General features: G+C 48.4%; 1 protein-coding gene, 1 long non-coding RNA gene and 1 gene segment (V, D, J or C); all 3 read right to left on the bottom strand.

Moving 5' to 3' along the window:
* Positions 1 to 17,496: 17,496 nt before the first annotated feature.
* LOC140418320 (uncharacterized) lies at positions 17,497 to 29,020 on the bottom strand. 3 transcript variants are annotated; one of them, XM_072501786.1, is made up of 2 exons: positions 28,928 to 29,020; positions 17,497 to 21,681 (listed from the first exon to the last, which is right to left on the bottom strand). In XM_072501786.1, exon 2 carries the CDS (start codon positions 21,168 to 21,170, stop codon positions 19,914 to 19,916), a length of 1,257 nt encoding a protein of 418 aa, XP_072357887.1. In that variant the 5' UTR covers positions 21,171 to 21,681; positions 28,928 to 29,020; the 3' UTR covers positions 17,497 to 19,913. The 3 variants fall into 3 exon arrangements, with proteins under 3 accessions (XP_072357887.1, XP_072357885.1, XP_072357886.1); XM_072501784.1 differs by having other exon boundaries at positions 28,821 to 29,010; XM_072501785.1 differs by having other exon boundaries at positions 28,880 to 29,010.
* A 17,451-nt stretch (positions 29,021 to 46,471) lies between these two features.
* Positions 46,472 to 53,959, bottom strand: LOC140418319 (uncharacterized). The gene is made up of 2 exons (XR_011944931.1): positions 53,883 to 53,959; positions 46,472 to 47,683 (listed from the first exon to the last, which is right to left on the bottom strand). It is a non-coding gene; the product is annotated as an uncharacterized lncRNA (long non-coding RNA).
* Positions 53,960 to 66,237: 12,278 nt separating this feature from the next.
* LOC140418318 (Ig heavy chain C region-like) lies at positions 66,238 to 85,588 on the bottom strand. The segment is given in 5 exon segments: positions 66,238 to 66,686; positions 68,728 to 69,036; positions 69,646 to 69,954; positions 70,164 to 70,457; positions 85,515 to 85,588. Coding segments are annotated over 5 exon segments (1,347 nt in total).
* Between the last annotated feature and the right edge of the window lie 53,557 nt (positions 85,589 to 139,145).

Genomic DNA, 139,145 nt, shown 5'->3' with positions numbered 1-139,145 from the left:
TTTCACCTCATGGGGGATTCAAGAGGGAGTGGGCAGATTGTCAGATTAAATGGTCCCCCATTGATGATGAGAAATGTCTTCCCTCAGAGGGTGGTTAGTCTTTGCAATTCTCTTCCCCAGAGAGCAGTGGAGGCTGCATCATTAAATATATACAAGGCCCAGTTAGAGTTTTGATCGAAAAGGGAGTCGAGGGTTTTCATAGAATTTACAGTGCAGAAGGAGGCCATTTGGCCCATCGAGTCTGCACCAGCTCTTGGAAAGAGCACCCTACCCAAGGTCAACACCTCCACCCTATCCCCATAACCCAGTAATCCCACCCAACACTAAGGCCAATTTTGGACACTAAGGGCAATTTATCATAGCCAATCCACCTTAACTGCACATCTTTGGACTGTGTGAGGAAACCGGAGCGCCCGGAGGAAACCCACGCACACACGGGGAGGATGTGCAGACTCCGCACAGACAGTGACCCAAGCCAGGAATCGAACCTGGGACCCCGGAGCTGTGAAGCAATTGTACTATCCACAATGCTACCGTGTGGATGACACGCAGGATAGTGGAGTTAACGAAACAATCAGATCAACTATGACCTTATTGAATGGAAGAGCAGGCTTGATGGGCCGAATGGCCTGCTCTTATTTTCTATGTTATGGTCTCTGTGTCGAGGACATGAAGCGGTGTGTATTGATCTATTGATCAACATGAATTAGCACATTGAGGAGAATTGGGAGGTGTAGATAAGTGAGAATGTGGGAGACAGAGTTTTGGGGAATGAGAGTGGAAAGAATGTTCCAGAGAACCTAGAATTGTCTGTTCTGAATTTCTCTTCTGTATTTACAGTGATGTCATTTGTAAACTCCTTTTATAGAATATGAGAAGGGGAGGATTTGGGGACAGAAATCTCAGAACAAACGTCACATCAAGATCTGACAGTCACTCGATTCATTTGGACGTGAAAACCATCAGGCATTTTAACATCGGTGTGACTGGGAAAGCTCCGAGACCCACACAACACACACCCGAGTGAGAGAGTTCCAGTGAACTGACTGTGGAAAGAGCTTTAACCAGTTACACAGGATGAAAATTATAACACCATTCACAAAGGGGAGAAACCGCACACATGCTCTGTGTGTGGATGAGGCTTCAACTGATTGTCCAGCCTGGAGAGATAAGGACACCGGCACCTTGGAGAAACCGTGGAAATGTGGGGTCTGTGGGAAGAGATTCAGAACTCCATCTGAGCTGGAAACACATTGACGCAGTCACACAGGAGAGAGGCCGTTCATCTGCTCCAAGTGTGGAAATGGATTTGCTCAGTCAGCCACTCTGCTGACACACCAGCGGGTTCACAGCAGAGAGAGGCTGTTCATCTGTTCTCAATGTGGGAAGGGATTCACTAATTCATCCACTCTGCTGAGACACCAGTGAGTTCACACTGGGGAGAGACCGTTCATTTGCTGTGACTGTGGGAAGGGATTTAAAGATTCCTCCACCTTGCTGACACACCGGTGAGTTCACACTGGGGAGAAACCGTTCACCTGTTCAGGGTGTAAGAAGGGATTCCGTGATTTATTCATCCTGCTCACCCACCAGCGAGTTCACAGCGGAGAGAGACCATTCAGCTGCTCTGTGTGTGGGAAGAGATTCACTCAGTCTTCGAATCTGCAGAAACACCAGCGAGTTTGTTCTGGACTGAAGCCTTTCACCTGCTCGGAGTGTGGGAAGCGATTCCGTGATTCATTCCATCTGCTGACACACCAGCGGGTTCACACAGGGGAGAGGCCGTTCGCCTGCTCCATGTGTCAGAAGAGATTGACTCATTCATCCACCCTGCTGACACACCAGCGAGTTCACACTGGGGAGAGGCCGTTCACCTGCTCCATGTGTGAGAAGAGATTCACTCATTCATCCACCCTGCTGACACACCAGCGGGTTCACACTGGGGAGAAACCGTTCACCTGTTCTGTGTGTGGAAAGGGATTCACTTGATTTTCAAATTTTCTGAAGCACCAGCGAGTTCACTCTGGGCAGAAGCCGTTCAGCTGCTCCGAGTGTGAGAGGGGAATCATTGATTCCTCCCACCTGCTGAGACACCAGCGAGTTCACAAGTGATTACAGGGGCTGGATTCTGCTGTTGTTAATAATAATCTTTATTATTGTCACAAGTAAGCTTACATTAACACTGCAATGAAGTTACTGTGAAAAGCCCCAAGTTGCCACACTCCGGCGCCTGTTCGGGTACACAGAGCGATAATTCAGAATGTCCAATTCACCTAAGAAACATGTCTTTCGGGACTTGTGGGAGGAAACTGGAAGAAACCCATGTAGACACGGGGAGAACATGCAAACTCCACAGACAGTGACCCAAGCTGGTAATCGAATCCGGGTCCCTGCCACTGTGAAGCAACGTGCTAACCACTGTGCTGCCGTGCCGCCCATCACATTAATCACATCCAGGACTGAACTAGGTTCACTCTGACAGTTGGTGAAGTGGACAAGGGTCTATTTCTGCTGGACTGGCCGGTCTTACAACTTTGCTTCCAGTAGCTGATGTTCTTTCAGCCTGGGAGTGCACGTTTCCACTAAAATGATGGGTTTGTCATGGATATAAATGACATCGGTGACTATGTGGTGGGGGTTTTAGGATCAGTCCGCTTGGATGACACAAAGATTAGCCGGGTAGTTACTAGTGAGGTTGAGTGTGTTGGGTTATAGGAAGATCTCGATGGGATGGTCAAAATGGTAAAAATTGGCCGATGGAATTTAACCTGGTAAAGTTCGAGATGATACACATTGGAAGGAGTACTATGACAAGGAAGTATTCAGTGAATGGCCTGACACTGGGAAGTTCCGAGAAACAAAGAGACTTTGACGTGTTTGTTTAGAGATACTGAAGGCTGAAGGGCAGGTTAACAGGTTGGTGATAATGGCATATGGGACACTTGCTTTTATCAGTCGAGGCGTAGATTACAAAAGCAGAGAGGTCAGAGAGGGGCTTTTCACAGTAATTTCATTGAAGCCTACTCGTGACCATAAGCGATTATTATTATTATTAGGTCATGTTGGAGTTGTATAGAACTTTGGTGAGGCCACAGCTGGAGTACTGTGAACAATTCTGGTCGCCACATTATAGGAAGGATATGATTGCACTGGAGAGGGTGCAGAGGTGATTCACAAGATGTTGCCTGGGATGGAACATTTAAGTTAGGAAGAGAGGTTGGATAGGCTTGGGGTGTTTTCGCTGGAGCAGAGAAGACTGAGAGGCAACTTGATCGAGTGCACAAAATTATGTGGGGCATGGACAGAGTGGATAGGGAATAGCTGTTCTCCTTAGTTGAAGGGTCAGTTACGAGAGGTCACAAGTTCAAAGCGAGGGGCAGGAGGTTTAGGGTGGATTTGAGGAAAAGCTTTTTTGCCCAGAGGGTGGTGACGGTCTGGAATGCACTGCCTGGGAGGGTGGGACAGGCGGGTTGTGTCACATCCTTTAAAAAGTACCCTGTAAATTAAAATGGGAAAATGTGTCATTTGAACCATGGAAGTCTAGAAAAACTTGAGATTTTAAAAAGTAAAGGATAAGTCCCACAAAGGGATAACAGCAGCAGCTTGTTTGAAATACAGATAGCTTCACAGGCATTAAAGAACACAGCTAGGGACAACTCATCCTGTTTTTCAAGTTAAAAAGACATTCGATCAATTTAAATTCTTAAGTTATATAAAAGGGAACAGTATTTCACACTTCCTTAGAAGTGCATTATTTTACTGAACAGTTAAAAAAGGAACAGCCAGGATCTTAGGTTTAAATTGGGGGATAAATGTTAGGCATGAAACCTTGCTGACGCTAGTTAAAAATGAAACAACTGCTTTCCAGATAAAGAAACACACAAGGTGGAACGTTTATACCATAATTTCCACATTTTTGACGTTAAAACCTTTTTAGCAAATAACCAAGCCGGATAAGGTTAGAGTTACAGGGGGCGACCTGCCGCTGACACCAGCTGACCCTTAAAAGTGCAGAGGCGAACTGCCTCGATCAACACGAGTTCTTACCCAGTATCGAGACTGAAAAAACATCACTAGAGATAGATATCAGACAAGCTGCTGACGAAGCAACAAACAAATTTAGTACCTGCCAAACAAATGCATTACACTTCCAGTGGCAGCCATGGAGGAGGAGGTTGCACATTTGATAGCTCCCGCCTGTAACAGACTTTTGGACCTTTTCCCCCTGTTTTTCTTTTGATTTTATGGGATAAATCAGTGAAAAGTGAGACAGTAAGGAGAAATCCTCCTCCGGTGTGTGGAGAATTGACCAGAAGTGGCCGCGTGAGACAACAAAGTCCTATAAGGGAGACGCAAGAAGAGCTGGTGACACGGGACAGCATGGCGGAGGGCAAGGGCCGCGGGGAGACGGCACAGTTATCGACGGAGCAGCTGGTGAAGTTTTTCGAGGATTGCTTCGCCAAGCTGAAGAAGGACAAGCTGAACCCGATTAAGGCTTCGATTGATCAAGTGGTTCAGAATCAGGAAACCCACGGGAGAGCGATCCAGGAGGTGGAACAAAAGTTGTCCAAGCACGAGGAGTATATAACCGTGCTGGAAAGCAAGGTGGGGATGATGAACGACTGCCAGAAAATAATGCAGGAGAAGCTGGAGGACCTGGAGAATAGGTCCAGGAGGCTTAATCTCAGAATTGTTGGCTTTCCTGAAGGCAGTGAGGGATCAGATGTGACGGACATGTTGGAGAAGTTGATGGGAGCTGGGTCATTCCCTCGGACCCTGGAACAGGACAGAGCGCACATAGCCCTCGCGAGGAAGCCCAGAGCGAACGAGCCGCTGAGGGCCATGGTGATACATTTTCACCGTTTCATGGAGAAGGAACACGTTTTGCGATGGGCCAAGAAAGAACGGAGCAGCAAGTGGGAGAACTGTGAGTTGCGCATCTATCAGAACCTGGGAGCGGATTTGGCTAGAGGCGAGCTGGGTTTAATCGGGCAAAAACAACCCTCTTTAAGAAGGGGGTGAAGTTAGGGATGCTGTACCCTGCCCGTCTGTGGGTCACACATAAGGAACGGGACTTCTACTTTGATACGCCAGACGAAATATGAACCTTTATTAAAGAAATGAAGCTGGAGGTGAATTAAAAGACACTTAAGCCTTGGAGAAGAACTGTGGCAGCGATTTGTGGTGCTGGATTGTATAAATTTAAGTATCTCTATGTGAAATAATGGGCTGTGTGGATGGTTAAAGGTTATCTGTCTTGCAGGGACCTTGTTAGAGGGGGGGATGGGCTTTGAATTTAGTTCTGCTTTTTGGGTGACAATTTTGGAAGTCCCCCGTCCAGGCTGATCACATGGAACGTGAGAGGACTGAATGGGCCGGTCAAGAGGGCTCGCGTGTTTGCGCATTTGAGGGAACTGAAGGCGGACGTGGCAATGCTACAAGGAACACACTTAAAGGTTACGGACCAGACGAGATTGAGGAAGGGGTGGGTTAGCCAAGTGTTCCACTCAGGACTGGACTCAATGATCAGCAAACGAGTGGCATTCAAGGCAGGAAGAATCGTGTCAGACAAGGGGGGTAGGTACATAATGGTGAGTGGGAAACTGGAGGGGGTGCGAGTGGTACTTGTGAACATATATGCTCCGAATGGGACGACGTGGAATTTATGAGGCGGGTGTTAGGTAAGATCCCAGATTTAGAGTCACATAACCTGATCATGGGATCAGTCATTGATCCGGAATTGGACCGGTCAAAATCCAGGACAGGGAGGAGGCTGGCTGCGGCAAAGGAATTGAAGGGTTTTATGGAACAAATGGGGGGAGTAGACCCATGGAGGTTTGGACGGCCGAGGACGAAGGAGTTTTCCTTTTTTTCACATGGCCACAAGGTATACTCTCGCATCGACTTTTTTGTTCTGAGCAGGGCGCTAATACCGAAGGATATTGAGTATTCGGCAATTGCAGTGTCGGATCACGCCCCGCACTGGGTGGATCTACGGATTAGTGTGGAGAGAGGGCAAACTGTGGAGACTGGATGTGGGGCTGCTAGCGGACGAAGCGATCTGTGGGCGGGTTAACAAGTCCATCCAGATCTACCTGGAAACAAATGATAAGGGGGAGGTCTCTGCAGCGACGGTCTGGGAAGCTTTGAAGGCAGTAGTCAGAGGGGAATTAATCTCGATACGGGCCCACAGAAAAAAGGCAGAACGGGCTGAGAGGGATAGATTAGTGGAGGAGATACTCCAGGTATACAGGAGATACTTGGAGGCCCCGGACGCAGGGCTACTGAGGGAGCGGCGGAGGTTACAGGTGGAGTTTCGGTTGTTGACCATCGGGAAAGCAGTGGAACAGTTCAGGAAGGCAAGGGGGGCGATCTATGAGTATGGGCAAAAGGCAAGCAGAATGTTGGCACACCAGCTCAGGAAAAGAGAGGCGGCTAGGGAGATAGGTAAAGTAAAGAGAGACATGGTAATACTGTCCTAGACCCAGCGGGGGTGAACGAGGTGTTTAAGGACTTTTACAGTAAATTATATGAGTCGGAACCTCCGGTTGGGGTGGAGGAAATGAGGCAATTTCTGGATCAGTTGAGGTTCCCGAGGGTGCAGGAGGACCTGGTGGAGGGGCTGGGAGCCCCAATTGAGATTGAGGAAATAATCAAGAGACTGGAGGGCATGCAGTCGGGCAAGGCCCCAGGGCCTGACGGCTACCCGGTGGAATTCTATGAGATGTTTTCAGAGATATTGAGCCTACTGCTGGTGAGGATATTTAACGAAGCAAGAGAGAAGGGAGTCCTCCCCCCAACAATGTTGCATCAATTTCATTGATCCTGAAACGGGAGAAAGATCCGGACCAATGCGGGTCTTAGAATTTCATAGAATTTACAGTGCAGAAGGAGGCCATTCGGCCCATCGAGTCTGTACCGGCTCTTGGAAAGAGCACCCTACCCAAGGTCAACACTTCCACCCTATCCCCATAACCCAGTAACCCCACCCAACACTAAGAGCAATTTTGGACACTGAGGGCAATTTATCATGGCCAATCCACCTAACCTGCACATCTTTGGACTGTGGGAGGAAACCGGAGCACCCGGAGAAAACCCACGCACACATGGGGAGGAAGTGCAGACTCCGCACAGACAGCGACCCAAGCCGGAATCGAACCTGGGACCCTGGAGCTGTGAAGCAATTGTGCTATCCACAATGCTACCGTGCTGCCCATACAGGCCGATTTCTCTACTGAATGTGGATGCCAAACTGCTGGCTAAGATACTGGCCACAAGGATAGGGGACTGTGTCTCGGGGGTGATAGGGGAAAACCAGATTTGTTAAGGGCAGGCAACCCAAAGCCAATATTCGCAGGCTTCTAAATGTTATGATGCCCTCAGAAGGAGAGGAGGCGGAGGTGGAGGTAGCGATGAATGCGGAGAAGGCTTTTGCTCGCGTTGAGTGGAATTACCTGTGGGAGGCGCTGGGAAGGTTTGGGTTCGGTGAGGGCTTTATCGACTGGGTGCGGTTGCTCTATCAGGCACCAGTAGCGAGAGTACGTATGAACCGGCTGAGGTCGGGGTATTTTGAACTACACCGAGGGACGAGGCAAGGGTGCCCCCTCTCCTTGTTACTGTTTGCTCTGGCCATAGAGCCATTGGCCATGGCATTAAGAGCCTCGAGGAACTGGAAAGGGTTGGTTCGGGAGGGGGAGGGGGGGGGGCACCGGGTCTTGCTCTACGCAGATGACCTGCTCTTGTAAATTTCGGACCCGTTGGAGGGGATGGGGAAAGTAATGCAAATCTTAGGGGAATTTAGCAATTTTTGGGGGTATAAATTGAACATGGGGAAAAGCAAGTTGTTTGCCATCCAGGCAAGAGGACAGAAGAGACTGGGAGAGCTGCCGCTTAGAATGGTAGGGAAGAGCTTTCGATATCTGGGAATCCAGGTGGCCCGGAAATGGGAGACACTGCACAAATTAAACCTATCCCGGTTGGTAGAACAAATGGAAGGGGACTTTAAGAGATGGGACATGCTCCCGCTATCCCTGGCGGGGTGGGTACAGACCATGAAACTGATGGTCCTCCCCAGATTTCTGTTTGTCTTTCAGTGCCTCCCCATCTTCATCCCTAAGGCCTTTTTCAAGCGGGTGAATAAGATTATTTTGGGCTTTGTGTGGGCGGGTAAAACCCCGCGAGTGAAGAAAGTGTTGCTGGAGCGCAGTCGGGGGGAGGGTGGGTTGGCGCTGCCGAACTTCTGCAATTACTACTGGGTGGCTAATATTGCCATGATTAGGAAGTGGGTAGTGGGGGAGGGGTCGGCATGAGTGCGGATGGAAGCGGCGTCATGCAAAGCCACCAGTTTGGGAGCATTGGTAACGGTACCTCTGCCATTCCCGCCGGCCCGATACTCCACAAGTCCGGTGGTAGTGGCGGCTCTGAGGATCTGGGAGCAATGGAGGAGATATAAGAGAGTGGAGGGAGCATCGATTTGGACCCCGATTTGTAATAACCACAGGTTTGTACCGGCTAGGCTCGATGGCGGGTTCCGGAGTTGGCAGAGGGCAGCAATTGGAAGGATGGGGGATCTATTTATAGACGGGAGCTTTCCCAGCTTGAAAGCTTTGGAGGATACATTTAAATTTCCAGCAGGGAATGGTTTTAGGTATTTGCAGGTGTGAGACTTCCTGAGAAAACAGGTGCCGGCCTTTCCGCTGTTACCGCCACGGGGGATACAGGACAGAGTAGTTTCCAGTACCTGGGTGGGAGAGGGGAAGGTATCGGATATTTACCAGGAGCTTTTGGAGGCGGAGGAAACTCCGGTGGAGGAGCTTAAGGGAAAGTGGAAGGACGAGCTAGGAGAGATGGAGGCGGGGCTATGGGCGGATGCCCTAAGCAGGGTTAATACCTCCTCATCATGCGCCAGGCTTAGCCTGATACAATATAAGGTAGTCCACCGCGCACCCATGACAGCGGTTATGATGAGTAAGTTTTTCGAGGTAGCGGATAGGTGTGCGAGGTGCGCGGGAAGCCCAGCAAATCATGTCCACATGTTTTGGGCATGCCCGAAGCTTAGAGGGTTTTGGCAGGATTTTGCGAAGGCAATGTCCACGGTGCGAAAAACACAGGTGGTGCCCATTCTGGAGATAGCGATCTGTGGAGTGTCGGAAGATCCGGGAGTTCAGGGGGCAAAAGAGGCCGACATCTTGGCCTTTGCTTCCCTGGTAGCCCGGAGACGGATCTTGTTAATGTGGAGGGACTCGAAGCTCCCGCGTGTAGAGACCTGGGTTAGTGACATGGACGGGTTTCTCAGTCTCGAGAAAATAAAGTTTTCCTTAAGAAGGTCAATGTTAGGGTTCTCCCGGAAGTGGCAGCCGTTCGGCGACTTTCTCGGGGAAAATTAAAATGTCAGCAGATGCAGTATTCCTGGGTGAGTGGGGGGGGGGGGGGGTTGACGGATTGTTGTTGTATGGTTGAGGTGTGTGAAGATTGGGCTGGGGGGCGGGGGTGGAGGAAATGTTTATTTTACCATGTTAATGTCATTGTTTATGTTCCTGTTATAACAATTTTCAAATACCGTAATAAAATATTTTTTTTAAACAAAAAACAAATGCATTACCTGTCAAGCAGAATAAGATGGTTCAAAGACTGGGAGCTCGCATTAGCTACAGTCGGCAAGGGACAGTTACATTTCAATAAAGGTCATATAGAAACTAAGGCTGCGCAAAGGGCTACATAAACCCTAATAATTCAGCAGCCAGCAGAGTCAGCTCTCACAGCTGCCCTCGGTACATGGAACAGATAGAACACAGAAACCGAGCAGCACAGCAAATCCATCAGGAGAAAACCAAAAGTTAAAGAAGAAAGATTGCCAAGGCAGACCTGAAGGTCTAACAACTGACCCGGAGGATCCAAAGAAAAGATCTTTTTTACCTTTCTGTAAAAAGTGATTTTATCTTTTAAAAGAAAAAATAATAATAAAATAACTCAAAAGTTGTAACCTGAAACAGTGGTTATTACTTTAAAAAAAAATATATATTTTTATTAAGAATTTTTCAACAATATTTTCCACCTTACAAACAAACCCACCCCCCACCCCCCGCCCCCCCGTAACAAAGAAAAGAAAGAGATCCGCAAGATGGTCTAGGAATGGTTGCCACCGCCTGTAGAACCCCTGTGCAGACCCTCTCAAGGCAAACTTTATCCTTTCCAACTTGATAAACCCAGCCATATCATTTATCCAGGCCTCTACGCTGGAGGGCTTCGCCTCCTTCCACAATCGCAAGATCCTTCGCCGGGCTACTAGGGATGCAAAGGCCAGAATGCCGGCCTCTTTCACCTCCTGCACTCCTGACTCGTCCACTACTCCAAATAGTGCTAGCCCCCAGCTTGGCTTGACCCGGACTTTCACCACCTGAGATACTGTTCCCGCAACTCCCCTCCAGAACCCCTCCAGTGCCGGGCATGACAAAAACATATGGACATGGTTCACCGGACTTCCTGAGCACCTCCGGCATCTGTCCTCCACCTCTAAGAACCTACTCAGCCTCGCCACCGTCATATGCGCTCTGTGAACTACCTTAAATTGTATCAGGCTAAGCCTGGCACACGAGGAAGAGGAATTAACCCTACTTAGGGCATCAGCCCATAGCCCCTCCCCAACTCCTCCTCCCATTTACCCTTCAGCTCCTCTACCAAAGCCTCCCCCACTTCTTTCATCTCCTGGTATATCGCCGACACCTTGCGCTCTGCGACCCATACTCCCGAAATCACCCTATCTTGAATCCCCTGTGCCGGGAGTAGGGGAAATTCCCTCACCTGCCGCCTCACAAACGCCCTCACTTGCATTTACCTGAAAGCGTTTCCCGGGGGGTAACCCAAACTTCTCCTCCAGCGCCCCTAAGCTCGCAAACGTCCCGTCAATGAACAGGTCCCCCATTCTTCTAATCCCTGCCCGATGCCAGCTCTGAAACCCCCCGTCCATCCTTCCTGGGACAAACCGATGGTTGTCTCTGATCGGGGACCACACCGAGGCTCCCGTCGCACCCCTGTGTCGTCTCCACTGCCCCCAGATCTTTAGCGTTGCCGCCACCACCGGGCTCGTGGTGTACCTTGTCGGCGAGATCAGCAGCGGTGCCATCACCAGCGCCCCCAGGCTCATTCCTTTGCAGGACGCCATCTCCAACCTCTTCCACGCCGCCCCCTCTCCCTCCATCACCCACTTACGGATCATTGCCATGTTGGCTGCCCAATAATAACCACCCAAGTTGAGCAACGCCAACCCTCCTCTATCTCTGCTATGCTCCAAGAACCCCCTCCTTACCCGCGGGGTCTTGCTCGCCCACACAAATCCCGTAATGCTCCTGCTTACCCTCTTAAAAAAGGCCTTAGTAATCACAATTGGGAGGCATTGGAATGCAAAAAGAAACCTCGCGAGGACCACCATTTTAACCGACTGTACCCTACCCGCCAGTGAGAGTGGCTACATGTCCCACCTTTTAAAATCCTCCTCCATCTGTTCCACCAACCGCGTCAAATTAAGTTTGTGCAGTGCCCTCCAGCTCCTAGCTACCTGAATCCCCAAGTATCGAAAGCTCCTTTCCGTCCTCCTCAACGGTAGGTTGTCTATCCCTCTTCCCTGGTTCCCTGGATGGATCACAAAGAGCTCACTCTTTCCCACATTGAGCTTATAGCCCGAAAAGTCTCCAAACTCCCGTAGGATCTGCATTACCTCAACCATCCCCTCCACTGGATCCGTCACATACAGCAACAGGTCGTCTGCATACAGCGACACTCGATGTTCCTCTCCCCCTCGAACCACCCCCTTCCATTTCCCCGACTCCCTTGACGCCATGGCCAAAGGTTCAATTGCTAATGTGAACAGCAGAGGGGTCAGGGGGCACCCCTGCCTCGTCCGTCGATACAGCCGGAAATACTCCGACCTCCGCCGGTTCGTGACCACACTCATCACCGCGGCTTTATACAGGAGCTTAACCCAACTAATAAACCCTCCCCCGAACCCAAACCTCCTCAACACTTCCCAGAGATACTCCCACACTACCCGATCAAAGGCCTTCTCCACGTCCATGGCTGTCACTATCTCCGCTTCTCCCTCCACCGATGGCATCATTATCACATTTAGGAGCCTTCGCACATTAGTGTTTAACTGTCTACCCTTTACGAATCCTGTCTGGTCCTCGTGAATCACCCCTGGGACACAGTCCTCAAGGCCAACCTTTTTGCCAGCAACTTAGCATATACGTTAAGGAGCGAGATCGGTCTATACGACCCACATTGCAGTGGGTCCTTATCCCGCTTCAAGATCAAAGAAATCGTCGCCTCCGACATTGTCGGGGGCAGGGTCCCCCCCTCCCTGGCTTCATTGAAGGTCCTTACCAGCAACAGGGCTAACAGGTCTACATACTTCCCATAAAACTCCACCGGGAACCCATCCGGCCCCAGGGCCTTCCCTGCCTGCATGCTCCCTAGTCCTTTAACCAGCTCCTCCACCCCAATTGGCGCCCCCAAACCAGCCACCTCCTGCTCCTCCACCCTTGGGAACCTCAATTGGTCCAAGAATCGCCACATCCCCTCTTTTCCCCCTGGGGCTGGGACCTATACAGCTCCTCGTAAAAGGCCTTAAACGCCTCATTCACTTTCCCCGCACTCCGCACCGTAGTTCCCCTGCCATCTTTGATTCCACCTATTTCCCTCGCTGCCATCCTCTTACGGAGCTGATGTGCCAGCATCCGACTCGCCTTCTCCCCATATTCATATATCGCCCCCTGTGCCTTCCTCCACTCTGCCTCTGCCTTCCCTGTGGTCAACAGGTCAAACTCTGTTTGGAGACTTCGTCTCTCCCTGAGCAGTCCCTCATCTGGAGCCTCTGCATAGCTCCTGTCCACCCTTAAAATCTCCCCCACTAACCTCTCCCTTTCCCTGCCCTCTCTCTTCACCCTGTGAGCCCTGATGGAGATGAACTCTCCCCTGACCACCGCCTTCAGCGCCTCCCATACTACTCCCACCTACACCTCCCCATTGTCGTTGGCCTCCAGATACCTTTCGATACACCCCCGCACCCTCCCTCGTCTGCCAGCAGTCCCACATCCAACCTCCACAGCGGGCGTTGGTACCTCTCCTCCCCCAGCTCTAGCTCCACCCAATGCGGAGCATGGTCTGAAATGGCTCTGGCCGAATACTCCGTTCCCTACACTTTCGGGATCAATGCCCTGCCCAGAACAAAAAACTCTATCCGGGAGTAGGCCTTATGGACGTGGGAGAAAAAAGAAAACTCTCTGGCCAAAGGCCTGGCAAATCTCCACGGATCTACTCCCCCCTTCTGGTCCATGAACCCCCTAAGCACCCCGTCCTAGATCTAGAGCGATCTAATGCTGGCTCCAGCACCGTATTAAAATCCCCCCCCCCCCCCCCCCCAATTATCAAGCTCCCTACCTCCAGGTCTGGAATACGCCCCAACATCCATTTCATGAATCCAGCATCGTCCCAGTTCGGGGCATATACATTCACCAGTACCACCTCCGTCCCCTGCAACCTACCACTCACCATCACGTATCGGCCTCCCTTGTCCGCTACTATGTTCTTGGCCTCAAACGACACCCGCTTTCCAACCAGTATTGCCACCCCTCTATTTTTCTCATCCAGCCCCGAATGGAACACCTGCCTACCCATCTCTTCCTTAACCTGACCTGATCTGCCACCTTCAGATGTGTCTCCTGAAGCATGACCACGTCTGCCTTCAGTCCCTTTAGGTGCGCGAACACTCGGGCCCACTTAACCGGCCCATTTAGGCCTCTCACATTCCACGTGATCAGCCGGATTGGGGGGTTACCACCCCCACACCCCCCCCCCCCCCCACTGCCGACTAGCCATCACCTATCTTAGGCCAGTCCCGTGTTCGCGCCTCCCGCACCCTCCAGTCTCCCAGGCGGGGAACCCCCGTCCCGACCACCTCTTCCATTTTCAGTTCCCCCTCGGACAGTGCAGCAGCAACCCTAAAGAAAACTCTCCCCCCCCCCCACTAGATCTACATCTAGCTCTTTTGCTCCCCCCATATTACTTCCGTGAGTCAGCTGACTTCTGCTGACCCCGGCTTCCCCCGCCTTCCCGTTGATCTCCCCTGTGTGTGAGTCTCTCCTCCTCCTTACCTTCCTCCATCCCCCCCCCCCTTTTGGCGCGGGAAAAAGCCTGCGCTTTCCTGAATCATTCCTGCCCCCTGTGGCTCCGCTCCTGTTGCGGCCCTTATCCCAGTTCCCTCATCCCCGAGTCTCACCTCCCTCCAGCACTGACGCCCACATTCCCCATCATCATCATCTCGTCTACAGAAAAGAAAAAAGGAATTTTAACCAGAACTCCAGCCACATCCCCATCCATCATCCCACCCATGAAGTATTCTTTGCGCATATTTACAACCCCATATACAACCGACATCTCCCCCCCCAACCACATCCCCTCAGTTCGAGTCCAGTTTTTCCGTCTGAATAAAGGTCCAAGCCTCTTCTGGCATTTCAAAATAATGGTGTCGGTCCTGATAAGTGACCCACAGTCGCGCAGGCCGAACCTGACTCTTTTTTTATGCAGCACCGCCATGGCCTGGTTGAAGCCAGCTCTCCTCCTTGCCACCTCCGCGCTCCAATCCTGGTAAACTCGGATCACCGGGTTCTCCCATCTACTGCTCCGCCCCTTCTTGGCCCATCTCAGTACACTTTCTTTGTCCGCGAAGCGATGGAACCTTGCCACTATCGCCCTTGGCGGCTCATCAGCCTTGGGTCTCCTCGCCAGGGCCCGGTGGGCCCCTTCCAGCTCCAGGAGGCTCGGAGAGGCCTCCGCCCCCATCAGCGAATGGAGCATCATACTCACGTATGCCCCGGCATCAGCTCCCTCCACTCCTTCGGGAAGACCCAGAATCCGGAGGTTCTTCCTCCTCGACCTGTTCTCCAGGACCTCAATTCTCTCGGCCCACCTCCTGTGCACCGCCTCGTGCGCCTCCATTTTTACCGCCAGGCCCAGGATCTCGTCCTCGTTGGTATTCACTTTATCATTCACCTCACGAAGCTCTACCGCCTGGGTCTTCCTCAGCCCCTCGATCGCCAACAGCATTGGCGCCAGCGCCTCCTTTTTCAGCTCCTCCACACATCGCTTGAGGAACTCCTGCTGGTCTGGTCCCCACGCTGCTCGCTCTACACCATCTTGCTTTTTCCCCCTCGTTTTGGTCTCTGCTCCAGGGCCTCTTTTCTCGTCGTTCCACCGCTGATCTCTGCCATATATTGTAAGGGGGGACCTTACTGCACCTTCCCACACGGGATTGATTCAAAAGAAAGCTCCGTTGGGGCTCCTCTGGAGAGCCCGAAAGTCCATTGTCGCGGGAGCTGCCGAAACGTGCGGCTTAGCTCCGCATCGCCGCAACCGGAAGTCCACAGTGGTTATGACAAAGTCTACTTTACTTACTTAGCAACGCGGGACCCAGGATCGAAGCTACTAAGTGGGAAGTAGATCAAATCTTCTATGAAGATATGGGTTATACCAGGGGATAAGTTGAAACACTAGTTTGACCCGAATAACACCCACCTAAGTCTGCATAGGAGTCGGAGTGAGAATCCCTATTCACCATTTATAATGCCTGATTGACCATTTTTGGTCCAGGGGGAATTCTAATAGTGGTGAGTTTTTTTTTAACTTCATAACCCAGAACTCAAGTTCTGCAATCTCTCTCCATTTAAATGTCGATACCTGTCTGGTACGGCCGCATTTGGAGTATTGCGTACAGTTCTGGTCACCGCATTATAGGAAGGACGTGGAGGCTGTGGAGAGGGTGCAGAGGAGATTTACCAGGATGTTGCCTGGTATGGAGGGAAAATCTGATGAGGAAAGGCTGATGGACTTGAGGTTGTTTTCGTTGGAGAGAAGGTTAAGAGGAGACTTAATAGAGGCATACAAAATGATCAGGGGATTGGATAGGGTGGACAGTGAGAGCCTTCTCCCGCGGATGGATATGGCTGGCACGAGGGGACATAGCTTTAAACTGAGGGGTAATAGATATAGGACAGAGGTCAGAGGTAGGTTCTTTACGCAAAGAGTAGTGAGGCCGTGGAATGCCCTACCTGCTACAGTAGTGAACTCGCCAACATTGAGGGCATTTAAAAGTTTATTGGATAAACATATGGATGATAATGGCATAGTGTAGGTTAGATGGCTTTTGTTTCGGTGCAACATCGTGGGCCGAAGGGCCTGTACTGCGCTGTATTGTTAAAAAATAAATAAATAAATATTGTTTTATTTCATACTTCCTGACAAAGCAGACAATTCACATTTTCCCAAGTTATGCTCCATCTGTCAGGTTTTTTGCCCACTCACTTAACCTATTCGTAGTCCTTTGCAGAGTCCTTAATTCCACGTCACAAATTACTGTCCGACCTATCTTTGAGTCATCAGAAAATTTAGCCACCAGACATTCAATCCCATCATCCAACACATTCATATAGATTGTAAATGGTTCCGAGCACTGATCGTGGTGACATTCCACTTGTCACATCTTACCCACCCAGAAATGACCCATTTATACCTACTGGCTGCTTCCTGTTCGCTAACCAATCCTCTATCCATGCTGATATGTTGATCCCACACCATGAGTTCATATTTTGTGTATTAACCTTTGATGTGGCACCTTTGGAATTCCCTTCTGGAAATCCAGATAAAGCACATCTACAGCTTCCCCTTTATTGACATCCCTTGTCACTTCCTCAGAAAACCTTGATAAATTAGTCAGTCACAATTGATTCCCTGAACTCCATTTTCAAACACTGTATCAAAAGAAAATTCAAATCTCCTCTATCTCTCTGGCTCCATTGCCAATTACCTTAGAGGGACTCACTTTCTGTTAAAGAGCCTGTCAACCTCTCTCACCCACTTTTCTGAAAGTGAACATATTTAATCAGGAAAAGTCCAACAAATTCAAATATTTTCCTGTTAAAAGTTTATTGACGAAACAGGACATGGTTAAAAAAAAACTAACAGAAAATTACTTGAGGATCAAAGACAACCAGAGTAACAGGATGTTCACAACTTTCTGGTCCCAAATGATTTCCCTTCGGCTCCTCTGTACCCTGTTCCCGTGACCCCCACCCCCCCCCGCTTTGGACACAGGGGCACTGAACCCTGGAGGTCACATCATCATCAGCCCTGTCACCGCCCCCCCCCCCCCCCGAAACCTGATTAGTTGGATGTCCAATTCCCACTCAGTCCTCCAGCACCTTCCTGTCTCTATTAGCGATGCCCATGGCAGTTCCCCAACTGGGGTGCAGGCCCCGTTATTCTCAGCTAAATTCAGCCCTCAGCTCCATCACCTGGCTGTCATTGACATGAGCAATAGAGACAGAAAGGTGCCCGAGGCTCAAATAGGAAGATAAAACTTGTGGATTAGGACCCCCATAAAGGTCAGCAACTTCTTATAAAAAGTCAAATTCCCAGTCAATAAATTAAAGGATCACACGACGGGACTTCCAAGTTTTATGACTTTTAATACAACAAACAAACAAACTAGAAGCTACTTTAACTCGGAAACCTACACATTAAACTATAAACTAGAACTTTGCCCTTTTACGCAATCTAAAATCACACTCCACGAGTATAGTTGCTCTGTCCTGGAAGTCGAAACTTAATTGTCTCAGAACCTGTCCAAATGATGATTCATTCCTGAGAATCTACTTCCGTTCTTCGACCAAGACACCAAGGAAAAAAAGGGAGAATAGAATAGAATGTGAACTGGCAAAATACATAAAAATGGACTGTAAAAGCTTCTGTGGCTACGTAAAAAGGAAACGTTTAGCTCAGACAAATGTTTGTCCATTACAGATAGAGTCAGGAGAATTTAGAATGAGGAATAGAGATCCCTGCAGCCACCTCGTTCAACACTCTGGGATGTAGATCATCAGCTTTTGGGGATTTATTCACTTTCAATCCCATTAATTTCTCCAGTATGACTTTTCCACCAATACTAATCTCTGCCAGTCCCTTGGTTCTCTGGTGTTTTGGGGACAATTTCTGTACCTTCCTCTGTGAAGACAGACACACATTGTTTAGTTTCTCTGCCATTTCCTTACTCCCCATTACAAACTCTCCTGTCTCTGCCTGGAATGGACCCACATTGGTCTTTGCTAATCTTTTCCTTTTCACATTCCTGTAGAAGCTTTTCCAGTTGGTTTTTATGTTTCTCCCCAGTTTGCTCTCATCAGTTTCTTGGTCCTCCTTTGCTGAATTCCAATCGATCTAATGGAATCTTTTAACTTTTCATGTTAGCTGAGGTTGCATCACTTTTCCTGTTGGAGTTTTGTTCCTTAAAGGAATCTATATTGGTTGTATATATGCAAAGTAAAAGTCACAAAAATCCCAGAGGACCATAGGCTGCTCCCCTTTGACAGAGAGAGAGCTGACTGGTGGTGATTTAACCTGAGGGTCAGCACACCTCAGGCGAGGGGCCTGGTTGAGAAGGCGGGGCCTTCATGAATAAACTCAGCCAGTATGAGAGTTGAATCCTCACTGCTGGCCTTGCTCTGCATCATGAACCAGCCGTCCTGCCAACTGAGCTAACCGACCCTCTGATAAAGATGTAATAATTCCTTAAACATGAGGTATTCCCTGTACCAATCAGTTTCCCAGTCCACCTCAGACAACTTGCCCCTCACACTCTGATACTTTCCTTGTGAGGGACATCCAGATAACTTAAACAAAGGAACCATGTAACCACCAGGGCCTATCTCCATGGCAACGTGGCACGCTTTGGGGGGTTTGAAACAGAAATGGAAACTAAATATCTTCAAACTTCCAAACATCCTTTCACTGTGTGATCCTTGTGCAATTTGATGCCAGGTATTAGCAACAAGGCTCAAAGATCAACAGCCCACTGCAGGCAAAGTGGTGAGACCAGCCAGTGCAGCAGAAAGAAACCCTCTGTAGAGATCTACTATGAGGATTTAGTGAGGAGCTTGCGACACTAAAACTCAGTAGAAATTTGAGTTAAAACCTCTCGGATGCAAATAAGAATCTTTTATTGCCTCTATTTGATTACAATTAGGAGTCACTTAAATCTTATTCTCTGATAAGTCCGGCTAGCAAAAGGACTTAAAGAGAAGCAACTTGTACAGAATTTAACTTTCAAAATAATACATAAATGGTTTCTTGCTTACGGCAAACCAGCTTGCATTTACTTCAAGAGTTAGACTGGAAAGGTGAAAGTATGAAAAATAGAGACAGCGAATAGTTTAGATCAAAGTATAGGTGATTCATGAATAAAGATGGCCGCACGGACCATCACGGTTATAGGAAATCATATCAGCCTTTAGCCATCTATCTGCACCTCTATGTCATTCTAATTGGTTTGGATTAAAATCAAATGTATTTGATTCGACGGTTAGCTGTCAATCCTCAATGTGCATCATTCGTTCTAAATGTTTCATGTCTGAATATTTGTGTATGTTATGGAATGCGATTCTATGGTTATTATCAAGTCCAGTTCAAACTGGACTTCTGCTGACTTCGCTATTATCCACATTGTGGACAATAGCGCCTTAATGTTGCTATGGTGCCTGCCCTGTCCTTGGAGTGATAACTGGTACAGCTTGTGTTTTAATGCCACACTGTCTTGAACATGTATTTGTTAGAACAATGGCTTTCTCCTCTCAGCTCAGTAAAAGTGCTGTTTTAATCTACAATGAAATTATGCATAAGTCAGGCTGTTTTGTGTCTCTGTTGAAGCTAGTTGAAGCTATGTGCTTTGAGATGACCTGAGATTATGAGTGCTGAAATCCTTACTTTAAAATGGGTATTAAAACTGGGGCTTAATATTTATACTAAATAGCCTTCTTTTACCTATCAGGTATGTTAGAAAATAGTTGGTTTCCATCACCCTCCGACCACCCTCACTGACCACCTGTCAGAATGAACAAAATGCAGTCCTGGATGTAGAGCAGAAACAATAACAGCAGAATCCAACCCCTGTAATCGATTGTGAAATTGTCGGTGTCACTGCAGGTGCGATTAAACATGCAATCCCGTCTCACATTGAGAGGTGGACGGCCTCTCCCCAATGTGAACTCGCTGGTGTGTCTGCAGGTGAGATAACCAAGAGAATCCCTTCCCACACTGAGAGCAGGTGAATGGCCTCTCCCCAGAGTGGACTCGCTGGTGTGTCCGCAGGTGAGATAACTGAGTAAATCCCTTCCCACACGGAGAGCAGGTGAACGGCCTCTCTCCAGTGTGAACTCGCTTGTGTGTCCGCAGGGTGGATAACTGAGTGAATCCCTTCCCACACCGAGAGCAGGTGAATGGCCTCTCCCCAGTGTGAACTCGCTGGTGTGTCCGCAGGGCAGATAACTGAGTGAATCCCTTCCCACACCGAGAGCAGGTGAATGGCCTCTCCCCAGTGTGAACTCGCTGGTGATTCTGCAGGGTGGATAAATGTGCAAATCCTTTCCCACACTGAGAGCAGGTGAATGGCCTCTGGCCAGTGTGAACTCGCTGGTGTGTCCGCAGGGTAGATAACCGAGTAAATCCTTTCCCACACTGAGAGCAGGTGAATGGCTTCTGGCCAGTGTGAACTCGCTGGTGTGTCCGCAGGGTAGATAACCGAGTAAATCTTTCCCACACTGTGAGCAGGCGAATGGCCTCTCCCCAGTGTGAACTCGCTGGTGTGTCTCCAGGGTGGATAACTGAGTAAATCCTTTCCCACACTGAGAGCAGGTGAATGGCCGCTCCCCTGTGTGAACTCGCTGGTGTTTCTGCAGGGTGGATAAATGTGCAAATCCTTTCCCACACTGAGAGCAGGTGAATGGTCTCTCCCCAGTGTGAACTCGCTGGTGTGTCCGCAGGGTGGATAACTGAGTAAATCCCTTCCCACACTTTGAGCAAGTGAATGGCCTCTCCCCAGTGTGAACTCGCTGGTGTGTCTGCAGGGTGGATAACTGAGTAAATCCCTTCCCACACTGAGAGCAGGTGAATGGTCTCTCCCCAGTGTGAACTCGCTGGTGTTTCTGCAGGGTGGATAACTGAGTAAATCCCTTCCCGCACTTTGAGCAAGTGAACGGCCTCTCCCCAGTGTGATTGCGTCGATGAACCTCCAGCTCAGATGGGAATCTGTATCCCTTCCCACAGTCCCCACATTTCCACGGTTTCTCCATGTTTTGGGTCTCCTCACATCTCTCCAGGCTGAACAATCAGTGGAAGCCTCGTCCACAACACAGGTACGGTTCCTCCCCGCTCTGAATATTGTGATGTTTTTCAGGCTGTGTAACTGGTTAAAGCTCTTTCCACAATCAGTTCACTGGAACACTCTCACTCGAGTGTGTGTTGTGTGGGTCTCGGTGCTTTTCCAGTCACACTGATGTTTCCACAGTCAGTTCACTGGAACACTCTCACTCGGGTGTGTGTTGTGTGGGTCTCGGTGCTTTTCCAGTCACACTGATCCTTCCACAGTCAGTTCACTGGAACACTCTCACTCGGGTGTGTGTTGTGTGGGTCTCGGTGCTTTTCCAGTCACACTGATGGTTGAAATATTTAGCTGACAGTTCAGGGAAACATTTCTCCTAGATTCAAAGGCCGATGATATCCAGGTTCCAAGGAAGGGAGTGACTGTCAGATCGAGACGTGACGTTTGACATTTCTGTCTGTAATTCTTCCTCGTCTAATATCCTGTAAAAACAATTTACAAAATTTGTCAGTCAGTACAGGATAGAAACTCAGAACAGACAATTCTAGTTTCTATGGCACATTTTTTCCTCTCTCTTATTCCCCGAAAGCTGTAAATCTCCATCCCACACACTCCCTCCATTCTCACTCTGCTGTATCTCATATTGACCCTCCTAATTCTCCTGAAGGTGCTGATTCAGGCTGATTGACAGATCCATGCTCACAGCTTCCTGTCCAGGAGATCACAACAGTTTTAGCTGCAGTCGGCCATTCGGCCCATCGAACCTGAACCATCCAATGGGATCATTGGCTGATCTACCTCAGCACCGTTTTCCGACACTATCCCCCATATCCTTCGACGTCTACAATATCCAGAAACCTCTCAATCTGTGTCTTGAAAATACTTGGATTACTGAGGCTCCAGAATCCTTGGGGGTAGAGAATTCCAAATCTTCACCACATCGTCGAGTAAAGGGGCTGGTTTAGCACACTGGGCTAAATCGCTGGCTTTTAAAGCAGACCAAGGCAGTCCAGCAGCATGGTTCGATTCCTGTACCAGCCTCCCCGAACAGGCGCCGGAATGTGGCGACTAGGGGCTTTTCACAGTAACTTCATTGAAGCCTACTTGTGACAATAAGCGATTTTCATTTTCATTTTTCATCTCAGCTTTCTGTCCATTTACCTGCCAGTTCCGCATAACACTCGCCATCCTCATCAATCAGAAATCTGTCTGGGGGTGGGGAGGTGTCAGGCATGTGATACGGGTGTGGGAGTAGCTGCTTTTCCGCAGGTTCTGGTGCCACTAACTTATAATCTGACACTTATCCTGATTGCCTGGCACTCATCTACCTAATCCTTGAATTCATATTTGTTATCATGTCCCTGGAAGACTTCAGGGTTCGGTCTGGTAGGATTATGCTGGAAAAAGTGAAGAAATCATGAATAAAACAGCGCAGGTGGATTCAGCGGGAATGGAGCCGCCTTTTCAACATGGCGGCCTGACCCTCAGGAGGACTCTCGACCACACTCTCTAAGGGGCTCTCTGGGAGGCGGCAAAAATTATAACTGTCGACATTATCCGTGTTATTGACCAGAGGCGGAGTGTGCTGACTCAATATCTGTGAGCTCATGAGGACCACCTGCAAAACGCCATGAAGAGGTTCGATGATCCGGAGGAGAGAATCCTGAACGTTCAGCAAGATGCCTCCTTGACGGAGGCAAGAATTCAATCCTTTGAAAACCAGCTGAGTGGCTGGCGGATGTCCTGGAGAACTTGGAGAACTGAAGGTCAGAGAAAGAACATCTGAGTCATCGGCCTGTCAGATGGTCATCATAGAATTTAGAGTGCAGAAGGAGGCCAATCGGCCCATCGAGTCTGCGCCTTAAAAACAACACCCCAGTCAGGCCCATACCTCCCCCCCCCCCCCCCCCCCCCCCCCCCATCCCGGTAACCCAGTAACCCCACCTAACCTTTCATTTGTACACTAAGGGCAATTTATCGTGGCCACCTCGGTGGATACCTAACCTGCACATCTTTGGACTGCGGGAGGAAACCGGAGGAAACCCACGCTGACACGGGGAGAATGTGCAGACTCCGCACAGACAGTGATCCAAGCCGGGAATCAAACCTGGGACCCTGGAGCTGTGAAGCAACTGTGCTAACCACTGTGCTAACGTGCTGCCCATAAATGATGTTTTTTTCTGTCCATTTAGTGTGGAGGGTAAGGCTCCCGTTAGGTTCTTCGAGGACCGACTGCCACCTTTTCTCAAGCTGGATGTGAAGCCAGGGCGTTTCAAATTAGAAAGGGTGCATCGGTCTTTGAGGCTGAGGGATAGTTTTCATCCCAGGCCTGTAATCATTCACTTCCACAACTTGTGAGAATGTCCTGGAGAGGGAACGGCGAGGTGGCATCTGGCTCCAGGAAGGAGTGAGGATTTACTTCTTACAGGCCTGTTCGGCAGCAACACAAACGAAGCGACGAGGCTTCGATGAAGTTCAAAGACAGCTCCAGCCTGTGGGGAGTGAATTACTTCAGGCTTTATCCTGCAACCCGAAAAATGATATCCAACAACTCCGTCAAGTCGTTCAATAATCCAACTATTGCCTTGGCCTTCATTAATTCCATGAAGGGCCAGGATCTGGAGGGATGGTTTGCAGCTCGGACAAACTCAGGTTCTAATCCGGATTCTTACCCTTTCATGGTGTTGTCTGAATTTCAGAATCACAGAAATACACATAGGGACAGGAGTAGGCCATTCAGCCCCTCGAGTCTGTCCTGCCATTTAGTGAGATCATGGCTGGTCTGTGACCCAACTCCATATCCCTGAATATCTTTGCTTAACAAAACTCTACCTCAGATTTAAACTTAACAACTGATCCAGCTTCACCTGCTGTTTGTGGGAGAGAGTTCCAAACCTCTCCCACCCTGAGTGTGAAGACGTTCTTCCCAACATCTCTCCTGAACGGTCGAGCCCTGATTTTTAGACAATGATCCCAGTTTTAGAATCTCCAATCAGTATAAATAGTTTATCTTCATCGCCCCTGTCTTTCCCTGTTAATATCTTAAATACTTCAATCAGATCACACCTTAATCTTCTCAATTCTAGCAAAAACAGGCCTAATTTGTGTAATCTCTCCTCAAAATTTAACCCCTGTATTCCATGTGTCTTGGCATATCATCTTAGTAAACCTGTGTTGCACTCTCTCCAAGGCCAAAATATCCTTCCTAAGGTGTGGTGTCCAAGTGGGGTCTTGTATAGCTGCAGGACAACCTCGGTGTCTTTATATTCCAATCCTCCAGATGGGCGGCATGGTTGCACAGTGGTTAGCACTGCTGCCTCACAACTCCAGGCTCCCAGGTTCAATTCCGGCCTCGGGTGACTCTCTTGTGTCTTTCTCCCCGTGTCTGCATGGGTTTCCTCCGGGTGCTCCGGTTTCCTCCCACTGTCCAAAGACGGGCAGGTTAGCTGGATTGGCCATGCTAAATTACCCCTTAGTATCCAAAAGGTTAGGTGGGGATAGGATGGAGGTGTCGGCTTAGCCAGGGTGCTCTTTCCAAGGGCCGGTGCAGACTCGATGGTCCGAATGGCCTCCTTCTGCTCTGTATATTCTCTGATTCTATGTAAATGCCAGCATTCCATTCGCCTTTTTGATTATTTTCTGCACTTGTTCCTGGCAGTTTAGGGATCTATGCACCTGAACCCTCCAGACTCTTTGCCATCCACTGAACTTAACCTCTTTCCATTTAGAAAGCTCTCTGTTCTATTCTTTTTTGGTTCAAAACAGATAACCTCACACTCGATTACATGGAATTCCATTTGCCACAATTTTGCCCATTCACCTAGCAATTTTATGCCATCATCTAGGCTGTCCATCATGCCATCTAACTTTGTATCATCAGCAACAGTAAAGAGGCCCTTCCTCCCATTGAGTCTGCACCGACACTCACAAAACACCTGACCGACCTGATTCCATTTGCCAGCACTTGACCCATAGCCTTGAATGTTATGACCTGCCAAGTGTTAACCCAGGTACTTTATAACCCACCTCTACCACCCTCCCAGGCAGTGCGTTCCAAACCGTCACCATCCTCTGGGTAAAAAGGTTTTTCCTCAAGACCCTTTAAACCACCTGCCCCTCACCATGAGCTTGCATCCCCTTGTGACACCTTCAACGGAGGGGAACAGCTGCTCCCTATCCATCCTGTCCAAGCTCCTAATAATCTTGTACACCTCAATCAGCACCCCCCCTCCCCCCCCCCTCCTCCACCAGTCTTCTCGGCTCCAATGGAAAAAACCCAAGCCTATAGGATAACTCAGAAAATTGAAAGGAAAATACAGGATAATCCAGGAAACTACAAGCTGGTGAACTTTACATCAGTGGTAGGGAAATTATTGGAGAGGATTCTTCAAGACAGGATTTGCGCCCATTTCAAAGCAAGTGGACGTATTAGCGAGAGGCAGCATGGTTTGTGAAGGGGAGGTCGTGTCTCACTAACTTGATCGGGTTTTTCGAGGAAGTGACAGAGATGATTGACGAAGGTAGTAAGCCCCTTGGCAGTACAGAAGGTGAAGTCACACAGGATTTGAGAAGAGCTGATAAGATAGGTATAGCATTGGCTCGGTCATAGAAGACAGAGGGTAGCAGCAGAAGGGTGCTTTTCTGAATGGATGGCTATGACTAGTGGTGTTCAGTAAGGATCAGTGCTGGGACCTGTGCTTTTTGTAGTATATATAAATGATTTGGAGGAAAACGTAATTGGTTTGATTAGTAAGTTTGCAGATGACACAAAGTTGGTGGAATTGCGGATAGCAATGTGGACTGTCAGAGGATTCTGAAGGATATAGATCAGTTGGAGACTTGGGCAGAGAGATGGCACATGGAGCCAAATGTGAGGTAATGCATTTTGGAAGATCTAATACAGGAGGGAAATATACACTAAATGGCAGAACCCTTAAGAGTATTGACAGGCAGAGGGATCTAGGTGTCCAGGTCCACAGGTCACTGAAAGTGGCATCGCAGGTGGAGAAGGTAGTCAAGAAGACATACGGCATGCTTGCCTTCTTTGGCCGAGGAATTGAGTTTCAAAATTGGCTAGTCATGTTGCAGATTTATAGAACTTTTATTAGGCAACACTTGGAATATAGTGTTCAATTCTGGTCGCCACACAACCAGAAAGATGTGGAGGCTTTGGAGAGGATACAGAAAAGATTTCCAAGGATGTTGCCTGGTATGGAGCGCATTAGCTACAAGGATAGGTCGGAGAAACTTGGTTTGTTCTTACTGGAATGACGGAGATTGAGGGGCGACCTGAAAGAAGTCTACAAAATTATGAGGAGCATGGACAGAGAAGGTAGTCAGAAACATTTTTCCAGGGTGGAAGAGTCAATTACTGGGAGACACAGGTTTAAGGTGTGAGGGGCAAAGTTCAGAGGAGATGCATGAGGGAAGTTGTTTTTACACAGAGGGTAGTGGATGCCTGGAACTCACTTGCCAGAGGTGCTGGTGGAAGCAGGTACGATAGTGACATTTAAGGGACGTCTTGACAAATACATGAATAGGTTAGGAATAGAGGGATATGGACCCCGGAAGAGTAGAAGGTTTTAGGTTAGATGGGCAGCATGGTCGGTGCATCCTTGGGAAGGCCGAATAGCCTGTTCCTGTGCTGAATGTTTCTGTGCTCTTTGTTTGTTCATCCAACCTCTCTTCATAATTTAAATGTTCCATCCCATGCAACCTCCTCTGCACTGTCTCCAATCACATCCTTCCTATAATGTGACGAGCAGAAATGCTCACAGTAATGTCCCATATGCCTTTTTCACCACCCTATTAACCTGCCCTTCCACGTTCAGAGATCTCTGGACAAACACGCCAAGGTCCCTTTGTTGCTCAGAACTTCCCAGTGCCATGCTGTTCGTTGAATACTTCCTTGTCACATTACGCCTTCCAAAGTGTGTCACCTCACTGTTTAGGTTTCAAATAGGGGCAGCACGGTAGCATAGTGGTTAGCACAATTGCTTCACAGTGCAAGAGTCCCAGGTTCGATTCCCAGCTTGGGTCACTGTCTGTGCGGAGTCTGCACGTTCTCCCCGTGTGCGCGTGGGTTTCCTTCGGGTGTTCCGGTTTCCTCCCACAATCCAAAGATGTGCAGGTTAGGTGGATAGGCCATGCTAAATTGCCCTCAGTGTCCAAAATTGCCCTTAGTGTTGGGTGGGGTTACTGGGTTATGGGGATAGGGCAGAGATGTGGGCCTGGGTAGGGTGCTCTTTCCAAGAGCCGGTGCAGACTTGATGGGCCGAATGGCCTCCTTCTGTACTGTAAATTCTATGATTCTAAGTCCATTTTGCCACTTTTCTGCCAATTTGACCATACCGTCTATATCTTCCTGTTACCCAAGACACTCAACCTCACTGTTAACCACCCGGCCAATCTTTGAGTCATTCGCAAGTCTCCCATGTGGGATCTTGTCAAATACTTTATTGAAATCCATGTAAACTACATCAATTGCACTGCCCACATCCACACACCTGGTCACATGCTCAAAAAATTCAATCAAATTTGTTAGGCATGACCTCTGATAGTGTCATGCTGACTATTCCTGATCAAACCTCTCCAAGTGGAGATAAGAGTGCATCAGAATTTTCTCCAATAGTTTCCCTGCCACTGACATGAAACTCACTAGTCTGCAGTTCCCTGGCTTATCTCTACAACCTTTCTTTTTTTTTTTAAATTTAGAGTACCCAATTATTTTTTTCCAATTAACGGCCAATTTAGCATGGCCAATCCACCTAACCTGCACATCTTTATGTTGTGGGGGTGAAACCCACACAGACATGGGGAGAATGTGCAAACTCCACAGACAGTGACCCAGAGCCGGGATTCTAACCTGGGTCCTCAGCGCCACAGTCCCAGTGCTATTGACTGCACCACATGCCACCCATTCTACAATCTTTCTTAAATAGTAGGACCACATTAGCTGTTCTCAAGTCCCCTGGCAACACCCCCGTGGCCAGAGAGGGATTAAACCTTTGGGTCAGAGCCCCAGCAATCTCCTCCCACAGCATCCTGGGACTCAATTCATCCAGAGCTAGTAATTTAATAATCTTATGGGCGGCACGGTAGCATAGTGGTTAGCACTATTGCTTCACAGCACCAGGCACATGGGTTTGATTCCGAGCTTGGTTCACTGTCTGTGCAGAGTCTGCACGTTCTCCCCGTGTCTGCGCGGGTTTCCTCCGGGTGCTCAGGTTTCCTCCCACAAGTCCCGAAAGACGAGCTTGTTAGGTGAATTGGACATTCTGAATTCTCACTCTGTGTACTCGAACAGGCGCCGCAGTCTGGCGACGAGGGGATTTTTATAGTAACTTCATTGCAGTGTTCATGTAAGCCTACTTGTGACACTAATAATAAAGATCATGAATGGGTCGAAGGGCCTCTTTCCGTGCTGAAAGACACTATGACTGTAAAGATAGAGGTGGTAGAAGGAGGGAGGGAATGACTTTATAGAGAAACTGCCAAAGCCACAACATTCACCAGCGCTAAGGACACACCTTAGCTCCCTTTCCAATCTGAAAGCAGCCTGAGCTGGATTTACATTCCCCTTAATTCATCATTGCTGGGCGATAATCCTGTACTTCCTCACCTCACACCACTGTGACAGCACCTTCACTACACAGACTGCAGCAACTGACCAAACATCACCTTCCCAGTTATTCCTGAAGGCACCGCCTTCCCAACCTGGCCCCTTGCCTGAGGTGTGGTGATCCTCAGGTCACATCACCGCCGGTCAGCTCTCTCCCGGGACCAGGCCCTGGTTCACAGCCGCCATCTTGGGGAAGCAGGACGCATGCGCTGGCATCTTGGCGATGCAACACCTAGTGGGCGGGGCCTGCAGGTTTCTGTTCCCAGCCGGGTCCTAGTGCCCGCCAGAACAATTAATTGCAACAGGTTTTTAAAAAGTTTCACCCACGCCCAGGCTGAACCTCCTGTTTGTAGCCTGGAGGTGTCTGTGGGTCACGTTTACATTCAGTGTGAGAGGCTGCAGCCTCTATATAGCTACCTGAAGGGGATTAAAAGCGTTTGATTACATTTCGGGGACTTTCCAGCCATTATCAGGATGTTTGTGTGATATTTTCTTACCCTCAGATTAATTTTTCTTTCTTTAAAACACATTTCAGCAGCAGGCTCACTGGTGATTTTTAACGGATAGAAGGTTGTTTATCATCACACTATTTCCCTGCATGTTTGAACATCTCAGTCTCCCGTCTCTTTCACACTCACTGACACATACACAGAAATTAGGTACAGATCAAGTTGAAGCTGTAATGATGAAAATGGAATGCAGACTGCAGTCTTTATATCGCTGCAGGCTTAGACCATAAGACCATAAAACATAGGAGCGGAAGTAAGGCCATTCGGCCCATCGAGTCCACTCCACCATTCAATCATGGCTGATTTCAACTCCATTTACCCGCTCTCTCTCCATAGCCCTTAATCCCTCGAGAAATCAAGAATTTATCAACTTCTGTCTTAAAGACACTCAACGTCCCGGCCTCCACCGCCCTCTGTGGCAATGAATTCCACAGACCCATCACTCTCTGGCTGAAGAAATTTCTCCTCATCTCTGTTCTAAAGTGACTCCCTTTTATTCTAAGGCTGTGCCCCTGGGTCCTAGTCTCCCCTGCGAATGAAAACAACTTCCCGACGTCCACCCTATCTAAGCCATTCATTATCTTGTAAGTTTCTATTAGATCTCCCCTCAACCTCCCAAACTCCAATGAATATAATTCCAGGATCCTCAGACGTTCATCGTATGTTAGGCCTACCATTCCTGGGATCTTCCGTGTGAATCTCCGCTGGACCCGCTCCAGTGCCAGTATGTCCTTCCTGAGGTGTGGGGCCCAAAATTGCACACAGTATTCTAAATGGGGCCTAACTAATGCTTTATAAAGCTTCAGAAGTACATCCCTGCTTTTATATTCCAAGCCTCTTGAGATAAATGACAACATTGTATTTGCTTTCTTAATTACGGACTCAACCTGCAAGTTTACCTTTAGAGAATCCTGGACTAGGACTCCAAAGTCCCTTTGCACTTCAGCATTATGAATTTTGTCACCGTTTAGAAAATAGTCCATGCCTCTATTCTTTTTTCCAAAGTGCAGGACCTCGCACTTGCCCACGTTGAATTTCATCAGCCATTTCTTGGACCACTCTCCTAAACTGTCTAAATCTTTCTGCAGCCTCCCCACCTCCTCCATACTACCTGCCCCTCCACCTATCTTTGTATCATCGGCAAACTTAGCCAGAATGCCCCCAGTCCCGTCATCTAGATCGTTAATATATAAAGAGAACAGCTGTGGCCCCAACACTGAACCCTGCGGGACACCACTTGTCACCAGTTGCCATTCCAAAAAAGAACCTTTTATCCCAACTCTCTGCCTTCTGCCTGACAGCCAATCGTCAATCCATGTTAGTACCTTGCCTCGAATACCATGGGCCCTTATTTTACTCAGCAGTCTCCCGTGAGGCACCTTATCAAAGGCCTTTTGGAAGTCAAGATAGATAACATCCATTGGCTCTCCTTGGTCTAACCTATTTGTTATCTCTTCAAAGAACTCTAACAGGTTTGTCAGGCACGACCTCCCCTTACTAAATCCATGCTGACTTGTCCTAATCCGACCCTGCACTTCCAAGAATTTAGAAATCTCATCCTTAACAATGGATTCTAGAATCTTGCCAACAACCGAGGTTAGGCTAATTGGCCTATAATTTTCCATCTTTTTCCTTGTTCCCTTCTTGAACAGGGGGGTTACAACAGCGATTTTCCAATCGTCTGGGACTTTCCCTGACTCCAGTGACTTTTGAAAGATCATAACTAATGCCTCCACTATTTATTCAGCTATCTCCTTTGGAACTCTAGGATGTAGCCCATCTGGGCCCGGAGGTTTATCAATTTTTAGACCTCTTAGTTTCTCTAGCACTTTCTCCTTTGTGATGGCTACCATAGTCAACTCTGCCCCCTGACTCTCCTGAATTGTTGGGATATTACTCATATCTTCTACTGTGAAGACTGACGCAAAGTACTTATTTAGTTCCTCAGCTATTTCCGTGTCTCCCATCACTAGATTACCAGCGTCATTTTGGAGCAGCCAAATGTCTACTTTTGCCTCCCGTTTGTTTTTAATGTATTAAAAAAAACTTTTACTATCATTCCTAATGTTACTGGCTAGCCTACCTTCAAATTTGATCCTCTCTTTCCTTATCTCTCTCTTTGTTATCCTCTGTTTGTTTTTGTAGCCTTCCCAATCTTCTGACTTCCCACTACTCTTTGCCACATTATAGGCTTTCTATTTTGCTTTGATGCATTCCCTAACTTCCTTTGTCAGCCATGGCTGCCTAATCCCCCCTCTGATAACCTTTCTTTTCTTTGGGATGAACCTCTGTACTGTGTCCTCAATTACTCCCAGAAACTCCTGCCATTGCTGTTCTACTGTCTTTCCCACTAGGCTCTGCTCCCAGTCGATTTTCGTCAGTTCCTCCCTCATGCCCCTGTAGTTACCTTTATTTAACTGTATCACCTTTACATCTGATTCTACCTTCATTCTTTCAAATTGGAGATTGAATTCTACCATATTATGATCACTGCCTCCGAAATTACTTTAAGATCTTTAATCAAGTATGGCTCATTACATAACACTAAGTCCAGAATGGCCTGTACCCTCGTGGGCTCCATCACAAGCTGTTCCAAAAAGCCCTCCTGTAAACATTCAATGAATTCCCTTTTCTTGGGTCCACTGGCAGCATTATTTACCCAGTCCACCTGCATATTGAAGTCCCCCATGATCACTGTGACCTTGCCTTTCTGACATGCACTTTCTGTTTCGTGGTGCATTTTGTGCCCCTGGTCCTGACCACTGTTAGGAGGCCTGTACATAACTCCCATTATGGTTTTTTTGCCTTTGTGGTTCCTCAACTCTACCCACACAGACTCCACATCATCTGACCCTATGCCATTTAGTGCTATTGATTTAATTTCATTCCTAATTAACAAGGCAACCCCGCCCCCTCTGCCCACCTCTCTGTCTTTTCGATAGGTTGTGAATCCCTGGATGTTTAAATGCCAGTCCTGAACCCCCTGCAACCACGTCTCTGTGATGCCTACCACATCATACCTGCCAGTCACAATCTGGGCCACAAGCTCATCTACCTTGTTCCGTACACTGCACGCATTTAAATATAGCACCTTTAATTCTCCATTGACAGTCCCTTTTTGTTTTCTTAGTGTGGTGGACCTTGGTTTACTGAGCCTTTCCATACACTGTGTCACATTTTGTGGGATGGGGACTATCGTAACCTCTCCTGAGTTCTGTCTTTTCGTGCTTTTTTGTATTCCTAAGCAGCTACGCTTCCCACTGATTACTTCACCTCTTGGTTCCCTGACTTCCCCTCCCCCCCCCCCAATCTCTAGTTTAAAGTCCTATTGACCACCCTATTTACTCTTTTCGCCAGAACACTGGTCCCAGCTCGGTTCAGGTGGAGACCATCCCAACGGTATAGGTCCCCACTGTCACAAGACTGATGCCAGTGTCCCATGAAAAGGAACCCCTCTTTCCCACACCACTCTTTCAGCCACGTGTTAACTTCCCTTATTCTTGCCTCCCTATGCCAATTTGCACGTGGCTCGGGCAGTAATCCAGAGATTATGACCCTTGAGGACCTGTTTTTTAATTTGAATCCTAGCTCTTTATAATCTCTAAACAGGTCCTCTTTTCTATACTTGCCTATGTTGTTGGTACCGACATGGACCACAACAACTGGATCCTCCCCCTCCCTCTCCAGTATCCTTTCAAGCCGGTCAGAGATGTCCCGCACTCTAGCACCGGGCAGGCAACATACCATGGGGGACTCTTTATCCTGCTCACAAAGGATACTATCTATCCCCCTGATAATAGAATCCCCTACAACTACAACTTGCCTATTTACTCCCTCCCCTTGAATGGCCTGCTGAACCATGGTGCCTTGGTCAGTTGACTCATCCTTCCTGCAGCCCTGTTCGCCATCCACACAGGGAGCAAGTGCCTCATACCTGTTGGACAGGGTCAAGGGCTGAGGCTCCTGAGTTCCTGACTGCTGGTTCCCTTTACCTGCCTGACTTGCAGTCACACCCTGCTGTCCCTGACCACCGGCAGGATTTAAACTACTTACTGTGACAGGTGTGACTGCCTCCTGAAACACAGTGTCCAGGTAAGTCTCCCCCTCCCGGATGTGCCTCAGTGTTTGAAGCTCAGACTCCAGCTCACCAACTCTGAGCCGGAGCTCTTCGAGCAGCCAACACTTACTGCAGATGTGGTCGCTGCAGCTCGCAATGGGATCTGCCAGCTCCCACATCAAGCAGCTCAAGCACATCGCCTGACCAGCCATCACTGATTAATTAACTAGTTTAATTTAAGTTTACGAGTTTAGCTGTGTTTTAAAAAAAATTTGGGGCATATTTGCTATCAACCAATCAGATCACAGCTTCCCTCTGACGTCACTTTAGGAAAAAAAACTGGAAAACAGGAAGTTACCGTTAGGTTTTTATAATCACAGAGCCTGCTCCTCCTCCTCCGAACGACTCCCAAAATTAGGTCCGAAGAAAGCGAGCGAACAAAACAGTCGGGAAAAAACACCTTCTCCCACTCTGCACCGAATTACCTCACTACACCAAATTACCAAATTCTCACTCTGTCTGTGTCTCACTCACTCAGGCTGTGTCTCTTTGACCAGCGCAATGCTTACTAAGTGCGCTTTCTGTCTGTCTTTTATACAGACTTTAGGATGACTCACACTAAAACTTCAAAGAGAAGAATACAATGTGTACCTTTGTGCCCCTTAACAGGCCTCAGGTGACTGCCAGATAACTGCCTCTCAGCAATTAGGGTGGGGCAGCTTCAGCCAATCAGACACTAATCTACACTGCACTTTTAACTGAAAAACAGCACAATTAGATTAACCACTTACCTTTCCTGGTTACCTCACTGCACCAAATTACCAAATTCTCACTCTGTCTGTGTCTCACTCACTCAGGCTGTGTCTCCTTGACCAGCGCAATGCTTGTTGTCTTGTTGAGCAGATCTTTTAGTTGGAGTGAAGCGTTTTTAGAAACAAATAATTCTCATGAGGCTCTGAAGCTTCTTGTGGATGAATAGCCAGGAGGTTGGTTCTCAGGTGGACTTGGAAGCTGGAATAAGTTCAGTACTGTGGCTGCACTGGGAGACATTCAGCTCTGCTGGTTCAGCTGGTTCCTGGTGCTTCAGATGCGTCTCACACACACATTTGCTTTGTTCAGGGTTTATTATGCTGCATCCCTGACAATTAACTGCAGGGTTAAAACTCTGGGACCCAGAATACCCCGATGCAATAGCAGTTTACGATGCTCACTCACGCTTATCTCTGTCCCAATTCGAGCTCATTCTCCTGTGTTCAATACGGCCCTTGGAGACCAACAATCCCGAGTTTTCATGTTCTTCAAACGCTGGTTAATCCTGATACAACGAGACATTTAAACTTCACAGGTGGATGCAAAGTTTCCTTGTTCAGGTCCGTGTTTAACTAAATATTGGTCAGAGAATCGAATATTGGCCAGTTTAATGTCCATTGTAACCTGTTAAGTTGCAGCCATCTTGACAGAGTTCGTGGATCTTACAGTCTATAATATCTAGTATCCTTTTTTAAATAAAATATTTTAATTCAAATTTTTACATATTTTCAACCAAACAGGAATAAGAAACCCTTACAGAAATAAGAAAAAACAAAGAACACATAAATAAACATCTTATAGCTATGTCACGTATTCCCCCAATATACAAGCCCCCATTAAACGATAATAAACACAGTAGTAAACACAAAGTACCCCCCCTTCCCCCGGGTTGCTGCTGTCCACCTCCTAACGCTCCGCGAGAAAGTCTACGAATGGTTGCCATGGCCTGAAGAACCCTTGCACAGATCCTCTTAAGGCAAATTTTACCCTCACCAATTTAATGAACCCCGCCATTTCGCTGATCCAGGCTTCCACGCTTGGGGGCCTCGCATCTTTCCACTGTAGCAGAATCCTCCGTCGGGCTACCAGGGACGCAAAGGCCAGAATATCAGCCTCTTTCGCCTCTTGCACTCCCGGCTCGTCCAATACCCCAAATAGTGCGAGCCTCCAACTCGGCTTAACCTGGATATGCACCACCTTAGACACCATCCTCACAACGCCCCTCCAGAACCCATCCAGCCCTGGGCACGCCCAGAACATGTGGGCGTGAATTGCTGGGCTCCCCGAACACCTCACACACCTGTCCTCTACTCCAAAAAAACGACTCACCCTTGCCCCAGTCATGTGCGCCCTGTGCAGAACCTTAAATTGTATCAGGCTACGCCTGGCGCAAGAGGAAGACTTTACCCTACCCAGGGCGTCTGCACACATTCCCTCGTCTATCTCCTCCCCCAGCTCCTCCTCCCATTTACCTTTCAGCTCCTCCACCGAGGCCTCCTCCTCCTGCATCTCCTGGTAGATCACCGAGCCTTGCATTCTCCAACCCACACCCCCAAGAGCACCCTATCCTGGTTCCTACGTGCTGGCAGCAGTGGGAATTCCCTCACCGGCCATCTTACAAACGCCCTTATCTGCATGTACGTGAAGGCATTTCCAGGGGGGAGCCCAAATTTTTCCTCCAACACCCCAAGGCTCGCAAACGTCCCATCTATAAACAGGTCCCCCATCCTTCTAATACCTGCCCTGTGCCAGCTCAGGAACCCCCCATCCATTCTCCCCGGGACAAACCGATGGTTCTCTCGGACCGGACACCACACCAAAGCCTCTGCCTCCCCCCTGTGGCGTCTCTCCTGCCCCCAGATTTTGAGGGTCGCCGCCACCAGTAGGCTCGTGGTGTACCTTGTCGGCGGGAGCGGCAGCGGTGCCGTCACCAGCGCTCTCAGGCTCGTGCCCACACAGGACGCCATCTCCAGCCTCTTCCATGCCGCCCCCTCCCCCTCCATTACCCACTTGCGTATCATCGCCACATTGGCAGCCCAGTAGTACCCACACAGATTAGGAAATGCTAGCCCTCCTCTGCCCCTGCTCCGTTCCAGAAACACCCTTCTCACCCTCGGGGTCTTTTTCGCCCATACATACTCCATGATGCTCTTGCTGACCCACTTAAAAAAGACCTTAGGGATCAGGATGGGGAGGCACTGGAATATAAAAAGGAACCTCGGGAGCACCATCATTTTCAGCGACTGTACCCTACCCGCCAGGGAGAGTGGCAGCATATCCCACCTTTTAAACTCCTCCTCCATCTGCTCCACCAGCCTCATCAAGTTGAGCTTATGTAGGGCCCCCCACAGCTCCTGGCCACCTGTATCCCTAGGTACCGAAAACTCCTTTCCGCCCTCTTCACTGGAAGCTCGTCTATCCCCCTTCCCTGGTCCCCTGGGTGTATCACGAATAGCTCACTCTTCCCCATGTTGAGCTTATACCCGGAAAAGTCTCCAAGCTCCCTGAGGATCCGCAACACCTCCGGCATCCCCCCCCCCCACCCCACCGGGTCCGCCACATATAGTATGTACCTGAAGGCATTTCCAGGGGGGAGGCCGGATTTTTCCTCCAACACCCCAAGGCTCGCAAACGTCCCATCTATAAACAGGTCCCCCACCCTTCTAATACCTGCCCTGTGCCAGCTCAGGAACACATACAGTCTGCATACAGAGATACCCGGTGTTCCTCCCCCCCCCCCCCCCCCACACACACACACACACACACCAGCCCCCTCCAGTTCCTGGACTCCCTCATCGCCAAAGGCTCAATTGCCAACGCAAATAGCGGGGGGGGGGGGGGGGGGGGGGGGGGAGGGGCACCCCTGCCTCGTCCCCCGGTACAGCCAAAAGTATTCCGACCTCCTCTGATTTGTGTCAGCCACTCATAGAAGTCTCGAAATACCCCATTTATTCCCACCGCACTCCGCACCGTGTTCCCCCCTTTATCCCTAACTCCCCCAATCTCCCTCGCTGCCTCCCGCTTCCGAAGCTGGTGTGCCAACATCCGGCTAGCCTTCTCCCCATATTCATACACCGCCCTTTGCGCCTTCCTCCACTGCACTCCGCCTTCTTGGTAGTCAACAGGTCGAACTCGGCCTGGAGGCTCCGTCGCTCCTTGAGTAGTCCCTCCTCGGGGACCTCTGCATACCTCCTATCTACCCTTAAAATCTCCCCCACCAACCTCTCCCTCTCCTTCCCCTCCTTGTGGGCCATAGTGGAGATTAGCTCTCCCCTAATCACCGCCTTCAGCCCCTCCCAGACCACCCCTACCTGCATCCCCCCAATATTGTTAACCTCTAGGTATCTTTCAATGCAACCCCGGATCCGCCCACTCACCTCCTCATCCGCCAGCAAACCCACCTCCAGGCACCACAGCGGGCGCTAGTCCCTCTCCTCCCCTAGCTCGAGCTCCACCCAGTGCGGGGCATGGTCTGAGATGGCTATGGCCGAATACTCGTGTCCTCCACCCTCGGGATCAGCGCCCTGCTCAAAACGAAGAAGTCAATCCGGGAGTAGGCTTTATGGACGTGGGAAAAGAAAGAGAATTCCCTGGCCCCCGGCCTAACAAAACTCCATGGGTCCACTCCTCCCATCTGGTCCATAAACCCCCTCAACACCTTGGCCGCCGCCGGCCTCTTACCCGTCCTGGACCTAGGGCGGTCCAATGCTGGATCCAGTACCGTATTAAAATCCCTCCCCCATTATCAAGCTCCCTGCCTCCAGGTCCGGAATCCGGCATCTTCCCAATTCGGGGGATACACATTCACCAAGACCACCCGCACTCCCTGCAGCTTACCACTCACCATCACGTACCTACCTCCATTGTCTGCCACGATGCTCAGCACCTCAAACGACACCCGCTTCCCCACAAACATCGCCACCCTCGATTCTTTGCATCCAACCCCGAATGGAAAAACTGCCCTACCCACCCCTTTCTCAGCCTAACCTGGTCTGCCACGCTCAAATGCGTCTCCTGGAGCATGACCACATCTGCCTTCAGTCCCTTCAGGTGAGCGAACACACGGGCCCTCTTGACCGGCCCATTCAGGCCTCTCACCTTCCAAGTTATCAGCCAGATCAGGGGGCTGCGCCCCCCCCCCCCCACTGCCGATTAGCCATCTCCCTTTCTAGACCAGCCCCGTGCCCGCGCCTCCCACATTCTCCGTTCCCCCCAGCGGCAGACCCTCACCCCGACTCGCGCTTCAGGCTCCAGCTCCCCCTTGGCCAATGCAGCAGCAACCCAGTCCCCCCCCGCCAGCTAGGTTCCCCCCCGAGCTGCGTTGCTCCCCCCATAGCACTCCTGTATGTCAGCTGACTCCTGCTGACCCCGGCCGCCCCCGCCACTCCATCGACCTCCCCAGTGTGAGAATCTCCCCCCCCCTCCTGTCCATCAGCGGGCGCTCTTCTCCAGCACCACCCCTCCCCCTTTCTTCCCCACGCTTTCCACCAAGCCGGCCCCACCCCCTCTGGTGCGGCTCCCTTTCGCGGCCTCATCCCAGCTCCCACCTCAGGCCTCCCGTCTCGCCTCCCCCGCAATGGGGCCCCCTCTTCCAACCACCGACGTCCACACTCTCACCAAACCCCCACTACAAACCATTTCACCCTACCCCACCCAGCACCCAAAAAAAAAACAGGACCAAACAGAACAGAACATCCCCCCCAAAACACAACAATCACATCAATCCCCTCCCATCATCCCCTCGCAACCGACCCTCAATCCGAATCCAACTTTTCGGCCTGGATAAAGGTCCACGCCTCCTCCGGCGTCTCAAAGTAGTGGTGGAGGTCCTTGAAAGTGACCCACAGTCGTGCCGGCTGCAACATTCCAAATTTCACCCCCTTCCGATGCAGAGCCGCCTTAGCCCGATTGTACCCGGCCCTCTTTTTGGCCACCTCCGCGCTCCAGTCCTGGTATATACGGACCTCTGCATTCTCCCACCTGCTGCTCCCCTCCTTCTTTGTCCACCTTAGGACACACTCCCTATCCATGAAGCGGTGGAACCGCACCAGCACCGCCCGCGGCGGCTCGTTGGGCTTGGGCCTGCTCGCCAGGACACGGTGGGCTCCCTCCAGCTCCAGGGGCCCCGGGAAGGCCCCCGCGCCCATCAAAGTGTTCAGCATCGTGACCACGTATGCTCCAACATCCGACCCCTCCACTCCCTCCAGGAGACCCAGAATCCGCAGATTCTTCCTCCTCGACCGGTTCTCCATGTCCTCGAACTTCTCCTGCCATTTCTTTTTTAAAAAAATATATTTTATTAAAGTTTTCAAACAGAATTTTTCCATTTTACAAATCAACATAAAAATAGTACAGTAACTGATAAATAGCATTCTTTAAATAATATAGTGATCTAACAAAGTAACAAAAAATAGTGCCCCCCCCCCCCCCCGATGCTGCTGACGATCTATTTTCCCTTAACGTTCCGCAAGATAGTCAAGGAACGGTTGCCACCGCCTGGAGAACCCCTGAGCCGATCCTCTCAGCGCAAATTTTATTCGTTCTAGTTTTATAAACCCTGCCATATCGTTTATCCAGGCCTCCACGCCGGGGGGTTTCGCTTCCTTCCACATGAGTAAGATCCTTCGCCGGGCTATCAGGGGCGCAAAGGCCAAAATATCGGCCTCTTTCGCCTCCTGCACTCCCGGCTCTTCCGCTACCCCAAATATCGCTAACTCCCATCTTGGCTTGACCCGGACCTTCACCACCTTTGAGATCACCTTTGCCACTCCCCTCCAGTGCCGGACACGACCAGAACATGTGTGTGTGGTTCGCCAGCCTTCCCAAGCACCTCCCGCACTTGTCCTCCATTCCGAAGAACCTGCTCAGTCTTGCTCCCGTCATATGGCACACGAAGACGAGGAGTTTACCCTGCTTATGGCGTCAGCCCACAGGCCCTCCTCAATCTCCTCTCCCAGCTCTTCTTCCCATTTTCCATTCAGCTCCTCTACCATCGCCTTCCCCTCGTCTCTCATCTCCTGATATATTTCGGACACTTTGCCCTCCCCGACCCATACCCCGGAAATCACTCTATCTTGGATCCCCTGTGTCGGGAGCAGCGGAAATTCCCTCACCTGTTGCCTCGTAAATGCCCTCAGCTGCATGTATCTGAAATTGTTCCCCGGGGGCAACTCATACTTTTCCTCCAGCGCTCCCAGGCTCGCAAACGTCCCGTCTATAAACAAATCTCTCAGTTTCCTAATTCCTGCTCGTTGCCAGCTCTGGAACCCTACGTCCGTCTTTCCTGGGATAAACCTATGGTTGTTCCTGATCGGGGAGCACACCGAGGCACCCGTCACCCCCTTGTGTCGCCTCCATTTCCCCCAGATCCTTAAGGTTGCCATCACCACTGGGTTTGTGGTATACCTTTTCGGAGAGAGCGGCAGCGGCACCGTCACCAGCGCCTTTAGGCTCGTTCCTTTACAGGACACCATCTCCAGCCTCTTCCACGCCGCCCCCTCTCCCTCCCTCATCCACTTACAAACCATCGCCACATTGGCGGCCCAGTAGTAGTCGTCCAGGCTCAGCAACGCCAGTCCCCCTCTGTCCCTGCTATGCTGCAGGAACCCCCTCCTTATCCTTCGGGTCTTCCCTGCCCACACAAAGCTCATAATGCTCCTGTCTATTTTCTTGAAAAAGGCCTTTGTGATCAGAATGGGGAGACATTGAAACACAAAAAGAAACCTCGGGAGAACCATCATTTTTACCGCCTGCTCTCTGCCCGCCAATGAGAGCGGCAGCATATCCCACCTCTTGAAATCCTCCTCCATCTGCCCCACCAGCCGCGTCAAATTAAGTCTGTGTAGAGTTCCACAGCTCCTAGCTACCTGGATCCCCAAACATCGGAAGCTCTTTTCCACTCTCCTTCACGGCAGGGCGTCTATTCCTCTTCCCTGGTCCCCGGGGTGTATTACAAAAAGCTCGCTCTTCCCCATATTTAGCCTGTATCCCGAAAAATCTCCAAACTCCCTCAATATCTGCATAACCTCTGTCATCCCCTCTACAGGGTCCGCAACATATAGCAGTAAGTCATCTGCGTAGAGTGACACTCGATGTTCCTCTACCCCTCTAACCACCCCCCTCCATTTCTTAGAGTCTCTCAACGCTATGGCCAGTGGTTCAATTGCCAATGCAAACAGTAATGGGGACAGGGGACACCCCTGCCTTGTTCCCCTGTGTAGCCGAAAATACTCCAATCTTTGCCGGTTTGTGACTACACTTGCCTCTGGGGCCCCATATAGGAGTCTGACCCATCTGACAAACCCCTCCCCGAACCCAAACCTCCCATAAATACTCCCACTCTACCCTATCGAATGCCTTCTCCGCATCCATCGCCACCACTATCTCTGCCTCCCCCTCCGCTGGGGGCATCATTATCACCCCCAGCAGCCGTCGAACATTGACATTCAGTTGTCTCCCCTTTACAAACCCTGTCTGGTCTTCATGCACCACCCCCGGGACACAATCCTCTATCCTCGTCGCCAGCACTTTTGCCAGCAGCTTGGCGTCTACATTTAGGAGCGAGATAGGCCTATATGACCCGCATTGCAGCGGGTCTTTATCCCGCTTCAGGATTAGTGATATCGTCGCCTCCAACATTGCCGGGGGTAGAGTCCCCCCTTCTCTGGCCTCGTTAAAGGTTCTCACCAGCAGCGGGGCCAACAGGTCCACATATTTCCTGTGGAATTCCACCGGAAACCCGTCTGGTCCCGGGGCCTTCCCTGCTTGCATGTTCCCCAGTCCTTTAGTCACCTCATGCACCTCAATTGGCACCCCCAGACCCGCCACCTCCTGCTCCTCCATCCTCGGGAACCTTAGTTGGTCCAGAAACTGTTGCATTCCCTCTTTTCCCTCTGGGGGTTGGGACTTATATAGCCTCTCATAGAAGGTCTTAAATACCTAATTTACCTTCCCTGCTCTCCGCTCCCTAGTTCCCGTTTCATCCCTAACTCCCCCAATCTCCCTCGCCGCTATCCTCTTGCGAAGCTGGTGGGCCAACAGCCGGCTCGCCTTTTCCCCATACTCATTATCTCATCCCCTGTGCCTTCCTCCACTGTGACTCTGCCTTTCCTGTGGTCAGCAGGTCAAACTCCGTCTGAAGTCTTCACCTCTCTCTATATAGTCCTTCGTCCGGGGCCTCCGCATATCTTTTATCCACCCTCAAAATCTCCCCACTAATCTCTCCCTTTCTTTGCCCTCTTGTTTCTCCTTGTGAGCTCTAGTGGAGATCAACTCTCCCCTAACCACCGCCTTCAGCGCTTCCCATACTACCCCCACCTGGCCCTCGCCATCATCATTGACCTCCAGGTATCTCTCAATACATCCCCGCACCCTTCAACAGACCCCCTCATCCGCCAATAGTCCCACATCCTCCAATTTACACTTCTGTACCACAGCCTTGTGTTTCCCCCCCAACATCAGTCTCTCTGTTCTAGTCCAGTTTCTCTTCTTGGATGAAGGTCCATGCCTCATGCGCCGTTTCAAAGTAGTAGTGCTTGCCCTGATGCGTGACCCACAATCGCGCCGGCTGCAGCATCCCAAATTTTATTTTCTTCCTGTGAAGCACTGCCTTGGCCCGATTGAAGCTCGCCCTCCTTCTCGCCACCTCCGCGCTCGTATCTCCGCATTCTCCCACCTGCTACTCCGTACCTTCTTGGCCCAGCTCAAAACGGCCTCTCTGTCCGTGAAGCGGTGAAATCTCACCACTATCGCCCTTGGTAGTTCTCCCGCCTTTGGTCTTCTCACAAGGACCCGGTGAGCCCCTTCCACCTCCAGGGGGCCCGATGGGGCCTCAGCTCCCATTAGCGTATGGAGCATCGTGCTCACATAAGCCCCAACGTCAGCTCCCTCCGTTCCTTCGGGGAGACCTAGAATCCGTAGGTTCTTCCTCCTCGAGTTGTTCTCCAGGGCTTCCAGCCTTTCGATACATCTCTTATGTAGCACCTCATGCGTCTCCGTTTTTACCACCAGGCCCTGTATCTCATCCTCGTCTTTGGCTGCCTTTGCCTTCACTCCACAGAGCTCTATCGCCTGGACCTTTTGTGTTTCCTTCAGCCCATCGATTGCCGATAACATCGGCGCCAGCACCTCCTTCTTTATTTCCTCCACACACCGTCCGAGGAATTCCTGCTGGTCCGGGCCCCATGTTGCCTGGGCTCCATCTGCCGCCATCTTGCTTCTTCCTTCTCTTCTCTGCCGCTGCTCCAAAGGATCTTTCGCAATCTGGCCACTGCCACTGGTCTTTCCCATACACACCCGGGGGGGGGGGGGCACCTTCCTTCGTCACCCCACACTGGGTTTGGTCTGAAAAAATTTCCGTTGGGGCTCCCGAAAAGAGCCCAAAAGTCCGTTAGAACGGGAGCTGCCGAAACGTGCGGGTTAGCAGTGCATCACCGCAACCGGAAGTCCTCCTGCCATTTATTATGCAGAGCCTCGTGCGCCTCCACCTTCACCGCCAGGCCCAAGATCTCGTCCTCATTCTCCGAGGCCTTTTGCTGCACCTCCCAGATCACCGCCCCTTGGGCCTTCTGGATCTCGAGCAGCTTGTCTATCAAAGAACAAAGAAATGTACAGCACAGGAACAGGCCCTTCGGCCCTCCAAGCCCGTGCCGACCATGCTGCCCGACTAAACTACAATCTTCTAAAAGTACAAGCGAAGCAGTCATTGGCTCCAACAGCTCTGCCTTCAATTCTGTGAAGCAGCGCTGGAGAAACTCCTGCTGTTCCTGCGACCACTGCGCCCATGCTGCCTGGTCTCCACCCGCCACCATCTTGATTTTCCTCCCTCGCACTTTTCACTGCTCCAAAACTACTTTTTTCACCGCTCGACTCCTGGTCCGATCCATACAGTGCCGGGGAAATGTTACTATCACCTTCCCATACTGGGAACTGTCTAACAAATTCCGCTGGGGGCCCTGAAAAGAGCCCAAAAGTCCGTTTCTGTCGGGAGCTGCTGAACGTGCGACTTAGCTCCGCATAGCCGCAACCGGAAGTCCAAAAGCTATGGCTTCTCGGAGGTCATCATTTCAGTGGTGGGAGTCTAGAACTCGCTGTCTGATAGGGTCATAGAAGCAGAAATCCTGATCACTTTAAAATAAATGTCTTGGATATCCAAATAAAGGACTGGGACATACTCCAGCCAAACAGACTACGGGCTTTGTGTGAATGAAGTTTGAGCTTCACACAGACTGAATCTTCTTCCTGTGTCAATCCGCTGAGTAAAACACTTTATTTTCACTTCAATGGACTCTTTTAGAGACCATTGACCCTTCTACAGAACTGTTACAAGGAACAACAAACGTTACCTCTGTTTCTCGTGCCACAGATGTGGCATGGTGGCACAGTAGTTAGCACTGCTGCCTCACAGCGCCAGCGACCTGGGTTCAATTCCAGCCTTGGGTAACTGCACATTCTCCACGTGTCTGTGTGGGATCCGTCTGGGTGCTCCAGTTTTCTCCCACCGTCGAAAGATGTGCCGGTTTGGTGGATATGCTATACTAAATTGCCCCTTCGTGTCCAAAGATGAAGTGGTGTTACGGGGAGAGGGCGGGGGGGGGGGGGGGGGCGGGGGGAGTGCACCTGGGTGGGGTGCTCTTTTGTAGGGTTGGTGCAAGCTCGATGGGCCGAATGGTCTCCTTCTGCACTGTAGGGATTCTATGATGCTGCCAGACCTGTTGGTTTAATCTCGCATTTTCTGTTTTTACTTGACATTACGCACCTTTTTAATCTACTAATTATATTTATTGAACCACTGTACCATCAACTACGAGGAGCAGTGTGTTGATGCTTCAGCCATTCCGGCCTCGGATGGCTGTGTAGAGTTTGCACATCCTCCCCGTGACTGTGTGGGTTCCCATCGGGTGCTCCAGTTTTCTCCCACAGTCCAAAGATGTGCAGGTTAGGTGGATTGACCATGCTAAATTGCCCTTATTGGCCAAAAAAAGGATCGGTGGGGTTACTGGATTATGGGGATAGGGTGGAGGCATGGGTTTGAGTGGGGTGCTCTTTCCAAGGGCTAGTGCAGGCTTGATGGGCTGAATAACCTCCTTTCGCACTGTTAGTTCTACCATTCAGTCGAATTCTCTCTCTCTCAATCTCATCCGATTGGTGTCTGGTGGTAATTCCGTGACAATAGCACAGTGGTTAGCACTGTTGCTTCACAGCGCCTGGGTCCCCAGTTTGATTCCCACTTGGATTACTGTCTACGCAGAGTCTGCACATTCTCCCCATGTCTGCGTGGGTTTCCTCCCACACAGGTGCCAGAATGTAGCGACTAGGTGATTTTCACAGTAACTTCATTGCATAAGCCTACATGTGACAATAATAAAGATTATTATTATGTGTTTGTGCATTTTAAGGAGCAGGTAGAACTTTTTGTTTCTCCTGGTTGTGCCCTCAGATATTCCATCTGTTTGTGGTTAATGTGTCTGGAGTCTTTGAGTTCTTCCGTCTCCAATTCCCTTCCTGTCTCGTGTATATGCGTCTCGGTAGCTTGGTGTGATGTGTGTTGTTTGGTTGTCTGTCTGTCTCAAGCAGATATTGTTGTGTCTTGATAACGACTGTGCTGCTACCCTTGCTTCTGGTCTTATGAACATATCCATGTTGGATTGTCTGTCTTTCCGGGTAAGATTCTGATTGTCTCCTGTATTTCACTGTGACAGGGCAGAGACCTGATTCAAGGGTTCAAACATGGGAATTCTGGGAAAGATGGGCAAGGATTTGGGAGGTGGCAACATGTTCAACGAGTTTGGAGAGGAGAGGGAGGTTGAAGATGGGGCAGTAATTTATAAGGATGGCAGGGTCAAGGGTTTGTTTTATTGTGGAGGGGGTGATGATGGCAGATTTGAAGGACAGAGAGACAGTACCTGAAGAGAGAGAAATGTTGACAATATCCAGGGACACATCAGTAGCTTAGTGGGAATAGGGTTGATGGAACAGGAGTGGGGTTTCATGGACAAGATGAGCTCTGAGAGGGCACGAGGGGAGATGGGTGAGAAACTAGAGAAAGATGTGAGTTCAGGGCTCGGGAAAGTTGAAATTTAGAGACAGTTTGGTCTGGTGGGCTCTTGGCAGGGAGGGAAGCAGCTGATCGGATTTACTCAATCTCAGTCACAAAGAAGCTCCACAAGCTCCTCACACTTCTTGTTGGAGGTGAGGATGGAAGAGACAGGGGAGAGCGAGAGTACTTCAAAAGGAACTTGTGTCAGAGATATTAGAAAGTTTCAACACACTGCGCATTTAACACAAATCTAATTTATTTGACTTTTAGCCAGAATATTAGCCCCTGTAAATTGTCTGGAGTTTGTTATCAGCAGAAAGAGACCCAAATGAACATGGTTCAGTCCTGAATGTGAGTTAACAGCAAAGTCCATGCACTGTGGTTACTTATGGCCTCGTTGGTGTCTCAGCAGGTGGGATGACTGAGTGAATCCCTTCCCACACTCGGAGCAGGTGAATGGCCTCACCCCAGTGTGAATTTGCTGGTGTGTCAGCAAGTTGGTTGACTTGAGTGAATCCCTTCCCACAGTGGGAGCAGGCGAATGGTCTCACCCCAGTGTGAATTCGCTGGTGCTTCTGCAGCTCGGACGACTTAGTGAATCCCTTCCCACACTTGAAGCAGGCGAATGGTCTCTCTCCGGTGTGAACTCGCTGATGTACAGTGAGGTCAGATGATTGTCTGAACCCAGTCCCACAGTGAGAGCACTTAAACGGTCTCTCGTCAGTGTGAACACGTTGATGGCTCATCAGATCACCAGAACTTTTATAGCACTTCCCGCAGTCTGGACACTGAAACGGTCTCTCATCAGTGTGAACTCGCTGGTGTCTCAGCAGGTGGGATGAAATAGTAAATCCCTTCCCACACTCTGAGCAGGTGAATGGTCTTTCCCCAGTGTGAACTCGCTGGTGTGTGGACAGAGTGGATGACCGAGTGAATCCCTTCCCACACTCTGAGCAGGTGAATGGTCTCTCCCCAGTGTGAACTCGCTGGTGACTCAGCAGGTGGGTTGAAATGGTAAATCCCTTCCCACACTTGGAGCAGGTGAATGGTCTCTCCCCAGTGTGAACTCGCTGGTGTGTGGACAGAGTGGATGACTCAGTGAATCCCTTCCCACGCTTGGAGCAGGTGAATGGTCTCTCCCCAGTGTGACTGCGTCAATGAGTTTCCAGCTTGGATGGATAAGTGAATCCTTTCCCACAGACCGCACATTTCCACGGTTTCTCCTCAGTATGACTGCAATTGTGTCTCGTGAGGCCTGATGATCGAGTGAATCCTCGCCCACACACACAACATGTGTACGGTTTCTCCCCACTATGAACAATGCTTTTTCTGTCCATGTTCAAAGAACGATGATATTCAGGATATGATAAATTGAGGACTGTCAGACCCGATGTGATGCTTGGTTTGAGTTTCCGGACTTTGAAGCCTCCCCTTCGAACACCCTGTGAAACTGATTGAAAACAGAAAATAGGGAGTGAGAGAGAACCCACAAAAATACAAAGGCAGGTTGTGAAATTGAGCTGAATGAATCTGGTCATTTGTGGGGCCGGCACTAAGAAAAATTGGAAGAGAAAATGCTGGATAAAAGCAAATTACTGCGGATGCTGGAATCTGAAACTAATCTGAATCAAAGAAAAAGTGACCATGAAAACTGCTGGATTGTCATAAAAACCCAACTGTCCTCTTTGGGAGGAGAGAGAAAGAGGCGAAGAGGGATTTTGTATATCTACAAGACATAATATGTTGGCAAAGCAAATTCGATCTTGAGCTTCATAAACAGTAATATTGATACCAAAACTACGCTCCTGGTGGCATGGTGGTTAGCACTGCTGCCTCACAGCACCAGGGACTCGGTTCAATTCCAGCCTTGATGTCTGTGTGTGTGGATTCTCCCTGGGTCTGCGTGGATTTCCACCCGGTGCTCATGATTCCTCCATCAGTCCAAAGAAGGGAAAGTTCGGTGGGGGATTGGCCTTGATAAATTGTCCCTTTGTGTCCAGAGATGTGCAGGTTCGGTGGGGCGTTGGGCTTACAGGGATAGGGTAGGAGTGTGGGCCTTCAAAAAATCAATGCAGACTCGATGGGCCGAATGCCCCCCCTCTGCACTGTAGGAGTTCTATGGTTCTAATTCTATTCTATGAATCTTTCTAAAGCTCTGGTCACCACTCTTCAGGAAGGATCTGAAGGTTCTTGAGAAGGTGCAGAGGAGATTTGCCAGAATGGTTCCAGCAAAGGAGATTGAGGGGAGATTTGATTCAGGGACACAAGATTATGCCAGATTTCCATCGGGTGGTCAAAGGAACACTGTTTTCATTCACTGATCGTACATGCAGCCCAGACACAGATTTAAAGTTTGGGGTAAAACCTGGATTGAACTGTATACGATCCATAGGGGTCTTGACAGGGTGGATGTGGAGAGAATGTTTCCTCTTGTGGGAGAATCTGGAACAAGGGCGTCACTGTTGCAAAGTGAGGGGTCACCCATTTAAGATGGAGATGAGGATTTTCTATTCTCTTTGGGTTGTAAGTCAGGGGGTGGCATAGTGGTTAGCACTGCTGCTTCACAGCACCAGGGACCTGGGTTCAATTCCCAGCCTGACTGTGTGGAGTTTGCACTTTCTCCCCATGTCTGTATGGGTTTCCTCCGGGTGCTCCGGTTTACTCCCACAGCTCAAAGATGTGCAGGTTAGGTTGAATCGGTTAGGATTCAGAGGAATCAGGGGGGAATCTCATAGAAACGTATAAAAAGTGGGTGGTGCAGTGGTTAGCACTGCTGCCTCATGTCGCCGAGGACCCGGGTTCGATCCCAGCCCCAGGTCACTGTCTGTGTGGAGTTTGCACATTCTCCCTGTGTTTGTGTGGGTCTGACCCCCACAAATCCAAAGATGTACAGGGTAGGTAGATTGAACACGCTAAAATTGCCCCTTAATTGCAAAACAAAATTGGGCACACTAAATTACTGGTTAAAAAAAAACAGGGCGAGACAGAGTAGATTCAGGAAGGATGTTCCTGATAGCGGGAGTGTCCAGAAACAGGGGTCACAGTCTGAGGATACGGCGTAGACCACTTCGGACAGAGATCAGGAGAAATGTCTTCCCCCAGAGAGTGGTGAGCCTATGGAATTCATCGCCACAGGAACTAATTAAGGCCAAAACATTGCATGTTTTCAAGAAGCAGTTAGATTCAGCACTAAGGGTGAAGGGGATCAAAGGATATGGGGGAAAGCGGGATTAGGCTATTGAGCCTAATCAGTTCTGATCGTAATGAATGGTGGAGCAGGCTCGAAGGGCCAAATGGTCTCCTCCTGCTCCTATTCTCTACGTTGCTCCGTGTCTATGCTTGTAAATGGTCCAGGAGGTATGAGGAAGAATGTTTTTACACAGCCAGTGGCAATGACCTTAAATTTGCTGCCGATGATGGAGTTTGGAAATAGACACAATAAATGATTGTTTTTTAAAAATTGGATAGAAACCTGAGAGAAATAAAGCTGTGCGGATACAGAGACAGAGCAGGAGAGTGACTCTGGATTGATTCAGTTAATAATAATAATCTTTATTAGTGTCACAAGTAGGCTTACATTAACACTGCAATGAAGTTACTGTGAAAATCCCCAAGTCGTCACACTCCGGCGCCTGTTCGGGTGCACTGAACGAGAATTCAGAATGTCCAATTCACCTAACAAGCACGTCTTTCGGGACTTGTGGGAGGAAACCGCAGCACCCGGAGGAAACCCACACAGACACGGGGGAGAATGTGCAGATTCCGCAGACAGTGTCCCAAGCCGGGAATAGAACCGGGGTCCCTGGTGCTGTGAAGCAACAGTGCTAACCACTGTGCCGATTAGAGAGCGAGCATGGACTGAATGCCCTTCTCTGCCCCTTATTGTAAAAAAAAATATTTTAAAACAAATTTAGAGTACTCAGTTCATTTTTTCCAATTAAGGGGCAATTTAGCACGGTCAATCCACCTCGCCTGCACATCTTTAAGTTGTGGGTGCGAAACCCACGCAAATACGGGGAGAATGTGCAAACTCCACACGGACAGTGACCCAGAGCCGGGATCGAATCTGGGACATCGGTGCTGTGAGGCAGCAGTACTAACCACTATGCCACCGTGCTGCCAGCTGACTCTGACACTTGTGTCTAATCTCGCCTTGTAAACTAACCCCGGGGGTTCAGATATCACTCAGGTAAATCTGTGCTACACTCCCTCCGAGGCCATTCTACCCTTCCTCAGGTTTGTTGTCCAGAACTGAACACAGTTCTCCAGGGTTGGTCTAACCAGGGTTTGTGAATCTCGGGGCTTTTCCAGTCACACTGAGACCTGAAATCGTCCCTCACAGACAGAACAGACAAACCTTTTACCTTCCACACCCAGATGCTGCTGAAATTCAGGTTCTAATGAATCAAGTGACTCTGTCAGATTGCAATGTGACTTTGGTATGAGATTCCCGTCTGTTAAATCTCCACATCCTGTGTCCTGTAAATTTACAGATACCTCACTGTCAGTTTAGGATAGAAATTCACAACACTCTCTCCTCGCCAACTTTAATTAAATGTATTCCTGGAGGTTTGATCACATGACCTGACCCCCATCCTCCAGCCATTAATCGGTCGACACATCCATCCTTGTGACACACAGCCTTCCTCGGCCAATTGGGAAGCAAAAGGACTCATTACCTTACAGGACAGTGTTTGACTAGGGCAGCACTGCTGTCTCACGGCGCCGAGGTCCCAGGTTCGATCGCGGCTCTGGGTCACTGCCCGTGTGGAGTTGGCACATTCTCCCCGTGTTTGTGTGGGTTTCACCCCCACAACCCAAAGATGTGCACGTTAGGTGCATTGGACACGCTAACTTGCCCCTTAATTGGAAAAAATTAATTGGGCACTCTAAATTTATTTTTAAAAGGACAGTGATTGACTGTCAGTCAATCAACCTTCATCCCATTTTCAATGTTTTTATATCTACTTAAGAGAATTGTTCAAAAATCTTTTTTACTGTCCAAATGATTTTCCAGCGACCCAAAATTAATATTTATACTCTCCTCATCATGTTCCAGAGTCACAAAAATATTTTGTACTGTCCCAATGATTTTCCAGACACCCAGGTATGAATCTCACCAAGGCAGAAGGTAAAATTTGAATTCATTGAAAGTCTACTGATGACCATGAAACCATTGTCGATTGTTGCAAAGACCCATCTGGTTCACTCATGTCCTTCAGTGAAGGAAATCCTCTTATCTTACCTGGTCTGGCCTACAGGTGATTCCAGATCCACAGTCAGCTGGTTGACCCTTAAAATGCCCTGAGATGCCCTCAGTTCAAGGGCAATTAGTGATGGGCAGTGAATGCCGGCCCAGCCAGCGACACCCACATCCCGTGAATGAATAGAAAAGAAAATCTGCCATCCTTACCTGGACTGGCCGACACGATTCCAAACCACAGCAATGTGGTTGACTCTTTAAATGTCCTCCGAGATGGCCGAGCAAGCCACTCAGTTTGAGGAAAATTAGGGATGGGCAATAAATTTTGGCCCAGCCAGTGACTCCCACAAATGAATAAAATAAAATCCTGGAGACTCCAGTCAGTCAATCTCTGAGAGTTGGCATCCAGTCTAGGCTCGCAGCGCACAATAATAATATTAATCACTTATTGTCACAAGTAGGCTTCAATGAAGTCCCTGTGAAAAGCCTCTAGTTGCCACATTTCGGCACCTGTTCGGGGAGGCTGGAACGGCAGTAGAACCCGCACTGCTGGTCTTGTTCTGCATTACAAGCCAGCTGTCTTAGCCCACTGTGCTAAACCAGCCCCTTCCCTGCGGCACCTTGTCCTCTGTAAAGATGGCGGCCAGTAACCCGGGCCTGTCACCGCTCAGCTCTCACTCTATTCGGTGCTGTTTAAGACGGGACCGTTAACATTTTCCCCGGGTGTTGAAGCCTCCACGGGGTATTTATGAAACCTCCCGGCTCACTCCGCAGCTTCAATTGCTCCCCAGTCACCTACCGGCTCCAATCCTGAAAGTCGCTCGATTGTTTCTTTCCCGCTCCTCGCACCGTCAGCGACAACCTGAACTGTGCATGCGCCGATCACAGCCCGAACGCCGCATGCTCCAGTCACAGCCGGACTCTGCGCATGTGCGAGGAACTTCTGTCATATGGAGAGAGCACATTCTGAGCTGCTGTGCATGTTGTGTAATAAACCCGCCATTGAAATTGATATTCTTCATATAAATTATGCTTTGCGAACTGATTACGATTCGTAACATTGGGCCAATAAAGGAAAGTTGGCCGTTAGAAAGGCAAATGCAATGTTCGCATTTATTTCAAGAGAGCTACAATACAAGATGAATGGGGATGAGAAATATATTGGCCATGATCGAATGGCAGAGCAAACTCGAAAACTCGATGGGCTGAATGGCCCAATTCTGCTTCTCTATCTTTTTTTTTAATGAGGGGATCTCATAGAAACATTTGTAAAAAGATTGTTGGAATCCATCCTGGATACAGATCAATTGATTCTTGGAGACTTCAATTGTGTTCTGGATCCTAAATGGACTGGTCCAAGCTGATTCAACCACAACAAAAACATGAAAAAGGAATGAAACCAGACAGACCACCCGGCATTGACCCAGGCACCAGAAACAACAGCAAACCCAGCAAAAGATTTTTTTAAACTGCTCCCATCAGTAGATTGTAAAATGATTACGAAACATAGATTTAAGATTGTGAACAAGATCTACAGGGGAGATAGGAGGTAGGCATTTTATACAGTGAGTGATAATGATATGGAACTCAATGCTTACACACAAAGGTCGATAATCTCCAGGTCCTGGCATCTCGAACTGTGGTGTTAGAATTTGATGTGAGGATTGGTTGTGGGTTTCTTGTCTGCGAATCTCTTTCTAAGCCCGTGTGAAAGAGGTTGCCAAAGGCATCACTGTCAGTCCAGAAATGAAATTCGAGAAAGATAAACATTTCTCCTGGTTTGAATTTGCTGTGTGTAAATCCTCCTCTACTAATCCCCTGTAAAAGGAGTTTCCAAAATTAATCACCATCAGTCCAGGATAGAAATTCACACCATTCTCTCCTCCTGCTTATGGGTCCAGGTTGACCACTCATGGCCCCCGCTGCACACTGACGCTCTTGTCATCAGCAGTCCCTCGATTTGAGGGTGACGTCTACTCAGGGTTGTGAATTTCTATCCTGGGTCTTCATGTGACTGAACAGAGTCGCAGAGCTTTGGACACATGGGCAGGATGTCTAATAAGACAGTGAAATCCGGAGAGCAGGATTTGCTTCCTTTCCTTTCCATCTCTGCCACCGCTTTGCATCATCAATAAGACATTGGGACTCAAAGACTAATCCAGTTTGATGGACAAGGTGTCTCCATTCTGACCAATGGGGAACAAGTTCCGCCCACTCATTGAAACATCGCCCCCCGACAAAGACGACAACCGCGCATGCGCCTCGATTCACATCCAATAAAGATGGCGGCCGTTAACCCGAGCCGAAGATGAGGAGCTGCAGCTCCGCTCGGTACAAACGGGGTCCCGTAAACTTTTCCGAGGTTGGCGATTTCAACAACTTTACGCAACGTTTCCGCCCACCCCCGCGATCTCTCGCTCCCTCCATATTGTTTATCGCCTCTTACCAATTTCCGATCTGAAAAAGACGTCCATCTCCTTCGCCATTACCCACACTGCGCATGCTTCAATCACAGTGGGCCCCGCCCCTCATTCACTCCGATTGGTTGGAAGGCTTGCTTCTCCTGGTGGGTCCTCCAGCCCCCCCCCCTCCTCTTCCTATTGGTCCGGAGCTGCCATCAATCACCCGGGCATTCTGAGGCAGATTTCTGGCTGACTCGCTGATTGTTCAATAATCACAGGTTAAAGTCCAATATGTTTGTTTCAAACACTAGCTTTCGGAGCACTGCTCCTTCCTCAGGTTCTTCATGTTGAACTTTAACCTGGTGTTGTAAGCCTTCGTCCTGTGCTCACCCTCGTCCAACGCCGCCATCTCCACATCATGCTCAATAATCATAGAGGTACGACTTCCGGGTGCGGCTATGCAGAGCTGGGTTGCATATTCGGTAGCTCCCGCTTGGAACGGGCTTTTGGGCTCTTTAACAGGGCCCCACGGCATTTGTTTGACATTTCCCAGTGTGGCAAGAAGACTGCAGCATTCCCCTGACAGTGTCCCCCAGGAATGTTATGTCTTTTAGCTACCAGACCCGGCAGAAACAGTAAAAGATTTGGCTGCAACAGGATAAACAGGGCCTCTTCCAGCATGCAGGCGGGGGAAGGGCAAGCTTAAAGCTGCAATCTGACTTGACTCTATCAAAGGTGAATTCTAGCAGCAGAGGGAACAACTGTGAAAAGATCTACCAAGGCCATTGAAGAAGCAGGGACGAGGCTTCCGGTGGCGGCCATGGAGGAGTAGGTCGCTCATTCGGCAGCTCCCGCCTGGAATGGACTCCCAGACCTTTTTCAGGAGTTTCCATAGACTTTTTGGGGCAGACTGGTGAAGCGAACACTGCCAAAAGGATTCCCTCTCGACTTCTGGTTGCGGCTATGCGGCGCTAAGCCGCACGATTCGGCAGCTCCTGCTACCACGGACTTTCGGGCTCGTTAGAGGAGCCCCAACGGAACTTTTTTTATTATTTTTTTCATTTGACGCAGCCCATGGGGAAGGGAAGAGAGAGGTCCCCCTCCAACTTCCATGAAACGAACCAGAAGTGTAACGGCCAAAGGAGCGGCACTGGAGCAATGGGAGAAGCGAGGGGCAGAAAACAAAATGGCGGCGGCCAGGGACAAAGGGGAGCTGCAGGAGTTCATCAAGCGCTGCTTCGAGGAGCAGCGCGAGGAGATGCGCAAGGAGATGTTGGCGCCTATGCTTTCAGCAATTGAAGGGCTTGGGATCACCCAGAAGGCCCACGAAGCTAAGATCCAGGAGGTACAGAAAAGAGTCAGTCAGAATGAGGATGAGCTCGTGGGCCTGGCGATTAGAGTGGAGCAGAATGAGGCGCTACACAAGAGGTGGGCGGGAAGACTCGAAGACCTGGAAAACAGGTCGAGGAGAAAGAATCTGTGAATCCTGGGTCTCCCTGAGGGAGTGGAGGAGGCTGATGCCGGGCATACGCGAGCACGATGCTCGAGGCGATGATGGGCATGAAGACTCCTTCGAGGCCGCTGGAGTTGGACGGGGCACACCGGGTGCTGGCGAAGAAGCCCCAGGCAAATGAGCTGCCAAGGGCGATGGTGGTGAGGGTCCACCGGTTCACGGACAGAGAGTGGGTCCTGAGATGGGCCAAGAAGGAGCGGAGCAGTAAGTGGGACAATGCAGAGATCCGAATATACCCGGACTGGAGCACGGAGGTTGCAAAGCGGAGAGCGGGTTTTAACCGGGCCAAAGCGGTGTTGTACCGGAAAGAAGTGAAATTCGGAATGCTGCAGCCAGCGCGACTGTGGGTCACATACAAGCGCCAACACTATTACTTCGAAACGCCTGAAGAGGCGTGGACCTTTGTACAAGCCGAAAAGTTGGACTCTAACTGAGGGTTTGTGATGGTGGGGGGGGGGGGGGGGGGATGTTTTGGGGTTTGATGTGTGATGGTTGTTGTAAAGAGAGGTCAATCACGCGCAGGAAATGTTACATCGGCTGGGGGAGAGAGAGACAAGGCCGTGACAGGAGCTGCGCCAGAGGGGGCGGAGCGGGCTTTGGAAAGGCGGGAAGGGGAACGAAGGAATGCATATGGATTGGGAGACTCCCACGCGGGGAGGTCAATGGGACGGCGGGGGAAGCCGGTGTCAGCAGGCGTCAGCTGACTTACGGGAGTGACATGGTGGGAGCAAAAAAGCTAGACAGGGGTCTAGCGGGAGGCGGGAAAGGGGGGGGAAGGGTTGCTGCTGCACTGGCCGAAAGGGAATGGGACACAGAAGAGGTGGTCGGGACGGGGGTCCCCCCTCTGGGGGACTGGAGCGTGAGGGAGGCGTGGACATGGGACTGGCCCAGAAAAGGAGATGGCTAGTCGGCGGGCGTGGGGGGCGGGGGGGGGGGGGGGGGATGGGGGGTGAGAGCCCCTCCAATCCGGCTGATAACGTGGAATGTGAGGGGATTGAATGGGCCGGTGAAGAGGGCTCGAGTGTTCGCGCACTTAAAGGGACTGAAGGCGGACGTGGCCATGCTCCAAGAGACACACCTGAAGGTGGCAGACCAGATCAGGCTAAGAAAGGGATGGGTAGGACAGGTATTCCACTCGGGACTGGACGCGAAGAATAGAGGGGTGGCAATATTGGTGGGAAATCGGGTGTCATTTGAGGCCAACGCTATTGTAGCAGACAATGGAGGGCGATATGTAATGGTGAGCGGTAGGCTGCAAGGGACGTGGGTGGTGTTGGTAAACGTATACGCCCCGAACTGGGATGATGCAGGATTCATGAAGCGCATGTTGGGGCGCATTCCGGACCTGGAGATAGGAGGCCTGATAATGGGAGGGGACTTCAATACAGTGTTGGATCCAGCACTGGACCGCTCCAAATCAAGGACTGGAAAGAGGCCGGCGGCGGCCAAGGTACTTAGGGGGTTTATAAATCAGATGGGGCGAGTGGACCCATGGCGGTTTGCAAGGCCGCAGGCCAGGGAATTTTCTTTCTTCTCCCATGTACACAAAGCCTACTCTCGGATAGATTTCTTTGCTCTGGGTAGGGTGCTCATCCCGAGGTTGGAGGGGACGGAGTATTCGGCTATAGCCGTTTCGGACCATGCCCCGCACTGGGTAGAACTGGAGCTGGGAGAGGAGAGGGACCAACGCCCGTTGTGGCGGCTGGATGTGGGACTGCTGGCGGACGAGGTGGTGTGTGGGAAGGTGAGGGGGTGTATCGAAAGGTACTTGGAGGCCAACGACAATGGGGAGGTGCGGGTGGGGGTGGTATGGGAGGCGTTGAAGGCGGTGATCAGGGGAGAGCTCATTTCCATTAGGGCTCATAGGGAGAAGACAGAGAGTATGGAAAGGGAGAGGTTAGTGGGGGAGATTTCGAGAGTGGACAGGAGATACGCAGACGCCCCGGAGGAAAGATTACTTGGGGAAAGACGATGGCTCCAGACGGAGTTTGACCTGTTGACCACAGGGAAGGCGGAGGCACAGTGGAGGAAAGCGCAGGGGGCGACCTACGAGTATGGGGAAAAGGCTAGTCGGATGCTGGCACACCAGCTCCGTAAGAGGATGGCAGTGAGGGAAATAGCGGGAGTCAAAGATGGAAGGGGAGCCACGGTTCGGAGTGCGATGAAAATAAACGAGGTATTCAAGGCCTTTTATGAAGAGCTGTACAGATCCCAGCCCCCAGCGGGGGAAGAGGGGATGAGATGATTCCCAGATCAGCTGAGATTCCCGAGGGTGGAGGAGCAAGAGGTGGCTGGTTTGGGGGCACCAATTGGGTTGGAGAAGCTGAGCAAGGGTTTGGGGAGCATGCAGGCGGGGAAGGCCCCGGGACCGGACGGATTCCCGGTGGAGTTCTACAGGAAGTACGCAGACCTGTTGGCCCCGCTACTGGTGAGGACCTTTAATGAGGCAAGAGAGGAGGGGACCCTGCCCCCGACAATGTCAGAAGCGACAATTTCTTTGATCCTAAAGCGGGACAAGGACCCACTGCAATGTGGATCATACAGGCCGACCTCGCTCCTCAATGTGGGTGCAATGTTGCTGGCAAAAGTGCTGGCCACGAGGATCGAGGCCTGTGTCCCGGGGGTAATCAACGAGGACCAGACGGGATTTGTAAAGGGCAGGCAACTAAACACAAATGTGCGGCGGATCTTAAACGTGATAATGATGCCATCGGTGGAGGGAGAGGCGGAGATAGTGGCAGCTGTGTACGCGGAGAAGACCTTTGACCGAGTAGAGTGGGAGGACCTCTGGGAGGTGCTGCGTAGGTTTGGGTTCGGGGTAGGGTTTATCAATTTGGTTAAGCTCCTTTACAGAGCCCCGCTGGCGAGTGTAGTGATGAACCGGCGGAGGTCAGAGTACTTTTGACTGTACCGAGAGACGAGGCAGGGGTGCCCCCTGTCCCCCCTGTTGTTCGCATTGGCGATCAAATCATTGGCCATGTCATTGAGGGAGTCTAATAAATGGAGGGGGGGTGGTCCGAGGGGGAGAAGAGCATCGGGTGTTGCTATATGCGGATGACCTGTTGCTGTACGTGGCGGATCCAATGGAGGGGATGGTGGAGATCATGCAGACTCTAAGGGAGTTTGGGGAGTTTTAAGGCTATAAGCTCAATGTAGGGAAGAGTGAGCTCTTTGTATTACAGGCGGGGGACCAAGAAAGAGGAATAGGGGACCTACTGCTGAGGAGGGTGGAGGGGAGCTTTCTGTATCTGGGGATCCAGATAGCCAGGAGTTGGGGGCCCCTACATAAACTGAATCTGACGAGGTTGGTGGAGCAAATGGAGGAGGATTTCAAAAGATGGGACATGTTACCGCTCTCGCTGGCGGGTAGAGTGCAGTCGGTCAAAATGGTGGTCCTTCCGAGGTTTCTGATTGTGTTTCAGTGCCTTCCCATCGTGATCACTAAGGCCTTTTTTAAGACAGTAGGCAGGAGTATTATGGGGTTTGTGTGGGCGAATAAGACCCCGAGAGTAAGGAGAGGGTTCCTGGAACGCAGTAGGGACCGAGGAGGTTTGGCGCTGCCAAACCTGAGGAGCTACTACTGGGCAGCAAATGTGGCGATGATCCGCAAGTGGGTTATGGAGGGAGAGGGGGTGGCATGGAAGAGGATGGAGATGGCGTCGTGTAAAGGAATGAGCCTGGGGGCATTGGTGACGGCACCGCTGCCGCTCTCGCCGACAAAGTATACCACGAGCCCGGTGGTGGCGGCAACGCTAAGGATCTGGGGCCAGTGGAGACGGCACCGGGGTGCAATGGGAGCATCGGTGTGGTCCCCGATCAGGGGTAACCACCAGTTTGTCCCGGGGAAGATGGACAGGGGGTTCCAGAGCTGGCATCAGGCGGGGATTGGAAGAATGGGGGACCTGTTCATCGACGGGACGTTTGCGAGCCTAGGGGCACTGGAGGAGAAGTTCGAGTTACCCCCGGGAAATGCCTTTAGATATATGCAGGTGAGGGCTTTTGCGAGGCGACAGGTGAGGGAATTCCTGTTGCTCCCGGCACAAGAAGTTCAAGATAGGGTGATCTCGGATGTATGGGTCGGGGAGGGCAAGGTGTCGGAAATACACCAGGAGTTGAAAGAAGAGGGTGAAGCGCTGGTAGAAGAGTTGAAGGGTAAATGGGAGGAGGAGCTGGGGGCGGAGATCAAGGAAGTTCTGTGGGCTGATGCCCTAGGTAGGGTTAATTCCTCCTCCTCGTGTGCCAGGCTCAGCCTGATACAATTTAAGGTGGTCCACAGAGCGCACTTGACGGGGGCGAGGTTGAGTAGGTTCTTTGGGGTAGAGGACAGATGTGGAAGGTGCTCAGGGAGCCCGGCGAACCATGTCCATATGTTTTGGTCATGCCCGGCACTGGAGGGGTTCTGGAGAGGAGTGGCGGGAGCAATATCTCAGGTGGTGAAAGTCCGGGTCAAGCCAAGCTGGGGGCTAGCAATATTTGGAATAGTGGATGAACCGGGAGTGCAGGATGCGAAAGAGGCCGGCATTCCGGCCTTTGCGTCCCTAGTAGACCGGCGAAGCCCCCCAGCCTGGAGTCCTGGATAAATGATATGGCTGGGTTCATAAAGTTGGAGAGGATTAAGTTCGCCTTGAGAGGGTCTGCGCAGGGGTTCTACAGGCGGTGGCAACCGTTCCTAGACTATCTCGCGGAGCATTAGAGGAAGGTCGGTCAGCAGCAGCAGCAACCTTGGGGGGTGGGGTGGAGGGGACGTCCTGGGAGGGGGGAAAGGAGGGACTGCTTGGGAGGGTGGATGAGCAAGAGATAACATGAAGGGTTGGGGAAACTGGCATGTACGGGTGAGGGCCAGTGTACAAAGCTGTGTAAATATATCATTTTGCCATGTATATATCTTGCTCTGCGCGATTTCTCGTTTTTTTTTTTGTAACGAGGGGCGGGTGAGGGGGGGGTTATTGTTTGTAAGGGAGAAAAATTGCGTTGAAAAACTTTAATAAATATATATATTTTTTAAAAATAATCATAGAGGTACAATCATAGAATTTACAGTGCAGAAGGAGGCCATTTGGCCCATCGGGTCTGCAACGGCTCTTGGAAAGAGCATCCTACTTAAGCCTACTTAAGCCCACACCTCCACCCTATCCCTGTAACCCAGCAACCCCATCTAACATAAGGGCAATTTATCATGTCCAACCCACCTAACCTGCGCAGCTTTGGACTGTGGGAGGAAACCGGAGCACCCGGAGGAAGCCCACGCAGACACGGGGAGAACGGGCAGACTCCGCACAGACAGTGACACTTTGGTTGGGACTCGCTGATTTGGGTCTTTTATTTTGACTGGACCACATGCTTGGGGAAAGCAAGAGAGGAAAGAAGGTTCAATAGAAACTAGAATGATCTGTTGTGAATTTCTATCCCTATTCTTACAGTGATCATTTTTGTAAATTTCTTTTTCAGGCATTAGAATGGGAGGATTGGCAGCTGGGCAACTCGAGCCAAATATAACATCGAGATCTGACAGTCACTCAATTCATTAGGATCTAAATATCACAAACTGTCAATGTGCTTGTCTGTTCTGACTGTGGGAAGAGATTTCAAACATCAGTGTGACTGGAAAAGCCTCGAGACACACACACACCTGAGTGAGTGTGTTCCAGTGAACTGACTGTGGAAAGAGCTTTAACCAGTTACACAGCCTGAAAAATCATCTTGTTTCCTCTTGTGAGAGACTCTAGGACCAGAGGGCATAATCTCAGCATAAGGCGTCTCAAATTTAGGACAGAGATGAGGAGACATTTCTTTTCTCAGAGAGTAGTGAATCTGCGGAATTCTTTAGCTGGCGTTCTGTCTGGAGTTTACCAAAAACATGGCAAAGCTAAAGGTGTCTTAACCCGGATGGGCCGCCTGGTGGCGCAGTGTTTTTTTCGCTGAGGGGCCTTGAGTTCAGACACATCCCAGATAGGACGGGTGAGAAATATCTGTCTGGGAAAGGGGAGAAAACTGTAATCGGGGAAATGGAGCGGTGCCGATGGACCTGAGAGAAAGGAATTCAGCAAAGCCTTACTTTCTTCATTTTTCATTCAATATTTATTAACATTTCAGAGAACATATTACACAAAAATTTATTCTGAAGTTAACAAAAGGGAATATAACGATTGAGGGTCACAGTGAGAACAGACCACATGCCCTCTGAGCTGCCAAATGTATGTACAACTGTAACAGACACCAGAAAGAGAGAACAGGAGCTCAACATAAAGGGAAGGCAACTGTTGTAAATAAGGTACGAGATAAGTTACTTATTTAGACATAACATTTAGGGACATGATTAGCTACAATGACATTACAGCCAAAATTATCTCGTACATTTTAAACTGAAAACAGAAATACTGCCCATGATTGTCTCAGTTACAGATGCAGAATAATTAACTGAGAGGATTTTACTGTTAGAGTCACCAAGAGGAGATATTGTATTTGTGTCACACACAGATCATAATAAACAGCTGAGGAAAATCTACAGCGTCCGAAAGTCAACCGATCACTTGATCTGTAAAAGAGAGAGAAAATGATGAAGCAGATGTTTATGATCGGGGACATTGATGTTAGAGTTTTTAATCAATCAAACATTTATAGATTTTTGAAACGGCTTCTGTCAGTCTGAAGTGCGAGTGGATTGAATCTTCTCACCTTCACCAGAGTGACTGCAGCGCTGTAGGAAATGCTCAGAAAGAACAGGGTGATGAATGTGGAAGCGGTTGTCCAGATGTTCCCGTTATCATCCTCATCGTCTTCAGTCCAGGTGTGGTCTGTGGTATCTATGAGGATAGAGCCGAATAAATATAATTAGATTGTTTATTAATCCAGGATATATTTTTAATATTCCCGTTTCATTTTCTCCCGCTGCTAATTCATTCTTTAAAATATTTTTCATTGCATATCTACTGTTGAGTTCGTGACACTCAGAAATCGATCTGTGTTACTTAATTTTTCCAATTAAGGGGCAATTTGGCGTGGCCAATCCACCTACCCCGCACATCTTTGGGTTGTGGTGGTGAGACCCACGGGTCACGGGGAGAATGTGCAAACTCCACTGGGACAGAGACACAGGAGTGGGATCCAACCCAGGTCCTTGGCGCTGTGAGGCAGCAGTGCTAACCACTATGACACCGTGCCGCCCTTGCCTGAAGTTTGTGTTTGTTCTTTGTCTTTTGTGCCTGTGTAGATGCGAAATTCGTGTGTCCCGATGTCTTTATAAGTGTCATTGTGTGTGTTCATGTGTCAATGAGTATTGATCTGTGTATTTGTGTGTCAGCGCCTGTATGTGAACTTTGTTTATCTTCTGTCAATGTGTAAATATGAGTGTTTGATTGTGCGTGTTTGTCTGTTGAAGTCTATGTTTATATATTAATGCCTGTGTTAATATAAGTTTATACTTCCCTGCCCAGTAATGAAAGTGTTAATGTGTCTTTATACGTTCAACATGCATATCAGTGTCTTAATGTTTGTGTCTGGATAAGTGCGTTTGTGTGTGTGTGTTTGTTGATGCATGTATTTCATCATAGAATCATCATCGTATAATCCCTACTGTGCCGAACGAGGCCATTTGGCCCATTGAGTCTGCACCGACCCTCCGAAAGAGCATTCTACCTGGACGCATGCCCCTGCCCTATCTCCAGAACCTCGTAACCCACCTAACGTTGTGGCACTAAGGGGTAATATAGCATGACCAATCCACCTCACCTGCACATCTTTGGACTGTGAGAGGAAACTGGAGCTCACGGAGGAAACAGGAACAAACACGGGAGAACGTGGAAACTCCACACCGACAATCACCCGAGGCTGGAATTGAACCCGGGTTTCTGGTGCTGTGAGGCAGCAGTGCTATTTATGCGTTGATGATTGTTTATAACTATCTATTGCTGTGTATTGATGACTCCATGTGTATTCATGTGTGTTCGTGTTAATGTGCGTACGAGTCTGCTAATATGTGTCCACGTGAGACCATAAGTGAGTTAGTGTGGATTATTGTCTCTGTTTGAGTGGAATTATTTATGTCATCGTGAAATTGTGCTAATGTACATGTTATTGGTTACATTTGTGTTTCATATTATTCAGTCCGCCTGCTTGTCTCGTTTCATATGTTTGTGTACCTGTGTGGACATGTGTTTGTATGTGTCTGTTTGTGTACATTTGTGTAGCCGCTTGTGTGTGTGGATTTGTGTGTGTATGTGCACGTGTGTCTGCGTGTGTATAAACATGTGCTTTCTTGTGTTTATGTGCATGTTTGTGAATTGTTGCGCACGTTTGCGTGTGTTTTTGTGTCAAAATATGTGTGGTTCGTTGTGCCTGGGTGTATGTTTATGCATGTGTTTCTATGTGTGTGTCTATGTGTGTGTTTGTGTCTACGTGTGAGCGTGTGTGGGTCTGTGTGCATGTGTGTGTAGTGTTTGTGTCTTTATCTGTCTGTGTGTTTGTATCAGCTGCCTGCAGCTTTTCCAGTTGTGGGTATTATTGATACCGATGTAGAATATGTTGAACTTTCTGCTTCTAACTGTGTTTTCTGTGAGTTGCAAGCTGACATCATTGACCGAATGCAAAAATACAAGGAGGTGCCTCAGGAGAGAACACTGAAAACCCAGGGAGAATTCTATCACCATCTGGATTTGGATTTTGGGGAATCGGTTTTAGCAGATGGATAAGAGGAACAAGGGTGCTGAAAAATACATCGTTATCATGATGATCTTTTAAACCCTTCAGCCAGTAAGCTACATGACGTCTTGTAATGTCAGTAACCGAGTTCTTAGTCTAGAGTTCCGTTTACTTCCAAACTCCCTGCTTGGAGACTGTGAAGATATTGAGTTAATAATCTCCCTCTCTCTGGCCAGCTCAGCAAATTGCCTTTGGGATCTCCCTGCTGGAGGTGGAGATACAGAGAGTTCACTCATCACCTTCCTCCTCTTTTGGTCGGGAATGTGGAGGTAAAATGGGTCAGTATTGCCCCTTTGCTCTCTTTGTTGGGGAAGTATGGGTGCAGTGGATTAAATAATGCCGCTCCACTCATTGTTGGAAGCATGTGTACAGTGGGTTAACTCAGCCCCCACCGTCTCTTTGTTGGGGAAGTGGGCGCACAGTGTGTTAACTAATACCCCTCCGCCTCTCTTTGCTGGGGAAGTGGGGGTACGGTGCATTACGTAATGCCCCTCTTCCTCTCTTTGTCGTGGAATTGGGTTACGGTGGATTAACTAATGCCCCTCCCCCTCTCTTTGTTGGGGAAGTGGGGAGACAGTGGATTAACTAATGCCCCTCCCCCTCACTTTGTTGGGGAAGTGGGGAGACAGTGGATTAACTAATGCCCCCCTCTCTCTGCTGGGGAAGTGGGGGGTACAGTGGGTTAACTAATGCACCTCTCCCTCTCTTTGTTTGGGGAAGTGGGGAGACAGTGGATTGACTAATGCCTCTCCCCCTCTCTCTGTTGGGGAAGTGGGGGGGGCAGTGGGTTAACCAATGCCCCTCCCCCTCTCTCTGTTGGGGAAGTGGGGAGACAGTGGATTGACTAATGCCCCTTCCCCTCTCTCTGTTGGGGAAGTGGGGAGACAGTGGGTTAACTAATGCCCCTCCCCCTATCTTTGTTTGGGGTAGTGGGGAGACAGTGGATTGACTAATGCCCCTTCCCCTCTCTCTGTTGGGGAAGTAGGGAGACAGTGGGTTAACTAATGCCCCTCCCCCTCTCTTTGTCTGGGGAAGTGGGGAGACAGTGGATTGACTAATGCCCCTCCCCCTCTCTTTGTTGGGGAAGTGGGGAGACAGTGGGTTAACTAATGGCCCCCTCTCTCTCTGTTGGGGAAGTGGGGAGACAGTGGATTGACTAATGCCCCTCCCCCTCTCTTTGTCTGGGGAAGTGGGGAGACTAATGCCTCTCCCCCTCTCTTTGTTGGGGAAGTGGGGAGACAGTGTATTAAGTAAAGCCCCTCCCCCTCCCTCTATTGGGGAGGTGGGGGTACAGAGGAATAACTAAAGCTCCTCCCCCTCTCTCTGCTGGTGAAGTGGGGGTATAGTGGATTAACTAATTCCCCTCCCCCTCTCTCTGCTGGTGAAGTGGAGGTATAGTGGATTAACAATTTCACTTTCCCCTCTCTTTCGCTGAGGATTGTTGGTCCATGTTTCTGTGTGACCCTCAATTCAGTTCCCAGTGGGTATGATACAGCAACTTAAATCTTAAATTAATTAGGGGCAGCACGGTAGCCTTGTGGATAGCACAATTGCTTCACAGTTCCAGGGTCCCAGGTTCGATTCTGGCTTGGGTCACTGTCTGTGCGGAGTCTGCACATCCTCCCCATGTGTGCGTGGGTTTCCTCCGGGTGCTCCGGTTTCCTCCCACAGTCCAAAGATGTGCAGGTTAGGTGGATTGGCCAGGATAAATTGCCCTTAGTGTCCAAAATTGCCCTTAGTGTTGGGTGGGGTTACTGGGTTATGGGGATAGGGTGGCGGTGTTGACCTTGGGCGGGGTGCTCTTTCCAAGAGCCGGTGCAGACTCGATGGGCTGAATGGCCTCCTTCTGCACTGTAAATTCTATGATAATGAAATCTGACATCAATTTTAAAGGAACGGACAATGGGAGAAGCAGGAACACTGAGGACTAAATATGATGTGTTTGTTTGTCTGAAATGGGAAATTGTCCGATTTCTTCTCAGAGGGGGGAAAGTCAGTGAAGATATTTTGCTGACTTCTGTTATGAATGAGTTGTGCTCTGTCTCTAACCCAGGGTGTTTCTGAGCTGGGAGCACTGGTTGTATCAGACTTGGGGCCGAGACCTGTAGAAATCCGGGTCTCATTAAACCAATTTGATATCAGCAAAGTGGAAGCTCCATTAATTAAGCGGCTGTGCATTTAAATCATAATTGGAGGAAAAATACTTTATTATTTTTATTTCAGTTAGACATGTAACCCATAGATTCTCATTGACATGAATTAACGGTGTCCATCAGAGCGAGGGAAATGTTCACAAAACTGGGTTTACCGCTGGATTTATCAACCGTTCTGTTGATGATCTTCAAGGGGATGGCTTCATGTCCCACCACACAGGAGTAAGAAGCGCCGCTGGCCCACTCCTCCGCTGCAATGGATAACAGGCTGTACATGAAGAAGGAGCTATTGCCGTTCTCCGCCATCACCTCGGTGTTCTTGTAGTTCCCGGGATTCACCTGCTTGTCATTGACGGTCCACTTCACGAAGATCTCTCGGGGGGAGAAACCTCTCACTAAGCAGCTGAGGGAGACGAATCTCTGAGCGGAGACGTCTTCAGCCGAGGGCAGAAGGACAGAGACGGACGGTTCCCGCGGATTGGGATCTGCAGAAAATGTACAATAAATGTCAATAAAATGGGGAATTCCGGAGACAATGGAACCGCGGTTTAGATGTGAGAGAAATGTGTTTTGTGTTGGATTTTAAAGGTTTCCATTTCCCACTTTGGGATCTGTCCTGTTTCCCAGCTCGGAGCAGCGGTGGACACAAGCCTTTTCCCTGAGAATTTATGGATGTTGGATATGATGGTTTCAGAAAGTCTACAGCAGGGAAACAGGCCATTCGGCCCAACTGTTCTGTGCTGGTGTATAAACTCCACTCCAGACTCCCCCCACCTTACCCCAAGAGGATTGGAAAACTGCCAATGTAACACCCTTATTCAAAAGGGGAGGGAGACAAAAACAGGTAACTATAGGCCAGTGACCTTAACATCTGTCAGTGGGAGACGGTTAGAGTCCATTATAACGGATCCAATCGCTGAGCATTTAAACATACACAATATAATCAAACAGAGTCAGCACGGCTTCGTGAAGGGGAAATCATTGCCTGACAAATGCATTGCCCTTATTTGAGGTGATAACGAGAAGGCGAGAGAGAGGGGGGCCAGTAGATGTAATTTACATGAATTTCAAAACTGTGTTTAATAAATCAATGTCCTATACCCACGTTTGCAGCTGACAAAAAATAGGTAGAAAGGCAATTGGTGAGGATTACAGAAAATCCACAGAGGGACAGAGACAGCTTTAGTTACTGAGTAAAAACTTGATGTGGAGATGCCGGCGTTGGACTGGGGTGAGCACAGTAAGAAGTCTTACAACACCAGGTTAAAGTCCAACAGGTTTGTTTCGAATCACTAGCTTTCGGAGCGCTGCTCCTTCCTCACCTGAGGAAGGAGCAGCGCTCCGAAAGCTAGTGATTCAGAACAAACCTGTTGGACTTTAATCTGGAGTAAAAACTTGGCAGATGGAACAGAATGTTGGAAAATGTGAGGTTAGACACTTTGGTAGGAGGAGGAACAAAACGGAATATTATTTAGATGGAGAAAGCTGAAGTAACGGGGGAATTGGGGGTCCTCGTGCAGTAACCACAAAAAGCAAGTTCTGCAGGTAACATGGAGACAAATTGAATGTTGACATTTATTTCAATGGGAATCGAATATAAACATGGGGAAGTCTGGCTAAAACTATACAAGGCATTCCCGGAGCGGCCTCCGCAAACAGGCGCCGGAATGTGGCGACTACGGGAAATTCACAGTAACTTCATTCAAACCTGATTGTGACAATAAGCGATTATTATTATTTAGTGAGACTATACCTGATATGCTTTGAATAGTTTTGGCACCCTTATCTCAGGAAGACAGATTGGTTTTGAAGGCAGTCCAGAGAAGGATGACGAAGTTGATCCCGAGTATGGAGGGATTTTCTTATGAGCTGAGGTTATGTAGGCTGGGTTTTACTTATTGGAGTTTAGAGGAATGAAGGCGACCTAATCGAGACATGAATGATTCTCAGGGACCTTCATAGGATAGACGCTGAGGGGTTCTTCTCCCTTGTGAGAGCGTCTAGGAGCAGCGAGCAGGATCATAATGTAAGGGTTCGCCTATTTAATAGAGATGAGAAGGAATTTCCTCAGAGAGTAGTGAAGCTGTGGAATTATTTAACCCGGGGGCTGTAGATTCTGGGTTGCTCAGTATGTTCAAGGTTGAGAGAGACAGATTTTAAATCAGTAAAGGCGTCAAGAGATATGGGGATAAGTCGGGAAAGAGTAATTGAAGGTTATCACATCAGATCAGTCATGACCTCACTGCCGGCTGGACCGGTGTTGATGGGCCCAATGGCCAACGTCTGCTCCTAAGTCTTGTGGTCTATGGTCTCGCTCCATCTAAACCCAATATCACTGTTTTTAATTAATTGTTCATTCATCTGCATATCAATTTCCCCCTTAAACTCTAAATGCCCAGAGTATTTAGTTAGTGGAATTACCAATCAGAATGGACCATAAATACACTGAATGCTAAATACTGACCGCTGCACTGACACTAGAAATAGACACAATGGCTCACTTATTGCTTCAGTCTCACCGCTCACCTATTTTTTTGTGGATTGAAATTCTTAAAGGAGTTGGCAGGTCCTGGTGGCTCGCCACACAGTCAAACACAGCCCCACTCAGCCAGGCTTGTGTCGAGATGTTTAATTTGCTGACCACACTCTCAGTATCTGCCCCAGGCTGGTCGGCAATCTCTGATTTCAGCGGCTTCTTCGCTTCACTCCAGGACACGTTGACTCCATAAGGAGCATTCGAAATGACGCAGGTTAAGGTTACTGTCGCCTCCAGTAAGACCTGTTCTATTGGTGGTGGCAGTATTGTTACTGAGGCATCAGTGCAACCGGAAGGATCTGCGAATGAAAAAAGTGGAAATCAACCCAAGTTTGATCTTCAGAATCAGGACAGCAGGATTCAGCCTGAACTCTACATGGGACTAAATCAATTCGAAATAACAACTTCTAATGATCGCCTTCAATCTTCTATACACAATGGAAAACCATATGAAATATGGTCAGTCCCGATACCATGCTAACGAACCAGTGTTGCAGCATTCCCAATGCAAATATTCCATTCCTGATCTCAGGAACGAAGTACTGGCGGCTGATCCATAAATAGGTTGGATGAACTTTCCAACACTTTCCCCCGGAGCTGTTATCAGTTAAGTGTTTCAGACACCCACTGCCGCTCAAATATAATCAGCTGTCTCAGGATAAAGCTGACATCGAGTCCACCTCACTCACTAAATTACTTCAAATTTGAGGGAAACATGTATTTCTATCCTGATCAAGTCCTGAATGGTGAGCAATCCAAATGCAGCTCTTACATCAGAATGGAACACAAACTACATGGCAGTAAATTAGAAGTTATTCTGTGCTTTGTACTAACTTCAGTAAATTCCTGATTTTGATTAACATCAGAGTGCAGGATGATTTATTGTTTCCTCTGTTTGTGTCTCTTACCAGACACGGTGATGTTGCGACTTTGGGTGACCTCTTGATGAGTGACCTGGCAGGTATAGACCGCTTTGCTGAACCATTCCCCAGCGGAGACTGTCAGCCGACTGCTCGCTGAGAAGTTCCCGTTCACTTCACAGGCGGGAGAGGTGACAAATCCTGAACCCATGGGTTGTCCATTCTTCAGCCACTTCACCGTCATTGACTTTGGCTGGAAATCGTTGATTGAACAGACAATGGTTGCAAATTTTTGTCTTGTGATTTCTTCACTGGAACTCACGGTGAGGAGAACATTTGGAGCATAAATTCTGGGACCTTCAAGAAACACAATTAGCTATTTCTTGCAGAAGAAATTGATAAACAAAATGAGTTCATATGCTTTAAAAAATGTTTGTGGTCAATAGACACTAAGCTGGATTTCCCAGGGATCAGGAATATGCAGAGTATTACAAATGAGTTAACTCCAAGACCCTATACAAGATAATCATAGGTTTTCTATTTCTCACAGATTCCACAACACTTACATTCCATTCCAATGCTCGTATCTGAGCCGCTGTGTCGAACCTCACAGCTGATTTTGCTGCATCCTGGCTCGGTGATGGTTAACTGGCTGCTCAGGGTGTAGGTTCCCTTCTTGTTTCTCACTGACGGGTATTTCTTAACTCCAATGGTGATCAGCTGCCCATCTTTCTTCCAGGTAAGGCTGGAGATTTCTGGGGAGTAGTCCATCGCCAAACAGCCGAAGGTCATGGAACTATCGGCGTTGTGTTGCTGACAGGAGGAGACCAGGCTGTAGAGAGTGGGCGGAGACGGTGTTGCTGGGAGAGAATGGCCAATCCAACAAGTTAGACACTGGTATTTGTGATTTATAAGTAACCAAGCATTTCATAATTTGACAAGAACTATGAGTTTATCCTAACATTTACCGATTAAACCCTACATCCACATTGAATATTCTATCAGTTATATCATTGAGAATCACCTACGTTTTGTCCCGTCTTTAGAAACTCACATCTCTTTCTCCGTCTCTATCGAAAAAAACACACATTTTGATGTAATCTGAATGGTGTAACTTTGATTGGATTGAACGAGGGGAGCAGAGGGTTTCCCCCATTATTTCAGCCACCATGTGATATAAAATGTAAATGAGGCCATAGTCCCGGAGATTGCTCTCTCCTTCTGAGAGTTGACTGGTGGTGATTTAACCTGAGGGTCACCACACATCAGGCGAGGGGCAAGGTTGAGAATGTGGGTCTTTATGAATAACCTCAGCCGGTGCAGCAATTGAACCCACGCTGTTGGGATCGCTCTTCATCACAAACCAGCCGTCCAGCTAACTGAGCTGTGTACGTCACAATCCAGCTAGCTGAGCTGTGTACGTCACAATCCAGCTAACTGAGCTGTGTACGTCACAATCCAGCTAACTGAGCTGTGTACGTCACAATCCAGCTAACTGAACTGTGTACGTCACAATCCAGCTCACTGAGCTGTGGACGTCACAATCCAGCTAACTGAGCTGTGTACGTCACAATCCAGCTAACTGAGCTGTGTATGTCACAATCCAGCTAACTGAGCTGTGTATGTCACAATCCAGCTAACTGAACTGTGTACGTCACAATCCAGCTCACTGAGCTGTGGACGTCACAATCCAGCTAACTGAGCTGTGTACGTCACAATCCAGCTAACTGAGCTGTGTACGTCACAATCCAGCTAACTGAGCTGTGTACGTCACAATCCAGCTAACTGAGCTTTGTACGTCACAATCCAGCTAACTGAGCTGCGTAGGTCAGAATCCAGCTAACTGAGCTGTGTACGTCACAATGCAGCTAACTGAGCTGTGTATGTCACAATCCAGCTATCGGAGCTGTGTACGTCACAATGAGCTAACTGAGCTGTGTACGTCACAATGAGCTAACTGAGCTGTGTATGTCACAATCCAGCTAACTGAGCTGTGTACGTCACAATCCAGCGAACTGAGCTGTGTACGTCACAATCCAGCTAACTGAGGTGTGTACGTCACAATCCAGCTAACTGAGCTGCATAGGTCACAGTCCAGCAGACAATGCTGTGTACGTCACAATCCAGCTCACTGAGCAGTGTACGTGACAATCCAGCTCACTGAGCTGCGTACGGACAATCCAGCTCACTGAGCTGCGTACGTCACAATCCAGGTAACTGAGCTGCGTACGTCACAATCCAGCTAACTGAGCTGTGTACGTGACAATCCAGCTCACTGAGCTGTGTACGTCACAATCCAGCTAACTGAGCTGGGTACGTCACAATCCAGCTAACTGAGCTGTGTACGTCACAATCCAGCTAACTGAGCTGTGTACGTCACAATCCAGCTAACTGAGCTGTGTGCGTCACAATCCAGCTAACTGAGCTGTGTACGTCACAATCCAGCGAACTGAGCTGTGTACGACACAATCCAGCTAACTGAGCTGTGGACGTCACAATCCAGCGAACTGAGCTGTGTACGTCACAATCCAGCTAACTGAGCTGTGTACGTCACAATCCAGCTATCTGAGCTGTCGATGTCACAATCCAGCTAACTGAGCTGTGTACGTCACAATCCAGCTATCTGAGCTGTCGATGTCACAATCCAGCTCACTGAGCTGTGTACGTCAAAATCAATTTGTGTTAAAAATGTTGTCTCTTCATTTGTATCTTTGCAGATTTGGGAACTTCCCTTTGTTCAAACTGACTGATGCCCCCTCCTCTCTCCATTTCACGACCCCCATTCCCCAAACCAGAGCATAGTGGCTTTGCTTCAAAAATATCTTCGGAATGCACATTTATATAATTACAATAAGGTTCTACATTTGAGTAATTGCAACATTCTCTAATTTTAGGACCATGCGGGAGTCGGCCATTCAGTCGGTCGAGCCTCCTCCCCCATTCAATAAGATCCTGGCTGTGCTGATTGTGGTGTTAACTCCACATTCCGCCTGCCACTGAGACCGGGCTGTCTGCAATCCCTCCGCACCCCGCCCCGCGCTCCCTGTGCGTCCCCCATCTCTCTGCGGTTCCCGCTGGATTTCTGTACCTTTCTCCTGGTCCCTTCACTTTCGTTTAGCTCTCTGCTCTTTTCCACGGCTCTCTGCGCTTTCCTCCGCATCTCTGCACTTTCTCTCGACTCTGCATTTTCTTCCTGCTCTTTGTGCTTTGCCCAGGTGTGCTGCACTTTTCCCAGTTCTTTGTGCTTTTCCCGGTTCCTGGCACTTTGTTCGGGCTTTTTGAGGTTTTAGCCAGCACTGTGCGCTTTACCCCGATTCTTATCGCTTATCGCCCACTCCATGGACTTTCTTCCGGCTCTCTGCACTTCCCCCGGCTCTGTGCTCCTTCACCCTACTCCCTGCATCTTTCCCCGGCTCTTTGCGTCTTTCCCCGGCTCCCTGCCTCTTTCCCCGGCTCCCTGCCTCTTTCCCCGGCTCCCTGCACCTTCCCCCGGCTCCCTGCACCTCCCCCCCCCCCCCCCCCCCCGCGGCTCCCTGCACTACTCCCCCCCCCCCCCCTCATCCCCCGCCTCCGGCTCTCTGCACTTCCCCCGGTACCCTGCACCCCCTCCCCCCTTGACTCTCTGCAGTTCCCCCGGCTCCCCGCACTCGCCACCCCCCCCCGCCCCTCGCACCCCCACCCCCACCCCCACCCTGCTCTCTGCACCTTTCCCTTGCTCTCTCCACTTCTTTCCAACTCTTTGTCCTTTTCTACCACTCTCTGTGTGTTCCGCTGCATCTCGGTCTATTCCCCTGCATTTCTGTCCTTTCCCCTGCATCTCGATGCTTTCCTCCCAACTCTGCCTTTTCGCCGCCTCTTTGCTCTTTTCCACCGCCTCGGCGCTTTCTCCCGGCTCCGGGGTCTTTCCCCGGCTCTCTGCACTTTCCCCGGCTCCCGGCAGTCCCGTGTCATGCAGCCACATTCGGGCGCCACTCGTCATCAGTTTCGCTCCAGTTCTCCATTCCTCTCTCGTTGCAGCCGCTCCCTTGCCCATTTCCTGAGCATGAGTGAGAGAGGATGAGTGAGTAACTGAGTGAGGGTAGGAGAGTGAGTGCGGGTGAGTGAGTAACTGAGTGAGGGTAGGAGAGTGAGTGTGGGTGAGTGAGTAACTGAGTGAGGGTAGGAGAGTGAGTGTGGGTGAGTGAGTAACTGAGTGAGGGTAGGAGAGTGAGTGTGGGTTAGTGAGTAACTGAGTGAGGGTAGGAGAGTGAGTGCGGGTGAGTGAGTAACTGAGTGCGGGTAGGAGAATGAGTGCGGGTGAGTGAGTAACTGAGTGAGGGTAGGAGAGTGAGTGCGGGTGAGTGAGTAACTGAGTGAGGGTAGGAGAGCGAGTGTGGGTGAGTGAGTAACTGAGTGAGGGTAGGAGAGTGTGTGCGGGTGAGTGAGTAACTGAGTGAGGGCAGGGGAGTGAGTGCGGGTGTGAGTAACTGAGTGAGGGTAGGAGAGTGAGTGTGGGTTAGTGAGTAACTGAGTGAGGGTAGGAGAGTGAGTGCGGGTGAGTGAGTAACTGAGTGAGGGTAGGAGAGTGAGTGTGGGTGAGTGAGTAACTGAGTGAGGGTAGGAGAGTGAGTGTGGGTGAGTGAGTAACTGAGTGAGGGTAGGAGAGTGTGTGCGGGTGAGTGAGTAACTGAGTGAGGGCAGGGGAGTGAGTGCGGGTGTGAGTAACTGAGTGAGGGTAGGAGAGTGAGTGTGGGTGAGTGAGTAACTGAGTGAGGGGAGGAGAGTGAGTGTGGGTGAGTGAGTAACCGAGTGAGGGTAGGAGAGTGAGTGTGGATGAGTGAGTAACTGAGTGAGGGTAGGAGAGTGAGTGTGGGTGAGTGAGTAACTGAGTGAGGGTAGGAGAGCGAGTGTGGGTGAGTGAGTAACTGAGTGAGGGTAGGAGAGCGAGTGTGGGTGAGTGAGTAACTGAGTGAGAGTAGGAGAGCGAGTGTGGATGAGTGAGTAACTGAGTGAGGGTAGGAGAGTGAGTGTGGGTGAGTAACTGAGTGAGGGTAGGAGAGTGAGTGTGGGCGAGTGAGTAACTGAGTGAGGGTAGGAGAGCGAGTGTGGGTGAGTGAGTAACTGAGTGAGGGTAGGAGAGCGATTGCGGGTGAGTGAGTAACTGAGTGAGGGTAGGAGAGTGAGTGTGGGTGAGTGAGTAACCGAGTGAGGGTAGGAGAGTGAGTGTGGGTGAGTGAGTAACTGAGTGAGGGTAGGAGAGTGAGTGTGGGTGAGTAACTGAGTGAGGGTAGGAGAGCGATTGCGGGTGAGTGAGTAACTGAGTGAGGGTAGGAGAGCGAGTGTGGGTGAGTGAGTAACTGAGTGAGGGTAGGAGAGTGAGTGTGGGTGAGTAACTGAGTGAGGGTAGGAGAGTGAGTGTGGGCGAGTGAGTAACTGAGTGAGGGTAGGAGAGCGAGTGTGGGTGAGTGAGTAACTGAGTGAGGGTAGGAGAGCGATTGCGGGTGAGTGAGTAACTGAGTGAGGGTAGGAGAGTGAGTGTGGGTGAGTGAGTAACCGAGTGAGGGTAGGAGAGTGAGTGTGGATGAGTGAGTAACTGAGTGAGGGTAGGAGAGCGAGTGTGGGTGAGTGAGTAACTGAGTGAGAGTAGGAGAGCGAGTGTGGGTGAGTAACTGAGTGAGGGTAGGAGAGTGAGTGTGGGTGAGTGAGTAACTGAGTGAGGGTAGGAGAGTGAGTGTGGGTTAGTGAGTAACTGAGTGAGGGTGAGTGAGTTGGGCGATTGAGGATGTATGAATGTTGATAAGTGGCGGATCAGGGGTGACTGACTGAGGGTAGGTATGTCACCGAGGACGAATAAAGGGTGTGTGAGGGAGAGTGAGTGAGACGCAGAGAATGAGTGACGCTGGGTGAGTGAGGTTGTGTAGTGAGAGTCAGTGAAGGTGAGTGAGCGAGGGTCGGTGAGTGAGTGAGGGTCAGTGAGTGAGGGTGAGTGAGTGAGGGTGGGTGAGTGAGGGTGAGTGAATGAGGGTGAGTGAGTCAGGGGGTCGACTGCTGGTGAGTGAATGGAGTGGGTGAATGAATGAGGGGGGAGTCAGTGAGCGTGGGTGAGTGAGGGTGAATGAGTGAGGATGGTTGAGGGACGATTGAGTGAGGGTGGGTGACTGAGAGTGTGTCAGGGAGGGTGGGTGAGTGAGAGTGTGTCAGGGAGGGTGGGTAAGTGAGGGTGGGTGAGTGAGGGTGTGTCAGGGAGGGTGGCTGAGTGAGGGTAGGTGAGTGAGTGAACGTGAGTGTGGGTGGGAGAGTGAGCGAGTGTGAGCGCCTGAATGAGGGTGAGTGAGGATACGTAGGTGTTTGAGGATGAGTGAGTGACGGTAGTTTACTGAATGAGAGTGTGTGAGGGTGGGTGAGTGAGTGTGTGTGAGGGTGAGAGTGAGGGTGGGTGAGTGAGAATGTGTCAGGGAGGGTTGGTGAGCTGAGGTGGGTGAGTGAGAGTGTGCGAGGCGTGTGAGTGAGAGTGTGTGAGGCGTGTGAGTGAGGGTGGGTGAGTGAGGGTGGGTGGGTGAGTGGTGGTGGGTGAGTGAGTGAAGGTGAGTAAGGGTGGGAGTGAGGGTGTGTGAGGGTGGTTTACAGAATGAGGGTGGGGGAGTGAGGTGTGTGAGGGTGGGTGAGTGAGAGTGTGTCAGGGAGGGTGGGTGAGTGAGGGTGGGGAGGGTGTGTGAGGGTGTGTGAATGAGAGTGTGTCAGGGAGGGTGGGTGAGTGAGGGTGGGGGAGTGAGGGTGGTTTACAGAATGAGGGCTTGTGAGGGCGGGTGAGTGGGGGTGTGTGAATGACTGAGTGAGGGTGAGAGCCTGAATGAGGGGGAGTGAGGGTGGGTGTGGATGGGTGGGTGAGGGTAGTGAGGGTGGGCGAATGAGTGTGGGTGGGTGGCTGAGTGAGGGTGAGAGTTAGTTTGGGCGTCTAAGGGTGAGTCAATGACAGTGAGTGTTGCTGAATGAGGATGTGTGAGTGTGTGTGTGAGGGTGTGAGAGTGAGGGTGGGTGAGTGAGAGTGTGTGAGGTGGGGGAGTGAGTATGGGTGGGTGGCTGAGTGAGGGTGAGAGCCTGAATGAGGGGGGGGGGGAAGGATGGGTGGGTGTTTGAGGATGAGTGTGTGAGAGTGTGTGAGTGAGGGTGAGAGTTAGGTTGGGCGTCTATGGGTGAGTCAATGACAGTGAGTGTTGCTGAATGAGGATGTGTGAGTGTGTGTGTGAGGGTGTGAGAGTGAGGGTGGGTGAGTGAGAGTGTGTCAGGGGGGTGAATGACGGTAGGTGAATGAGGGTGGGAGTGTGAGTCTGCGTGTGAGGGTGGTTAAGGAAAGGTGTATCATTGAGGATGGTTGAGTGAGGGTCAATGAGTGACGGTGAGAATGGTGAGTGAGGGTACGTGAGTGAGTGTGGGTGAGTGATCATTCCCAGGTGCTCCCAGCCCATTGGGACGATGTTTCTTGGGACGATTTTCCGCTCAGGCTCAGCTTTCTGTTGCCTGTTGTCCACAGCCGAGCTTGGGGCTCCTCCATTCGGGTCCACCACCCCCACCTCCTCCTCTTCCTCTCCATCGATCCTGTCCTGATTCTCCACATTGATCAGCTTTCAGTAACACCGGCTGTGTACAGTCAGACAGCAGTGTAGATCACTGGGCAGCTGCTTTAATACTTTCAGTAACACCGGCTGTGTAAAGTCAGACAGCAGTGTTCATCACTGGGCAGCTGCTTTAATACTTTCAGTTACACCAGCTGTGTACAGTCAGACAGCAGTGTAGATCACTGGACAGCTGCTTTAATACTTTCAGTAACACCGGCTGTGTACAGTCAGACAGCAGTGTAGATCACTGGACAGCTGCTTTAATACTTTCAGTAACACCGGCTGTGTAAAGTCAGACAGCAGTGTAGATCACTGAGCAGCTGCTTTAATACTTTCAGTTACACCAGCTGTGTACAGTCAGACAGCACTGTAGATCACTGGACAGCTGCTTTAATACTTTCAGTAACACCGGCTGTGTACAGTCAGACAGCAGTGTAGATCACTGAGCAGCTGCTTTAATACTTTCAGTAACACCGGCTGTGTACAGTCAGACAGCAGTGTAGATCACTGGACAGCTGCTTTAATACTTTCAGTAACACCGGCTGTGTAAAGTCAGACAGCAGTGTAGATCACTGGACAGCTGCTTTAATACTTTCAGTAACACGGGCTGTGTACAATCAGACAGCAGTGTAGATCACTGGGCAGCTGCTTTAATACTTACAGTAACATGGGCTGTGTACAATCAGACAGCAGTGTACATCACTGGGCAGCTGCTTTAATACTTTCAGTAACATCGGCTGTGTACAGTCAGACAGCAGTGCAGATCACTGTGCAGCTGCTTCAATACTTTCAGTAACACCGGCTGTGTACAGTCAGACAGCAGTGTAGATCACTGGGCAGCTGCGTTAATACTTTCAGTAACACCGGCTGTGTACAGTCAGACAGCAGTGTAGATCACTGGGCAGCTGCTTTAATACTTTCAGTAACACCGGCTGTGTACAGTCAGACAGCAGTGTAGATCACTGGGCAGCTGCGTTAATACTTTCAGTAACACCGGCTGTGTACAGTCAGACAGCAGTGTAGATCACTGGGCAGCTGCTTTAATACTTTCAGTAACACCGGCTGTGTACAGTCAGACAGCAGTGTAGATCACTGGACAGCTGCTTTAATACATTCAGTAACACCGGCTGTGTACAGTCAGACAGCAGTGTAGATCACTGGACAGCTGCTTTAAAACTTTCAGTAACACCGGCTGTGTACAGTCAGATAGCAGTGTAGATCCCTGGGCAGCTGCTTTAATACTTTCAGTAACACCGGCTGTGTAAAGTCAGACAGCAGTGTAGATCACTGGACAGCTGCTTTAATACTTTCAGTAACACCGGCTGTGTACAGTCAGATAGCAGTGTAGATCCCTGGACAGCTGCTTTAATACTTTCAGTAACACCGGCTGTGTACAGTCAGACAGCAGTGTAGATCACTGGACAGCTGCTTTAATACTTTCAGTAACACTGGCTGTGTACAGTCAGACAGCAGTGTGGATCACTGGGCAGCTGCTTTAATACTTTCAGTAACACCGGCTGTGTAAATTCAGACAGCAGTGTAGATCACTGGGCAGCTGCTTTAATACTTTCAGTAACACCGGCTGTGTACAGTCAGACAGCAGTGTAGATCACTGGGCAGCTGCTTTAATACTTTCAGTAACACCGGATGTGTACAGTCAGACAGCAGTGTAGATCACTGGGCAGCTGCTTTAATACTTTCAGTAACACCGGCTGTGTACAGTCAGACAGCAGTGTAGATCACTGGGCAGCTGCTTTAATACTTTCAGTTACACCGGCTATGTACAGTCAGACAGCAGTGTAGATCACTGGGCAGCTGCTTCAATACTTTCAGTAACACCGGCTGTGTACAGTCAGACAGCAGTGTAGATCACTGGACAGCTGCTTTAATACTTTCAGTTACACCGGTTGTGTACAGTCAGACAGCAGTGTAGATCACTGGGCAGCTGCTTCAATACTTTCAGTAACACCGGCTGTGTACAGTCAGACAGCAGTGTAGATCACTGGGCAGCTGCTTTAATGCCGATGTAATTTCATTTTCCACAAAACAATTTAGAACTGGGACAATGAACATTCCTGCGACTTAACGGATTTTCATTTTGTAAATGGGATTTTTCTGCCCGTAAAATTCTTGTCATATTGTGTCAGAGAGAGTGTGTTGTGTTTATTCATTCTTGTGATGTAGGCGTCCCTGGCTCGGCCAGCATTTATCTCCCATCCCTCATTGCCTTTGAGAAGGTGGCGAGCTTCCTTCTATAACCATTGCCGTCCATGTGGTGTTTCCCCGAGTCAGTTACATGATTTTGAACCAGCGGCAGTGCAGGAGCGGTGATATATTTTATAGTCATGGTGCTAAATGGCTTGGGATTGAACTTCCAGTTGGTGGTGTTCCCATGTCTCTGCTGTCCTTGTCCAGGTGGCCGCTGTCATGGGTTTGGAAGGTGCTGTCTAGGGAGACATGATGAGCTTCTGCAGCGGATCTTTAAATGGCGGACAGGCTTTGGGGAGTCAGCAGATGAGTTTTTCACCGCAGGATTCCTCACCTTTGATCTGTTCTTCTGGCCTCAACATTTCTATGACTCGTCCAGATCACTTTCTGGTCCATGTTAATCCCCAGGAGGTTGTTAGTGGGGATTCAATGATGGTAATGCCAGTGAATGTCAAGGGGCGGTGGTTAGATCCGTTCTTACTGGAGGTGGGCATTGCCTTCAATTGGGTGACTTGACTGTTACTTACCACTTGTCAGCCAGAACCGGATAGAGCCTCCATGATGCTTTATTTAAAGGTTTATTTAGTGATTGCACAGCTGCAAATTGTGCTGAGCATGATGCAATCATCTGCCATCAACCCCTGTTCAGACCTGATGATGGAAAGAAGGTAATTGATGAACAAGCTGAAGATGGCTGGACCTGGGACACTGCCCTGAAGAAGTCTCGCAGTGATGTCCTGGAACTGAGCTGATTGGCCTCCAGCAATGGAATCCATCCACCTTGGTGCTGGTTGTGACTCCAACCAGCGGAGATTCTTCCCCTGATTCCCATCCATTCATTCTTTGGTTGGGTTGCTTGAGGTCACACGTTTCAATGCTGCCTTGATTTGGCGGCACGGCTGCACAGTGGTTAACCCTGTTGCTTCACAGCACCAGGGACCCGGGTTCGATTCCCACTTGGGTCATTGCCTGTGTGGAGTCTGCACGTTCTCCCCGTGTCTGGGTGGATTTTCTCTGGGGGCTCTGCTTTCCTCCCACAAGTCCTGAAAAACGACCTGTTAGTGGTTTGGACATTCTGAATTCTCCCTCTGTGTACCCGAACAGGCGCCAGAGTGTGGCGACTAGGGGCCTTTCACAGTAACTGCATTACAGTGTTAATGTAAGCCTACTTGTGACAGTAATAAAGATTATTATTTTTATTATTGATGTTAGTTCAGTTGCTCTCACCTGTGTATGTGAAAGTGTGTGCGTATCTGAGTGTGTGTGTGTGTGAGGGAGTGTGGGGGTATGTGTCTGAGAGCCTGTGAGTGTGTCCATGCATGTGTCTGCATGCATGTGTGTGAATGCGTGTGTGTTTCTGCAAGAGATGAATCAAGAGAGTGGGAGAGAGAGAGTACACGTGTGAGTGTGGGTGTGAGAGTGTATCTGTGTGTGAGGGAATATCTGCGTGAGAGAATATCTGTGTGTGAGAGCGCGATTGTGTGTATTTATGCGAGCGAGTGGATGTGTGTGTGTGTGAGGAGCAAAATAGTGTGCACAGGAGAGAGACTGTATGCGCAAAATTGTGTGTGTGAGAGCATGTGTGTGAAAGAGTGCTTTCACAAGAGAGCATGTGTGAGAGAGCATGTATGCACCAAAGCATGTGAGTGAGACAGCATGTATGTGAGAGAGCATGTGTGCGAGAGATCACGTGTGTGAGAGCATGTGTGTGAGAATGTGTGTGAGAGAGGGTGTAACAGAACATGTGTGAGAGTATGTGTGCGAGAGAGCATGTGCGTGAGAGAATGTGTGCATGGGACAGCATGTGTGCAAAAGAACATGTGTGTGAGAGAGCATGTGTGCGTGAGTGCATGAGTGTGAGAGAGCATGTGTGAGAGAGCATGTGTGTCAGAGAGCGTAAGTGCAAGAGAGAATGAGAGAGCGTGTCTGTGAGAGAGCTTGTGAGTGAGAGAGGGTGTGTGTGTGAGAGAGTGAGTGTTTGAGAGAGCATGTATGTGAGGGAGCAAGTGTATGAGAGAGCATGTGAGTGAGAGGGATTGTGTGTCAGGGAGCGTGTCTGCAAGAGAGAACGAGTGTGAGTGAGTGAGAGAGTGTGTGCGAGAGAGTGTGAGTATCAGAGCGCATGTGTATGAGAGAGCATGTATGCAAGAGAGGATATATGTGTGAGAGAGCAGGTGTACAAGAGAGCATGTGTGTGCGAGAGGCCGTGTGTGCGAGAGGCCGTGTGTGCGAGAGGCCGTGTGTGTGAGAGGCCGTGTGTGCGAGAGAGCGTGTGTGTGAGAGAGCGTGTGTGTGAGAGAGCGTGTGTGTGAGAGAGCGTGTGTGTGAGAGCGTGTGTGTGAGAGCATGTGAGTGAGAGAGCGTGCGTGCGAGAGACCATGCATATCAGAGAGAGTGTGTGAGAGAGAGCGTATGCGTGAGAGTGTGTATGTGTGAGAGAGGGTTTTTGTGTGAGAGAGATGTGTGTGACAGGGCATGTGTGTGCAAGAGATAATGTGTGCGAGAGTGCATGTGTGTGAGAGTGTGTCTGTGAATGATTGTGTATGTGAGTGAGATTGGTAAAACGTGAAAGAGAGAGTGTGTTTGTGAGAGAGTGTGAGAGAGGGAGATTGTCTGTGAAGAGAGAGAGGGATAATGTGCCTGTGTATGTGAGAGAGTGAGTGACAGTCTGTTGGTGTGTGAGGGAGAGTTGGAGAGAGAGAAAGTTGGAGACAGAGAGTATGTAAGAGAATGAATGTGTGAGGCAGTGCGTGTGTGTGACCGAGTGTGTGTGTGAGAGACTGTGTGTTTTTGAAGAGCTATCGTGTATGTGAGAGTCTCTGTGAGAGAGAGTGTCTGTGTGTTTGAGGAATAGTCCGGGTTTCTGGGAGAGAGGGAGTGTGTGAGGGAGAAAGAGTGTGCGGATGAGAGCGTACCTCGTGTGTCAAATTTCACTCTGAAACACAGGGGAACGAATCATTCAAACTGCTTGATTCTAATTGATAAATAGTCAACTTACGACAAAAGAAATTTAATAACCTCTTTGAAATTAAACTCATATTAATTTCAAACTCCCTTCGCCTTTCAGACATTTCTGGGCAAAATATATTTTCACTGAGAATGAACCCATTAAATATAACAGATTGAGGGGAGTTTAATGTCTGTGACAGAGATCCAGTGTTTGATAAGAAATAAACAAACCAGGAAACATTCACATTGGAAACGGATTACCTGATTTGATCCAATGTCTTAATTAAATACAATCAACAAAACAATGGAGGCGGGCCACCTATTCAACCGGAGCAAATAAATGTATTGTTTTCTAAATTATTTTCAGTACAATTAACCATTCTCCAATAGCTTTGATATCACACACCAGTATGCTACTCAATTGTAGCAGTTAATTTATGTTGAATTAGTTAGTACTAATGTCGCATTGCAAGTTATTGCCAATTGTCAATTAGTTGACCTGTCAGCTGATTTGTACTCTATAATATAAATAATAAAACATGGTTCTCTGTAATTCAAAACCTGCTCCTGCCTGAAATTTGATAAATAATTTGGATTTAATTAAATATTAAACTTCAAATTATCGGATGGAATAATTCAGACATGTGTAATATCTCATCTGTTTGTTAAAGTGGTATACCCGAATTGATAAACTGTTGTAACTCGAAACTATATATATATATAAAACAATAAAGTCCTTGGTAGTTTGTGATCAATAAAGTGTTTCTGAGATTTAATCATTCAGGCAATTCGAGTAACTTTATTATTGAAAATATTGCTGAAGAAAAGGAGATCCAAATTAATCAGTGCACAACTTAATGAAAACAGTTCAGTCAGATCCTCCACAGCCCTGAAACATGGTGAGAAAATGATTGAGAAATGTTCTTGTTCAATCTACGAGCTTGAGGCTCAGATATAATCTATTCTTCTATTGTATAATTTGTTTTATTTCTATAATGTTATATTGTGTACAGCACAGCTCTGCGAGACACGATGTTATTATTATTGCAAAGCTAATATTCTCCTTTTGTAATTAAATTAATCTCTTTGAATTTCAAGCTTTTACTTGTCAATCTCCAGCACTGTGCAGTATGAACATTCCTACAATTTAAATAAAATCATAAGAACAATTCCTGCACTGTCAGCGACTTCCGCCTCTGAGAAAACTCTATGATTAGGTTAGAGACAACGACAAATATTGAAGAGATAATATTCTTGCTGCTGCACATAATTAATACAATAACCGGGTAAATAAACTGCCAAACTGCAATATAAAACTCATATTTAAGTAACTGCAAACGAAATCAGAGAAATAAAAAATAATTCAAATATATCTTTTGTAACTGAACAGTGCTGTAAAATCAATGTTATTATTAAAACAGTTTCAGAAATAATCACAAAATATTCCCAGCCGAGAAACTTTTCCGGTCATGCTAATGGTGTACAAAGCACAGCAGAATTGTGAAAGGAGATTGATGATTAATGATATTAATATGAAAGTATATTTGGATAATATGGTGATAATACCGCATTATAATTGTTTGTCATATTAATTTTACTCACGAATTTGAAAACGGTTTAATTAAATAGTTTCAGACTGCAGTAACGAATTGCGTTCTTAATGACGCCATGGTTTAGTTTAATCAGTAGGTAAAATTTAAAAATGTCTATCAAATCTTTAATTCCTTTCTTTATTTTCGAAACCTGACGCGTTTACTCCCCACAATTGTGTTTCAAGGAGATTCAAACGCGCAAACCTTTTTACATTTAACCAGAAAACGTGTAACTGCTCAATGTCACCCAGTTTGAACAATGCAGAGACAACGTAGAAACAGAAAACCGCTTCACAAATTGTACTTATTCAAAGTCACCCAGACACACCATCTCCTCAGCAGCAAAACACCAAAACTCATTGTAAGGACTGAACCCATTTCATTGAGAAGCAGCTCAATTCTACATTCAACAGAATCAAATGTAACATTTCAAAAACAGCTGAATATCGAATCCAGCAAACCAGTTCGACACCAAATGTATGAATTATCAAACTAAATAGAAATACAGAACAACAGTAACATCATTGTGAGGATGTGGGGTATGTGCAAAATATTTTTGAAACTTTACCACATTTTATTCATGTTGGACCATATTTCAAACGCATTTAAACAGTTGACAGGAGAGATAAAAGCTGCATCCATCAATCCTACCAAGATGGAACATTGAAGAAAAGCCAGACTGTGATTTCAGTAACAAATTATGTTCGGAAAGAGCATTTTAAACTGTGGCTTAGTTTAATCTGCAATCATCACTTTTAAAAAACACTCTAAAATCCTAACTGTTTTCCACCCACAATCGTGTGCCAAACAGTTTCAAATACGTATCTTATTTCATTCAATTACAAAACATGGAAACGCTCAATATCACCGAGTTTAAAGAATATAGAAACGCCAGAATCGTTTCACAAATTTTACTAATTCAAAATCACCCAGACACAATCTCCTCAGCAGAAATACATCAAATTACATCACCGAGAGGCTGAAACTCGTCTCATGGAGAACCAGCTCAATTCTTCAAACACTTTCAATAGAATCAAACAGCATTTCAAGAAAATTTATATCTAGAACCCACCAAATTCGCCTTTCAGCAAGTGAATGAACAATTAAAACAAACAGAAATATGGAAGAATATCATCAGCATTGTCAATAAGCGGGAAGTGTTCAATAAATTGATACAGATACTTCAGCATATTTTGTGAATATTGGGTAGATTTCTAACACTTGTGCAGGAGGTGGTAAAATCTGCAGCCACCAGATGTCACCGAGATTAAACATTGCAGAAATACCAAACTGTTTAACAGGCGTTAGGTATTTAAAGTAACCCAGCCACAGTATCCTCAGCAAATAAACATCAAATCATAACAACCAGGGTCTGAATCCCTCAGCAGAACCTTTTGTCAAGAGACAGAATAATTCCTTTTTCAGCTGAATCACATAAAGCATTCCAACAAAATCTCAATACAGAATCCAGCAAACCCGCAATTCAGTGAACGAATGCGTAGTTAAAATAGAAAAAAATAAATAAAACAAAGACTCAAGTAAAACAGTTCATAAATAATTGAATGGTTCTTACCTGCAGTCACCGTCACCATGGTGCCTTGTCCCCAGTAGTCCATAGCGTCACAGTGTCACATTCCATGGGCAGCTCCGTGCAATAACCGCACCTGCACAAAATAGACAGAAATCCACCATTATTTTGAATATTCACAAACCAGAGACAAGGTAAAGGCACGGTAAATTTTCATTAAACTAGAATTGTACTTGTGGAGATCGCTTGCTGTTCAGAAATGACCCTAATGTTTTATATTTCAGAGTAACACATGATCATGTTCTTGAAATCACCAACTAACGAGTGAATAATTGTCACAGATTTCCATATTAATTATTGTCATTTTGTCAATGCTGGATATGAATAATACTTCACTGTAAATAAAGTTGGATTGTAAAAGCGAGCACTGAGCCAGCCTCAGTTAATTAGTGCTGAGGGGCTTTTTGTATTGACAGTAACTGCTGTGATCCAGTTATCACAGTGAGACACAGCGTGTCAAATACTGCGGCAGACTGTTAACTGTAAAATACAGAGATTTAATTTCACTGCGCGTTCAAAAAACTAACTCTGTCTCTTCCAAGAGCGAATCTGAGTTATTTCAGCTTGTCCTGGTCAATATATTTATAAAGAGGATCGGAACACTTTTAAACATTTAGCGTGTCGTTCCACAGAGATAAAGTGGAAGATTGTTGTACCTTTTCACAAACTAATATTGTGTTTTATTTAAGCCTCATTTACGTTGACAATCCTGCTGTGGCCCTGATCACCAATTTGGACAAACTCTTTCACTGAGGTTTTTGTACGAGGATGTCGCTGTGCACAGCACCGTGACCCCCTGTAGTCACAGTGACAGACACCCGCACAAAAACTGCACTCACTCCCTGTTCAGCCCTGCCGCTCAATATTCACTTCAAATAGACGATTACTTCTGATCGAATTTACAATTTAGACAGCAGTTCATAAAACGCAATGCACATAGACTTTCTCCAAGTATCAGAAATAATACAACGATGAGTATATCCAGGCCTGTAATTACTGAAACTGTTAACAGTAAACATCAACAGACAAAAGCTAATACTTGCAGATCGATTGGTTTGTTCGGTTTTACTGTTTAATTTTCCCTGTGTCAGTTATGTAAGAAGCAGCTTGTGTTTTGACTCTGATCACTGCCATAAATAATTACATTTGGATCAAGTACTGACCTTCAGGTTAAGGTGCAAGTTGCTGAATTCCCTCTCGAGCTGTTCTTGTGCGGGTCCAGCCCTGGTTCCTCTCGCTGTGGTCTCTTGCACAGTAATAGATGGCGGTGTCTTCGGTCTTCAGGTTCGTCATGGCCAAAGAGAAGATGTTGTTTGAAGTGTCTTTGGAAGCAGTGAATCGATCTTTAATGGCTGGGGCGTAGCCGTTGCTGGATGAATCATAGTAGCTAACGAGCCACTCCAGCCCCTGTCCGGGAACCTGGCGGATCCAACCCATCCAGTGGCTGCCAAGATCGAAGCCGCTGGTTCTACAGGTCAGTCTCAGGGAGCCTCCGGGACGCCCGGTCTCTGCCTCCGGCTGAGTCAACACAACATCCGACTGGACATCTGTAAAAATATATCAAAAAGCCCGAGGATTAATGCTGGTGAAATGATTGGTGACTCTGGAACATTCCAGAGAGAGACTAACACTGAGACAGCAACAGTGAGAGACTTAGACAATAAAAACTACTCACGGGATAAGAAAGTCAGCAACAAACTGAGAGAAATGGCCCACCTCATCCTTCTGTTCATTTGGGGAAATGGTTGTGTCAGGAACTCAGTGAGCAAACCAGCTCCCGGACTGTTGGATTCGGGTCCCAGTGAGCGGCATTTAAATACCCGGCAGAAGGGGCGGGTTTCCAGGCGCCGCCTGTTGATTCTCTGGTGGAGGCGGCGACTGGATCCACGTCCCACCTTCCACTCCCCCAACAGAATGGACCCAGAGATTTACTATAGGTTATTGTTAAATAGACATTTATCTGTATCGGGATATTTGTTTGTCTGAATGGATTCATTGTAATGTCTCTCCTCATCCTAATCTAAATTATATTTTCGCACCTGTTAATAAAAGTGAATTCGATTGTAAACTCAGTCCTTTTCTTTCTACTCGTCAACATAATGGGATGAACACAAACAGGTTAAATTATATTAACAGGGAATAAGATGTCTCTCTGTCTGATTTGTAACAACTCCGGTTCTTTATCCCATTAAAACAATAACTTATAACTTAAGTCGGCAGCACGGTAGCACAGTGGCTAGCACTGTGGCTTCACAGCGCCAGTGTCCCAGGTTCGATTCCCGGCTGGGTCACTGTCTGTGCGGAGTCTGCACATTCTTCCCGTGTCTGCGTGGGGTTCCTCCGGGTGCTCCGGTTTCCTTCCACAGTCCAAAGATGTACGGGTTAGGTGGATTGGCCATGCTAAATTGCCCTTAGTGTCCAAAACGGTTCGGAAGGGTTGTTGGGTTCCGGGGATAGGGTGGAAGTGAGGGCTTAAGTGGGTCGGTGCAGACTCGATGAGCCGAATGGCCTCCTTCTGCACTGTATGTTCTATCAGGAGAATTGTTCTCGATTTCTGTAACTAAATACGGGCAATGAATAAAGTGATTTACTTAAAGTGTGGAAGACTCTCATTAAGCAATGTCGGTCTGGGGACAAGAAGAAATTCTCACATTAGACAATGTTTCTCCTGGTATTTCTGGATCTGTCCCTGAGCCTCAGACAGTCCTGTGAACATTAGCGGTAAAAGAAGCCCACTTGTCTGATAAGTAAGCAGCGAGTTGACAGAGAAACAGAAAATTCACATCAGCTTTTGACAGAGAAGTTAATGAATCGGAATAGACACGGCGATCAGTAAAGTTATCCTTCAGCATCCAAATCATTGCCGCTAATTTTACTGACCACCGGCTGTCGAACATTCCCGGGTGTTGGGAACACAGGATATCAGGACTTTGTGGCGTATTAAGCACTATCACAAGAATAAATGTTTTCTCTTCCACTGAAGCAGGTCATGAACTGGTCATTCCTCCACTCATTGGCAGCAATGAGTGTGACTGTTAAACAATGGAAATCAGCACAAATTAAACTGTACAGAACACGGTGCTAATCGGGTTCAAGAGACGCCCCCGTTTCAATGAAGTCAACAACTCCGAAAATATTCCAGGAATCCCGGCGGGTTCAAGGCAGAATTATGATTTTCTTTTAATTTAACTTATTTTTTTTGCAATTCCACTCATCTTATTGGGCTTGTGGACTTGGTCCGTCAACACCACTCACTCTCACTCCATTAGGTTCTTAACAAACGGACTTTAATAACTACAGTGACCTTTACTCGGAATCAATGTAAATTAAATAGCAGTTAGTCCGTTTACTATTTTCCGATGGCGTTTAATCTCAAAGTGAACAGAACATTCACTGAATATGTTGGTTTGATGGATCACCATTTAAAAAGTTTAGTTCATGTGAGACTGAAACATTTATTGTTTAAATGGATAAATCCCATTTTATCCATTCATATTCAGGCTAATCTGCCCCACACAGTATTTGGCAGCAATCCAGCCCCCTGCAGTCAGGCAGGCTCGAAAGTTCAATGTTGTTTACAGGAAACATCTGGATTTTTTTTTTCAAAGATCTGTTTCTTCAGTACTGACCGCTTGGCTGCAAGCCAACTTCAAACTCTTAACATTGTCAATGAGGACTATTTATAAATACATCTACCCAGCAACAGTACTGGAGATCATTTTATGTTTTAAAATTGTGAACCTATTTGAACTGCTCCCCTCTCTAAGGAAAGGATAATTATCCAGCTTCTCTGACCCCTCTGAGCAGCAATATCCCGCTGGAGGATCTCTCCCACATATCATAGCATTGTGATAACTGATAGAAATACAAGCAGACTATCAGACAGACTATCAGACAGAGGGTACATTTTGTAATAGATAAACATGTATATTTATGTATTTTTCCCTGTATTCGTCCATGGAACGTGGGACTCACTGTCAAGATCACCGTGTGATCCCTGTCCTTAATTGCTGGTGAACTGAGTGGTTTGCTGGGCCAGCTCAGAAGGAGCTGAAGGGTCAGACATGTTGCTGTCCGATTGGAGCCACATGTAGGTGAGACCAGGGAGGGATGTCAGATTTCCTTCATTGGTGAAGCAGAGGGGATTTCATGGTCACAGTTAGTATGCATTTCCGATTTATTAATTGAACTCAAATCCCCCCACCGGCTATGGTAGGATTTGTACCCAAGTCCCCGCAGAATTAGCCTGGGCCTTTGGATTACTGGTTCAATGTCATTAATACTCCCCCACCATCCACCCAAAAGATAAAGGGATTACTGATTTGATGTACGGGCCGGGTGTTGGTTGGATGCCTGAATATGTTGATTGACGAATCAGTGAATGAGGTTGATGGATGGATGGATAGTTGGCCCTGAAAGATACTGTTCTACATTCTCAGTTTTGCGTTGATGACTTCACAAATTAAAGCTGGTCCATTATAATTTGTGTCAGTGTAATGCATTCGGTAGCTGAAGCTGTTCGGGGTGAATTCCACCCCCAGACTATCGGGAACTGACGAGATGGACGTCACGAAGAGGAAACTGGAGACATTCCTGCAGTGCTGGTGATTCTTCTCCGCTGATGGTGAATCTTCACCTCAAACACAGAAAGCGGGAACATGATTACATTGAGGAGGGACGGCTGTAATTTTTGGCACATGTCATTTCATGTACAATAAGTCACTCAAGATGTCCTCCCCCAAATCAGTGAAGACACCAGACTTGGGACAGAAATACTGTGGAACTCAGTGGACAGCTGCAGACGTTGAATTACTTTCCAAAACAGTGTAATAACATACTAGGATTCAAAGATTTATTAACGTCACATTAGGTACAGGAGGTTTCATTTCTACCGACACTTTAAAAATCATCTCACACTCCAGTCTGGAGATTCTGTGACGACGAGGTGATCACTGACCAATACAGCGCAGAGGCTGCTGGGTGGCTGCACATTATCCTTGGTGTGGTTTAATTCCAGTTCACATTGAATTCCGGTGAAGATGTGACTTCTTGGTGGCAGAATGGTCAGTGCTATCTCAATTAAATTTAATCTCAATAGATTATGTTAAACATACGAATCTAGGAATGAGGAGCGGAAGTCGGCAATTCAGGCCCTCGAGCCTCCTCCGCCATTCAGTCATCATGGCTGATCTCTTCCTGGTCTCAAATCCACCTCCCTTAAAGGAATTGCATTTACATTTTGTAAAACTAAGTGCGGATCATAATTGGCGAATATAACTTTTTATGTTGTGAGTTGATGATAATTGATTAATATCATTATTTAACTTTGTGAATTGTGACAAGTGGTAATATGCGCCACGGAATTGCTGAACAATGAGCATTTACAGGAAAATAGAATCCAACCATCGCCCACTTGATATTGACTGATATTGCCATCGCTGAATCCCCCACGATCAATACACTGGGGTTACCATTGACCAGAAGCTGTACTGGACTGACCATATAAATGCTGAAGCTACAAGATCCGGTCAGCGTCGAGGAAACCTGCGGCGAGCAACTCACCTTCTGACTCCCAAAGCCTGTTCACCATCTGCAAGGCACAAGTCAGGACTGTAATTGAATATTCTGACACCATGCAGGCCAAAGCAGCCCGCTTGATTGCCACCCTATGCGCAAACACTCATTCCACCCACCACCGAAGAACAATGACAATAATGTACCATCCACAAGATACGCTGCAGCAACGCAGCAAGTCCCCTTTGAAACACCTTCTAACCCAGGACTTCTTCCAGAAGGAAAAGGCAGCTGACACATGGGAAGATGACCACCTGGAAATTCCCCTCCAAATCTTATAGTCTCTGCTCTGCTGACGATGTCGAATGTTTATTGAGATTGATGAAAGTAAGGTGACGAGGTCTACCTCCAAATCACTCACTATCCTGATTTGGAAATATATCACCAAATCTTCGCTGTCGCTGGTTCAAAAACCGACAACTGCCTCCCTAACAGCATCGTCTGTGTACCTACACCAGAGTGACTGCAGAGGTTCAAACGGGCAGTTCACCGCCTCTTTGTGAAAGGCAATTAGCGATGGACAATAAGTCATGGCCTAACCCTCTACGGCCACACTGTACAACTTAATTTAAAACTGCACTTTGTGGAACGAGGGCAATTTGTGAATCTAACTATTTATATTCATAAATGAATGAAAATTGGTAAATAGAATTGCTATGTTTTGGAACATTTATGACCTGCGCCTTCTCTGCTGGAAGATATAAGACATCCCACAGGAGATGCATGATGCAAAGTCATAACCAATATCGGAAAACAAAGTGGACGGAGGAAACTGCAGCAACTATTGGCATATCCTGGAGTATTGTGTTCAGTTTTGGTCTCCTTACTTGAGAAAGGGCGTACTGGCACTGGAGGGTGTGCAGAGGACATTCACTAGGTTAATCCCAGAGCTGAAGGGGTTGGATTACGAGGAGAGGTTGAGTAGACTGGGACTGTACTCATTGGAATTTAGAAGGATGAGGCGGGATCTTATAGAAACATACAAGATTATGAAGGATATAGATAGGATAGATAGGTTGTTTCCACTGGCGGGTGAAAGCAGGACTAGGGGGCATAGCCTCAAAATAAGGGGAAGTAGATTTAGGACTGAGTTTAGGAGGAACTTCTTCACCCAAAGGGTTGTGAATCTATGGAATTCCTTGCCCAGTGAAGCAGTAGAGGCTCCTTCATTAAATGTTTTTAAGATAAAGATAGATAGTTTTTTGAAGAATAGAGGGATTAAGGGTTATGGTGTTCGGGCCGGAAAGTGGAGTTGAGTCCACAAAAGATCAGCCATGATCTCATTGAATGGTGGAGCAGGCTCGAGGGGCCAGATGGCCTACTCCTGCTCCTAGTTCTTATGTTCTTATCTCACTCATAGCAGCACTGGGAAGGCCTTTGCTAGCTTCACACTTTAAACACTTCATCTGCTTGTAGGCCTAATGTTGCTGGAAGAAAGGCGCGGTATTCATGTCGCAAGATTTACTCTGGACATGATCTGCTCCCTCTGCCACATGTCTACCTCTTCACCTTACTTTCGTCAATCTCAATAAACATTCAACACTGTCAGCGGAGTAGGGACTATATGATTTGGGGAAAATTGACTGTCTGCTAAAGCTCCCCTGTCTCATTCACTCCTTCCATGGCAAAATGCACTGCACTGTACAGATTGATGATTCCACATCCGAATGATTCTAAGTGAATAATTGAGTGAAAGATGACCATGTCCCACACCCAACTCTATTCGGCAGCTTCCTCTCCATGCTGCTGATCTTCGCCTTCCCTGAAGATATGGATGAAATCCAGGAGCACACTCGGTCAGGCTGCAACCTCTGCAACCTCAGTCATCAAACGGAGACATAATCAGAATACATCCTCATCAGAGAATTCCTCTACTCTGAAAATCCGATCATCCAGACAAAACATCATCTGTAGAGACTTGTGGACTGTGACCCTGGTGCCCGTATCTTGTTCTTCCTTACCATACGCATGAGGAAAACCGTGGTCGTGGGTCAAGGTGTTGCACTTTCGCCATGGTCACACTAAATGAGAGCAGGCGAGCAAATTCTGCTGCCGAGTTTTCATGGCGAGAGACTGCCTTGAAGTAGAATGTAATGCTGTCATGGGGAAAGCAGACACGACCGTTGTTTTACTCATTAAATGCCCATGGAATAACAGCAAGCTGACCCTTTGGAACAAGCTGATGGTTTATATGGCGTCAACGCCCAGAAACTTGTTGTATGGCTGTGCAACAAGGAACACTTACAGCTGTCAAGAAAAAAAGCTCCGCCAATTCCATCTTTGTTGTCTGCAATGCATTATGGATATTTACTGCCCGGACAAAATCAGAAATGCGGCACTTCTCTCAAAGACAGAGTTTGCAAGTCTCTTTGAGACAATTAAAAAGAGGTGGCTTGCACATTTCCAGTATGGTCGCTAAATGGGACATGGTCACACGACCAAGGAATTTCCACGTTGCGAAGTAGCCGGAGCCACGCACCCAGTGGGAAGCCCGATATTCCGCTTCAATGATTCTTCCAAGTGTGACATAATGTCCCTAAACCTAAACATTGATCAGCACACTTGGGTGCCACCAGCTGCAAACTGAAAAAAATGGCGACACCTCCGGCAGCTGGTGTGAACCACCAGGACCAGTGGATTTAGCAGCTTTGAAATCGACACAAACCGAGAAAATGACAACCCAGAAGACAATTGGGAGCTTCAGGTGCAACATTTGTGGAACTATTTGCTGTGTATCTATTGGAAATAGAAGGATGCCGTGGCCTTTGTGAAATTTAGTTGTGCGCAACATGTGTTTCACACAAACACACACACACACACACAGTCTCTCACACACGCATTCTCTCTGTCTTACACGCACACCCACATTTCACCTTTAAAATTAAAATCCCATGTTAACTTCCTGGGAAGGTTCGGAGACAATGGCCCCAACCATTTTCCAGGTGGTATAATGAATCAATAAACTCTCCCCAACACTATGTTTGTTAGATGAATGTTACATTTCCCATAGACTCCATCCAGCGCCCAGGTAAACATTTCTCCATTTCACAAAGATGAACAAAAATGCATGACCAGGAATTGAGCCGCTTTGCTCTGGTGCTGATCTCAATGTGGGAGAATCAGCCAGCGACACCTGCAATTAGTTACACTTTAGATGTTGGCACCTCCCGCAGAAGGCGATGTGATATTACATTTGTGGAAATGGATTATGGATACATCAACATCATAGATTATATCTGACAGCGACATTTTCACAGTAACTGCAATTGCAAATTTTGGCCAGCAGATGGAATTTAAATCGAGATGCCTTGCATTACATGAAGCAGACATTGCCTCAATAATTACTGCTGTCTCTGCTAATTTTAAATTGGACTTCATCTGTATTTTTGTCAGACTAGACTCTGTCTTTGTTTATAATACACAACAGTCTGTTTAAATTAATACTGCACCAGTACTTGTCAATGTTTATATCACACAATCAATGTGATCCTATTTTCAATATACAGGATCTATCTCTGCAGTTTTGCCACATCCAGTCCTGAATATTAATGAATAAATAAACAAAAAGCCAGCATAGGAGCCTCAATAAAATCCCCCTCTTCAATGATGGGGGACCCCAGCACGTCAGAGCAAAAAACAAGACTGAAAGTTTCTGCCAGAGGTGCCGAGAGGATGATCCATCTCGGCCTCCTCCGGTGGTCTGCATCATCATGGGTGTCAGTCTTCAGGAAATTTGATTCACGCCACACGATATCAAGAAATGGCTGATGGTGCTGCAAATGCATTATCCCTGGCAACGTTCCAGCAGCAATATTGAAGGTTTGTGCTCCAGAACTGGCTGCGCCCCAGACAAGTTTCTCCAGTACAGGAACAGCACTGGCATGTACCCAACAATGTGTAACATTGACAAACATGACCCGTCCACAAAAGGCAGGATAAATCCAACCCGGCTAATTATTTCCCTGTCAGTCCACATTCGATCATCAGCAACTTCATGAGAAGTGTCAAGGATCACCCTGTCACATATCATCTCCATAGCATAATGTCCCCGGCCCTAGCTTCTCAATTCATCATAAGGTCAGAAGTGGGATGTTCGCTGATGATTACTAAATGTTCTGCACCATATTCGACTCCTCTAATACTGCAGCAGTCTGTCTTCTATACAGCAAGACTTGGACAACATTCAGGCTTGGGCTGACAAGTGTCAGGCAATGACCATCCCAAAAAGGGAGATTCTAACCATCTCCCCTGGATTTTAAATGACACTACCGTGATTGAATCCCCCACTGTCAACATCCTCTGGATTATCATTGATTAATAACTGAATTGGAAGAATCTTTTAAATAATATGGCTACAAGAGCAGCTCAGTGGCTGGAAATTCTGCGGTGAGTATTTAACCTCCTGACTTCCTAACCCAGATCCATCATCGTAAGGCAGAAGTCGGGAGTTTAACTGAATGTTCTCCATTTGTCTCACATGTGCCCCTCAAGCAACACGAGAGAATCGCGACGCCATCCAGGACAAAGCAGACGTCTCGACAACTCCCCATCGACCAGCTAAAACATTCACTCCCTGAATCACGGGTGTACAATTCTAGCAGCGTGAACGATATTCAAGAATCTATTGCAGCAACTGCCTCCTTCTATAGCACCTTCCAAACCCACAAACTCAGCCATCTAAAAGGACCAGGCCCCGAGCGGTGCATTGCAACAGCAGGCCTTGCACGTTCCCCGCCAAGCCACACACCATCTTGATGGGAACTATGTTTCTGTTCCTTCACTGTCACTGGTCAAAATCCTGGAATCCCTTCCTATCAGCACTGTGGGTGCACTTGCTCAGGGTGGGATGCAATGGTTCAATAAGAGGGCTCAACACCACATTATCAAGGGCAATTAGGAATTAGCATCAAATGTTGACGCTACTGGTGACGCCAAGATCCTATTAAATCATTTTAAACATATCTCTCAGCTTACATTCACCTAGCCCCCGCCTTGGTTTAAAGTACATTCGGCCGTGTCTCTATCACATTGCAACAGGCTCTCTCTCAGTTTTCCTGCACTCGGCTGAATATCAGTTGTTAATCTACCAGCCCACACCCTGTTTATATTCCAATCATTAATTATGACGCACTGACCCATGTCTAGGTTAATCTGGCAAGAAATGCGTCACAATCGTTATTGCATCAGAACGTTTATCTGTGCATCGTAAACTGGAACAACATTCTGTTTGCATCACATGTGGTTCTGTCTCAATTATTACTCGACTAGATAGTTAGATTCTAATAAAGTAAATCCTGCTTTAGTTAATGCTACACCTGCCCATGTCCCTGTTTATATAACACTAGGCCCTGCCTGTTATTCTTGTATTGTACAATATCCTTCTTATTGCTGCATTGTTTGTGTCTCAATTTGTATCAGTCGACACTCCGCTCGAGCAGAACTCAGTTTAGATTGCACTAGACCCAGTCTCTGCTTATGGTGCCGGCGGCACGGTGGCACAGAGGTTAGCACTGCTGCCTCATAGCTCCAGGGTTCAATTCTTGACTATCGTGCCAAGTTTGCACTTTCTCCCTGTGTCTGAGTGGCTTTCCTCCGGGTGCTCTGGTTTCTTTCCATAGTCCAAAGATGCGTCGGTTAAGTTTATTGGCCATTCTAAATTGCGCAGGTCATGGTGCACGGGCGGGGGATGGGGGAGGGTGATCTTTCATAGGTAGGTGTAGATGCTATGGGCCGAGTGACCTTCTGCCCTATAGGGATTCTATATTTGATCCTAAATCTGCCTATTTTTTCGAGACCTGCTCACTTTTATTAATGCACCAGATGATACCTCTGTTTTTAACTGTGGGCGCATTATTCCACATGTCTTTGAGATGGAAATATAATATATTAAATACATATTTTGGACAAGAAATCAGTATATGGCAACAGCCTGAAACGGGATGTATAGTGTCTCCAGTGTGTGCGATGCAACATTTGATATTAATTTTCAGTGCAGTTAGCGGAATTAGATTTCAGTTGGCATTTCTTCTTTGCCAATGCCCAAGACCAATTTCTGCCCCAGAGAGCTGTATGTGTAGGAGGATGCAGAGTATTGTGTTCCCATGTGCTTGCTGCCCTTGTGATTCTCGGAGGTCTCGGGTATGGAAGGTGCTGTTGAAGAATTCTTGGCGAGTTGTTGCAGTGCATCCCGTCGATGTTACACACTGCAGCTACTGTGTGGCCGTTGTGAAGAGAATGAATGTTGCTGTAACATTAAGTACTCAGTTATTTATCTAATGGTCCTTTGCTTATGTTGCACAATTACAACTGGTCCATTCCCTCAGTTTATTGCACTAGGCCCAGGCAATAGAAGTTAAGTTGCACAATTTGAAATGGCTGCAAGAAGATCAGGGAGATCTGCGGTTGTATGTCCACAAAGCTAGGGTGCTGACAAGACAGATGGCGACGTTTATCTGGGCATAGATCAGCATTGCTCGCTGAAGAATTTTACATTATTACTGTTACCTCAGTTTTTCTTTATCTTCACAATTTCCACCCCAGCCACTTTCGACATTATTGTGCATGGTTTACCACAGCAAATACTGAGGCCGGGTCCAATGTAATATGAACAGAGATATGGCCCAATGCAGAACTGAGGCTGTGACTAATTTAATACAGAGACAGGTTTAAATTAATAGAAACAGAGTCAGGTTCTAGGTTAATGTAAACAGAGACAAACAGGTTCCATGTGTCCATAAGATATAGGAGCAGAATTAGGCCATTCGACCCATCGAGACTGCTCCACCATTAAATCCTGGCCGATATGTTCCGAATCCCCATTCTCCTGCCTTCTTCCAATAACCCCTGAACTCCTTATTGATCAAGGCATGTCCTCTAATTGGTGGCCTAGTTTAATATGAACAATCAGAAACAGATCCTTATTGAATATAAACTGACACGGGTACGAGGTAGTATAACATAAGCAGAGGTGGGTTCACGGCCTGGTACAATACAAAGGCAGGGCCTACTGTCCCTTCAAACACTCGCAGGACAGTTGCATCATTGCTTGGAGGCAAGATGTCGCCAGGACTTCTTCAATCATACTGTCCCCATCAAACATTCCCAGAGCAGCTGCAGATTGCATGAGGGGCTGGTTTAGCACAGCGGGCTAAATAGCTGGGTTGCAATGCAGACCAAAGCCAGCAGCGCGGGTTCGATTACCCTACCGGCCTCTCTGAACAGGCGGTGGAATGTGGCGACTTGAGGCTTTTCACAGTAACTTAATTGAAGCCTACTTGTGACAATAAGCGATTTTTATTATATGGAATTAAATTATTATATGGAATAACTCGCTTAGACACATTAAAGGCCTGGAAATCAAGGGTTCTATACCAGGTAAAAGCTCTTCTGCACTCTTCCTTCCGAGATCCCGAAGCCAGGTTGACAGTGAGGTTAGTTACTGCGTAAAGAAACCTCTGCATCTTTTCATCAAACTCACCCAGGTCAGGTCCAGCAGAGTTCAGATACGGAGTAGATCTCCCTGTGCACATTCATAACAAACACTCACAGGGCAGGTTTAGTGCAGGTTACATGCAAGTAAAGCTTGCTCCACCCTGGGCAAACAAATGCTCCAAGGTCACGGCAGCTTGGTGAAGTACAAGGAAAGATTCTCCGGCCCTGCCACATCAAATCCTCGCCACCAGGTGCAGCCCAGATCAGACATAGAGTAAAATTGTCCTACAGTTCTCATTAAACACTCCAAGATCATTGAATGCTCCAACCACATTTTAGAGTTAAACTCCCTCTACGTATTCCAATTCATTGGATTCAATCCATTTAGTTGGAAACCAATGGGGTGCGATTGGGCTGAGAGAATGTATTGGCCACATGTTGACTTCATGTTGTCGATTAAGCACAATGACCCATCGTGGAGAGTTATGAGAAAGGCAGAGAAAGAGATAGGATGCAGAAAAACTCTACGAACACATTTTGCAGGTCCTTATATTTAGAGATTAGAGGGAATCTTTCCTAATTCTGAACATGGATATCATCATGAAATTTTTCTCATATAACTGATGAATAAAAAATGTCGAAAAACAAGCATTACTGGAATCCGTTGATCTATTTGCATCCTTGCCTCTATTTCAGTGTTGTGTTGGTGGGGAAATATTTGTTTTGTTTTTCTCAGTCCACAATCTAAACTGGGACTTCTATTTCTGTGTACATAAACACCTCACGTATTGATTAGTTTCAACTCCAAATCGTGGTTTATTTTAAGAATATTGACAGTTGGTTAAAATGAATAGAAACTTCCATTGGAACAGATGTTACTTAATTGAAAGAAAAATAGATTTAAATTAAGTATTCATTCTGAAAGTTATGAAGCCTCAATTAATGAAGCATCTTTAACCAGCTACTTTTCCACTGAATGTTACTTTGATTGAAATATTAACCAGTTTAAAGTATTTAAATTAAAACGTAAGGCAGAGGAGTGATCTATTGTCACATTAATCTCAGATCATTCGACATGTTACAACTTGCATTTTAAAATGTAAACATTTGGAAAGAGCTTGCTTTTGTAAAACGCTTTACTCGACCTCAGGACATCCCAACGCCCTTAAAACTCGCTGATATATTTTTGCTGAATTTAGTCACTGCTGTAATGTTGGAAACAGAGCAGGGAATTTGTGCACAGCAAGCTCCCACAAACTGAGATGTGATAAGTGACCAGCTAATCTGTGATTTTAGTTGAAGAACGGACATTGGTCTAGCATACTGGGAAAAGCAGCTCTGCTCTTTAGAATTATGTCAATGAGGTAATCCACCTGAAATGTGAATCTGTTCCTCTCTCTGCTGATGCCCACTGACCTGCTGAGCAGCCTTTTTTGTTGTTTTAGTTTTAGATTTCCAGAATCTGCAGCACTTTGAACAGTTTTGGATTCATTTTCACCATAAGGCCATCAATGGCAAAGTCAGCATTAACTGTCCATCCCGAGGAGCCGGATGTGAACCACCTTTTTGATAAGGTGCACTTCGGGCGGTTTAATTCACATTTGACTTTCTGTAGCATCTTCCCATCAACTGACTTGCTTGCTCGGCAATATCGGAGATAGTTAATAGCCAACCCATCATTGTTGAACTAGAGTTACATACAGGGCAGACAGATTAAGGAGGGAAGCTTTCTTCTCCTGAAGGACATTGGTGAATCTGCTGGACTTGGCGAAATTTCGATAGCTTCATGAGTATTATGAACGACACGATGATTTTTATTTCTGATTTATTAATTCATTCAATTGCTATTTCCCCCAGCTACCATAAAACTATAAGAGGGAGGAGCAGATGTTGGCCATTCAGCTGATGGAATATGATCTGCCATTCAATGAGATCGTGGCTGATCTGATAAAATACACAACTGCTTCCGGTTGCGGCTATGCGGAGCTAAGCCGCACGATTCGGCAGCTCCCGCTACCACGGACATTCGGGCTCGCTAGAGGAGCCCCAACGGAACTTTTTTTGACGTCAACCCGTGGGGAAGGGAAGAGCGAGGTCCCCCTCCAACTTCTATGAAAGGGACCAGAAGTGTAACGGCCAAAAAAATCGGCACTGGAGCAGCGGGAGAAGCGAGGGAAAGAAAACAAAATGGCGGCGGCCAGAGACAAAGGGGAGCTGCAGGAGTTCATCAAGCACTGCTTCGAGGAGCAGCGCGAGGAGATGCGCAAGGAGATGCTGGCGCCTATGCTTTTGGCAATTGAAGGACTCGGGATCAGCCAGAAGGCCCACGAGGTTAAGATCCAGGAGTTAGAGAAAAGAGTCAGTCAGAACGAGGACGAACTCTTGGGCCTGGCGGTGAGAGTGGAGCAGCATGAGGCGCGACACAAGAGGTGGGCGGGAAGACTCGAAGACCTGGAGAACAGGTCGAGGAGAAATAATCTTCGGATCCTCCGTCTCCCTGAAGGATTGGAGGGAGCCGATCCCGGGGCATACGCGAGCACGATACTCGGGGCGATGATGGGCAAGGAGGCCCCTTCGAGGCTGCTGGAGTTGGATGGGGCACACCGGGTGCTGGCGAGGAAGCCCCAGGCAAATGAGCCACCAGGGCGATGGTGGTGAGGTTTCACCTGTTCACGGACAGAGAGTGGGTCCTGAAATGGGCCAAGAAGGAGCGAAGCAGTAAGTGGGACAATGCAGAGATCCGAATATACCCGGACTGGAGCACGGAGGTTGCAAAGCGGAGAGCGGGTTTCAACTGGGCCAAAGCGGTGCTGCACCGAAAAGGAGTGAAATTCGGAATGCTGCAGGCAGCGCGACTGTGGGTCACATACAAGGGCCAACACTATTACTTCGAAACGCCTGAAGAGGCGTGGACCTTTATTCAAACCGAAAAGTTGGACTGTTACTGAGGGTTTGTGAGGGTGGGGGGGATGTTTGAGGTTTGATGTGTGATGGTTGGTGTACATAAGGGGTCAACCACGTGCAGGAATGTTACATGGTCTGGGGGAGAGAGACAAGGCCGCGACAGGAGCTGCGCCAGAGGGGGCGGAGTGGGCTGTGGAAAGCGCGAGGTTTTTCCCGCGCGCGGTAAGAAAGGCGGGAAGGGGAACGAAGGAACGCAGATAGATTGGGGGACTCCCACATGGGGAGGTCAATGGGACAGCGGGGAAAGCCGGGGTCAGCAGGTGTCAGCTGACTTACGGGAGTGACATGGGAGAGCAAAAAAGCTAGACAGGGGTCTAACGGGGGGGAGGGGAGGGGGGAAGGGGGGGAAGGGTTGCTGCTGCACTGACCAAAAGGGAATGGGACACAGAAGAGGTGGTCGGGGCGGGGGTCCCCCGTCTGGGGGACTGGAAGGTGAGGGAGGCGTGGACACGGGACTGGCCCGGAAAAGGAGATGGCTAGTCGGCGGGGTGGGGGGGGGGGTTGCTGAGAGCCCCTCCAATCCGGCTGATAACGTGGAATGTGAGGGGCCTGAATGGGCCGGTGAAGAGGGCTCGAGTGTTCGCGCACTTAAGGGGACTGAAGGCGGACGTGGTCATGCTCCAAGAGACACACCTGAAGGTGGCGTACCAGTTCAGGCTAAGAAAGGGATGGGTAGGACAGGTATTCCACTCGGGACTGGACGCGAAGAATAGAGGGGTGGCAATATTGGTGGGAAAGCGGGTGTCATTTGAGGCCAAGGCTATTGTAGTGGACAATGGAGGGCGATATGTAATGGTGAGCAGTAGGCTGCAAGGGACGTGGGTGGTGTTGGTCAGCGTATACGCCCCGAACTGGGATGATGCAGGATTCATGAAGCGCATGTTGGGGCGCATTCCAGTCCTGGAGATAGGAGGCCTGATAATGGGAGGGGACTTCAATACAGTGTTGGATCCAGCACTGGACCGCTCCAAATCAAGGACTGGAAAGAGGCCGGCGGTGCCAAGGTACTTAAGGGGTTTATGGATCAGATGGGGGGAGTGGACCCATGGTGGTTTGCAAGGCCGCAGGCCAGGGAATTTTCTTTCTTCTCCCATGTACACAAAGCCTACTCCTGGATAGATTTTTTTGTTCTGGGCAGGGTGCTCATCCCGAGGGTGGAGGGGACGGAGTATTCGGCCATAGCCATTTCGGACCATGCCCCTCACTGGGTGGAACTGGAGCTGGGAGAGGAGAGGGACCAACGCCCGCTGTGGCGGCTGGATGTGGGACTGCTGGCGGACGAGGTGGTGTGTGGGAAGGTGAGGGGGTGTATCGAAAGGTACTTGGAGGCCAACGACAATGGGGAGGTGCGGGTGGGCGTGGTATGGGAGGCGTTGAAGGCTGTGATCAGGGGAGAGCTCATTTCCATTAGGGCCCATAGGGAGAAGACAGAGGGCATGGAAAGGGAGAGGTTAGTGGGGGAGATTTTGAGAGTGGACAGGAGATACGCAGAGGCCCCAGAGGAAAGATTACTTGGGGAAAGACGACGGCTCCAGACGGAGTTTGACCTGTTGACCACAGGGAAGGCTGAGGCACAGTGGAGGAAAGCGCAGGGGGCGACCTACGAGTATGGGGAAAAGGCTCGTCGGATGCTGGCACACCAGCTCCGTAAGAGGATGGCAGCGAGGGAAATAGGGGGAGTCAGAGATGGAAGGGGAGCCACGGTTCGGAGTGCGACGAAAATAAACGAGGTATTTAAGGCCTTCTATGAAGAGCTGTACAGATCCCAGCCCCCAGCGGGGGAAGAGGGGACGAGACGATTCCTAGACCGGCTGAGATTCCCGAGTGTGGAGGAGCAAGAGGTGGCTGGTTTGGGGGCACCTATTGGGTTGGAGGAGCTGAGCAAAGGTTTGGGGAGGCCGATTTGGGTTGGAGGAGCTGAGCAGGCGGGGAAGGCCCCGGGACCGGACGGGTTCCCGGTGGAGTTCTACAGGAAGTACGTAGACCTGTTGGCCCCGCTATTAGTGAGGACCTTTAATGAGGCAAGAGAGGAGGGGACACTGCCTCCGACAATGTCGGAAGCGACAATTTCTTTGATCCTAAAGCGGGACAAGGACCCACAGCAATGTGGGTCATACAGGCCGATCTCGCTCCTTAATGTGGAGGCAAAGTTGCTGGCAAAAGTGCTGGCCACGAGGGTCGAAGACTGTGTCCCGGGGGTGATCCATGAAGACCAGGAGGGATTCGTAAAGGGCAGGCAATTAAACAGTAACGTGCGGCGGCTCTTAAACGTGATGATGATGCCATCGGTGGAGGGAGAGGCGGAGATAGTGGTAGTTATGGACGCAGAGAAGGCCTTTGACCGAGTAGAGTGGGAGTACCTCTGGGAGGTGCTGCATAGGTTTGGGTTTGGGGGAGGGTTTATCAGTTGGGTTAAGCTCCTTTACAGAGCTCCGTTGGCGAGTGTAGTGACGAACCGGCGGAGGTCGGAGTACTTACGACTGTACGAGGGACGAGGCAGGGGTGCCCCCTGTCCCCCCTGTTGTTCGCATTGGCGATCAAACCATTGGCCATGTTATTGAGGGAGTCTAATAAATGGAGGGGGGTGGTCCGAGGAGGAGAAGAGCATCGGGTGTCGCTGTATGCGGATGACCTGTTGCTGTAGGTGGCGGATCCAATGGAGGGGATGGTGGCGGTCATGCAGACTCTAAGGGAGTTTGAGGACTTTTTGGGCTGTAAGCTCAATGTAGGGAAGAGTGAGCTCTTTGAATTACAGGCGGGGGACCAAGAAAGAGGGATAGGGGACCTACCGCTGAGGAGAGCGGAGGGGAGTTTTCGGTATCTGGGGATCCAGATAGCCAGGAGTTGGGGGCCCTACCTAAACTGAATCTGACGAGGCTGGTGGAGCAAATGGAGGAAGATTTCAAAAGATGGGACATTTTACCGCTTTCGCTGGCGGGTAGGGTGCAGTCGGTCAAAATGGTGGTCCTTCCGAAGTTTCTGTTTGTGTTTCAGTTCCTTCCCATCGTGATCACTGAGGCCTTTTTAAAGAGAGTAGGTAGGAGTATTATGGGGTTTGTGTGGGCGAACAAGACCCCAAGGGTAAGGAGAGGGTTCCTGGAATGCAGTAGGGACCGAGGAGGGTTGGCGCTGCCAAACCTGGGTAGCAACTACTGGGCAGCAAATGTGGCGATGATCCGCAAGTGGGTTATGGACGGAGAGGGGGCGGCATGGAAGGGGTGGAGATGGCGTCCTGTAAAGGAACGAGCCTGGGGGCGTTGGTGACGGCACCGCTGCTGCTCTCACCGTCAAAATATACCACGAGCCCGGTGGTGGCGGCAACACTAAGGATCTGGGGCCAGTGGAGACGGCTCAGGGGTGCAATGGGAGCATCGATGTGGTCCCCGATCAGGTGTAACCACCGGTTTGTCCCGGGGAAGATGGACGGGGGGGGGGGTGTTCCAGAGCTGGCATCAGGTGGCGATTAGAAGAATGGGTGACCTGTTCATTGACGGGACGTTTGCGAGTCTAGGGGCACTGGAGGAGAAGTTCGAGTTACCCCCGGGAAACGCCTTTAGATATATGCAGGTGAGGGCTTTTGTGAGGCGACAGTTGAGGGAGTTCCCGTTGCTCCCGGCACAAGAAATTCAAGACAGCGTGATCTCGGGTGTATGGGTCGGGGAGGGCAAGGTGTCGGCAAGACACCAGGAGATGAAAGAAAAGGGGGAAGCGCTGGTAGAAGAGTTGAAGGGTAAATGGGAGGAGGAGTTGGGGGAAGAGATCTAGGAAGGTTTGTGGGCTGATGCCCTAGGTAGGGTTAATTCCTCCTCCTTGTGTGCCAGGCTCAGCCTGATACAATTTAAGGTGGTTCACAGAGCTCACATGACGGGGGCGAGGTTGAGCAGGTTCTTTGGGGTAGAGGACAGATGTGGAAGGTGCTCGGGGAGCCTGGCGAACCATGTCCATATGTTTTGGTCATGTCCGGCACTAGATTGGTTCTGGAGAGGAGTGGTGGGAGCAATATCTCAGGTGGCGAAAGTCCGGGTCAAGCCAAGCTGGGGGCTAGCACTATTTGGAGTAGTGGATGAGACGGGAGTGCAGGAGGCGAAAGAGGCCGGCATTCTGGCCTTTGCATCCCTAGTAGCCCGGTGAAGGACCTTGCTAATGTGGAAGGAGGCGAAGCCCCCCAGCGTGGAGGCCTGGATAAATGATATGGGTGGGTTCATAAAGTTGGAGAGAATTAAGTTCGCCTTGAGAGGGTCTGCGCAGAGGTTCTACAGGCCACCGGTGGCAACCATTCCTAGACTATCTCGCGGAGCGTTAGAGGAAGGTTGGTCAGCAGCAGCAACCTGGGGGGGGGGGGGGGGGATGCCCTGGGAGGGGGGGGGGGAGGGGGGCTGCCTGGGAGGGTGGACGAGCAAGAGTTAACATGAAGGGTTGGGGAAACTGGCACGTACGGGAGAGAGCCAGTGTACAAAGCTATGTAAATATATCATCTTGTCATGTATATCTTGCTCCGCGCAATTTCTTGCTCTTTTGTTACCGGGGTAAGGTGCCGCTCATTTCAGATGAGGATGAGGAGGAATTTCTTCTCTCAGAGGGTAGTGATTCTATGGAATGCTTATTGTTATTGTTTGTAAGGGAGAAAAAGTGTGTTAAAAAACTTTAATAAATATATATATTTTTTTAAATCCACAACTCCACTTTGCCGCCTTATCCCCATAACCCTTGATTGCCTTACTGATGAAAAATCTGCCTGTCTCAGCCTTGAACATATTTATTGATCAGGCCAACTCTCTACGGCAAAGCATTCCATAGAATCGCTACCCTCTGAGAGAAGAAATTCCTCCTCATCCTCGTCTGAAATGAGCGGCACCTTACTCTGAGATTGTGCCCTATGGCCCTAGACTCACCCACAAGCCGAAACAACCCCTATAGTCTCCACTGTCAAGCCCCTTAAGAACACTATATATCTCAGAAAGTTCACCACTCATTCTTCTAAACTCCAATGCGTGTCGGCCTAACCGACTTAAGCTCTGCCCATGTCAGTCTCTGAGGTGCAATTGGTCAGCGTGTTTGGCTGTTCACCGAAAGGCCTGTGATTGAAGGCCAGATTCTTCTTTTTCTGCTGACAGGTAGAGTAACGATGGGCCGAAAGGTCTCTTTCTGTGCTGTGAAATGCTACCTAGCTTTGAAAATCCCTCCATACTCGGGCTTAACCGAAAGAACCTTCTCTGGACTGCCTCCAAAATATCTATCCTTATATAAGGAGACCAAAACTGTTCACAACATTACAATATGCCCTGGTGGAATTTGTACTCCTGTGTCTGGAGTATTAGTTCAGACCTCCAGATTACCAGTTTTGTAATAATATTGCGAGACTATCCCAAAGACTGTAATATCATCACATCTAAAAGGTGGAACAATTGAACATGAAACACTCCTGCATTGGATCACACGTCTGGATCATGTGCTCGGGTATCTGTTGTGGGAGGTGATATTGATTCGACTGAGACAAGACTGTTAACCTATCATGGTTTGCTTTTTGACATTCTGAAATATTGCTCGGGGAATCTAAAGTTCAAACTCAGGGTCCAGTCTTACATGGGTCAATTTAATTTTTAGAGGCTGGTCTTTTATTAGTCTTGGGTCTTATGCTGACACGATGCTAATGGTGAATCGGATTCCATTGGCTCCATACAAAATATCAGTTATTCCAAAAATAGAGCAAGGCAGAAACATAAGTACAATTTGATCTTCCCACTGCATGAGCTGCACGATCAGAGCGGTTGGAAGCTGGGATTGTTTTCCTTTAACCGAGCAGGTTATGGCAAGGCCTGGTAAAAATGTTCAAAATTAAGAATTGTTTTGTTTGATTAATTAGGAAGAAACTTGATTCACTGGCAGGAGGGTCAGAAAAAGAGGACACTGATTAATTAGATATTAATTAATTCCCCCCCCTCTCTAATTCTAAACCGATCAAATTGCAACATGACTAGACAGGGCGGATACAGAAAGGATGGTCCCGATGGTGGGGAAGCTAGAACGAGGGGTCACCATCTAATAATACGAGGTAAACCATTTAGGATTGTGATGAGGAACAGTATCTTCACCCTGGGAGCCGTGAATCTGTGGAATTCTCTACCACAGAACGAAGTTGAGTCGAAAGTATTGCATGTTTTAAAGAAACAGTTAGACATAGCTCTTGGGGATCAAAGCTCTAAAGGGACCAAATGAAACGGGGAAAAGCGGAGCAGGCTCGAAGGGCAGAATGGTTTACTCCTGCTCTATTTTTTATGTCACTGTATTACATCAAATCCGTTCTCAAGCCGAATGAGACCCTGTCTTTATTTAAATTAAAGTAAACCCTGTCCCTGTCTATACTACACTGTTCTGTTTCTGTTACACGCATTTAATACTACATTAGACCATGCATAGGATTATATTACATTAAGTTCCGCCTCTTTTATGTTCGACAGGAATTTGTCTCTTTACATCACACTAGGGCCTAACTCTATTGATATTACATTAAGTTCCGCCTCTTTTATGTTCCACAGGAATTTGTCTCTTTACATCACACTAGGGCCTAACTCTATTGATATTTTACCGGACCATGTTCCTGTTGCCTGTCTCGATATAACAAATGATTGTATATATTTGCTTGTTTGTACGAGTACAATCATTGTTGATTTGGAGATTATATTCATTTTTGTTAATACCTATAAGTAGTTCTATGAAATTTGTATTTGCTCTGCTATCATGTGGGTAATATTGAGTTCAATATTTTACCAACGTCCCAGTAATGAACTGGGCTTGAGGGACAGGTCTACATATGAACACCGGTGCACAGCACTTTCCAAAAGTTAATGGAAATCTCTGTTTTGTTCAAAATGATGAATTTACTCTTGTGCTACACTCTATCCATTGGAAAGTTGTTTTATGGCGTGGATTATTTTCCTGCCTCGTTTTATATTCACCAATCATCTGATACACTGGCAATGTTAGACAGATCAGTGCTTTCACAGAATCCCCAGATTGGCACCCACAGGATAAATGTCCACCCAATCATAGAACTCTCATTTGGCTAAGAAGAGCAAGTGAATTCTCTGCAAAAAGGTATTGACCGTTCGTGTAGGTGTTTATATAAAATATTGTTCTTAAGTTTTGCACCTGTAATCGATCACGGCGTAATGTTATCTTCAGAATTAATTGTTTCACTTTGCGATGTCCTCATGCATCTCGGCCCTAATCTCTGGTATGAATTCCGTACTCATCCTTACCTCAATTCCCTTAATAAATATAACCTGCCTCGTCGACCAAGTTTTTAATCACCTGACCTAATAAGTCTTTACACATATATTAATCCAGACCCTACAGCAGCAATGACTGCAATAGACCCTACCTCAGTTTATAATATTCTAGACACTGAATCAATAATCACTGCTCTGTATCCTATATCATTTAAGGGTAATCAACCTTTGTATCAGTGATTTCTGCACCAGAACCTGTCTCGGTTTATGCTAGTCTAGACCTTGCATCAGTAATCACTGCAATAGATCCAATCGCAGTCGCACTGTTGCTTCACAGCGCCAGAGTCCCAACTGTGCACGTTCTCCCCGTGTCTGCGTGGGATTCCATCGGGTGCCCCGGTTTCCCCCCACAAGTCCCGAAAGATGTGCTGTTCGGTAATTTGGACATTCTGAATTCTCCGTCTGCGTACCCAAACAGGTGGCGGAATGTGGCGACTAGAATTTCTTCACAGTAACTTCATTGCAGTGCTAATGTCACCTTACTTGTGACAAAAATATTATTGGATTAGTTTAGGTTAATCTCCACCCTATATGAGTGATAATCGTTTTAGACCTTGTCACAGAGTCATGGAGAATTAGCGGTTTACAATACAGAAGGGTGCCCTTCACCCACCATATCTGCGATGGCAATCAAGCACCTTTCTATTCTAAGATCATCCATAGATGGTCTTCCTACCATAAAACCATAAGACACAGGAGCAGAATTCGACGATTAGACCACTCGAGTGTGCTCCGCATTTAATCACGACTGTTATGTTTCTCATAGCCTATCTACTGCCTTCTCGCCATAACCCCTGATCCCCTTATTAATCAAAAAACTATCTATCTCTGTCAGACTGGTTAGATAAAGGGAAAGATCCCTCGGCACTGCCACATCAAATGCTCACCACTCTGTGCAGCTCAGGTTAGATACAGGGTAACGTTTTCTCTACAGTTCTCATTAAACCCTACAAAGTAATTGAATACTCCAACCACATTTTAGAGTAAAACTCCCTCTATATATTCCAATTAATTGGATTCGATCCATTTAGTTGGAAGCCAATGGGGTGAGATTGGGCTGAGAGAATATATTGGGCACATGTTGACTTCAAGTTGTCGATTAAAGGCAATGGCCCATCGTGGAGAGACATGAGACAGAACCAGTTAGGAGAAAGACACAGATATCAGAGACAGGAAAACTCTACGAACACATTTCGCATGTCATTATATTTCGAGATTAGAGGGACACTTTCCTAATTCTGAACATGGATATCATCATGAATTTTTTCTCATATAACTGATAAAGAAACAAATGTCCAAAAACAATCACTACTGGAATCCGTTGATCTATTTACATCTTTATCTATATTTCTGTGCTGTGTCGGTGGGGAAATAGTTGTTATGTTTTTGTCAGTCTATAATCTAATCTGAGACTTCTATTTCTGTGTTTATTTACATAAACACCTCACTAGTCACAATTAAATGTTCATGTCAGCAAAACGAGATAAACACAGTCACATTGATTAGTTTCAACTCAAAATAGCGGGTTATTTTAAGAATATTGACAGTTGGTTAAAATGTATAGAAACTTCCATTAGAACAGATGTTACTTAATTGAAATAAAAAATACATTTAAATTAAGTATTCATTCTGAAAGTTCTGATGCCTCAATTAATGAAGCATCTTTAACCAGGCTGTTATTCCACTGAATATTAATTTGATTGAAATAGTAACCGATTTAAACTAGATAAATTAAAACATCAGGCAGAGGAGTGACCGATAGTCACAGTAATCTCAGATCTTTCAACATATTACAACTTGCGTTTTAAAATGTTAACATTTGGAAAGAGCTTGCTTTTGTAAAACCCTTTACCCGACCTCAGGACATCCCAACGCCCTTAAAACTCACTGATATATTTTGCTGAATTTAGTCACTGCTGTAATGTTGTAAACGGAGCAGGGAATGTGTGCACAGCAAGCTCCCACATACTGAGATGTGATAAGTGACCAGCTAATCTGCGATTTATGTTCAAGAACGGACATTGGTCGAGGATACCGGGAAAATCAGCTCTACTCTTTAGAATTATGTCAATGAGGTGGCCCACCTGAAATGTGAATCTGTTCCTCTCTCTGCTGATGCTCACTGACCTGCTGAGCAGCCTTTTTTGTTGTTTTTGTTTTAGATTTCCGGAATCTGCAGCACTTTGCACAGTTTTTAAAATTCATTCTCGGCCTATGACCCTCACTGGCAAAGTCAGCATTAACTGTCCATCCTGAGAAGCCGGATGTGAACCACCTTTTAGATAAGGGGCACATTGGACAGTTGAATTCACATTTGAGTTTATGTAGCAGCTTCTCTTCGGCTGACTTGTTTGTTCGGCAATACCAGAGGTAGATAAACGTCAACCACATCACTGCTGAACTAGTCACATATAGGCCAGACAGGGTAAGGAGGGAAGATTTCTTCTCCTGAAGGATGTTGGTGAACCTGCTGAGCTTTGGGAAATTTCGATAACTTCATGAGCATTATGAATGACACGACGATTTTTATTTCGGATTTATTAATTCATTTAATTGAAAGTTCCCCCAGGTGCCATAAAACCATAAGAGGGAGGAGCAGCAGTTGGGACATCACGGTAGCACACGTGGATAGCATTGTGGCTTGACAGCACCAGGGTCCCAGGTCTGATTCCCCTCTGGGTCACTGTCTGTGCGGAGTTTGCACGTTCTCCCCGTGTCTGCGTGGATTTACTCCGGGTGCTCCGGTTTCCTCCTACAGTCCAAAGACGTGCAGGTTAGGTGGATTGGCCATGCTAAATTGTCCATAGTGTCCAAAAAAGGTTAGGAGGGGTTATTGGGTTACGAGGATAGGGTGGAAGTGAGGGCTTAATATGGGTCGGTGCAGACTCGATGGGCCGAATGGTCTCCTTCTGCACTGGATGTTATATGTTCAGTTGGCCTTTCGGCCCATGGAATCTGATCTGGCATTCAATGAGATCGTGGCTGATCTGATAAAATCCTCAACTCCACGTTTCCGCCTTATCCGCATAACCCTTGATTACCTTACTGATGAAAAATCTGACTGTCTCAGCCTTGAACATATTTATTGACCCGGCCTCTCCAATTCTCTGTGGAAAATTGCCATAGAATCACTCCCCTCTGAGAGAATAAATTCCTCTTCATCCTCTTCTGAAATGAGTGACACCTTACTCTGAGATTGTGCCCTATGGCCCTAGACTCTCCCACAAGCAGAAACAGCCTCTAGCATCCACACTGTCAAGTGCCTTGAGAATACCAAATATCTCAGTAAGTTCGCCTCTCCTTCTTCTAAACTCCAATGCGTGTAGGCCTTACTACTTAACCTCTCCTCCTGTCAGTCACTTTGGTGCAATTGGTCAACGTGTTTGGCTGTAAACCGAAAGGTCTGTGCTTCAAACCATCTAGGGCCGGATTCTTCTCCGTTTGATGACAGGCGCAGTAATGATGGGCCGAAGGACCCCTTTCTGTGCTGTGAAATTCCAGCTGCATATGAAAATCCATCCGTATTCGAGATTAACCTAAAGAACCTTCCCTGGACTGCCTCCAAAATATCTATCCTTAGGTAAGGAGTCCAAAACTGCTCAAATCATTGCAGTATACCCTGGTGAAATTTGTACTCCTGCCTGTGGAGTAATAGTTCAGGTCTCCAGATTACCAGTCTAGTAATAATATTGCGAAGCATCTCTAAGATTGTAATATCATCACATCCAAAAGATGGAGCAACTGAACATAAAACGCTCCTTCTGCTTTGGACCACAGGTCTGGATCATGGTCTCAAGTACCTGTTGTGAGAGGTGTGAAAGTGTACAAACTCAGCAATAGCATGATGGGAAAAATAGCCAACTTATGTAACCAAGTGTAAGACAGCTGTGTCAGCTAAGTGCTAAGAATCCACATAATCGTATCATACAAGGCCAGAAGAGGGAAAATAGTGCCTGACCTTAGTAAAACCTGATAACAAAGCCACGATCTAGGAATGTCCTAATAACACAACCTCCTCATGACCTAGGTCCATCTGCGTCAAGGCATCATGAGGGCAGAGGTGAAAAACAAAATAGGACCACGTCTTAAATCCTCTAAAGACAAAATACTGCAAATAAGCCGAGTCAGGGTCTTTCCATGACAACATGTTTGATCAGAAGTTATGACTGTATTGACATTTTTGAACAAGGTCTGTTTTTGTAAAATGATACAGCTTTTGTATAAATATTGAACGTTTTCTCCATGTCTTTGCGAGCTTGAGAAAGAATGAGTAGGTTTACCTTAACAGCTCTCTCTCTCTCTAACCTGTAGCCATCTGCATGCAGACTTTGGTCAATAAAGACGAAGTTAGTTTTATCGAAACCAAGGTGTAAAGTTGTTTTTTTCACAGTCTTGAAGTAGGAAAGATTTTAAAAGACGACAGTGGCGCTGCGAGCCCTCACCAATACCCTGAGTGGCTTCCGTGGGGGACCGAACAAGTGATCGAGCACGAACCCGGAGAGCGGAGACGGACGGCGCAACAAGGTAAGCTTTAACCTTGGTCTCTCTCTCTCTCTCGGATCGGTGCTGTGACCCCTCGTCCCTGACAGATAACGCTGACAGGTGACGGTGTTCGAATCTAAATTTGACTGTGAGTAATGTTCTTAGGGTCTGGGACTCGGTTGTCGTTCAAAGCCTAAGGTCAGGGACCCCCTGCTCTTGTTTTTTTCCCCCCAGGACAGGGATACACAGGCTTGGCTAGGTCAGGGACCAGATTTGGATTTTTGACTTTTAAATTTACAAGGCAGTTTTTCCCCATTTTTTTTCTCTTCTCTCTCTCTTTTAATTTTTTTTCCACTCCTTAAAAGTCATGGGCCAGAGCCTGGACAAAACGGAGGACAATTCTCCCTTGCTTTTTATGTGCACCATGTTCCCTGATAAGGAACGCAATTTACGCCTCTTGTCTTCAGCTTTAAATAAGAAATTCGGATCTGAAATTTGGCCACTAGGTGGTACCTGGAATTGAGAAAACTGCACCGCGGCAGAGACAGCCATTTGGTCTCGGAATGCCGGAGCCAAATGGAAGAAATTAATTACCAAATGGCAAAAAGAATCAGACAGACGACACAAACTGTCCTTGTTAATGAGTTGGAGGGACAATGCCCGTAGGAGAGGGATTGCTGATTATATAGACGGAGAAACCAAAGACTGGGAAACGTTGAAATTCGAATGTGAACTATGGGACAGGAAAGATCCTAAGAATCAAGGGTGGGGGGGGGATAATACTGCATCGGGTGGTAAGCAGTTCGGAATTGCCCATCAGATTAAAAATCAGGAGGATCCTCCCACTACCTCTGGCATGCCGTTGTTTCCCTATTTGATTGATACAGAGGAGGAGGAGGAGGAATTAAATCCCACGATGCCCCCATGGCCACATCTTCCCAGTTACACGGTGCGGCAGCCCCGTTCTCCCCCTCCCCCTTGTAACAACCTTGCTGCCGATAATCTCCCTGCTCCTATTACTCCCATTGCAACATGCACTCGCTCAAAAGCACCAACCCCCTTCCTCGATCAGCCCATTACCTCTGTTAGTCAGGCTTTCCAAGAATTAACTATCCGCACAGCACCGGTAGAGGAGCCTTTTCCACCACCGCCTCCCCCTGCAAATTTTCCAATCCGACGTCTCGTTAACCCTCAAGCGACTGATGACGACGACCAATTTATTGAGACATGGCAGGCTTTTAAACCTCAGGAGCTCTGTTTGATCATGGCTCACTGTCCGTCACATAAAACGGACCCAGAGGGCTTTACTGAATACCTGAGGAGAACTGCGACTGTGTATGGTGCTACCCCTAGGGATCAGTATTCCCTTATTTTTTCATCCCTTCCCCCAGATTTAGGTGAGAAATGGAAACGAGAATTAGGGGATCATGGAACCACATGGGATGCATTTAAAACCAACAATCCATCAGATGAGGCTCAACTCACTTTAATGTTCCCAGCACTTAAGCGTGCTCTCCGTAAACCTGTAGATATCTCCAAAATTCTTGATTGTACACCCACTCCTAAGGAGGAGGGTCCTGAATTTTTTGACCGCTTTTGTGGAATTTACACTCTTTATTCCGGTGATGAGACTTTTAATGCGGGCTTGAAATCTCCCCAGTTCAATGCGCTGCTTATGCAGGTCGTGCCTGACCGCATAGCGACCAGTATTAAAACTAATAATATGGATTGGTCTGATAGCTCCAAATCCCACATGCGACGTGCTATCTCTTATTACTGGAGCAATGGCCGTGACCGCGAAGCTTTCGGAAGGGACCCTACTACACCCAAAATAAAGTCGGAGTTTGTCCAGCGACCCCCTCGCAGGAACCCCCCACCTTATGAACGTCACCAAGGCCCTCCCCGGCCTTGTCCTCCAACCCGAGACAGTGTCACTTGCTTTAAATGCAGACGGATGGGTCACTACGCTAGGGATTGCCTGCCATCACGCAGAGACAGGGCACCCCCTCCACGGCGGTATGCTCCCTTCACTGACTCCCACCCCTATTGACTGGCCCGCTCCAATTTCCCGGTTCTCTCTGGCGACCACTCTGAGGAACCCACAGCTACAATTCACATTGAGGGTATTCCCATCCCCTTCCTCATTGATACAGGGGCAACTGCTTCTACGTTGAATTTGACGTTAGTTAAACAGTATTGTTTTCCTCTCTCAGACGAATATGTGGAACTTTCTGGTTTTATGGGTGAGGGGGCTACATACCAACTCACGAAACCCCTTCTGGTTCAATTTAATGACCGTCAATGTTGTATTCCCTTCACTGTCACGCATACCCTTGGTGTTAATCTTGCTGGCCGTGATCTGTTATGTCCCTTACAAGTTGAGATTGTTTGCCTTGACGACGGCGTCACGATCTCCACGGCTCCACAAGTCCAGCCTCGAAATTTACCCCTTTTTTTCACTCCCCAATGGTGGTCCGTTGATTTTGATCCCTCCAATTTTTCACCTCCCTTGCATGTTCCTCATCCATACGTGACCCTTTGCTATGACCACACGGGGTGCTCGCCCGATTTGGAGACCATCTACCGGGACTCCCTCGGGTCCACGGTGGCAGTTACTTTCATCGCTCATGCTGAGGGAAAAGAGGGCTCTGCATTTCTTGTTGAAGTGCCCCTCGTATTCTGGAAACAGTCTGGACTAGTGGCACCTCACGTTACCCTCACTGTCAATGCAGGCTACAGTGCCAGGTCACTGGACTTTCTGGTTGCTACCCTCCAAGGAAAATGTGATCCTTTTTATACTGGACGACAGAGCTTCCCTGAAGGCACGTTACAGTATTTTTCACAGCCCTTTTGTGTTGATGGTACATTGAACCACCATCGGTCCAACCGTTCCCCATCCCCAGAGATTCCTGCAGACTTATGGGCTGCGGCCAAACACGAAGTTGGTCTTACTAATGTGCCTCCAGTTCTCATTAAGGTTAAGTCCGGTGTGCCCCTGCCCTCCATTTCTCAGTACCCTATTCGCCCTGACGCTGAGGAAGGAATCTCCAGCATGATACAATCCTTCCTTCAACAGGGAATTTTGGTTCTGTGCCAATCGCCCTGTAACACTCCTATTCTTCCGGTTCCTAAGGTTGGGCGGCCGTCTGAATGGCGTTTGGTCCAGGACCTCCGCCATATCAAACAGATCGTTGAACCCTTGCATCCCCTGGTCCCTAACCCGGCTACAATCCTCAGTAATATCCCGCCTGAGGCAGCTGTCTTTACCCTTGTGGACTTACAACACGCCTTTTTTGCGATACCCCTTGCCGCTGAATCCCAGTATTTGTTTGCCTTCACATTCAAAGGGCACCAGTACACTTGGACTAGGCTACCGCAAGGTTTCATTCATTCACCGACACTCTTCTCACAGGCACTGCACTCCCAATTAGCTACTTTGACACCCCCGGGGGGATCTACTATTATACAGTATGTCGATGACTTACTCCTTGCTAGCCCTGACTTTGCTTCTAATGAACGCGACTCCATTTATCTGCTCACCCGTCTCCATTCCTGGGGATATGTAATACCACCTAATAAAGTACACAAAGGACAGAGGCAGGTTAAATTTCTGGGCGTTCTGATAAGCGCCACTGAACGTTCCCTTACGCAGGATCGTATTACTCCCATTTTGCAAACTGCACTTCCTACCTCGCCAAAGCTGATGAGAGCCTTTTTAGGTTTAGTGAACTTTTGCAGACAATGGATTCCGAATGTTACTGCTCATACCAAGGAGCTTACTCCTTATTCCTCCCAGAATTCACCCCTTAAGTTTGAACTACCTGATTTAGCACAGCAATCTTTTGTTACTCTTAAGAACGCGCTGGCTTCCGCCCCGGCTCTAGGACGACCTCTTTACGACAGGCCCTTCCAGTTGTATGTTAATGTCCTTGACCTATGTGCCACGGGTGTCTTGACACAGGAACATGGTGACCAACGCCATCCGGTTGCCTATTATTCTCCTAAATTGGATCCAGTAGCTTGTGGTTTGCCCCTCTGCACTCAAATTCTCACTGCTGTACATGTGTTAGCTCAGGCAGCCTCTAATCTAACCCTTCATCAGCCCGTGCATGTGTATACCTCACACTCTGTTGTGGCTCTCCTTACATCTCAGCAGACCCAGCATCTGACACAGGCCCGCTTGAGCCGATATGAGGTCTCACTATTACAGAACCCATATCTGTCTTTCCATTACTGTTCCACTTTAAATCCCGCAGCATTCCTCGAACATCCCCCTGATGTACTTGTTGATCCACCACATGATTGTTTGCTTAGGAATCACTTCCTTACCGCACCTCGTCCCGATTTAACTGACCACCCTCTTGATAATCCTGATCTCACTTTTTATATTGATGGCAGTTCTTCTATTTCCCAAATGGGTGTCCCGCAATCGGGGTATGCCATTGTTACAGACACTGACATTCTGGAAGCAGCTGCTTTCCAGATTCCAGTGTCGGCACAGAAAGCTGAGCTATTCGCCCTTACTAGAGCTTGTGTTCTGGCCAAAGACCAAAGTGCGAATGTGTACACTTTGTACACTTTTGGTGTCGCCCACGATTTTGGCCGCCTCTGGCAGCAACGTGGATTCCTTACCTCTGCAGGCTCTCCCATTCTAAATGCTCTTTGGGTTAAAAATCTCCTCATTGCTATTCAACTTCCTCGTCAACTGGCTATCATTAAATGTGCTGCGCACACTTCCGGGGACACTCCTGTGCAATTAGGAAACGCCCGTGCGGATTCAGCCGCTAAGGCAGCGTCTGCATCAGCCCCTATGATTGTTCCCGCAGGGGGTACACAGGCTTTAAATCAGCTACCTATTCTGGCAAAAAAGGGCATGCCAGAGTTAGCTGAAATTCAAAGGTTACAGAGGGACGCCTCTGATTCTGAGCGCACACTATGGAAGTCAATGGGCTGTTCGCACTCGTTGACACAAAACCTCTGGCTTACCCCAGTAGGTCAAGTTTGTGTTCCAGATTCGTTATTGCCGATACTTATTGATTATTTGCATTCTTGTACACATCTTGGCAAGGAGGGAATGGTACAGCTACTTTTGAAAACTTGGTGGCACCCAGATCTGAATACAGCAGCACAAATGCGGCTGGATCGATGTCTTATTTGCATGAAAAATAATAAGGGTAAAGGCATTAAATGCCCTCCTGGAACAACCCCCTTGCCAGATGGTCATTTTGCCTGCATACAGCTTGATTTTATTGAATTACCTAAAGTACAATGCTATAAATATTGTTTAGTGATCATTGATGTATTTAGTAAATGGATTGAAGCCTTCCCCACCACCAACTGTACTGCACATACGGTGGTAAAATTACTATTGACAGAAATTATTCCCCGATTTGGGATTCCCAGAATGATGAGCTCAGACAAGGGAACACATTTTGTGGCTCGAATCAATTCTGAATTATGCGAAGCACTCAAAATTAAACAACAACTGCACTGCGCGTATCATCCACAGGCAGCAGGAATTGTAGAAAGAGCAAATGGGACCTTAAAAGAAAAATTATCTAAATTGACCGAAGAAACTGGATTAAATTGGCTAAAGGTATTGCCTTTGGCACTGTTTCACATGAGGGTTACTCCACATTCGCGGTCCGGACTGTCAGCTGCAGAGATAGTCTACGGTCGGCCAATGAGGACTCCCTGGGATGCCCATGAAGAACCCCTAGAGGCAGTAGACCCCCACGTTATGGGAGATAAAATGCTGAGTTATTTGAAGCAATTAACATTTTCTTTGAAGTTTCTCCACTCGCAGGTAAAACAGGCCCATCTCCCAGCAGCAGCCGGAACAAAGATCCCTCGATATCCAGTAGTCAAACCAGGAGACTACGTGCTGATAAAGAATTGGGGCAGAGAGAAGTTAGGGCAACGCTGGAGCGGCCCTTTTCAAGTATTGCTGACTACACCGACTGCCGTTAAACTCGAAGGACGTTCGAGTTGGGTACACCTATCGGATTGTAAGAAGATTGGTTCCAGCCCCAACGAGGACGCAGAATGAGGATTTTCATTATCACATTTGGACTATTTGGACTAATTGGTCTTAATGGCCATTCGACAGTAAGCGAACAAACTGACAAAGAGCTGCGTGCTAATAGCTTTCTATATATGTCATATATTTATGCTGACAGATTGAATGTAAGTAACTGTTGGGTTTGTACCCGTATCCCCATCCATTCCAAGGAGGGGCTACCTCTCCAATCACTCCCATTCCACTTAGCAGAAACAGTTGAGTGGATACTGCGTCAAAACCGAACACAGGGGTTCGGTGGAGATATGAAAATTTGGAGATCGGCTGGCTATGGGATGACTAGATTTTCAGCCTGGTATCAACCTGGATATCCCCATGTCTCGAATCCCCCTGCCCTTACCATCCCATCGAGCACTGCACAAGGATCCCTATGTTTTAATAAATCAGGAGAAGGACCATCAATGGGGCAGAGTAGGTGTAATCTTACAACCGAATGACAGGGACCGATACCAAACCTCTCCAACAAGGGTATGTTTGTTCTTGATTGGTCCAGGGTGTGGAATAAAACATCAAATAGCTCATGGACGCATAATTCCCAGGTACCCTGGATGACAATGGCTGAGAATTTTACGGCCTATAACGGGACCTATTTCATATGTGGCACTAAAGCATACTCCTGGCTTCCCAGAAATTGGACAGGGTCCTGTTATCTAGGATATGTCGTACCCTGCATGCACCACCTACTCTCCCTTAAACAACACTCCTCACGAATCAGGAGGACCATTAGTAAAACCGAGGAGTTCTTTATGATCGCCTTTCCACAATACGGAACAGGCAAGTCAGCAAACGAATTGATCCTTATGGCCTCGGCATTGGAACAACTGTCGAACATAACAGCAGCAGAATCCAGGGCAACCAGACGGGCACTAGCCGAGGTCTCGGCTGAGCTGGTGTCTGTCCGGACTGTGGCATTACAAAATCGAATGGCTCTGGATTATCTGTTAGCCTCGCAGGGAGGAACGTGTGCCATTATAGGTCAGGAATGCTGTACTTATATCCCAGATGCCTCTGAAAATATTACCAACCTAGCTGGCCATATAAGAAGACAGGCGGATCAACTTCAAGAAATTGGCCAAGAATTTCACGATTATAACCCACCAGGTTGGTTAGGCTGGCTGGGACACGGATTGTTCGATTGGATCTTTAAGGCCTTCATATTATTACTATTATTACTATTAGCAATAGGATTGCTTGGATGCTTGTGTCAATGTATTTACACCCGTCTCCTGAATATCCCTATTTGAACAAATTGAGTGGTTGTCCTGATGGGACAACAGGAGGGAATGTGAAAGTGTACAAACTCAGCAATAGCATGATGGGAAAAATAGCCAACTTATGTAACCAAGTGTAAGACAGCTGTGTCAGCTAAGTGCCAAGATCAGACCCGGACAATCTAGACAAAGCTAAGAATCCACATAATCGTATCATACAAGGCCAGAAGAGGGAAAATAGTGCCTGACCTTATTAAAACCTGATATCAAAGCCACGATCTAGGAATGTCCTAATAACACAACCTCCTCATGACCTAGGTCCATCTGCGTCAAGGCATCATGAGGGCAGAGGTGAAAAACAAAATAAGACCACGTCTTAAATCCTCTAAAGACAAAATACTGCAAATAAGCCGAGTCAGGGTCTTTCCATGACAACATGTTTGATCAGAAGTTATGACTGTATTGACATTTTTGAACAAGGTCTGTTTTTGTAAAATGATACAGCTTTTGTATAAATATTGAACGTTTTCTCCATGTTTTTGCGAGCTTGAGAAAGAATGAGCAGGTTTACCTTAAAAGCTCTCTCTCTCTCTAACCTGTAGCCATCTACATGCAGACTTTGGTCAATAAAGACGAAGTTAGTTTTATCGAAACCAAGGTGTAAAGTTGTTTTTTTCACAGTCTTGAAGTAGGAAAGATTTTAAAAGACGACAGAGGTGATATTGATTCTACTAAAAGAACACTGTTAACCTATCATGGTTTGCATTTTGACATTACATTCTGAAATATTGCTTAGTGTATCTAAAGTTCAAACTCTTTAATTTAATTTTCAGAGGCTGGTCTTTAATTAGTCTTGTGTATTATTCTGACACGATGGTAATGGTGAATGGGAATTCCACTGGCTCCATATAAAATGTCAATAATTCCAAAAATAGCATCTAAAAACAAGCAAGGCAGAAAAATATATACAACTTGATCTTCCCACTGCATGAGCTGCACGGTCAGAGCGGTTGGAAGCTGGGATTGTTTTCTTAAGAACCTAGCAGTTTATGGGCAGGCGTGGTACATAGAACATAGAAAATACAGCACAGAACAGGCCCTTCGGCCCACGATGTTGTGCCGAACCTTTGTCCTAGATTAATCATAGCTTAAAGACGTACAAAATTCTGAAGGATTTTGTTTGATTAATTAGGAAGAAACGTCGTTCAAAGGCAGGAGGGTCAGAAATCAGCAGATACTATTTTCTGAAATATTAATTTCCCCCTCTGATTATAAAGCTATCAAATTGTAACAGGGTTAGACAGGGCGGATGCAGAAAGAATCTTCCCGATGTGGGGGGGGGGGGGGAGCTAGAACCAGGGGTCATAGTCTCAGGATACGGGGTAAACCATTTAGGACTGAGATGAGGAGCAATATCTTCACCCTGGGAGTCGTGAATCTGTGGTATCCTGTACCAGAGAACGAAGTTACGTCCAAAGTATCGTATGTTTTCAAGAGGAAGTTCGATAAAGCTCTTGGGGATCAAAATTCTGTCGGGACCAAATGATATGGGGGAAAGTGGGAACAGGTTACTGAGGTGGATGATCAGCCATGATCAGAGTGAATAGCAGAGCAGGCTCGAAGGGCAGAATGGTCCACTCCTGCTCTATTTTCTATGCACTGTATTACATCAAATCTGTTTATCCTCATGTTGAATGAGACCCTGTCCTTATTTATATTTAAGTAAACCCTGCCCTTGTCTATGCTACACTGTTCTGTTTGTGCTACACTCAATTAATACAATGCTAAAACCATACATTGGATTATATTACATTACGTTCGGCCTCTTTTATATTCCACAGGAATTTGTCTCTTTCCATCACACCAGGACATGTCTCTGTTCATATTGCACCAGACCATGTTCCTGTTGTCTGTCTCGATATTAAAATTATTGTATATATTTGCTTGTTTGTACAATACAATCATTGTTGATTTGGAGATTATGTTAATTCTTGTTAATTAGTTGTATGACATTTGTATTTGTTCTGCTATCATGTGGGCAATATTGAGTTGAATATTTTACCAACGTCCCAGTAATGAACTGGGCTTGAGGGACATGTCTACATGGGAACACTGGTGCACTGCAATTTCCGAATGTTAACCGTGGGCAGCACGGTAGCATTGTGGATAGTACAATTACTTCACAGCTCCAGGGGCCCAGGTTCGATTCCGGCCTGGGTCACTGTCTGCGCGGAGTCTGCACATCCTCCCCGTGTCTGCGTGGGTTTCCTCAGGGTGCTCCGGTTTCCTCCCACAGTCCAAAGATGTGCAGGTTAGGTGGATTTGCCATGATAAATTGCCCTTAGTGTCCAAAATTGCGCTTAGTGTTGGGTGGGGTTACTGGGTTATGGGGATAGGGTGGAGGTGTTGACCTTGGGTCGGGTGCTCTTTCCAAGAGCCGGTGCAGACTCGATGGGCCGGATGGCCTACTTCTGCACTGTAAATTCTATGATATTAATGGAAATCTCTGTTTTGGTCAGAATTACGAATTTACTCTTGTGTCCAGGTGAGGAAGGAGCAGCTCTCCGAAAGCTAGTGACATCGAAACAAACCTGTAGGACTGTAACCTGGTGTTGTAAAACTTCTTAGTATCCTTCCTTAGATACGGGGACCAAAACTGCTCACAATATTCCAAATGGGATGTGTCCCGAGCCTTACACTTCAGAAGTGCATCCCTGCCCTTGTTTTCTAGCCCACTCAACATGAATGCTAACATGCATTTTCCTTTAAAACTGCCAATTGAACCTCCATGTTAACCGTAAGAATTTAAAAGTAAATTACTGCGGAGACTGGAATCTGAAACGAAAGAGAAAATGCTGGAAAATCTCAGCAGGTCTCGCAGCATCTGTAGGGAGAGAAAACAGCTAAGGTTTCGAGTCCAATGACTCTTTGGCAAACCATAGAGAATCCTACCTAGAACTCCTAAGTCCCTTTGTGCTTCTGATTTGCTGAGCCTTTTCCCAATTGAAAAATAGTCTATGCCCCTATTTTTCCAACCAAAGTGCACAACCTCAATCCCACACTTTTCTACGTTGCATTCCATCTGCCAGTTCTGTGCCCACTTTCTTAGCGCGTCCAGGTCCTTCTGCAGCCTCCCTGCTTCCTCAACACAACCTGTCCCTCTACATACCTTTGTATCATCTGAAAACGTAGCAACAGTGCCCTCAGTTCAGTAATAATAAAAATCTTTATTAATGTCACAAGTAGGCTCACATTAACACATGAAGTTATGGTGAAAATCTTCTAGTCGCCATAGTACGGCGCCTGTTCGGGTACACTGAGGGATAATTCAGAATGTCCAATTCACCTAACAGGACATCTTTCGGAACTTGCGGGAGGAAACCGGAGCACCCGGAGGAAACCCACGCAGACATGCGGGGAACGTGTAGACTCCGCACAGACAGTGACCCACGCCGGGAATTGAAACCGGTTCCCTGGCGCTGTGAAGCAACAGTGCTAACCACTGTGCTACCATGTCACCCTGTTCATTTATCCAGATCATTAATGCATACTATGAATAGCTGTGGTCCTAACACTGACCCTCCTTGAAAAAGACCCCTGTATCCACACTCTCTACCTTCTGTCGTCATCCAATCCGCTCTCCATGCCAGTATCTTTCCCATAACACTATGGGCTCTTATCTTATTTAACAGCCTCCTGTATCATATTGTCAAAGGCCCTTTGGAAATCCCAATTGATCACGTCCACTGGTTCTCCTTTGTGGAACTTCCTTGTTACCTATCAAAGAATTCTAATTGATTTGTGAGGCATGATCTCCCATTGAAGAACCCATGCTGACTCAATCCTATTTTATCATGCATTTCTCAAAGCTCCGAAATCTCATCCCTAATTTTTAAAAATACTAAATTTAGAGTATCAATTCTTTCTTTCCAATTGAGCGGCAATTTAGCTTGGCCAATTCACATACCCTGCACATCTCTTTGGTTTATTGGGGTGAGACCCATACAGAAATGGGGAGAATGTGCAAACACCACACGGACTGTAACCCGGGGCCAGGATCGAACACGGGTCCTTGGTGCCGTGATACAGCAGTGCTAACCACTGCACCACAGTGGTTCCCTCACTCTCATCCTGAATAATAGACTCTAAAATCTTACCAACAACCGAACTCAAGCTAACCAGCCTATAATATCCTGTCTCCTGCCTCCCTCCCTTCTTAAACAGGGGTGTTACATTAACCATTTTCCAATCCTCTGGGACCGTCCCTACCGCCAGTTAATCCTGAAAGTTTACCACCAGTGCCTCCACGATGTCCTCAGCGATCTATTTTAGAACCCTGGGCAGTAGTCCATCCGGTGGGTGTGAATTATCCACTTTCAGACCTTTCAGTTCCCCCAGCACCTTTTCTTTAGTGATGCAAAGTACCTATTCAGTTCCCCTGACATTTCTTTGTTCCCTATTACTACATTTGCAGCCTCAGTGGTCCATTCTTGCCTCGCTTCTACCTTTTATGTATCGGAAAAAATCTCTCAGCAATATTATTATATATTATTAGCCAGTTTACACTCATATTTAATCTCCGCACCCCCCTTATTGATTTTTAGTTGTCCTCTGCTTGCTTTGAAAAGCTTCCCAATCCTCTGGCTTCCCAATAATCTATGCCACATTGCATGCTTTTTCGTTTGCTCTCATGCTGTCATTGACTTCCCTCATCAGCCATGTTTCCTCCGCTTTACGATTAATTTATGTTGTCCTTGCTAATAATCCCCCCAAACTCCTCTCATTGCTGTTCAACTGTCTTCCCTGCTTGGCTCATTTTCCAATCAACTCTGGTCAGCTCCTCCCTCATAACTTCGTAGTTACCTTCAATCATCTGATTCCAACTTTTCCCTCTCAAACCGGACGGTAGATTCTATCATATTGTGGGCACTGTCCCGAAAGGTTCCTTCACCTTAAGTTCCCTAATAAAATCCGCCTCATTACATAATGCCAAATCCAGAATTCCTTGTTCCCTAGTAGGTTCTGTCTCAAGCTACTCCAAAAAACCATCTATTTCGCATTCCAAAAATTCCTTTCCTTGAGATCCGCTACCAACCTGATTTTCCCCAATCCAACTGCATATTGAAGTCCCCCATGATTATTGTAATATTGCCTTTCTTACATGCATTTTCTGTCTCCAGATTTATTTTCTGCCCCACATTCTGATTACTGCTCGGGGACCTGTACATAACACCCAACAGGGTATTTTTTCCTTTGCGATTCCTCAACTCCACCCACAAAGATTCTATACTTTCCGACCCTATATTGCTTCTTGCTATTGAGTTAATTTCATTCCATACTAATAATGCAACCTGCTCCTTCTGCCCGTCTCCCTATCCTTTCACTTGGATACCTATCCTTGTATATTTAGATCCCAGCTCTGATCCCCTTGCAGCCATGTCTCTGTGATGTCCACAACACCGTACCAGCTCATTTCAATGTGCGCAATGAGTTTATTTACCTTGTTCCATATGATGCTCGCTTTTAGGTACAACACCCTCTGTCCTGCGTTGACCACCCCCTTCTCACCTTGTCCTCTTTTCTGCTGTGCCCGAAGTTGGATACCTGCCACTTTTGTACATATTCTTCCACTGCCCATTTAATCGCATGAACATCAATTTTGCTCACTTTTCAAATATGACACGGACATTAAGACAATGGTCCCAGACGTCTCCATTTCCTGCGCCCATCAAAATTCCAAGGGCAGATTTACCAACGCTCTGCTTGTCTAAAATATCGTGTCAAATTCTCCCACGTCAGGTGCAGCACGCGGTTGTATATAGAGCAAAGCTTCCTGCACACTGAACCAGCAAACACTCTCAGGACAAATACATCACAGGATTCGATAAAAAGTAACGCTTCCTGAAACCTGTCCCATTATACACTCCCAGGGCACCAACAGTAAAGATTTAGTTACCGAGCAAACTGCCCTTGACAATCTCCCCTCAAACACGCGGACAGGTACAGTACAGCGGAAATCACTCTTCGCAACATCCGCTATCTAACATGTGAAGAACAGGTAAAGCACATGTAAGGAACATAGTAAAGCTTCCTCTTTGCCGCACCACCAGATACTTGCAGGGCAGGAAAAACGCGGGGTTGTGTCGAGAGTTAAGTTCCCCATACTCCGTCCCATGAATTGGTGTATAAAACACAAGAATTATTTGTGTGTTTGTCCAGGAGTTTGGTGTGAAAATGTCCACACACACACAGAAAAAGACTGACATGTGTCTTCATATATATAATCTCAACCCTGTAAGGCTGAGCATAACACTCAGCCCTATATTGATCAACATTAATCTTGGGCCGACCCTTCAATCGACCATGTCTCGTATTGTGCGAATCTATACCGGGAATCAGTAATCACTGCATTAGACTTTATCTCGGGTTTCGGTAATCTAGACCCTGTAGCATTAATTACCACATAGAATATGACTCACTTTGTATCAATCTCGACCCTGTATCAGCAATTAGTGCATTATACCCCTGTCTAAATCTACCTTAATGTAGACCCCTTCCCCCATCAGTAATCACTGACCTTGGCCCTGTCTCAGTTCAAATTAATGTCGACTCTGTATGAGGAATTACTGCACTCGTCCCTGTTTCAGTTTAGATATATTTTAGGATTTGTGGCATTACATAGAAACATAGAAGCATAATCAATGGGTGCGAGAGTAGGCCATTCGGCCCCCTCTTCTATTCATTATGATCACATGGCTGATCATCCAACTCAACATACTGTTCTCGCTTTCCCTCCATATCCCATGATCTATATAGCTACAAGAGCTATATATAATCCTTCTTGTAACCATACAATGTTTTGGCCTGAACTGCTTTCTGTGGTCGAGAATTTCTCCCCATCTCAGTCCTAAATGGTATGCCCGATATCCTTAGACTGTGCCCCTTATTCTGGACTTCCCTCCATTAATCATTGCTGCACACCCTGTCTCAGTTATTATGAATATACACCCTGCAATCGTAACCACTGCATTAGAACACTTTCCCAGTTGTAATGAATCCAGGTTTGTCGGCATACACTGCACTACACTGTCTCCACTTGTATTAATCAACACCCAGTTTTAGTAATTCCTGTACACCTCCGGCTCTGTTTATTTAATGCCAGTTCTGTGCCTGTAAATGTTGCGCTACAGATTGTTTTCGTTATTACTGTGCGAGACAATGCCATTATTAAGAGTGCAATGGGTTGCATTTCATTTATTACCACGCTCCCCCATATCTCGGTTTGAAATAAAATAGGTCCCTTCTCACTTCTCTCTAAATTATACCCTCTCAGAGTTTATATCTTTTGATATTATAACAGTTATTAAGACACTAGATCACGTGCCCCCTGTAATTTACTCTACTTGAGTTTTTACTGTAGTTAAACTACGTCTTTAGTTATATTTTATGACACAGTGCGTTCCGCAGTATTACACTGAGCCCTGCTTCAATTATCATTGTACTTAACCGTGTAACATCATTTGTTACCCTAGGTCTTGTCTTTGTAATGATTGTACTGGCCATGTTTCGTTTTACCTTTGCATCTGTGTATGTAATGCTATCTGCAGTTAAACCTTTGAATAAGAAGGACCATGTTTCTATACAAACTACAATTCATCCTGTCTCAGTTATGACTGCAAGAGATTGTGTTTACTACTTTTTAAAATAAATTTAGAGTATCCAATTATTATTATTTTTTCAATTAAGGGGCAAGTTAGTGTGGCCAATCCACATACCCTGCACATCTTTGGATTGTGGGGATGAAACCCACTCAGACATGGGGAGAATGTGCAAATTCCACATGGACAGTGACTCAGGGCCAGGATTCGAACCCGAGTCCTCAGTGCCGTAGGCAGCAGCGCTAACCACTGTGCCACATGCCGCCTGTGTTTTCTACTTTAACGAATAGGTGCAGTCACGTTCAGAAATGCACTGAGCGACTTCCGGTTGCGGCTATGCCGAGGTAGGTCGCACGTTTGGCAGCTCCCGCCAGGAACGGACTTTCGGGCTCTTTAGAGGGGCCCCAACGGCAATTGTTCGACGGCTCCCAGTGTGGGACGGTGACAATAAGGTTCCCCGGCACTGTATGGATTGGACCAGGAGTGGCGCGGTTAAGAAAGTGATTTTCGTGCAGCGGAAAGTGCGAGGGAGGAGAAGCAAGATGGCGGCGGGTGAAGACCAAGCAGCGTGGGCGCAGTGGTCGCAGGAGCAACAGGAGTTCCTCAAATGCTGCTTTGTGGAGCTGAAGGCAGAAATGCTGGCGTCAATGAAGGCGTCGATTGAGAAGCTGGTGGAGACCCAGAAGGCCCAAGGGGCGGTGATCCGGGAGGTGTGGCAAAAAGCCTGGGAGAATGAGGACGAGATCTTGGGCCTGGTGGTGACGGTGGAGGCGCACGAGGTGCTGCACAAGAGGTGGCAGGAAAAATTTGAGGACCTGAAGAATACGTCGAGGAGGCAGAATCCTCGGATTCTGGGTCTCCCTGAAGGAGTGGAGGGGTCGGATGCCGGGGCATATGTGGTCATGATGCTCAATTCACTTATGGGTGTGGGAGTTTTCCCGAGGCCCCTGGAGCTGGATGGGGCTCATCGGGTCCTGGCAAGGAGACCCAAAGCCAACGAGCCGCCAAGGGCTGTAGTGGTGAGGTTCCACCGCTTTATGGACAGAGTGTGTCCTGAGATGGGCCAAAAAAGAACGGAGCAGCAGGTGGGAGAACACGGAGATCCGAATTTACCAGGACTGGAGTGCGGATGTGGTGAAGAAGAGGGCTGGTTTCAACCGGGCTAAGGCAGTTCTCCATTGGAAGGGGGTGAAGTTCGGGATGCTGCAGCCAGCACGATTGTGGGTCACGTTCCAAGATCGGCACCACTATTTTGAGATGCCTGATGAGGCGTGGAACTTTATCCAGTCTGAAAAGTTGGACTCGAACTGAGGGTTTGTCACGGGGGGGGGGGGGGGGTTTACGGTGTTTACTGCGTTTTGGAAATGTTCTTTTTGTTTTGGTGCTGGGTGGGGTGGGTCAATGGATTTGATGTGGGGGCTGTGTGAGAGTGTGGGCGTTGGTGTTGGAGGGGCAGGGCCCCGCGGAGGAAGAGGGGGGGTGGAGGCCCGGGGATGGGGAGTTGGGGTAAGGCCGCAAAAAGGAGCTGCGCCAGAGGAGGCGGGGCTGGCTCAGATGGAAAGCACGGGCTTTTTCCCGTGGTAGGGAAGGAAGCGGGCGGGGCCGGGGGGGAGGGCAGTGCTGGAGAGGAGCACACACTGATTGCCAAGGGGAGGTGGGGGGGGGGGGGGGATTCGCACACTGGGGACCCGATGGATTGGCGGGAGAGGCCGGGGTCAGCAGGAGTCAGCTGACTTACGGGAGAGTCATGGGGGGCGCAAAATGGCTATATGAGGATCTAGCGGGGGGGGGGGGTGGTAGGCGAGGGAGTGGGGGGGGTGGTAACTGGGCTGTTGCTACATTGGCCAAAGGGGAGCTGGAGGGAGTAGAGGTAGTCGGGGCGGGGGTCCGCCGCCTGGGGGACTGGAGGGTGCGGGAGGCGTGGGCACCTGGCTGGCCTAAAAAAGGAGATGGCTAGTCGGCGGGGGGGGGGGGGGGGGGCGGCGAGTAGCCCCCTGATCTGGCTGATAACTTGGAATGTGAGGGGCCTGAATGGGCCGGTCAAGAGGTCCCGGGTGTTCACGCACTTAAAGGGACTGAAGGCAGACGTGTTTATGGTCCAGGCGACACATCTGAAGGTGGCAGATCAGGTTAGGCTGAGAAAAGGATGGGTACGGCAGGTCTTTCATTCAGGGCGGGATACGAAGAACAGAGGGGTTGTAATACTGGTGGGGAAGCGGGTGTCGTTCGAGGCACTGAATTTTGTGGCGGATAATGGAGGTCGATATGTGATGGTGAGTGGTACGTTGCAGGTGATGCAGGTGGTACTGGTGAACGTACAAGCCCCGAATTGGGATGATGCCGGATTTATGAAACGCATGCTGGGTCGGATTCCGGATCTGGAAGTAGGAAGCTTGTTAATGGGGGACGGGGGTTGGGCGGGGGGGGCGGGGGGGGGGCGGCAGGGGGAGACCGGGGACTTCAACACAGTGCTGGACACAGCACTGGACCGTTTTAGGTCCAGGACTTGTAAGAGGCTGGCTGGCCAAGGTGCTCAGGGGGTTTATGGACCAGATGGGGGGAGTGGATCCATGGATGTTTGGAATTTTCCTTTTTTTCCCACGTCCAGAAAGCCTACTCCCGGATAGATTTCTTCATCTTCAGTAGGGCGCTAATCCCGAAAGTGGAGGGAACGGAATATTCGGTCATAGCCATCTTGGATCACGCCACGCATTGGGTGGAACTGGAGTTGGGAGAGGAGAGGGACCAGCGCCCGTTGTGGCGCATCGATGTGGGAATGTTGGCGGATGAGGGGGGGTGCAGGCGGGTTCGGGGGTGTACTGAAAGACACTTGGAGGCCAACGACAATGGGGAGGTGCAGGTGGGGGTAGTCTGGAAGGCGTTGATGGCGGTGGTCAGGGGAGAGCTAATCTCCATTAGGGCCCACAGGGAGAAGAGAGAGAGGAGGGAGAGGGAGAGGTTGGTGGGGGAGACTTAAAGGGGGGACAGGAGCTTTGCAGAGGCCCCCGAGGAGGGGTTACTTAGGGAGTGACAGAACCTCCAGACGGAATTCGACCTGATGACTACGGGGAAAGCAGAGGCACAGTGGAGGAAAGCGCAATGGGCAGCGTATGAGTATGGGGAGAAGGCGAGTCTGATGCTGGCACATCAGCTTCAGAAGAGGGAGGCAGCGAGGGAGATTAGTGGAGTTCGGGATAGAGGGGGGAATATGGTGCGGAGTGCGGTGAGAATAAACAAGGTATTTAGGGACTTCTATGAGGATCTGTACAGATCTGAGCCCCCGGCGGGGGAGGAAGGGATTCGATGGTTCCTAGATCAGCTGAGGTTCCCGAGAGTGGTGGAGGAGCAGGTGGTCAGGCTGGGGGCGCCGATTGGGCTGGAGGAGCTGGTTAAGTAATTGGGGAGCATGCAGGCGGGGAAGGCCCCGGGGCCGGATGGGTTCCCGGTTGTATTGTACAGGAAATACGTGGACCTGCTGGACACGTTTGCAAGTGAGAACTTTTAATGAGGCGAGGGAGGAGGGGACCCTGCCCCCGACAATGTCCAGGGTGCTGATTTCTTTGATTTTGAAGCGGGACAAGGATCCATTGCAATGTGGGTCGACCGACCTCGCTCCTCAATGTTGACGCTAAGTTGCTGGCGAAGGTTCTGGCTACGAGAATTGAGGACTGTGTCCCGGGGGTGACTCATGAGGACCAGACGGGATTTGTGAAGGGCAGGTAGCTGAATACTAATATGTGGAGGCTCCTCAATGTGATCATGATGCCCTCGGTGGAGGGGGAAGCAGAGGTAGTGGCTGCTATGGACGCGGAGAAGGCCTTTGATCGGGTGGAGTGGGAGCATCTTTGGGAAGTGTTGCAGAGGTTTGGGTTCGGGGAGGGGTTCATAAGTTGGGTCAGGCTACTATATAGAGCCCCTGTGGCGAGTGTGGCTACGAACCGGCGGAGGTCGAATGAATTTCGGCTGTACCGGGGGACGCGGCAGGGGTGTCCCATATCCCCCTTGTTGTTTGCACTGGCAATTGAGCCACTGGCCATGGCACTGAGGGAATCCAGGAAATGGAGGGGATTGGTTCCGGGGGAGAGGAACACCGGGTGTTGTTGTATGCTGATGACCTGTTGTTGTATGTTGCGGACCCAGTGGAGGGGATGGCGGAGGTCACGCGGATCCTTAGGGAGTTTGGGGATTTTTCGGGGTATAAACTCAACGTAGGGAAGAGTGAGATCTTTGTGGTGCATCCAGGGGACCAGGAAGGGGGATAGACGAGCTACCACTGAAGAGGGCAGAAAGGAGCTTTCGGTACCTGGGGATACAGGTAGCTAGGAGTTGGGGGGCCCTGCACAAGCTCAATTTGACGCGGTTCGTGGAGCAGATGGAGGAGGATTTTAAAAGATGGGATATGCTGCCACTCTCACTAGCGGGTAGGGTGCAGTCGGTCAAAATGACGTTCCTTCGGAGGTTTCACTTTGTGCTCCACTGACTTCCCATTTTGATCCCCAAGGCCTTTTTCAAATGGGTAAGCAGGAGCTTCATGGGATTTGTGTGGGCGAATAAGACCCCGAGGGTGAAGAGAGTGTTTCTGGAGCGTAGCAGGGACAGGGGGGTTCTGGCGCTGCCGAATCTATGTGGCTATTATTGGGCAGCCAATGTGGCGATGATCCGTAAGTGGGTAATGGAGGGAGAGGGTGCAGCGTGGAAGAGTCTAGAGATGGCGTCCTGTGTGGGCACGAGCCTGAGGGCGCTGCTGATGGCACCGCTGCCACTCCCGCCAACAAGGTACACCACGAGTCCAGTGGTGGCGGCGACGCTGAAGATCTGGGGGCAGTGGAGGCGGCACGGGGGCGAGGTGGGAGCCTCGGGTTGGTCCCCGATTCGGGAGAATCGTTGGTTCGTCCCGGGAAGGATGGATGGGGGGTTTCGGAGCTGGCATCGGTCAGGGATTAAAAGAATGGGGGACCTGTTCATCGATGGGACGTTTGCGAGCCTAGGGGCGCTGGAGGAGAAATTTGGGCTACCCCCGGGGAACACTTTCAGGTAAATGCAAGTTTGTGAGACGGCAGGTGAGGGAATTCCCGCTGCTTCCAACACGTAGGATTCAGGACAGGGTGATTTCGGGTGTATGGGTTGGAGAAGGCAAGGTTTTAGCAATTTACCAAGCGCTGCAGGAGGAGTTAAAGGGCAAGTGGGAGGAGGAGCTTGGGGAGGAGATAGATGAGGGCCTGTGGGCAGATGCCCTGAGTAGGGTTAATTCTTCCTCCAAGGTTGAGTAGGTTCTTTGGGATGGAGGACAGATGTGTGACGTGCTCCGGAAGCCCAACAAATCACGCCCATATGTTCTGGGCATGCCCGGCGGTGGATGGGTTTTGGAGGGGTTTTGCGAGGACTATGTCGAAGCTGGTGAACACCTGGGTCAAGCCGAGCTGGGGGTTAGCAGTATTTGGGGTATCGAACAAGCCGAGACTGCAGGAAGCGAAAGAGGCCGGCATTCTGGCCCTTGCATCCCTGATAGCCCGGTGGAGGATTTTGTTACTGTGGAAAGATGTGAAGTTTGCCTTGCGAGGGTCTGTGCAAGGGTTTTTCAGGCGGTGGCAACCGTTCCTAGTCTATCTCGCTGAGCGTTAGGAGGAGGTCAGCAGCAGCAGCAGCAACCCGGGGGAGGGGGGGGGGGATGGAGGGGGGGAGGGGGGGTTTCTTTTGGGGTGGCCAGATGGTGGGGGATGAATGTAATGCGACATGAATCCCAGGTCCCGGTTATAGATGGATAATCATCCCCCACCATCTGGCCTGCGAAATTCTACCAACTGTCCTGGCTTGACACAATTCACACCTCTTTAACCTGGGGTTACCCAATGTCTGGATCTGTAAAGATTTAATCACCTACTAATGCTCGTATTCCAAGCATTGTCTGGCATCTTTGAATCTGTTTATATATATGTTTCTGGAACATACGTCTTCATTCACCTGAGGAAGGAGCAGCGCTCCGAAAGCTAGTGACATCGAAACAAATCTGCTGGACTTTAACCTGGTGTTGTAAGACTTCTTACTGTGCTCACCCCAGTCCAATGCCGGCATCTCCACATCATGATATTATTGTGTCAGATTCTGTTTCGTTCATGGCTGAAGTCTTCTGTGTCTCATTTTATATTACAAACGGTCCTACCCCACAGCATAATGTACCTGATGTTTTTTCATTGGTTACGCACTATCAAAATCCTGGGAGTTATCATTTGTTTTTTTAAATTTAGAGTACCCAATTCATTTTTTCCAATTAAGGGGCAATTTATTGAGGCCAATCCACCTAGCCTGGACATCTTTGGGTTGTGGGGGTGAAACCCACACAGATACGGGGAGAATGTGAAAACTCCACACCGACAGTGACCCAGAACCGGGATCGAACCTGAGAGCTCGGCGCCGTGAGGCAGCAGGGCTAACCCACTGCGCCACCGTGCTGCCCTCTGGGAGTTATCATTGACCGGAAACTGGACGAGCCAGACGAATGACGTGGTTGCCAGAGCAGTCCAATGTTTAGGAATCCTGGAGCGAGTAACTGACTTTCTGATTGCCCAAAGCCTGTCCATCGTCTGCAAAGCAAAATTCAGGAGTGTAATGGAATATTTTCCACTTGTCTAGAGTGCAGCTTCAACAAACCTCAAGAAGCTTTACACCACCCAGGACAAAGCAGTCCGCTTGACTGGTGCCATCCACACAATTTACTGTAGGAACAAATCAAGGTTCCATAATCAGCACCTACCATACCCCACGGTAACAAGCATCAACAAGGACAAGAGCAGCAGATACCTTGGAACACCTGGAGGTTCCTCTCCAAGTCATTCACCATCTTGACTCGGAAATATATCGTCATTCCTTCATTGTGCCTGGGTAAAAATACTGAAATTCTCTCGCTAATAGCAGTACGGGTGTAACTGCATGTCAGGGACTGCAGCAAGTAAAGAAGGCAGCTCACCACCACCTTCTGAATGGCAACTAGGAATCGGCCATAATTCCTGACCCAACCAGCGATGCCTGTCGCGCAAATGGATGAAAGAAATAACGGTTGTCTAATAGATAGATAGATAGATGGATAGTTGGTAGGTAGGTAGATAGTTAGATAGATAGGTATCTAGATAGATAGATAGGTGGATAGATAGATGGATAGATAGATGGATGGATAGTTAGTAGGTAGGTAGATAGATAGATAGGTAGGTAGGTAGATAGACAGATAGATAGATAGATAGATAGATAGATAGATAGATAGATAGAAAGATAGATAGATAGATTTTTTGGAAAAAAATGTTTATTAAACGTTTTCATAAAATAACATAATTCATATCAATAACAAAATGAGAAAAAAAAGAACCCAACAAGGTTAAGTACAAAACACAGTCCAGAGAAGCAACCCTCCATACCCCCCTCCGCCCTGTACATAAAAAATAAATTAACATTAACACCCCGACTTACACAACTGGTATATACAACCCCTCAGACCCTTCGGTGTAAATAACAAAAACAGTAATCAAGTAAACCCCCCCCCCCTCCACCCCACTCTCCGAGCTGCTGCTGCCATTGACCAATGTCTATCGTTCTGCCAGAAAGTCTACGAACGGTTGCCACCGCCTAAAGAACCCTTGAACCGACCCTCTGAAGGCGAATTTCACCCTCTCCAATTTAATGAATGCCACCATATCGCTGATCCAGGATTCCACGCTTGGGGGCCTCACATCCTTCCACTGAAGAAGATTCCTTTGCCGGGCTACCAGGGATGCAAAGGCCTGAATACCGGCCTCTTTCGCCTCCTGCACTCCCGGCACCTCTGCCACCCCAAATATTGCGAGCCCCCAGCCCGGTTTGACCCTGGATCCTACCACCCTCAACACCGTCCTCGCTACGCCCTTCCAAACTTCCTCCAGCGCTGGGCATGCCCCGAACATATGGGTGTGATTTGTTGGGCTCCCTGAGCACCTAACATACCTATCCTCACCCCCAAAAAACCGGCTCACCCTTGTCCCGGTCATGTGTGCCCTGTGCAGCACCTTAAACTGTATGAGGCTGAGCCTCACGCATGATGAGGAAGAGTTCTCCCTCCCCAGGGCATCTGCCCACGTCCCTTCCTCAATCTCCTCTCCCAGCTCCTCCTCCCACTTACCTTTTGCCTCCACCACCGAGGCCTCCTCCTCCTCCTGCATGACCTGATAAGTTTCCGAGATCTTCCCCACTCCCACCTCCCCCACCCCTCCCGAGAGCACCCTGTCCTGTACTGTGTGTGGCAGGAGCCGTGGGAATTCCACCATCTGCTGCTTGGCAAACGCCCTTGCCTGTAAGTACCTGAAGCTGTTCCCAGGGGCGAGCCCGTACTTCTCGTCCAGACTCGCGAACTTCCCGTCCACAAACAGGTCCCCAACTTATGTGTCCCTGTCCTGTGTCACCCCAAAAACTCTCCATCTGTTCTTCCTGGGGCGAACCGGTGGTTGCCTCGTATTGGGGTCCATGCCGAGGCCCCAACATCCCCCCCTGTGCCCTCTCCACTGACCCAAATTTTGAGGGCAGCCGCCACCACCGGGCTCGTGGTATACCTCCTTGGAGGGAGCGGCAGCAGCGCCGTTGCCAGCACCCCCAGACTCGTACCCACACAAGACGCCGTCTTCAGCCCCTTCCATGCAGCCCCCTCCCCCTCCATCACCCACTTACGCACCATCATCGCATTGGCGGCCCAGTAGTACCCACAGAGATTGGGCAGCGCCAGTCCCCCCCTATCTCTACTCCGCTCCAGGAACACCCTTCTCACCCTCAGAGTAGCTCGCGCCCACACAAACCCCATTATACTCCTATTAACCCGCCTGAAAAAAGCCTTCGGGATAAACACGGGGAGGCACTGGAACAGGAACAAAAACCTTGGGAGCACCGTCATTTTGATTGACTGAACCCTACCCGCCAAGGACAGTGGCAACGCGTCCCACCTCTTGAACTCCTCCTCCATTTGCTCCACCGGTCTTGTAAAATTAAGCCTATGCAGGGCCCCCCAGCCCCTGGCCACCTGGACCCCCAAATACCTTTTTAGTGGGAGCTCGCCAATTCCCCTCTCCTGTCCCCTGGATGAACTACGAGCAGCTCGCTCTTCCCCTTGTTGAACTTGTGCCCCGAAAAGTCCCCGAACTCCCTAAGAATCCTCATTACCTCAGGCATTCCTCCCACCGGGTCCGCCACATACAGCAGCAGGTCGTCCGCATAAAGTGACACCCTATGCTCCTCCCCACCCCACCCCAACTCCCTCCAGTTCCTTGACTCCCTCAGTGTCATACCCAGGGGTTTAATCGCCAGTGCAAAGAGCAGGGGGGATAGGGGACACCCCTGTCTCGTCCCTCGGTGCAACCAAAAGTACTCGGACCTCCTCCTGTTTGTGGCCACACTCGCCATCGGGACCTCATATAACAGCCTAACCCAACTGACAAACCCCACCCCAAACCCGAACCTCTTCAGCACCTCCCACAGGTACTCCCACTCTACCCTATCAAAGGCTTTCTCAGCGTCAATCGTTACCACTATCTCCACCTCCCCCTCCCTCGCCGGCATCATGATAACGTTCAAAAGCCTCCGCACATTCGCGTTCAACTGCCTCCCCTTCACAAACGCCGTCTGGTCTTCATGGATGATCTGCGGCACACAATCCTCAATCCTCGTGGCTAACACCTTCGCCAGCACCTTGGCATCTACATTTAGCAAGGAAATTGATCTGTAAGACCCACATTGCAGGGGATCCTTGTCCCGCTTAAGGATCAAGGAGATCAGTGCCCGGCACATTGTCGGGGGCAAAGCCCCCCTCTCTCTTGCCTCATTGAAGGTCCTAACTAACAGCGGGTCCAACAGACCCATATATTTTTTATAGAATTCGACCGGGAAACCGTCCGGCCCCGGTGCCTTCCCCGCCTGCATGCTTCCTATCCCTTTGATCAGCTCCTCCAGCCCAATCGGGGCCCCCCAATCCCACCACCAGTCCCTCTTCCACCTTTGGAAACTCAATTGGTCCAGGAAGCGGTCCATCCCTCCCTCCTCCCGTGGGGGCTCGGATCGGTACAATTCCTCGTTAAAGTCCCTGAAGACCCCATTGATGCCAAACCCCACTGCACCACAGTCCCTCCCTTGTCCTTAACTCCCCCAATCTCCCTAGCTGCGTCCCGCTTCCGAAGCTGATGCGCCAGCATCCGGCTTGCATTTTCTCCATACTCGTAAATCGCCCCCTGTGCCTTCCTCCACTGCATCTCCGCCTTCCTGGTGGTCACCAGGTCTAATTCGGCCTGGAGGCTATGCCTCTTCCTCAACAATCCTTCCTCGGGCTCCTCCGCATACCTCCTGTCTACCCTCACCATCTCCCCCACCAGCCTGTCCCTCTCCCCCCTCTCCCTCCGCTCCTTGTGGGCCCTGATGGAGATCAGCTCTCCCCTCACCACCGCCTTCAGCCCCTTCCATATCATCCCGACTCAGACATTCCCGTTGTCGTTGGTCTCCAAGTACCTCTCTATACTTTCTCGGACCCGCTCGCTCACCTCCTCGTCCGCCAACAGCCCCACCTCCAAGTGCCACAGCGGGTGCTGGTCCCTCTCCTCCCCCATCTCCAAGTCCACTCAATGCAGGGCGTGGTCCGAAATGGCTATTGCCGAATACTCAGTATCCTCTACTCTCGCTATCAGCGCCCTACTCAAAATGAAAAAGTCGATTCGGGAATAAGCCTTATGGACATGTGAGAAGAATGAAAATTTCCTAGCCCCCGGCCTTGCAAATCGCCAAGGGTCCACCCCTCCATCTGGTCCATAAACCCCTGCAGCACTCTGGCCGCCGCCGGCTTCCTACCCATCCTAGACCTGGAGCGATCCAGTGCCGGATCCAGCACCATGTTAAAGTCTCCCCCCATTATCAGGCCCGCCACTTCCAAGTCT

Source organism: Scyliorhinus torazame, chromosome 5, assembly GCF_047496885.1.
Source record: "Scyliorhinus torazame isolate Kashiwa2021f chromosome 5, sScyTor2.1, whole genome shotgun sequence".
NCBI lineage: Eukaryota > Metazoa > Chordata > Chondrichthyes > Carcharhiniformes > Scyliorhinidae > Scyliorhinus > Scyliorhinus torazame.
Note: the sequence above shows the minus strand (reverse complement) of the source record. Positions and strands in the feature narration are given on the sequence as shown.

Coding starts and splice junctions, on each gene's coding strand:
- LOC140418320 (XM_072501786.1), bottom strand. CDS start 21,170: ATGGAGAAACCGTGGAAATGTGGGGACTGTGGGAAGGGATACAGATTC.